Consider the following 144,179-nt stretch of genomic DNA (forward strand, 5'->3'; position numbering starts at 1 on the left):
TTTTCAGTTCTCTGTATCAGCAAAATTTTGTTGTAACCCTTTACCCTTTACCCTGCCCCATGCACCATGACATGGGACGACAGTCATTGCCATAGAGGCGCTGGATGGTTACAAGTGACTTTATTCCATAACTAGCCTTTAAAATCACTATCGATACCAAACAACATTCTAATATGCCTATATATCTGCAGGTTTGCTTCCCTCTGTAACCCAGAGTTATGCTTATTCATAGCCTTATAAAAATACGCCAGACTTACTTACGTTATTATAGTTATAAAAAAATAAATAAATAAATAAAATACAGAACCTGTTAAATTAAGAGCATCTGCCGGACCGAAATAAAGAACAGGACGTTCGGGGAGACTGGGACTCAAGAGTGAACCTATTTTCAGCTGGAAAAAACAAATGATAGGCTATTCCCAAATAAATACCCGTTACGCAGATATCAACATGCAAATTAGACTAGTTATTAGTTGTATTTAGACATGGAACAGAAACAATAATGCTTTTAGATAATGACTACTGCTTTTTAGAAAACACTAACTTTATTAGCCTAATTCCTGCAAAAATATCATAGGAAGAACCATTGCTTTTGACAAAAGCATTAATTAACAGTCATTGTTAACTTTATTGAAAACAACTGCTACATAAACGCATTTATTTATTTGTAGCTAATTTTGGTTAATCTTGAAGTGCTACATTTAAACGAAAGCTAAAATTTCACTTAAATGTGCAATAACAATTAGTAGAATGAATTCAAATCTAAAAATTAAACTGATTATAAAAGATCACAACCATAACCTTCAACCACCAGACATAATAATACCCTGGTCACATATCAGCCTTTTAACTCCTGGATTTGATCGAAAGTGTTACGCAAAATAACTTAAAAAAAAAAAAAAAATCCGTAAAACTTGAAGACAAAGAAAGAAAACATTTAAATGAAATTATGAAAGGTACTTTTTTGATCAAATAAAAACAAAAACAATTTGAAACAAATACGTTTGGGGTAAAAGCAAAATCTGGTTAGATGCAAGTTTTATTGTGCAGTAGGCTAACAAACTTTATTCAAACTTTGTAGGCCACCTAATATCTTGTAATATTAACAGACCAACAAACTTCATACAAACTTTGTAGACCTAATACAATGTTCTAGAACATTAGCAGACCATTTTATTTTTACATACAAAATAAAAATAAAATCAGAAAATTTGCTTTTAAACCAACAAAGTAAGGTAACAATGTTGGCTGTGACAAATAAAACTAATGTTTGCAAAAGGGGCTGCAGGAGAGACAACAGGACTCAACTACATCCAAACAACTTTTTTAACATACAAAAGACTGTCTTTTTAGTAGCAGTTAGAAGAGTCACTCAAAGAGTAACTTGACTTTCTCTAAAAATATGTAAATGATTTTCAGTAAAAAAAAAAAAATCATCTGGTCATAGGCTACCTGTCCTCTGGGGGGAGGTGAAGGGGGGGCACGGACAACTGGCATTTCCCATGCACTGACCTGCTCAATGACAATGCCTCATCTACATTTCTTTTCTAGCACTCCTTGTATGAGGAAGTGATGCCCAATGGTTGAGGGGAGAGGTCCCTGACTGGCTTTCTATAGAGCAAAAGTATGTGTGTTTGTGTGTGAGCAAAGTAATGAGATAGACAGACAGAGAGAGGGAGAGAGAGAGATTTAGAAACAGAGAGGGAGAGAAAGAAACCCCAAATGAAGGTCAAAACCTCCTGTCATGGCTGCAGGTGGCTCATTTCCTCTGAACAGTCCCCAATCCTGCCCACACCCCCTTCAGCTCTCGCTTTTCCACCTTACACCCACATTTAACTCTCTCTCTCTCCCTCTCTCTTACACACACACAATATATATATATCTCAGAGGGTATAAGTGTAAATTAGTGAATAATGCTCAGAAGAGTCTAGAGTAAGGAAGTAATTGTCAGTGATTGTAAACTGTACTCCAAACTTACACTGTTGTATCAAGATACACATCAAGATTATACACTTCTGGCCATGACAGAGTGCTTCATTAATGGCAATGTTCCTACATTTCCAATAAATTTTACAATTTCAATCAAATTTCAGCTTTGCCTGATATCATGGCAATTCAGACAAACAACAGAAAAGCCTGAGGTGGAGGGAAAATATCAGAATACGGATGTCTACTCGTCTGCTTTCCATACAAAAGATCCACACACCCTCAACCCCCCCAAACTCCAAACACTCCCACTGTGCTTTTCTGCACTGAGTTCTCCAAACGCTTCCTATGGACCGCTGAGGAATGTGCCTGCGAGGTTCGGAAACGTCATTAAAGGAGTGAGGGATGCAAATGGAGGACAAAAGGGATGACATCAGGCCGATTTCACACCAGGCCCTCGGATGGCCAGACCCAAGCCAGGGTCCTCACTACGCACCGCAGATCAAAAAGACTGCTGCACATACGCAGACCGGTCCGGCAAAGGAACGAAAGGGATGGCAAAGAATGCTAATCCGCAGGACAAATATATTTTAATCTTGTTACAATACAAGTTAATGCTGCAGCTAGTTGATGGGAATGAGTTGAAGAAAAGGGTATTCCATTTTACCTCAATGCTAATGTATCAATGTTGTTTACAGGTGCACACAGACAACTACTTCTTTAGCTCAGAAACTACACAACAAGTCTGCTTATTTTCACTGAGATCGAGTGGAAGACCATTCAAGTTACCTTGAAATACTTCACAGAACCTCACCTGACTAATATGTATCTTGATTCTATTCCATAATGAGAGAATATGGATATAAGATGGAGTCAGTTACACTGTAACATACTTTAGAACTATATCATAACTAAACCAACGTAGGACCCTCTTCTTTAACTTATTAGAGTTTTCAGAAAGGAACACACACACAAATACACACATACACAGGGGTTGGCTTTTCATTTAGGGGAAAGCTCACTGGTGGTGTCAGTGACCTCTACTGAAACCCCAGCAGGGCTCTGACATGCAAAGGAAATGAGTGTGTGTCTGTGTCTATCTTCTGAGCACCTTGGTAACTCTTGATCTCTCATGTATGGCACTCCGGCAATGGGCTCCTAAGAAGTCAACTCAGAGGACAAAAGGAAGCAGAGGCATTGAAACTCCAGTCTCTTGCTTTTTCTCACTCTGTCTCGCCCTTAAGTCACACACACACACACACACACACACACACACACACACACACACACACACACACACACACACACACACACACACACACACACACACACACACACACACACACACACCACCACTAATTTAAAGAAAACTTAATGAGAAATTTTAACGAGCCTGTAAGGTACAAGTGGCAGTCACTGAGTTTAGAGACTGGCACGTGCACATGATTTCAAAAACATGGTGTGTGACGTGTGAAAAAATGAATATTAACAACTCTGAAGTTTAAAATAACTTCATGGGTATCATAAAAACAGTACAAATTCTTCAAATTGAATACATATTAAAAAACAATTACGAATAACATAAAAATTGTGCTGTTGTATTTCATAAGAATTTCTAGTACACTACTTTAAAAAATTTACTGACCACTGTTTTCTTAAACACCAAATCAGCATATTAGAATGATTTATGAAGGATCATGTGACCCTGGAAACTGGAGTAATGGCTGCTGAAAATTCAGCACAGGAATAAATTAACCTAAAATATATTAAAACAGAAAACAGTTATTTTAAATTGCAATAATATTTCTAAATATTACTGTTTTTACGCTATTTTGCTCAGATAAATGCAGCCTTACTAAGCATAACACTTAAGAAAAAATATTGTATCATCTATCTATCTATCTATCTATCTATCTATCTATCTATCTATCTATCTATCTATCTATCTATCTATCTATCTATCTATCTATCTATCTATCTATCTATCTATCTATCTATCTATCTAGTCATAAAATATGACAAGATCTCAGAGTTAAACTGTGTCAGAAAAATTAATCTTAATTATGTCAGATAACACTTAAGCAAAACATGGTCAGGTCAAAGTGTCTGGATGAATTTTTGTTCCAAATTTTGATCAATTTTACTGGTAGTCCACTGTATGAAGAATCTTTGGGTATAATATGTAACAGTTTACTTTATTTTTCAATCCTCACTAACATAAATGAACCCTGCACCCACTAGTAAAAATATATCACAATTATCAAAAACATTTACATTTTTTGAAAAGTTTGACTGTATGTATGTATGTATAAAAACAACAATTACAGTAATACCAACACAATGCAAAAATCTGATGTAGATGTGTCTGTAGTGTACTTGCTGTTGTGAGTGCTAGAAAGGGTTGAAGAGCCCCTTTACATGTAAGGTGTGTGTTCAGTGGTAAGAGAAGTACACAACTTCAAAATTGTAATTAAAATAGCCACACATTTCAACTATTTAACCATCTCAAAAGCTTAAAAATCTGGCATTATTGCAAATAAGACCACAGGTCATACTTAAAATCTCACTGAACAACCGAAAGCATTTGGTTGTAGAAGTTTACTGGAGATACATAATTACCTAAATCTAATATAAAGTAAATCAAAAGCTCAAAGGCGTCACTGTGGCACTTCGCCTTTGGAAACAAACTGAGTGGTTGACCTTTCCAGAATGGTTACTGTCATCTTTTTAATACAGCACAGCGACTTTTGACCTTATACTGTACGACATTTAGAGACATAATTGGCCGTGACTCCCACTAACTAACTATGAGCAGGACAAAATAACCACTTAAAACATTCTATTCACTTTAAAGGTCTACAAATATTAAGTGAATGATGTGTGTATGCTAGCTATTTCCTGATATGAAAAAAAAAGAAAAGAAAAGAAAAGAAAATGCCTGTAGATTCTTTATTTACAAATACAGCTACACTAGCAAAACCAGGACAGTGCAACTAAATTAATTTGCAATTAATGTGGTGGTAAACTGTGTCTATTTTAAAAAGAAGCTATGTTTATATGGCATATAGATGTGCCATCAAGTAATTATAAAAGTACTGAGAATACAGGTAAAATACTAAAAATCTAAGTTGAGGCTCAATTCTTGATATATTTATTTGGATAATACATAAAGAATAAATATTTAAATATTAAAAATAAAAATGACAAACAGTGGGCTATATATTTAAAGAAGACATTGGTCAAAATAAACAAGCTTAAACAATTAGGTCTGACATTTTGAACAAGTCAAACATTTCATGTATATGTGGATAATTTGTGCAACTTGTCAAAACAACTAGAAGTTATTGTACAATTAACTTAAGCCAAACTGCTAATATTATGGTAATATTTATAATTTGCTGATACTGATCGTATAAAAGCTGTTCTGTCTTCAGTAATATAATGAAAACAGTGAGAGAAAGTAAGTAAGAGTAGAGAACAGTATTTTATAAAAAAGTGAGGGAAAGAGTAATGCAATAAAGAGAGATATACATAAAATGAAAAATACTAAAATAATACCTGTATCATTCTTCTCTGCAGACGTATTTCGGTTCCCTTTTGCTATCCTGTGACAGACAGATTCACAAAAACAACAACAGTGAGACATATTAATGCAGAATACAAAAAAATGTAGGCTTCATATTCAATGACACCATCTGAAAATACAGCATTCAAGTATGCAGTGTGTAATTTTTAGTCCGACATGCAATGATCTATTCATTTGAACTGTCGAGCTCTATTTTATCATCAACTCAAGCTGGAAATAGGAAGGGTCACATGTTTTCCACAGAATAACCTTGCCATATTCCCCTAACATGCTCACATACACATTCAGAGAGAGTCAATATCAGAGAGGGCAAAGACAACATGTCTGCTCCATTATAGTACGATCAGGGGGAGTAATATTACATCCTTCGTGGACCTGCCCTGCCTCTTTCTGGTGTGCTGGCAAAGCCAAGCACAAGACAGGCAAACAAACTGGGTCATTGTTTAGACTGTTTCTTGGTTACAATGATTTAATTAGACACTTTAGTGAGTTAAACTTTGCCCTAGCCATCGAAAATGACATGTTTAAGACTACAAATTTAGAAACACATTGTTACAGTGCACATGCAATCAGAATACCTTTATAAAAAGCATACTTGAGGAATTAATGGTACAACAAGGCAGGAGAAAAAGCTGCAGAAGATTCTACAAATGCTCAGGTGTCAACAGCAGAACTAAACGTTTTATATTATTTATTTCTAAATTTCAGTACACTTGACAAGTTCTATCAAAGTCCTACTCAAAGAATGGCAGGCTTTGACTGTAAACACCTGAGCAAATGCGCTGGCTATGTTTTCTTCAAGCAATCCAGATTCCCCCACTCTCAATCATCTGCCATGTGGTAGTACAGCAGCGAAAAACCCTGACTACATCCATTCATCACAAATGACATACATATGACAGCATTCATTAAAACATTCATGACGTTTTGACTGCCATGAAATGCATTTACTAAAGCCTCCCCCGTATGAAGGTAAATTACTGCCATTACATTCTTCATGGCTGCGCACAGTGGCGAATAAAGTGTGCAGAGGTGTCTATGCATGAGGATATGGATGATTGAGTTTGAACCTTTAGTTCTATTTCTTTTTAGCCGTGAGAAACGTTTCATCTTAACACACAAACCTGGGCACTTTCCAAAACATGGGCATAAGCTGGCGTATAGCGTCAATGCGAGAGGCTTGAGACATTCAGAGTGCAAAAAGACACAAGATTTCAGTTCATTTTACCTCAAAAGTGACAAAACATGGGAAAAGGCGAGCGGGGAAGATGGGTGGGGGGTTTGGGGAAATGGAGGGGTGGGTGGAGAATCGGTGTTCTCTTGGCAGCTCGCTGCAGCTGCCATTTTCTTGGCTCTGAGTGGCTGGTTAGAGGGCGGGGCAGGAGCAGCCACACAGAGTACGCCATAACAACCCCCACCACTCCGCCTTTACTACAAACCACCTCTAGAACGGCTGTTCCAGGGTCAGATTCATCTAATCCAATCAGAATCACACCTGTCAGGACACTGGACTATCACAGACTCTAGATCTGTTGAGTAAACTGCTGCATGATGGCAAAGCAGCAGTAGCTGTGCAGGCACCGCACAGGAACAACAACAGTGGCACTTCCTGCACTTTCACTGAGCAAACTATGCCTACAGCCATTCATAATGAAAGGAAAACCACTGCGTACAGACAACATTCATACCAGCATTTCAGAAATATTTTGAAAATGCAATATTCCTGTGACCAAATTTTTCACCTGTCATCAGGTTTTGTGTATCTAGCTCCCAAAAGACACAATCATCATATTTTACCAGAGACCTTGACTCAGCATAATACAAGAAAGTAAGGACAATGATGTAGTTTTAAGATTCGGTACATTCCACCTCAAGTGTAATAAATATATTTTTAACAGTTAACAACAACAATACTGGAAATAACAGAAAAATATTTGCATAATTGATGTTGTTACACCTAGACTGTAGAGTACGATTTACATCAGCTACCATATATTTGTCTAAATGTAATGCATTTGATATGACAGTTTTGTAAAGATGATTTAAAACTTTACCCTAAACTAAAATACTGTTTTTATAATCAACACCAAACACAGAGGCAATAAAAATTAATAGTAATATCGTTAATTTGGTGAAAAAAATATACTTACAGAAAATGTGACGTCTCACAATGTGGGGAAAATTATCATTTTTTTCTGATTTGTGATGCAAACATGTCAATAAAAATTCACTGGAAAGGATCCCAGATTAAAACTGAATACTTTTACAACTCTAAAACTACGATGCAATTATTTACCTTAGTTATCTTTAAAAATTAAATAAATAAAAGAGAGAGAGAGAGAGAGAGAAGGTAGAAACACTACATCAACAACATGAAAAAGGTCACATTATCCATTTGTTTACAGCAGAGTCTAGACAGGTCAAGGTGCATTATGTTCCTTCCCAAACGCCCCGTCTCAATATCTCCAGGTCCCTCACATGATTCTCTTTGGAAGGAGGGGTCAGCAGTGGCCAAGTACAGGCTAATCAGGGCAGAGGGTAGTGTGACCCCCCAGTGTCTCCACTTGGCTAATCAAAGCCCCCAGTGCTGGGTGTCAGGCTCTGGGCTGCAGAGGGCAACGGGGACAAAGATGATGGGGAGGGGGGAGTTGTGTCCACTCTCCTTTGTTTCCATTCAGAGACGGAGACAAGCTTCACACAGATGACATTAGGGCCGGGTTCTTTTACTAAGGATGCCCCTGATTTCGGAACGAACATACAGACAGACAGACAGACAGACGGACAGACAGGCAGACACACACTTACATATAAACAGACACACACACACACAATGCTACTTTCACACCCCTACACCATCTGGGGCCTTCATATCCCAAAAGGGCTGAGGAGGGAAACCAGGGTTTAGCACACCTCCTCTTTTCTCCCTCCCTCCCTCTCTCCCTTCCTCCCTCCTTCCCTCTCTCCCTTCCTCCCTCCTTCCATCGTCTCTTCTTCATTACGCGGGGACTGTTTAAACAGACAGCCAGGACAGACATGGCAAACATACTGAAAAGCTTCTCAAAATCCTCATGCAAATCACAAGCCAATCTGTAGAGAGACAGAGGCATTTTGGGTTTGGGTGGAAATAATTAACTCTCTTTTCTATGCTATTTTCACCAGACAGATGAGTCTGCAAGGTCTGTGCTATGGAGGCTACTGTCCAAGTCTTCTCTGCTAAAAATAGTTTTATTAACTTACCATATCGCATGGAGGAAGATTATCATTTTTTTACCTTGCAGAACAGCAGAGTTGAATTACTCTGATGTTAAACTGAGAGTGTGCTGACAAAAGTCAAATAATAATGTTTTTTAACACCTTAAACAAAATCTATCGTATAAAAAACAAATTGATCACAATGCTTTTTCATGTTTACTATGACACACAAAATGCTAACAGTCTCTGATGTACCAAACAGAACAAGAATAAGTTGTTTTGATATAAAAATCTAGAACTATTACACTGACACAGTTAGTTCACCCAAAAATGAAAATAATGTCATTTATTACTCACCCTCATGCCATTCCACACCCACAAGACCTTCGTTCATCTTCTGAACACAAATTAAGATATTTTTGTTGAAATCCGATCCCGTGAAGCTCATAGCTAATAGCCAGCAATGACATTTTCTCTCTCAAGATCTATTAAAAACATATTTAAATCGGTTCATGTGAGTACAGTGGTTCAATATTAATATTATAAAAGCGACGAGAATATTTTTGGAGTGCCAAAAAAACAAAAAACACAACAACTGGCCAATTTCAAAACACTGCTTCATGAAGCTTCGGAGCGTTATGAATATTTTGTGTCAAATCATGATTCGGATCGCGTGTAAAACCACCAAACTGCTAAAATCACGTGACTTTGGCGCTCCGAACAGCTGATTCAACACAAAAGATTTGTAACGCTCCGAAACTTCATGGAGCAGTGTTTTGAAGCCATCATTATATAAGTCGTTATTTACTTTTTTTTGAGCACCAAAAATATTCTCGTCACTTTATAATATTAATATTGAACCACTGTACTCACATGAACTGATTTAAATATGTTTTTAGTACATTAATGGATCTTGAGAGAGATCCTGGCTATGCAGGCCTCACTGAGCCATCGGATTTCAACAGAAATATCTTAATTTGCTTTCTGAAGATTAGCGAAGGTTTTATGGGTGTGGAACAACATTAGGGTAAGTAATAAATGACATTATTTTCATTTTTGGGTGAACTAACCCTTTAAATATCACCATTATGTTCTTGTTCATGTTGTTTCTATGTAAACTGAAAAAAACAACAACAATTTTGATGCTTTAAAGCAAATAATAGTAATTTTAATAAAAGTGTCAAACTTTAATTAATGTAAAACAGGCACTATTGATGCTACAATGTCTATTCTATTGAATAGTGTTCAGTTGGGCAGGAGAAATATATTATAACATAACGTAATTAGTGTTTAAAATAACACCACACAAAAACAGAATAAAACTGTACACTGATACAAATTGAGCTTAAATATGTTGTTCTTGCTTTATCAAACCATAAATTAAACACATATTGTGCAACACATGACTTCTTACACAAAAGTACAGCTGATTGAAAGTTGCTGCCTTTTTACAAACATGTCAAAAGTCTGTCAAGTCAATTACATTACCTCTTTTGAAGTATAAAAAAACATTACAGAGTTTGATGGACATCCACACAGCTGGAAGGCCAAAGACAGCATGTTTTCTAACTGCATATTTGCCTGAAGCACCCAGTTAATGAAAGTCTGCGGCAGCATCTTTATTAAAGCGGTATGAGCGGAGTGGGAAAACGACTAGAGAACATGAAGAGAAGAAATGCACAAAAAATGTACACAATATTTTCTGTGTGCTGACTGACCTAAGATTTTAAAAAAGAATCTCAGGCTGAAGTATGTAATGGTATTTGACTTTGAGTTGCACATTTCAGTTTCTATAGGCACATACCGCAATAAACAATTTTTCTTTCATTCATGCTTCCTATGCAGCCATTAAAAATAAGGATTTTGATTGGCTACAGAGTATTGCATCATTTCAAGGGCCGTGTCAAATCCTCCTCTCTTCCAGAGTTTTAGAAACTTATATCACATTATATAATGCATTGCTTGTGTAAAATGAACCCAAAGTATGTTGGAAATTGACATTTATTAATAAGTTTAATGAATAATAATTAAACAATGAACATTTATTAAATTGCATATTAATAATTGTTCACCTTTTGATTATTATTCTTGCCACTTGTAATTATGTGTCTGATATTTAATTTCCAACCTATTTTGGGTTCATTCTAAGCCAGCCATATAAGAATTTTTAAACAATAGTTGGATTAAATAAAACTGCCCAGCACGTTGGGCAAACATTTAACCCAACTACTGGGTTAAAACAACGTTGTTTTTAGAGTGCATGATAGATTGTGTAGAATTGTGTAAAACAAAATGTGTTGTAGCTCGCTGACCTGGAACAATAAGTAAAGAAAAGTCACTATATATATGTTGTGTCTTGCCAGACATTTTTGCAACAAAAGTAAACAAAACATTGTTACACACATTCTGGGCATTTATTGCTGTTTTTATTATTTATTGTTATTGTTATCATGTTTGAAAAATCACTCAACCCCTTATTCACTGTGATGCTTACAGTGACCATTTAAGTGTTTGAATACAAACCAGTTAGTTTTAACATTTAATATTATGGTTATTTAGTACTGACTCTGTAAATTTTACATAATTATTTAAGTTTTTTATTCCTTGAGAACATTTGTCATGTACTGTACCTGATATATATAAAATTAATCGATAATGAATTGAAATCACATCGCAACCTTGTGAATGTAAATCTAAACAAAGCATTACATTTGTGTCAACCAGTCCTAGTGATTAACTGGTTGGACAAAGTAGATACCACTGACAGTGATAAATATGGGTGGTAAAAAGCTACTGCATTATCAGCATTATCTCCAATGAAAGTTTTAGCTGTGGTTTTTATTTTTTCATAGAAACTGTGAGTTAATATTTTTTTTCTTCCATAACATGTTCGATTTTTGCCATGGATTGCTTTCTCTGTGGCTTGTAAAGTAATGCAAAAAAAAAAAAAAAAAAAAAAAAAAAAACATATTTATTCACTCATTAAACAATTTCTGTACATAATTAAAACATATACACACTGATTTCAAAGTCATCAGAATCACCTAAAAGTATATCAGAAATAACGTTGAAGTAAAAGAGATGAATTTTCCTTGATGCATGCTTGGAGTTGGGAGAGCTTGTTATGGGGGACTGCTTGTTATAGATTTATCAGCAAATGAGTGGCTACATTTCGGTGGCATTCTTTGGGAAACCATTTCTGAGTTGTGGCCAACGGTCTAAATTAATTGTGCAAATTATTTTGTGAGGTATATACTGCTCTCAGCACAATCACATATGAAACATTGTGTTTTGGTTTGTGAAAACTCATTAAATAAAACATAACAGTGCACTGGCATAGGTCATACATTTGCCTTTTTTTCTTGTAATTTCAGTTAAGAGAACATCTTTCTGATTTAGCCTTCTACCATAATCTTTTTATAGTCAATCAAAACTGTACTCAAACTTTCTCCTCAGCATTTAGGATTTTTAATGAAGCTCAATTTCAACCCACACTTCCTGTTACAAAATTTAGAATAATAAAGACAGACTTCCAGCTTACTGCAGAGAACAACATATTTTGTTTTAAAAATACTGGCAGCTAAGATAAAATGCAAGTGTTCTTTTCATGATGCTCACAACATTTCATGGAGCTTCAGCTGGAACAGGTTGTTCTTCATGAACTAGAGACCAATTATGAGCAGACAACTGCATTTCTAAAAATGCAGAAATGATAGTGAAACTATTTGCACTGAAGTGGACTGAAATACAAGTAATGACAATTTAGGGGCAAATGTGCTTAACTGTTATGAAAATAATGTTACAATGCAATGCAAACCATTTTTTTTTTCATGTTTTTTTTTTTTTAATTTGACCACAAAACACATTTTCGTGAGATTCACCTATGGGTAGTTGATGTCCATGTGCTTGTCAACATCAATACTTTAGGTTAAAATTTATATTGTATGTTAAAGAGAAATTGGATATCTTAAGTCTTTTAATGATTCACCTTTTCTTTTTCACTTTTTCTTAGGTTGTCACCATTTTTAACCACCTCTTTGCCTTCACAAGTTCATTTCAAATGGTCCTGCAGTCTGACAAAGGACCAGTATAAATATTTAATCGTAGTCTCTCATTACGAGGTCAAAAAGCAGCATGTATGAAATAACAGAATTAGCAAAATTCTGCTTTAAAAACATTTCAGATGGAGTAAATCATTTCACGTAGTATGAAATTTCAACTTACCAAAAGGATTTTCTCAACTACCTTAATTCATCAGCACAGAGTTGCTGCAAGAAAGAGTCTTAGCAGGAATATTTTATAAAAAAAAGAAAAAGAAAAAAAGAAATAATTTCTGTCATCGTCTACTCACCCTTATGTCAAGCGGGAGTCCAGATAGGAGACCTAAATTTGATTGGCCACCCCAGGTGCCATCCCAATATTCTAAACTGTCATTGGCTATCCCCAAAGTAAGAGATGGAACCATCAATATAAATTTAGATAGCGTGCTTCGTTTGAATCACAGCAGTTCTATACTGGTAGCTTTGATTATTTAATGGTTGGTCATTGAATTTCCTCAAAACGCAAGAGTAAAAAGCACATTATACCTAAAATTAGTATCATCATCATCATCATCATCATCAATATAATGAGGGAGGTTGGGTTATGCTTCATGCCACCCTGAAAGTGTCTGTGCCCCTCATGGGCCACAGAAAAAAAAAAAAGAACTTAAATACTACTTAAGGATGGAATACACAAATCATCTTTCTACCTCTCCTTCAAGACAGCTTAGGAAACATGCAAATAAAAATAGAAAGTGAAACATAAATAACCATGCATGTAACAGAAAATGTTTGCAACGAGAAAAGGAAACAAAACGCATCTGAAATTTTTTTGTTTTTCAGTTCCACAAAAGCCTAAACAATATAGGCTGATGGAAACAAAATAACAAAGATTTTAAAATTCACCCAGGGTGGACATGCAACTACCTCATTTTGCACACAAAGAAAAAGATTGTACAGAATGTAACATAAGTGTTACAAACTACTACTACGGAGGGAAGTTGACACTAAAAAATGATTAATTTAGCAGACCATCTACTTTCATCTTATGGAAATGAGCAGCTTGGACATTATGCTAAATATTTCCTTTTACATTCTACAAAAGAAAAAAAAATGTTTTGCAACAACATGAAGTTGTGTTGAAGTTTCATTGTTAAGAGAACTATTGAAGTCCTCTATACAAACTGCTAAACGGTAACTACCATGCAGCATCTAAAATATATTCAATTTTATTTTCACAATTGTTATATTTAAACAAACATGGCAACTTTTTTCTAAATATTACTTGGGCTTCTTGAAGTTATATTGTTATAAAATCGAACTGAGGAGATACTAAAACCAGCACAGGTTCATGAATACAGAGTAAGGTCAGCAGCAGTTTATTCCCTGTGTGCCACGATACACCAACATTAGCCAGACTCAAACTGTTGAGTTTCATTCTGCTGGCCTTGTTATAAGAGAAATGCTGTCAACTCTGAATACATTGCTGATTCACTCTCACCTGAACAACACCAGCATAACACAACATAGCATGACTAATCACTGAATATCTAACCCTCCTTCCAAAAGACATCCATGATAACATGTCCACAAAAACATATCAGTCTACTTCCCCTATTAAACTAGTGAATATATAAAAATGACAGACAGAGAGGCAGTCAGACACACAGAGAGAGAGAGAGAGAGACAGAAAGAGGGAGAGGTCATCACTAATGAGGGAAGCAGGTGACCCCTGCAATTCAACAGTGATCCTATCTGCTTCCTCTGTGTTGCAGGGGTTAATCCCCTTTAGGCACTAATTGATAGGAGATAACGTGATACTATTGCCAAGGCCCTTTAGATGTAACCCCTGCACTCTCACACATTGAGCGTCAGTGGGAGATCAGACGTGAAATTGATATTTGGGATGTTTGCGTGCTTAAGCGCAGCTCTTTCTTATCGAAGAGTTGCAGTGTTCATTTGGTGTTTACGTCACAGACTCTTTGCTAGGATTAACCACTTGGCCTTTAATCACTGTGACCAGTTCATTTGGTTTTCAACCCATCAACACATGCTTTGGCAGTCCGGCATCAAAACGAAATTTACCCCGTAACTGTTAATGAGTCTGAACACTTTGACTGTTTGGCGAGCCTAGGCACCTGACAGAATAAAAAAAGGGGTGGGTCGAGGTTAAATCTGAGTATCACCTCCTGAGATCAATTGAAACATGGCTTAGGAAAATACAAGCACAGCTGAAGACAGAAAAGAGAAGGGGCAATATCAAAAGACCAGACGAAGATGCTCTTTAACAGCATACTGTTTGCATATAAAGCAATATTTGACATATCTACAATCACACCAACGAGGGGAGCAGTAAAGACTGTATTGTTCAGTTATTTTAAGTCAAAAAGTGGCATGCAGGCACTCATCGGCATCTTTCTGATTGATTAAAAGGCCATTAAGTGATTGATTAAAAGGCCATTAAGTGATCAGCAGCTGTAAAAAATATAAAGTGTGAGAGAGAGAGATTATTTATGATATTTCATTAAAATACTATTCCTTTAGGTATGATGGAATGAACAAACATTCTTTCTACCTCTACTTCAAAACTTAATCATTCAGACAACTTAGGAAACATGCACATATAACAATAAAAAATAAATAAAAAGTGAAACATAATAAATGACATCATGCATACAACTTGAAATGAGAAAAGGAAGCAAATCTGAAAATTCCACAAAAGCCTGAAAAATGTTATTTAATATTAAGTTTTGACTCATCGAAACATCCAAACAAAAAAGCACAGATTTAGAAATTCACTCAGGGCGAACAATGTGTAATATAATGCACTAGCAAATAGCATCAGCAACTTTGAAAAGCCATTAAATGGAAATAAAAGTATATTATTACAAGGACAGAGCACTTTAAAAATGTTCATATCCAACATACAGCTTTTGGCTTTACATGCTGTTAACAGAAAGCTAGCTGAGGCAGTAAAATATAAGGACTCACCAATCATATGTGCAGGAGTTCATAAATTAAACTAAATTAACTTCCCTTAGCGATAATTGGCATTTCATCTGTCATAGCCTTGAATCAGTTATGCTTGCTCTGACTAGCGATTATTGAATCGCAAGTTTACTATCCGGCTCAAATAAATATGAACGCTCTATGAAAGGACTGACATGATGGCAATCGTCAAGACAAATATTCTGCAAACAAACGGTGACAAAGAATAATTTACAGATCCCAATTTTGAACAGCTTTGTTACAGCATGTGCAAAAACATTTTAGGTATAAAAGAATTCATGTAAATACAAGAAAATCTCTTAAAATATAAATCCCTAAGTACTATTTTAAATACGTAAGTACTAAGTAATATTTTTTTTTTTTCAAATTATATATATTTTATTAAAGAAATGGTGCTAATATTTTCAGAGCAGACAATTATGCAGATACAACAAACATGGATCATATAAAGAACTAATAAATAACCTGAAATCTTCATGTAAATTACAAACATACATAATGTTTTATGCCTCATCACCTGCATATTTTCAAACCTCTTGTAAACAACATTGTAGAACTTCTGCAACACTGAAAGTCATTCTTTTTTCCTCCCACTGCTCTTACCATTTCCGGTCCTCCCGCACAGTACTAAAATGGCTATACTCTGTATTATACAATCCCTGTACGTTATTACATAATGTGTACATTACAACTTCTCAAAGTTTACACGTTATACTTTCATTATACATTATCAGCACACAAGCATACACCAGGCAAATGTAACTGTAAATCACCCCTTTTTATAATATGATTAAACTTAAAATTCTGTTGTATACCGTACTCCTGTAAAAAATACTGTTTTTAGCTCTACCAATAATCATGGAAAAACTCTCATAAGTCTCGCATTTCAAAGCTTTTCCAGGTAAGAGCAAGATTTCAGGGCCAGTGGGTCACTCAAGAGGCCGAATCTTCCAGAACATTGTGTACCTCAGATACTGAAGATACAGGATACTGAAGGCCTCAGACACTAAGCCGCAAACACACCCTCCAACACACACGCACACACTGTCAATAGCACCTTTGTGGCTTTATACACACTCTAGACTTCAAACCAGACTCGCTCATATCATCATTGTATCACATGAATCTATTAAATATTTTTATCAAATACAAATAGACAGTTATCATTTAAAGGAGACTTTTATTGCAATAACAACGAAAAGAATAACACTACTTACACAAATAATTCAATCTTCATGAATACAAGACAACATCGACTTATCAAAGCCATTTAAAATAAATGTATTACATTTATTTAACGTTAATAATAACACTGTATAAACACGAATCGGCAAAATGATATTTTTAACAGACACTACACTTTTCAAAACACATTCCTTTTTCCTAGATTTATTTACTTCAGTGAACGTTTACAACAAAATGTGAACATTTTCATTTGTGCTATTTACAACAGAAATACTGATATACAATAAAAATAATCTTTAGAGATACCAACCATAGAGATACAGATAGGGTACATTAAACACAATATTCAACGAGAATGAAGGAAGAATTTTAAATACATGCTGTATAACGTAAAGGGCACAATCCAAGGACTGCTTTTGATTAAAATATTGTTAAAACCTGCTAAAGTAACATGTGATTTTTTAGAGTCATAGTATCTGTCTAATGTGCAACCTAGGGGTTAAAAAAATCTAAACATGCCTGTGTAATATACAATGAAATAAGACAAATAACATTTCACAGCGGATTAGAGCACATCATCATTTACCATTGAAATCCTGAGAGCCTGAAGGCACCATTTTATTTGGATATTTGTATCTAACTAACTAAGAAACAAACAATATCACTTCCAGAAATGCATTTAAAAATCAGATAAAAAAAAATCTTTGTGGCAAAATAAATAAATAAAAAGATCTTTAGGAATGTCATAATAGTTATGCGGAAGGTCGAAAATAGAGCCATAAAAAAGCACATTTGCTTCAATTGGAGAGTGGTAAAATTTACAATCTCATATAAACAAATGCACACGAAGCAAATTCCGGGTAAACGTATCACATTCGTTTAACAAACGAATCGAAAAGACAAAACATTTGTCATCGAAAGACAAAACATAGCTAAATATTGCAAGCGATGGCTCGAGTCTGAACTGATTCACGCTGCAAATTCTGGTACTGTGGAAAGGGTATCCATCTTCCTCTGCAAAACTCCTCCCTAAAATGGAGGCAGCTGTCCTAATACATCCAATGTCTCGCTCCAGCACTTGGGTAAAGCTTTGAGAAGAGTCAGACGTTACACTGCCATCAGCACGAGGACATGAGTAAAAGGAAGAAAGCAAGTAAGCCAGCACAGCCACCAAAAAGAGAGAGGCTCTAGGTTTTGGCTGCCTGCCAGTGATCCCTTTAAAATGCCATTGTGGCTTTGATATTGAATATATGCAAGCAATGCAGGAGAGTGAGATCCTTGTTCTTTCACACACAAAATACATCAACTCGCTCCACAAGAGCTACAGAGAGACCCGGGGGGCGCTGTTGGACACTGCAATAAAAATGGCTGCCATCTTCATTTTTTTGAGAGATATTATTTCTCACAAAAAGAAGGATTTCTGCAGCTTTGTAATCATACATACTATGTCGTAAAAAAATACTATTGTAAAGAATCTCCCTGTAACCTTCACATTTAAACTCTAAACGTTTTCTATGCCAGACTGTCTGTAGAGTATTTTTTTTTTTTACCTGTCCATAAATCAACCTGTCTAATCACTGTGTTCAATGAAGAAATCAGTTAGAAATTCATATGAGAATTGAGTACTGGAAATGATTGGTGTGCCAAGCTGAAAGTGCGATTACTCAGCAACATTTCAAACGTCGCATCTGACAAAGAAAAACAGAGACTCGTTTCAGTTAGCATTAGCCTCTCTGATGCACACTCATCAGCCTGCAGGCTTTCATAATCGCACCTTTGCACACATCTCTGCATTCCTGCCGTTCCACCTCTCTCTCCATGACATGCCCAAATGTGCTTCACAGAGTACAGGGTGGGAAATGCCCTTTTAAGCCTACCGTCTGCATGGGAGCACAACTCCAGAACACCGGAATCACCTTCACCAAGTGTAGCTGAATCCTCCTGCCTATAAAGAAAGCCCAAACATAAAGAATTAAAATTAATAAAAATAATTATATATAGAAACTGTCATAATTACTTTTGCACTTCTTTACACATATTGTCACAATTAAATAACAAATGTTTATTCCATATTTATTTTAAAATAATTTTATTATTTTTTTTTTCATGTTCAGTAAACATGAAATCAGATGGCTTTAGCACATTTTGTATCATTGTGCAAGCATAAAACATATGATAATACATGAAACAGATATACTGTAGAATATGAACATAATTTCATCAACAGGTTGTTGATGTGCACAACAATTTTTCATTTTCAAAAACATTAAAACCAAAAAAGGTTACGGTCCCGTGAGCTAAACCAACATGTTTACACTTACACACACAGCTTGAAACATGACATGGAGCACTGAGGTTGGACACTGATAGGCCTGTAAGGTGAACTGATATTCAGAAGTGTGCAGCAGCATATTTATAACAAATATTACAATAATGAAAACCTTGAGGCAAGCAAAGAAAAAAGAAAAAAGCTGCTCAAATTGGCAGAAACTATCTGCCCATTAGTTTGTGCTGTAGGCAACAAAATTACTTAACCAAGAGAAAACTATTTTTTTAAGCGTCTCATAGTGAGCCACACCTATTCTAAATTGACCATGTGCCTCAAAATTTAATATACTCAACTTAAAAAAATACCAAATAGCTAGATACCGATAACAAAAAAAGCTTATTTGTACAGTTAACATTACTATGATTAAAATAGATGTAATTCAGTTCTTAATTTCATGAGTCTTTTGCCTAAATACTGCAAAATGCAAAAACTTGCATGTGATATTTTAGCAAATTATATTTAAACTTTCAGAAACTTTCACAACACAGCATGTATAAAAATTATTTAGCAATTTTGTACTTTGCTTTGTTAATCTCTGTTATATATGATAAGATTCTTAAAATTCTAAACACATTTTCATGCATCATAAAGCATTTTTTTATTTTAATCATTACATCATACACAAACAGAACTTTTAAAACCTGTATGCCATCTACCACTTCAATAATTAAAAAATTTCTCACCATAACCTTGTGTGACCTTCAAAGATTTTTTTTTTTTTTTTACACACACACATATACATACACATACATACATACATACATATATATATACAGCTATGGAAAAAATTAAGAGACCACTCCAAGTTCAGAAATCAATGTTATGTGGTCTCTTAATTTTTTCCATAGCTGTATATATATAAACTTTTTTTATTATTTTTTTTTATTTGTTATTTCATTGTGCTTAGATAATATAATTCATTAGAATAACATATATACACCAGTAAAGGGAAGTAAGACAAGGACTTTTTTTAAGTATACATTTATGTCTATTCAATTATTGTAACTTGTCATAACAATAATATTTGCTAAGATGTTGTTTTTGATTGCACAACCCCTCTGGGCCAGGGTATGATACCATCCTAAGAGTGCAGACACTGACACACTTTACACACACTCAAAACATGATATAAAGGAGGAACCACTATATCGACCAATGTATATCCTTTCACCTCCTGTGAAGCAGCCATCTTGTTTTGCATATGGCTGAAAAGCTGAGTCCTATGACTGCTTATTTTATAACAATATCAAAGAGAGATGTCTCTGTCTGCTTTAAAACTATGAATGCACGAGCATGCAAAGCCAAGCCACAAGGGCAACAGTTTAATAGTGCCTTTTCAAATTTGGACCAATATGAACATAAAATCAGTCAAAAAAGGATGATTTAGAACAATTAAAGAGGAAGCAAGCAGACTTATTTTAACACTCAAAAAATCTTCAGACCGATAAATGTAAAGTTAAGTGAAGAAATGACAAATCTGAAAGAAAGCATGGAAGCCCGTTACTAAATCTCAAATATTTTGGTCTGCACGCTGACTAATCCTGATACAGTGCACTGCATTTTGATCAACATCCATGATTCTGATCATGATAAAGACAATATAATACCAGAAAAATGTGGTACCTTTTAAATACAGCAAGGAAACATAATAAAAATATGATAGAAATAGGATTAAAAAAAAGTCTACTTAAGGAAATGCCTCATTATAAACATCCTCATTAAATGATAAATTTTAATCCAGTGAATATTTCTCCATATTTTCTGCATTCAATAGCTTAAAGTCTTGGCAATACAAAGATATATAGGATATTGTTTATCGATGAACAAATGCAGTTTATTTGCACGTTGACCTTTTGTGGTAGGGCATGTTGTCACATTGGGGTACATCACAATGACCATTAAACAGAGTATTATTAACAAAAATTAAAACAATTATAAAACACATAATTTAAATGTTAACATACAAAAATCTCAAAGCATTGTTCTGATCAAAAACATTGCAATTTATAAATTTGTAATATTTTCAAAATGTAACAACACGCCCCAATATAAAAGTGGCAACTTGCCCCAACTTAACATCTATGAAACATGATAAAAATGAAAACATGCTTTTCCTGAGGTAAAAAAAAAAAAACTTTCTATTAAACAGCTCCTTTTCTGTTAATAATTACTTCGTCTGAATTTATGGCAGTATTCTGTTCAATTCACCCAACAGTTTAAAAATATAACTGGGAATTTAAAATTCACTAAAATTATTGTAATACAACTTTTGAACTATGTGTTTGAAAACAACATTTAATAAGAGAGAAACCAAATTTGTGCAATATAACTCCTGACTTTGCTCCAAATACTAGCCACCGTCTTCCCTGTATTTTTGTCGGGTGTAAAAAGTCAGCGAGTTGTATTTTATTTGGGGTCTTATGATCAATTTTAATTTAAAAAGGCTAAGTTATAGCATTAGTTAACTTAATGTGTTCATATATTATCTATTGGGGAACGAACCATTTATGGACGATACCATCCAAGCGCGCAACAGACCTGTACTGAGTACTGACACCAGTTGCGAGCTGTGATCGGAGACATTATGACTTGAAAACAAGTTAGCGCCATCGCATGATTAAACCGAAACACGTAAGGAGCTTTAGGCGTTTATTTATTTTTTTGGTAGTAGTTTTGCCAAATGCCTTTGAAGTCTACGTAGACTACTGTCGTTAGACTAACCAGCGGTTTACCTTAAAATCCAACATTTTTGCATGAGGAAAACAGTCTAAACGCCAATCCATGATGAATTACAACGCAGTCATCCACCGCATACGGAAACTTAACGCACAAAGACGGGCCTTAAATTGCGGGTAAACAACAGACGACTTGGCGCAAAGGTACATGCTCTTTACCGTGCTGTACACACTCCAGACACGCTGATTTTCACACTACAGCACACTGTTTTGGCATCCCGAGTTCATGGGGTTAATGAGAAACCGTGCTCACGTGAGCACAGGTGCGTCATCTGTCTGAAGAGATGATCGCGATAAACTCTTTCTTCATCCCGCCGAACGACATGCGGTAACATGTAATCACATTAAAATGACCACCCTGCATCCGATCAGCGGTTTACATGCGTCGTCTTGTTTGCTATGATTAAACATCGCACACAGTTAAGTAATGTATTCATGAACAACACAATCACCATAACAACGGCAGACTGTATTAGACAAAAAGATTTGCGCCCCACCACGATCATCTTACCTGTGAATTAATGAACTGTCTGTCTGGTGAAAAACATGGAATAAAACTTTGAAATGCGCTACAATAGAATCTAGTTTTCAAGCTACGAAATGACTACAGTGTTGGATGATTATAAAATTCCGCTCTGTCTCCCTTTGTTTTTCTAATGACTATGAGCGAGACTCTGGATAAACTCCATCACCATTTTTATCAGTTTCAGACAGACTCCAGACACTCTGGCCACTTACGTGTCGTGCACTGTCTGCGCAGCGCGTTCACGAGCGTCGGCGCGCCACAGACTGACAAGCACCAGACCAATGGCGTCCCGAATTTGAGCATGATATCCAATAACAACAGCCCACAAATGATAACCTCTGAATGACTCCCCGGATGGATGCAGAGAGAAAATAATCTTTAGGAAACGCAGTCAAAGAAATATGATTGGAGGTAAGGATGAATCAGGTTTATCATGCAGACATTGCTGTTGCTCACATGGATGTAAACTCTTTGAGTCGTTTGTATTAGAAAAGCAAACGGCATTAGAATTATTTTGTTACCCTGCACGCGACCGTATAGCTTTAAATAATTTCCTGCATTACATCAACAAAGGATAACAAGTAGTGGAATATTGATACGCATCAAGTTTGGATAGGTATGAATTATATTAAATAAAATCCATAAAAGAAAAATATAAATAGTTTATAATAACAGTAGGCTATAGTGGGACGTAATCATAAAATACAAAATAGCTTATGATTAATAAAGTGCTTTGCTTTGATTTTTGGTTCTTACGCCATGTCACAGCAATTGGTTGCTATAACATGAAGCAGCACAATATAAACTGATATTAAATAATATATATATATATATATATATATATATATATATATATATATATATATATATATATATATATATAAATATATATATAGTTTGTTTATTAAACACTTTATACTTTAATCTTAATATATACAAAATAACTGCTTAACGTTTAAAACTATTTAAACACTAATGTCTATATTTGCTATAGTTTCATTAGCCTATAGTTTTAGTATATTCCCCTCAAAAAAAAGTTGAGTAAAGGATCAAATTGAAAATTTTTCTTTCTATTTGTGTTTCTTTATATACTATGAAAGAGTAATTCATGTCTTTAATATACACTCAGCGAGACAAATTTGGTAGAATAATCTGTACCATTTTTGTTTATTCTTCCCAACCTCCAACTGGGTTACATTTGAATAATTAATTTGACATAAATAGCCTGCCTTAAAAACATGTACAAACATTATTGGTACATATGTCAGAAATGTATAATACTTGAGTGATTTGGGCTGTTGACAACAAAAACATGATTCTGCCACTGCCTAGTTTCTTTGGCAAATAAATAACATCATTATGAAAAATGAATTCCCACTTTACTGGAACAATTTAGTTCATTAAATGTCAGCTTCTGTAAATACAGCTACTTGCACAACATATTTTCACACATAAATTGCAACGATCCTTTCTTAAGTGTTCTATACACGATTTCAACGAGGTTTTTATTTTCTGTTAAATGAAATGAAGAGATATTAAAATATCTTTATGAAAGTGGCCGTTTATGCTTGATTGTACTGTGCTCAATGGGTTTACACTTTCAGAGCATAACAATGGTCTTTAATTAAAGTGACAGTATTTCTCCTAATGATCAAATAGTTTTGGTTGAAGCAGTATGACACTGGTGGGTGTGGCCACACCTCAAATGTGGACTGCCTCATGGTGAAAGGTAGAAAATCTTTTGACATAAGATTTTAATTTCAGAAACTTATAAGATTGTTAAATGTAAACAAGTTCCTGATTAGTACAGTTAACAAGGAATAAAATGTTTAAAAAATTGTTAGTTTTCTTGTAAAGTGTTTCAATATTGCTGGCCCACTTTGGCTTAATGTTTTAAATAAAGTGTGATTCAGGAAAAGTGGGTGACCTTTAACCTTCAGTAAATAGGCCTATACCTACTCAAATTCTTTAAATAAATGGACATTCACTGGTTATTTTATAGGTGACATGTATAATGTATACTTTTTTAGAAAACAGAAATGAGTGTGCAGTTATAAAATGCAAGTCAGAGGAAGAAAGGAAAAAGAGAGCAGAAAGGAAGACCAAGCATGACATTCAATCTGTGGAGTGAAGAAAGGAGGAGAGGAGCAAAATGCAGAACATAAAGCTTTAAAATATGGAAACCATTAAAGTTCATTTAAAGTGTTTAGAGTAAACGGACAGAAAAAAGTTTTACAATATGGTTACCATTTTAAATGTTCCTCTTATTATATTTTTGTTAGTTCATTTACATCAATATTCTGATTTCTAAATACTCTGATATTCAGATTTCATCAAATTCAATGTCAACACATGTTCTTTCAGTTGTTTTGAATTTTACACATGAATTGAGTGGATTTATTAATTTAGTAATTAGTAATAATTAGTTTTGTGGTTGAATATGTTTATTTGATTATATCTGTTTATAAACCATGTGTTTTAATTAAGATAGCATATTTTTTGATAAATCAAGGATGGCCCACTTTACTTGAAAATAAATTTGTCTGGAGTGCATGATCTGAAAATGTTTATTGGTAGGATATTGCAAATAACACATTATATGAACTGTATTCAAATTGAAATATAATAGCTGGGCCTTCAATTTAACAAAGATAATAAGGAAAAGAAAAAACACCTAAATTACTGCATTCACCCTATATTAGCTACAAGTAAGTTAAGCTTTATTTGTATAGCACCTTTTACAAACAGTGTTTACAAAGTGCTTTACAGAATATATATACACAAAGAAAAAAACATACATGCAGAAATAAGATAATAAATTGAATCGAAATAAGATAATAAAATGAACCAAAAATAAAATCTCATAATAGAAATAAGATAATAGATCAATAAAATGAATCAAGGAAAGGCCCTAGTGAACAAATGTGTTTTGAGATATTTTTTTAAAAGTGCAAAGTGAGTCGATGGCTCTTAGCTTGGGACCGAAATGACTAAAGGCTGACTCGCCAATTTTTAGCCTTATCTTAGGCACAACCAAAAAATTACTATTTGATGTTCGGCGGGATCTTGCTGGAGTATATTTATTCAACAAATTAGAAAGATATATTGAGGCAGTTCAATGAAGACATTCAAAAACTAATAACAGGAGGATCTTGAATTCAATTCTGATGAAACAGGCAGCCGGTGAAGGGATCTGAGTGTTGGACTAATGTGATTTCTAGTTTCAGAGCAAGTTATCATTTTCTAAACTCTTTGTAAGTGTTTAACAGAGCTCTTTGGTAACCCAGCAAAAACTCTATTGCAGTAGTCAAGTATAGACGTAACAAATGCATGAACAAGTTTCTCATTGTCAGAAAGAGAGAGAATGTCACGCACTTTGGAGATGTTTCTGAGGTGATAATATGCTGTTTTAGTAACAATGCTAATGTTTTGTTTTTTTTAAACTGAGGTCACTGTCACTTTGTTTAGCTGTAGAAAGATTTATGCTCTCTATATGCAGTCCAGTAGTGTGGAAATTTAATTGTGGCCATCTGGCGCAAGTGAAAGACAGAGTTTGTGTGGACGATATCCAAAATAACTGCAATAACCACTATCCAATAATAAGCAAGAAAAATAGGCTATCTGTATCTACTACTCATCATGATCATGTCACCTCAAGGTTTACTGTGTCTAAAACTGAGACTACATCTTCACTCTAAACACCCATCAAATCAATAAGCAAAGCATTAAGGCAGCATTTTAAGGAATGTATTTCCGAATAAAGCAGTTCTTGTAAACAGCTCTATACAAATACAATTTAACTGGTTTATGTCACGGCAAAATTATAGTATTTTAACCTTCAATTTGATTGTATTACGCGTTAAAACTAAATGCGTCAGGCTAGTCTGTAGCCATGCCACTTCCCTCCTTGCAGTTTCATACCCATGAGGCAGCGCGGCTCAGACCGGTCGCCATGATTCCTGTGCAGATGTTTTCAGAGCTTCAGACTGAGGAGATTTCACGCTAAGCTAACGGCCTCAAGCGCTGCACTTAAACCAGTTTCAATGCACTCATCGACGTTATAGAGATACCAGAGTCTCCAAGATAACATACAGTCTTGGGTTATGGCGACCAATACCGGGGGTATGATATATATGTAATATTAATTTACAATTACTTTAGCTCCCAGCTAGCGGTAACGAGTTAGCTGCTTTTGTTCCATAATTTGCTGAGCTTCTGAGATCTGCTGTTGGTTTAATTAAGCATAGTTTACTTTTATGCCACCACTATCTGTTAGGCTGTCTTTATTGCTATGGTGTGTCATATCGATGGTCGTGAGTTATGAGCAGACGTGCATTTACGTATTTCTATTCATTTGTGGTTGCTAACTAGCTAGCTGAAGGATTGCAATGAATGCGTTTTTATGTTAAAATGCAACGGAAAACTAATGCTTTGTTAGGGATTTTGATGTTTTTATGGAAGATGAAGAATTGTTCGTGTATAGTACAATAAGGTTGGGTCTGACTCTGAATTAGTTACGTAAGCAACTCTAGCGCTGTCTCGACAGACAGCAGGACTGTTGTTTTTACCGTGTCAGAGATACAAATTATGTGTTGGTCAGAAAATCTCGTATGAAATCACAACTGGACTGTTTTTGTCTCTCGTATGCGTTTCCATTTTAAATGTAGGCGTGGATGTATATCAAGTGTGTATTTTAGTGATTTATTATAGAGTTAAGCTCATTTTGTATTTCTATCAGAGTAGTGATCTTCTCAACTTGTTATACAATACACCACCACTACCATCTGAACAGATGCTATTTTAGACAAGGGCTGCACGATATTGGAAAAAAAATGGATATTGTGATATTTTGTTTTCCTGCAATATGAAAATTTCTGCTGGTGACTTAAATAGCTCTATTTGGAAAGAATTATTAATTCTAGAATGATTGAGGTCATTTTGTTGGGGAGTGAATCTGCTTAGAAAATAATTACAAGTATTAGATAAATACAATAAAACAAAGATACAAATGAAATAAACAGTGCTTTGTTTTTCAGGTAAGCCTAACAGTATTCGGGTATAGAAATTGAATAATCAAATTAAAAATAAAAAAGCGTAGTCTTCACTGTATAAATTAAATATAATTCATCTATATTAAAGCTACAAAAGTGATTTTCTCTTTGTATTTTGTTGTTTTATTAACATTAATGGCACAGACAGCAGTGGGTATATTAGGCTGCTGTCACTTTAAAAGCCTGACTCCGAAATTTTCACATGCGTTTTTCGTATTCATGATCCTAAAAATTTGTCACGCACAGAGACCTTGCACACTGAGTCCGATGCGTATTAATCATAGTTTTCGTTGCGAAAAAAAATCTCAAAACAATACAAAATGAAGTCTTCAAGCAGAGAGCACAATTTAGTTGTCCTCTCTCTTCTTAAAAAGAGAAAAAGAGAGAGGAAATTTTGGGTCCATCCAATCCCGAGATTTTATAGAGAGAAAGGAGAGTTCACCTCATCAACGAGGTGCGTGATTATCCAGAGCATTTGAAAGTTTACTTCAGGATGTCGGTGGCTCAGTTTGATGCTTTGCTACTGGCACAATCTGAATGTATATTCTGTCTCTTTGTATTCCACACATCGTTTGTCATTCAGTGCTACTGCTTTGTGCTATAGATGACGTGGATCAACTTGTCAGATGGCATTCTGGATTTTGGCGTTCGCGTACGGTGGATCTGAATTGTCAAAACGTCTCTCAAAAATGCGTGCCACGTATGCGAAAAACGCAGAAAATCGAACCTGATCCGAATATTTTTATGACGGACCAAAGTTTCGGAGGCAGTGTGCAAAAATGATTGACATAATGTGAGGTCGAATTTATTTTTTGATTTTTGCGAAAATTTTGTATGCAAATTTCGGACTCGGTGTGCGAAGGCCTTAAAAGCGAAAGAGAACAGAATTCGGTGTGCTGTCTGTGCATAGTGCAAGGTACTAAATGAGTTTTCTTTCGCATTTCCTTGTGCTCGAATTGCTTAAAATCGCTTGAATGTTTAAACTGACAGGACCTAAAACACGTGCAAGTGATAAACTTTCTCTCTGTGATGGTTAACTTTGCAATTAATCCGAAAATGCTTTTCAAACTGTGGTGCCTGGTCCGTACGGATCACAGATCAACTACGATCCACTTGACATAGCACATCCTGTGATGTGACTATGATAGATGCGCACATTGCGACATCGAACTGAAAACGATTTTTCATGCAGCCCTAATGCTGTCTTGTTCAACAATTGATTTGGGTTATAAGCAGAGGAAAATGTGGTACTTTAAAAGTCACCATTACTGTTCTTATTTTTTTTTGTTTTTTTTACACAAGATCACAGCAGTAGCAAACAACGATGTTCCAACAATCTAATCAATTCACGATGGACAAAATCACGTTATTTTTTCATGTTTTAGAAGCTCTGATATACATGACACAATAGGAAAGAGAAGACTATTGCGACTTTTGTTTCATGCTGACTTTAAAGCAGTTACTCAATGAACATAAATATTCTGTAAATTGTTTTCTCAGATTATTACTGGATAAATGATAGTTGAGTAGCTTAGAACATAAATATTCCAAGAACTGCACTTATGTTGTTATCTTGCAGTGAATTCTTCCAAATAACATCTGTTTTCAAATGTTTTTTTTTTTTTTTTTTTTTTCTGGAATATTGAGCTGATTATCTGATAAACAGTTGTTATTACTATATAGTAACAATAAAGTGAAAGTTCTCCCCAAAATAAAAATTCTGTCATTTATTCACCCTCATGTCGTTTCATACTTGTATGACCCACTTTCTTCGGTGGAACATAAAAGAAGTTATTTTAAGAAATGTCTTTAGTGTTTAACCATATAATGGAAGTTTATGGTCACAAAGTGTTTGATTTTAAACATTCTTATATAAAAAAAATATATATATATATGTATATATGTGTGTTTGTGCCGCAGAAGAAAATAAGTCATACTGGTTTGGAGGAACAAAAGGCGAGTAAATGATCAAAGAATTTTAATTTTGTGTGTATGATAATGAAAGTTCTCTTGTGTGTATGTAGATGATGACTTTGATGAATACGATAAGCCTGGTGCTGAAAGGTCAAGAAGACGGAGAGGAGAAAATGATGACGACTTGGAGAGGTAAGTCTTAATCACTGTCCCACTCTCCACATTTTCATGCAATGTTAGTTTGTGCATTCTCCTTTTAGAGCTTGTGAAAGACGCTCAGGAATCGCGGCGGTTGCTGTCACTGTCCGATCGTGTGTCGAATCGTCACTAAAGTTTATCAGTTGTTCGTGTTTAGCCTTGCAGAAATAACACGAAAGAGAAGTGCACACGCACAGAATGCCCCGTCGCAGACAGCGCACAAATAGGCTACTGAATTGAGTCTTCTTTTTCTTATTTTTTTTTGCTTCAGTAGAATTCATCTTGCTAGAGTTTATTGCTATTTCTAAATCATGTTACTTTCTACCGGGAGTCTGTTAGATCACAACACTGGAGTAGAGAGTACTATGAATTGTTCTTCACGCACCCAATGATATTGGGTGTGAGCCAGACTGCACTCTGGGGCATTAGCATCTCGCTGGCGCATCTGTGACCAGGACAGCAAGTCTTTGTGATTTATTGAGAGCTATGGTATTCAGGGTAATGTCACCATACCACCACGTAGGACGAACCACATCCAACAGGAGTAACTGTCAATGCAAGAGGAAACTGTCCGAAAGGGATGTCAAGGTACTAACCCGGACTGTAAAACCACAGCTGCTCAACTCGCATGCCTGTTTCCACGAAAACGGACAGTATTCATGGTCAGGCTGCTACAGTCAAACCATTGGTCACTCGTTCCAATGGAAAATTTCTCATGATGCTCAATGTGTCTCATGGAGTCTCAATGTTTCAGTGGTGCCAGCAGTGCAAATCTTGGGCTGTGGACAATGTGAAACTTGTATTGTTGTCTGATGAGTCCACCTTAACTGTCTTTCCTGTATTGATCCAATTGATGCTATATTGGCTGCAAAGGAGGCCCAACAGTTTCATTGTCCAACCTCTGTATACATAGACTTCATTGGTTGCTGTTGGGTGTGGTGTTTGAAAGGCAAATGTAGTTGCTGCTTTAATATCTTGCATTGCTTTGCTGAAATCGGGCATTTCGCAGAGATTTATTGTGAAAAGGGCGTATTTTTATTTAATCAATTTTTATCAATTCACAGTGATTTGGAAGAGGGAGACTTGCTTGAAGAAGATTGGCTGTCATCAAAAAAGGTAAAGTGAAATTTTCATCATTTCATCGCCAGTTTCTCTCCTCTCTACACTATATCATATAATCCTCTGTTCTTACTTTGTTATTGTTATAGCAGAAAGCATATCCTTTGTTTTTCAGTTGCTGACCTAAGCATTTCTTAACTGATAGGAATGCAGAAATAATTTCCAGCAGGTGTACTTCATGTCCAAAACTTAAAATGCAGTATATGTAACATTCTCACCAAAAATCAAGTAGATTAAACAAGGAATTTAAAATTTTGTTGTCTAACCTTAGAACCCCTCAGAGCTGTCAGATGAGGAGCTTAACGATGACCTTTTGCAAAGTGATGAAGAGGACCAAAATGCGAGGTACTCCAACAATAGTCTCAAATAAAATCCTTCATTTTATCGGTTTTACTGATATGTAGTGTTGTTAAAAGTACAGAGTTCCGTACCAAGTCGATCCCAGTATTTCCCCACAGCATTTCCCCCTAGCATTATGTCTGTGATTGGCTACAATGATCAACGCTTCAGTAACATGTTATAAATAGACATCTTTGACATCTTTTGATATCTAATGTATGAACTCACACCTCGAATGGAAACATTTATGTAATAACGGACTGTCAATCGTTGGAAACCTTCACTGTTTTATGGACATCGCCATGTTTGATACTGTCTGTGTGGTTACCATTATGGTTGGTTAGAATGCGATTGTGACTTCATCTGTTTGATCATACAGATGAATAAACAAAACATTTCAGGATTCACACTTGTAGGCATTTGCTACTGTACAGTGCACAGCATAAATGAGTATACCCCCTCTGAACAAATACAAAAGATGTATTTTCTTTATGATCACTAATACAATTCATGGAAAGATGGCAAAACTACAATGTATTAAACATACAGGTGCTAGTCATATAATTAGAACATCATCAAAAAGTAGATTTATTTCACTAATTCCATTCAAAAAGTGAAACTTGTATATTATATTCATTCATTACACACAGACTGATATATTTCAAATGTTTATTTCTTTTAATTTTGATGATTATAACTGACAACTAAGGAAAATTCCAAATTCAGTATCTCAGAAAATTAGAATATTGTGAAAAGGTTCAATATTGAAGACACCTGGTTCCACACTCTAATCAGCTAATTAACTCAAAACACCTGCAAAGGCCTTTAAATGGTCTCTCAGTCTAGTTCTGTAGGCTAGGCAATCATGGGGAACACTGCTGACTTGACAGTTGTCCAAAAGCGACCATTGACACCTTGCACAAGGAGGGCAAGACACAAAAGGTCATTGCAAAAGAGGCTGGCTGTTCACAGAGCTCTGTGTCCAAGCACATTAATAGAGAGGCGAAGGGAAGGAAAAGATGTGGTAGAAAAAAAGTGTACAAGCAATAGGGATAACCGCAACCTGGAGAGGATTGTGAAACAAAACCCATTCAAAAATGTGGGGGAGATTCACAAAGAGTGAACTGCAGCTGGAGTCAGTGCTTCAAGAACCACTACGCACAGACGTATGCAAGACATGGGTTTCAGCTGTCGCATTCCTTGTGTCAAGCCACTCTTGAACAACAGACGGCGTCAGAAGTGTCTCACCTGGGCTAAAGACAAAAAGGACTGGACTGCTGCTGAGTGGTCCAAAGTTATGTTCTCTGATGAAAGTAAATTTTGCATTTCCTTTGGAAATCAGGGTCCCAGAGTCTGGAGGAAGAGAGGAGAGGCACACAGTCCACATTGCTTGAGGTCCAGTGTAAAGTTTTCACAGTCAGTGATGGTTTGGCGTGCCATGTCATCTGATGGTGCTGGTCCCCTGTGTTTTCTGAGGTCCAAGGTCAACGCAGCTGTATACCAGGAAGTTTTAGAGCACTTCATGCTTCCTGCTGCTGACCAACTTTACGGAGATGCAGATTTCATTTTCCAACAGGACATGGCACCTGCACACAGTGCCAAAGCTACCAGTACCTGGTTTAAGGACCATGGTATCTCTGTTCTTAATTGGCCAGCAAACTCGCCTGACCTTAACCCCATAGAAAATCTATGGGGTAATGTGAAGAGGAAGATGCGATATGCCAGACCCAACAATGCAGAAGAGCTGAAGGCCACTATCAACCTGAGCAGTGCCACAGAATGATCGACTCCATGCCACGCCACATTGCTGCAGTAAATCAGGTAAAAGGAGCCCCAACTAAGTATTGAGTGCTGTACATGCTCATACTTCTCATGTTCATACTTTTCAGTTGGCCAAGATTTCTAAAAATCCTTTCTTGTATTGATCTTAAGTAATATAATATAATAATTCGAATTTTCTGAGATACTGAATTTGGGATTTTCCTTAGTTGTCAGTTATAATCATCAAAATTAAAAGAAATAAACATTTGAAATATATCATGTCTGTGTGTAATGAATGAATATAATATACAAGTTTCACTTTTTGAATGGAATTAGTGAAATCAACTTTTTGATGATATTCTAATTATATGACCAGCACCTGTATATAATAAAAACTGAGAAATATTTCATTAATAACTATAAAATAAAAGTAAATTAGCCAATTTTAGCAATTAAGGATTGCAGAAATGAGTACACCCTAGATTTAATGCAACAAATGTATAATATTCTAGTACTTACCATAATTTAGAATATACTGCTCTGACCCTTTTTGGCACAGAGTGTACAAGTAGGGCTGCACGATATATCGCATGAGATTTTCACGCGCATTTCGTCAGTAAAGCCGGTTCCCTGATTACCGTTAAATCTCCATCACCTGCTTTCAAATGGAGTGGCATTTAATAGACAGAGCCGTAGATCACTGAAAAGCCACGCAATATCGCGTTCATTATCGAAGGCGATTCATCTGCGATATGAACGCGATATTGCGTGGCTTTTCAGTGATCTACGGCTATGTGTATTAAATGCCGCTGCATTTGAAAGCAGGTGATGGCGATTTAGCGGTAATCAGGGAACCGGCTTTATTGATGAAATGCGCGTGACAATCTCATGCGATATATCGTGCAGCCCTATGTACAAGTTCATGACAAATTGTCACATCTGTGCCATTTATCTCCTGGATGATGAGCTCCTTAAATGCCCTGATCTTTAATGGGGAGTGTTGCTCAACTCATTTCTACAGAACTCCCCACAGGCGCTCAAGAGTGTTAAGATTGAGTGCAATACAGAAGGTTTTTCACCTTGGGAGAATGCATATTCTCATTGTCATGTTGAAAAAATGCCCAACAATGCAGGGAATGAGGAAAGGGTAACATCTTCTGTTTCAAGTTTGTGTATTAAATTACACAGTGGTGTGGGAATTCATGACAGCATTGATAAAACACAACTCCCTCACACTTCCAGCACTCATACATCCCTACATAAGAGCTTTACTACACTGAACTTTACTCTGGGAACCAGGCACTTCTCACTATACTCCTCCTCTAGCAACACCATAACATTTTGGATCCTGTTAGATCCAAAATGATTTGGTCTCATGAGATCAGAGTATTGATTCCCAGAATCTATATTTTGTAAATATGGGCTTTGGAAATGGCTAACTGACTTTATTGTGCTTTGGCTACATTGGCTAGTTCCAGTGAGAACAACAACCATGCATGTCATTTCTGCAGGCTGCATCTTACTCTGTGAGATAAACAGTCACTCTTTCATAGCTTTTGCTGGCTTTGTCTAGCAAAAAAATCCCTCATCACTAAATGAAAGCTTAAAATGAAGGCCTGATTATTTCAGGGGCCTTGTCACAAGTCCATTGTTTTTGAATTTCTGTTTTACTTTTGCTATATTTTCACACTTAAAACAATGATTTGGTAATCCTCTTGTACCACTGTCCTCTTTTGTGCTAAGAAATCAGTCTCCTGACAGTTCTCTCCCAAGTGGTTCCATTGTTGTCAGCATTAAAGGGTTAGTTCACCCAAAAATGAAAATGATGTCAGTAATGACTCACCCTCATGTCGTTCCAGACCTCCTTTCATCTTCGGAACACAGTTTAAGATATTTTAGATTTAGTCTGAGAGCTTTCTGTCCATCCATTGTCCATAAAGGTAATAAAAACATCATCAAAGTAGTCCATGTGACATCAGTGGGTTAGTTAGAAGTTTTTGAAGCATCTAAAATACATTTTGGTCCAAAAATAACAAAAACTACGACTTTATTCAACATTGTATTCTCTTCCGGGTCTGTTGTTCATCTGGGTTCACGACTCTGGTTCAGTGAACCGCAGCGCACTGCTGACGTAAGACGCTGCTGACGTGTTATCTGGTGCGCCAGAGTTTCGTTTACAGTCTGAGGGAGACGCACGCTGTATTCAAGCTATTTTTTAAAATGGTGCGTAAGTGTGCATGTCGCGGATGTCCTAATCGCCAAAAACAACGACGTAAAAGTGCATTATCAATGCCGACGGATGAAAGGATTCAGTGGAATCAATTCAGTGGAATCAATTCAGTGGAAAGGATTCCGGAAGAGAATACAATGCTGAATAAAGTTGCTTTTTTTTATTATTTTTTGGACCAAAATCTATATAAGATGCTTCAAAAACTTATAACTAACCCACTGATGTCACATGGACTACTTTGATGATGTTTTTATTACCTTTATGGACATGGACACTATACCGTACATACATTTTCAATGGATTGACAGAAAGCTATCGGACTAAATCTAAAATATCTTAAACTGTGTTCTGAAGATGAAAGGAGGTCTGGAACGACATGAGGGTGAGTCATTAATGACATAATTTTCATTTTTGGGTGAACTAACCCTTTAAGTCTGAGAATGATTCAGTGGGCTATATAACACTTTTAATTGTCAAGAAATTACTTCTCTTTAAATGTTTTGGTTCAACATACTTATCTGTTGATCAAACATTGCCTTAAATTTTTTTTAGTAATTTTGACAAGCTTCTTTAGTAATTAAGCAGACTTGCTGGAACATTATATCTCTAAAGAACCCTTACATGTCTTCTAAATAATTGAGTAATTGCTGACTTTCAGAAGTTTACTCATTTATTTAGGGTGTACTCATTTATGCTGTGCACTGTATATCCCAAAAAGTGACTGTGAACGCAGCCATAGTAAACAACATTCCTAATTAGGCCTACACTGCATAAACCATATCTTTTGTAATCTACTTGATCTAATTTGAACTAAAACCTGATCCTGGCTTAATCTAAGCCCTGTTTGTGAAACCAGGCCTTTAATTGGCAAAGTGTTTGATTTTAAAACATGTTTGTAAAAAAGAAACAGGCAAATATAGCATTATGCTGATCTTCTAAACTGATAAAATGCAGTTTATTTTAAGTCATGACAGTTCTGTTCTGATGTTTTTTTATTATGATGAATGATGTAATAGTCTGCATTATAGTCCAAATTAGCCTATATTACAAGTTGTATAGAAAAATGTTAGCTCGCAATTAATATAGAATGCACCATTACCTATGCTGTTCACTTTTCAATTTTGGGGTCAAAATGGTCTTCACCCTGTAATTTATGCAAAGCTTCAGTGTTCTAAAATCAATAGAGCAGTTCATCCATAACATTATTAAAGATGACATTGAACTAACTTTGACACCTTCTGCTTTAATCAAATGGCTTTTGTTTTTGCAATAAAAATGAGTTGTTTTAAATAACAATTTTAGGTGACATGCTTCAATTCAGTCTCTAATCTGGTTATTGTGGTAACTCAAGGGCACTTGTAACAAAAAAGCAAAATGAAAATCTGCAAATGTATTACTTTATTGTCCAGTGCTTAACACATTTGTCTTTGTGTCTGTGATCCAGTGGTCAGGCTGTGAGTTTAAATGCAACACTGGGTCTGGGCACCTCTGGTCATCTTCAAGATGAAGACCCTGATGAAGGTGGATATACTGATAATGCCTATGAAGTGACAGAGGGGTGCCAAACGGGTTTCTCTCAGGCTGGGGAGTATGAGGCAGATGATTACCAAGTAGAGGAGGAAGGGTTGGAATACACAGTAGACCAGAATTGTGATGAATATCAAGATGAAGTTCTGGACCTACAGATCGACGAGCCACTGGATGACGAATTTCAAGTAAGTAGCGCTTTCTCTTGCTATCTCTATTGCTTACACTCTCCTTAATCCCCCACCACATTTCCTCCACATCTTCAGCCTGACAACTCATGTTTTGTGACCCTCGGGCCTCAAGGTTTTGTTCAGGGTGAGAATCTTTTCACGGTCTTTGTTCAGCAGATGTCCTGCCAATCCATGCTGGTTAATGGGTAGGGCTCCCAGACAGGATCTGATAAAGTTGGCTGTAGGTTAAAAGATTATTGACCTTTTTTAAAGTGGTCTTTTGCAAGCATGACACAGGAGCATGATTGATGAGTTGTGTCCTTTCTGTACATGTTTATTTATTTATTTGCTGAGATCTTAAAGAGACAGTTCACCCAAAAATGAGAAGTCATTATTGACTCGCCACGCATGTTCCAAACCCATATGTTCATAAATCATTCAGATCAGTTTTTAAACTTCTACTGTTTTTAAAATCCTACTTAAATGAACAATTCCTTTTATTAATCAGACATAAAAAAAGTTAGTAAGATGTAATAAGGAAAAACAAAGCCGTACATATTCTTAATTCAAACCCAAGTGATAGTCTCTTCAGAAGACTGGACACTGTCCGACCAGATTGGATAGAGGTCAATAGATTGGCCCAATCTATTAAACACATGTCTGGGACACCTGATAACGTATCTTAAGTCAAATGTAGTTTTTTTTTTTTTTTTTTTTTTAAGGAATTTTTAGAAGTGCTACTTCTATTCTAAGATATATGCCATGGGGAATCTTAGTTTCTACTTTTTTGAGGTTTGGAGGCTGGGATATTCGCCTTAATTTATGTTTTGATTTGTACTGAAGAAAGAAGTGCAAAAAAAAAAAAAAACTCTTTTGAATGTGTAGTAGAAACTGACTTGCTTTGCTAAAACATAATCGGGACCGCAGGAGACATGGAAAAGTGTTTTTCTGTGAATACAAAGGTGAAAAGCTACCTTTGCCAGCTTTTTTGCACTCTTGAAAAATATTGCCATTGCTTAAATTCAGCTTTAAATTGTTTTCTTTGACCACATGATATCTCTGTTTACAAGGTTGGTTAGCTGCTGGGGCTTAGCATCTTTGTGTTTACTGTTATCCAGAGTTAATGTGTGGAACGGTTTAAAGGATTAAGCATTTTCACTGTAAGTGGTCAGTTCATGTGCTGTGTGCAGGATACATGTCAGACAGACAGACCAAAATGACTATGACTTTCTGTTATGCTCAGTATAGAGTTCTTCAGATTTGCCTTCTGTCACTCAACAATTCTTTATTGTCCTCTGTAGAGAACATTAGCTTATAATGAATTTCTCTTACAGCATACCACAATTTTAAGTCGTAATGTATCTTAAAGTCTTTGACCTTATCTGTAATACCAGATGATAGGGGTTTAGCCATGACAACTTGGTTTTTGTGATGTCTGATATCACAATTTTGCAGATTTATTGAAACAAGAGTAACACTTTATATATTATGTGTAATTATCACTTGTATTTCATTGAAATAAACAAACACCTTAGGAAAAAGTAGTTGTTTCCAAGCAGGATATTATTTTCTTTTACATGATAGACATTGATGTCTTGCCTTTAATCTGGAGGAGACATCATAACCCAATGCATACGTTTTTCTCTCTCTTTTGGAGACATGCTACAGGTGAATAGGCCAACTTTGCCAAGTAGTTTGTGTTTTTATTAATGTAGTATTTTTTTCGTTTAAATTTTTTAGCAAGCTGAGATTTTTTTTTGCAAAAAATGCAGGAAACATCACATTTATTTGTGTTTACTGGTATATGTACTAGGGGTATAACTTCAAATTACTCAGTTTCAGGGTCACGGTTTCGGTACAGTTCAGTATGTGCTATGTTCAGGAAAAATAAGGACTACTTATTTAATTTATAAAAATTTATAAAAATTTTAATAAAAATAAAGAAAATAAGAACAAAATCAAATTACAAACAATAGCAACAAAAAATACAATAGAGCAAAGATACAAATAAAATAATTTTTAATAAAATAATTTAATAAAACATTTTTAGGTAGCTCAAGAAATTGAATAAAGAAATATTAAATAACTGCTTATAGTCTTCACTGTATAAATTAAATAAAGATGAATCCAAAAGTAACTGTAATTAAAGTAAGAAAAGTTATTTATAGGGCCCTATAATTTCCGCGATCACAGAATCGCAGACGGAATCTCGGAATCCATTCATAAAAATGGAATTTAATATTTAACGCAGAATATCACGGAATTTGTCAAATTTTTGATGAATGAATTAAAAGCAGGTCAGTACACTTAAATTAAATCACGATATAGTCTAGTGTCTGCGAATATTAAACCACAAAAAGACTATTTAAACATGAATCCTGCATGCCTGTGTGCCTCTGAAATGAATGATGCGGAAGCGCAGTTTCATTTACCTTACATACACTCGCGCGGGGGCGCACGCACGCTGATGCACGTGTGACGCTCGCGATGTTTTCGTCCTCTGTCGCCTCACTATATGAACACACAAATTCATCTCCAGAGCTGCTCTGAAAGTCACTTCATCAGCATTTAAACGCTTCGTTTGAGAAAACTACCGTCAAAAACACAGAGAAACTATAAGCTCTTGGCAAACCGTCAAAATAAAAGTTTGATTTAACTTGACAGAAACATATTACTGTTGTACAGTAGAATTTAGATAAATTACTTTAACAATAAATTATTAAAATATATTTTTAAACAATAATCTCAATGTTTCTTCCATGTTTTAATTTTAAATTAATTTTAATTTTACTATTAATTTTTAATAGTAAAGCTCTGTTGTGCAGCACATTGTTTGACAAAAAAAAGTTTAATTTCATGATTAAAGGATAAATTAAATGGTATGCGTTCATTTGGTTGCCAGAAAAAAATTAAATACACAACAGAACTTTTGAAAAAAAATCTTAAAAATATATTAATAAATTAATATATTTAATAAATTATTATTGTTTTTAATAATTCAATTAATTAGACATGCTTTTTGATTATTAAAATGGAATTAAACCATTAAAATGGAGTCAAAAAAGAAATAAAACGGAAAAATCGGTATCCAGAAAAATTCAAACGGAATTTGGGAAAAAATAAAATTTCATAGGGCCCTATATTTAGCCAAGAGCATTGAGTGATTTTTGTCTTTTTGTTTGATTTAACAGTTAAAACACAGACAGCAGTTGCTATATTAGGCTGCTGTCACTTTAAGACAATGCACAGATACATTGGCTGTTTCTCAATTCCAAGAACACAGAGAATGGACTTGCGTTCTCGTGGAGTCTGGTCTTGCCAGGCGACCTTGAAAGAATGAACTCGGAAGGACGCGAGGACACAGAAAGGACAATTTGTGAGAATTGAGATGTGCTGCGATCTTGACAGTCTCAGCATATTATTAGAAGCGGCTAATGCACAATAAATGTATCATAACATCACAAACAATTGTCACAGCCTATTAAAATATTATCATCATCATATTATTATAGACATTTTCATAAAATTTTATATCTTTTTATTTCACCGTGCGTATTTATGAAAATGAGTAAGCCTTTGTGTTACATGCTTTGCCAATTATTTTTTATATGTCAATAAAAATACTGCAGACTTTCGTCAGGTTATCACTTTATTAAAATTAAGCAAAACAAACGGACAAATGTTTACCTTCATGAGCCGTCACGTATTTGCGAGCTTGTAGCGGGAATCTCATAAGTGAGAACGAGAACTTTAAAGCTTGCAGGCTTCCATATGTCGACCGCCCGCAGCGTCTTCTGGGATTTTTAATGGTTCTCAATTCTCTCAAGTCTGCATTCGATGCATCCTCAATATCAAGAACACATCCGGGAATTTTTATGCGTCCTCTGTTCTTGCGTTCTTGAGAATTGGAACTGATCTTAGACCAAGAACACAAGGACGCAAGATCACTTAAGAACGCATATTGAGAAACAGCCATTGTCTTTCTTGACTCTGAGGTTTTTTTTTTTTTTTTTTAAACAAGAACCGTTACAATCCTAGTATGTACAAATGTTCAATGATATTTATTTATTTTCCAAAATTTTTATTTCAGTGTTCAGGGACCTAAATAAAATAGACCACAACTTTAAAAAATGTTTGGTGAACTGTGGTGATGGAGCATCAGGGTTAGTCACTTTACACAAAGACACAGAGAATGATAAAATCCTGCACGAGTCAAGGCTCATCAGACTGCTCCTTTTGTTCTGTCTTTCATTGACCTTTAATGCTGGACAGATGTCGTTGATCATTCTGCCTGTCCAGGTGATCGCTTGATCACCGGTTTTCAGGACTTTGCTGACAGGTGCACACAGGGCTTGCCCTCACATCACATTTTGCAAGTTTTGTCTGTTCAGTGTGAGTTTCCTTATATTTCTGTGCATTATTATAAAGTGTTATTGTTACTGTTGAGATCTGGATTCACTGTAGAAAAATGCCCTGGAGATTTTTGTAATAGAAGCATATACAGCACACGTTTTCTCAAGAATATGAGTTAAAAACACTGTCTCTTCAAATATAAGTTTGCTTGAGCACTGTTGACTTTCCATAATAGTGAAATTTATGTTGTCCAGAGATATTATAAAAGGTGCCTTGCAAGAATAATTGCTACTGAATCATGTGCTAGTGCCTGAAAGGGAAAAGTTAGTCACTGACTGTACTCTAATATATGTTTATTGCTATAAGTAAGAAATGCTGCTTTTTGTTATTTATGTTGCTTAGATGTGAGAGCAGTGAAGAAACAGTTTTGTGAAAAGGCGGAGTAAAAGACATGCCACAAATAAGAGGAGATGAACAAATATCCAATTAGCCTGATAGGTTAGTTTATACACGCATTTACACTTACTCTACATGTATTTACAATCATCTTTTTTGTAATTACGTGTTAAATTAAATGTTAAATGTCAAAATATTTCAGTCATAAAAATGTAATGTTCAATTATTCACTTAATAGGCTTAAATTATTATTATTATAATTATTATTAACAGTTTATCAAGTGAAAGAAATTCAATTCAATTTGTTTTATTATACAATACATAGTAAGCTACACGTTTTAAATTAATATCATTCATAAGTACTTAGTATAATCATTAATAGTTGATAGACACCTGGGGTTGACCTCGTTGCTATGGATGATGTCAACACGCTTTAACTATGCCCACAGTGATTGGCTGATGGGAGAGGAGTCTCTGTCAGTGATTTAATCAAAGAAATATTGTAGAATGAGGTATCATTGTGCCATATTCAAATAAAGATTTTAAAATGTAGGCTAAGTGTCACTAATTAAACAACTATATGTTCAGCTAATTGACAGCATCTTACATGTCTGCATTTCAAGAGATTGCAGAAATCAAGCGACAAATTGTTTTATAAAAAAAAAAAAAAATGGGAGTACGTTCAAATAACATATGTGGGTTCTGATAATGCCAAATGTCTTATGTCACCAGTAAAAAGTGGCCTACGTTATTTTAAATATATCTAGTCAGTGACAGAGTGCAAGCATATTTGTCTAAAATAAATCTGTTTCAGCATCAGAATCATTATTCTGGTGTCATTGTCCTATGCATTGGGTTACCAGTAGGGCTGCAGCTATCGATTCTTTTTGTAATCGATTAATCTAGCACTTAATTAATCGATTAATCTGTTTTTTTTGTTTTTTTAACAACCAAAACAAATAATGCATAGCGAAAATGATGTGGCTGTAAAATGATCAAGCATTTGGCTTTTATTTCTAAAAAAAAGAATGTTGGTTCCAACTCCAACATTTGGCTCCAAAACTAAGCCTATTTATTGCAATTTTTACCCATTTATTGTTTATAAGTGTCAGTGCCAACAATTATATAACAATACAGTTAAGTCAACTTATAGTTTTACATGTTATACATGTTTTACAGTGAGTACAAACTTAAATAGTAAAGGCCATTTGGCCTTAGTTTTGTCTTCTTAATACAACATTACAAAAAAAGGATTGCACCTTCTGCAAATTACCCACCTGAGAACAAAAACGCATGCCGTGTGTGAGGAAGAGTGACGCCCCAGTCAGACCAGTTGCTTCATTGCAGTTTGGTACGGCAGAAATAGCCTACATACAATCATTTTCAATAGAACGGTGCATTTGGCTTGCATCACTTGCATTCCGGTGCATTTTAGGTGAAGCATCCATTCGAAAAATCGCGTCACAACATCAAATCCCTGTGTATACAGTGAATGCATGCTGAAATTATTGTTGCGTGGCTACATAAAAAGTTTAAGCATATGTGATGCATTGCCGCGATTGGTCTGACTGCCGCGTGAGAGACGAGACATGCATGCGCGTGTGTGTGTGTGTGTGTGTGTGTGTGAGGGGTTCTTTTTTTTAGGCTATACTCTTACAATTGAATGTGAATACGTTTACTACTTAAAAACATCAAAGCTAAACATCATATCTGTCTTTACTCTTTGCCATCGCGCCAACTAAATTCAAAATGTCATGCGCTATGGTGTGCTTCCTGAACATTGAACAACGGTCCGTGTGAATCAGATCCCTGTGCGTATAGTGCGCGTCATAGGAATTTAACGAGGCTTCGAGGCAGAGTTTTTGCCTCGAGGAATTTTTGTAATCAAGTTAATCGAGTAACTCGATGAATCGTTTGCCTTAGTTACCAGCACGAAATCCAAGCCTATTTGTTTCCGCCCCCAATGTAATACAAAATTTAGTGTTTTAATCAACAGTACATTTTTGCTTACCTTTTACCATATGTCTTGGAGTATTGCAATAATATCATATTGTGAGTTCAGTATTGTGATATTTATCGAATCGTGACATGAGGGTATCGGTACACCCCTAGTAATTGGCGCTAGACAGACCTGCAGCACAGTGCAGCTCGAGTCAGATTGTCAGGATAGATGACTGACAAGACGATGAAGGAATATTTGGAGAACAACAGATTGAGTGTCATTGACAAATATCTTATCTTATAAAGATCTTGATAAGAAATTGGTCAGTACCGATGTTCCCTAATTCAAAAGCGAAAGTAAAAAGCGAGTGCGCTTTCAAAGTATGCTTATACTTCGGTAATACCAATGTTGTTGCATGTTTATATACTGGTGTGAAAATTTCCTCACTGTGACATCCTTAGGCTTCGGACAGTGAATCCATCTTTGGTTTAATTTTTTTGTCCCTGACTATTAGACCTTGTCACGACAGACATTTTGACTGAGTTTTGAAATGCATTTAATAGTGTACACTGTGCAGGAACCTAATCACATCAGTAATACATATATTGTTAGTTATATTATTGTATACTAGATGTTTTACCAGTGTTGTCATGGCATAATTTCTCTGCAGGGATGGAATTCCAAGGTACTGGTACAATGAAGTAATTTTTAATTTGTAAAGTATTTAGTTCACTACAATATACAAAATAGTCTATACAGCATGTATTTCAGAATTTTCAGATTTCCACAGTCAAAGTAAAATCTCAGTTTAAAGAGTGAAATGTGGACTACAGCAGAGGGAAATGGGCTAGAGGACCTGTAGGCTATAACAGGTGAACAGAAACAGAATCTGTAGGAATAGCAGGGAAGGGAGACAGTAGGTTCAGCAGGGTAGTCAACACAAGTGGTGTGCGCCCATCTCTCCGGATGCTTTTGTACATTCTGTGCTCGAGCGTGTGTGAGAATTTGCTCAAAATCAGATGATGATATTTTCCCTGTCAGTGAGCTGTGTGTGCTCGAGCTTTCTTTGTGTCTGTTTGTGTGTGTGTGTGTGTGTATAAAGACAACAGTCAATGATATTTTCACCACCACTGAGCCGTGTGCGTGTTTATCTCCCATTCTCTGTGTATCATGTCAAACATTTACATCTCATTGAATTTCAAATATCAGCAGGAATGGTAATAGGGCATAGTAATGAGACTGGGCTCCCACTGTTATGCTAATTTAGGAAGACTCCCCTTCAGCGCCCCCTTCCTTTCCCTCCCCTCCCCAACTTCAGAGTGCTGCACTGGGCCTTTCTGGCCTCTCTCTCAGCTGTGGCATTAACATTTTCATTCAAAAGTGATTTTGCTTCATTCTAATATTTTATCTTCATCAGTGTCGTTTTTGGCATTTAACAGGTTCTGGTAGTGCCGACCTATGACACACTCCAGAACAGGTGTTTCAAATAATGCATGATATACAAGAGATAAGTTTAGCCCAGATGTTCAAGTCATGCTTGAATTTTCATTGAACTGAGTAAATATTTGTTTGTTCTTCGCAGGTGGATGAATACCCGACTGAGTATAGTGAAGAGCAGACTGACCAACAGGAAGTGGCTGTGGAGGAGCATGAAGATGAAACTGAGGAGCAGGACGGCTCTCAGGTCACAGAATTAGAGGAGGTAAAGAATGACTGCTTCAAACGGTTTGTGCACTTTCATGGAGATACTTAAAATCACATTGGCGTGAGTCTGATTAATTATGTGTGCTGTATGCTTCAGGTGGAGAATGAAAATGATCCAGATGCTGAGCCAGAGCAGGATGCAAATGTTAAGGAGGAGTCTGATGAGGAAGAGGAAGATGTCGAAGAGTCTAGACGTCTGCGATTTAAGACAGAGCGGAAAGATGACACAGTGGTCAGGCTGTCTGATGCTGCCAGTAAAAGAAGGAACATCCCAGAAACATTAGGTTAGGAATTAACATGAAACACCTTTTTTTACTGTTACAGGTTTAGAAATATCATATGGTCTTGTTTTGAGTCACCTGACTGTCATTTTAGATTCTACAGTTCATTCTACAGGTCTGAGTGACTAGTTGTCCATATGATTAGGTCATCAAGGCCTATCCCTAAATTTAACTATGTCTTCCTTTAAGTCAGTAAGACAAACCTACTGGATTAACATGACATAATTAATATTCATGAGCAAAGCTTACATAGTTATACAGTCTTATCAAATATTTTTGTTCATTAGGTGTTTGTAAGATGATCAGTGAAAGCTATTGTTGTTTGGTGTCAGGTTAACTGAAAATATTAAATTGACAGTAGTTATCTGATTTCTCTTTGTATATCTTGTGTTTCTGAAAGAATTTTTATTTGTCTTTTGTTTGTTTGTTTTATATTGTGACAGTACCGTTCCAGACTTAAGTTAAAGTACATTTGGGACAGTTTAAAAAAAAAAAAAGTTTTAACTTGAGGTCCCAAGTGCTTGTAAACAAAAATATTATTTTAATAAAATAATTTTATCATTATCTTATTTATGAGCAGTATAAAAAAAGGGCTAAATTGATCCTCCAAAAGAACTTTTGAAAGATGGTTTAGATGAGTTGTTCTTTGCTGTAATCATCTGAATTTGTTTTTTTGCTTTGTCTTTCCTTTCAGAGCTCTCTGAGGAAGCTAAAGCAGACCTGCAGGAGTTTGAGGAAAAGGAGCGTCAGAGGAAGCAGGGCCGTTTTGGAGGACGAGGGAGAGGGGGGCCAAGAACAGATGGAGGGAGAGGAGGAATGGCAGGTAGAGGTGGGATCAGGGGAAGAGGAGGAGCAGGAGGACGAGGAGTCGGTGGAAGAGGCGATTTTCCTCTATTTGGAATGGGAGGTTTCCGTGGTGATGGAGGTCAAGGGAGAATAAATGAGCAAAGGCCTCCATTGATGCAAGTGAATTTGGGAATGCAGGTAAGAAAATGACGGGTCTCTGAAATTGCACAAAATACGAATATTTCTACTGAACCTGTTCATCAAGTCATGTACACATGATATTGGATCACACACTCATTTTTTTTTTTTTTTTTAAGGAGAAAATTCCTTAAAATGTTCATCCTGTCAGAATCCACTGTTCATTGAACATATTTTACTGACTGTAATACTTCTACTCCTTTAAGAAACTTGTTGTATTTTGATGATACTATTATTTTGTTTTAGTTTTAATTTGTTGAAGATTTTTAACCAAGTGAATGAATGAATGAATGAATGAATGAATGAGGCATTTATATAGTGCTTTCATATGTAAAACTGTACACCCAAAGCACTTTACAATCTTATCAGGGGTCTCTCCTCATCCACCACCAAGTATGTTTTTAACCAAGTATATCCAAATTTAGTCTAAAAGAGTTAGTTCACCCAAAAATGACTTGAAATTTCTGTCATTAATTACTCACCCTCATGTTGTTAAACCGTAAGACCTTTGTTCATCTTCGGAACAGATGATGCAGATGATGTAAAACAGAAAGCTTAACTCATTCACGTGCAGCAATATGACACAAGGGTTTTATTTATTTATTTATTTATTTTTTAAGTTTACATGGGAATGTTGTACAACTCCCCATGTTAACAAACTTTCAAGACTATCAAGATTATAAATGACCAACTTATTAAAACAAATTTATAGTTATCTTTGCAGGGCTTAAAGTTTTCCGGCACCGTGCCGGATCTCCGGCGTGCAGCATTTGGCTGCGGAAAAAAAATATAGTCCTACATTTGTCTTGACTTGCTATCGCACTTCATTTCATTCATACGTTGCACTCATTAATTTATCATATAGTACAATGTTTTAAGCATTTAAGTAGGCATTGAATAGTAGAAAGTGTGTATGATGATGTAGTGTTTTAGTTGATAGCAGCCAAAGCTGATTTCTGAGAGACGCAAGAGAAATGCGGCTATTTGATTTACGAACACACTGCTCATTTCATAGTTTTCGCCCATTTGTGTTACATATCGTCTATCATCTCGCAAGGTTTAAAACATTTAAATATCAAATAGTATAAAATGTTTATGATGCAGTATTTTATACAAAGCTCTGATTTCTGAGAGACACAAACAAGCACGGCTATTTGATTTGTGTTGCAGGTTTGCACTCATTCACTTCACGCACATATTAGCCTATTGCGTAATAATTTTAGAGATTTATGTAATTTTGTGCTATCCCTCGGCTTACGTGTTATTTATAAAACACAAGGAGTGACTGACTACTTTACCATACACTGTAGTAAGACCATATGACGTCTCTTGAGCTGTCGCAATCTTTCCAGGGCCGGCGCCAGGACACACAAACTATATATATAATATTATATACTATATTAAGGTGACCTTTATTTTAAATCCCCCCACAGTGTTATTAACGAACCAAACGTAAACACCATACTATGGACAGAAATCCAGATGAGCCCAGAATATGAACGCAACACATTTAATTGTTTTGCTTCCATAAAAAAAGACAGTGCCATTAAAAGATCAAACTTAGTAAACACTATATTAAAGCATAATATACAGAAAAATTGGTTTGTGCCGAATTTGATCTTTTAATATCACTTATGCTAGGCTACATTAAGCGGCGTTAAACGTTTTCTAACAGTTTTCTATATGAGGAAAACGCTTGTGAATTTAAACGCGTTGCGTTAAAATTCTGGGCTCAACTGCTTTTCTCTAGGCTACTTTATTAGTATGGATTAGTATGGATGTTTAGTGAGCCAGTACTGCATCTTCACGAAGGCATTTTAAGCCTTGCCAATTTAAACATTTAAGCAAAAGAAGAAACGACAAAGAACTCAGGCTCGCTGCGTGTTAAGTTTAATGTGCGCACACATCCGAAGCACTCAGAATGCCACGTCTCATACAGTGTGCGAATACTAAATTGTGTTCTATTTCATGTCTTCCTGCACTTAGATGGACAAACTGACACAAAATTGCCAACATCCCTGTCTTAGCGAGTATCCTTGTAAACAGTCGGTCATGGCTTAAGTGAACATAAACAGTTGAGAAAGACAACGCCTGTGCACAGAATCAGTGTATTGGATCTATGCATTGTCTTAAAGTGACAGCAGCCTAATAAATTTTGTAACTTTAAGGATAATCTTTATTTAATGAAGACTATGCACATTTATTTTGTTTCATTACTTTATTCAATTCAAAAATACCTGAAAACTACTGTTAGATCTACATGAAAAACCTTAAAAGCACAAGTTTCATTTGTATCCCTGCTGTATTGAATTTGTGCTATTGCTTGAAGTTTGATTTGTTCATATTTTATTTATTTTTTATTTGACAGTAGTCATTTTTCCCCTCAACATGGCACACGTATTGAAACTGAACATAAAAAACTGATACAAACCAAACCATGAATAATTTGAATCGTTATTCCCCTATTGACCAGTGACCATTGAGATGCTTCTCACAAGGAAGTACTGATAAGCAATTGTCCTGTTTACCTCTGATCTAAACCTTTCCCTCAGCAAATAGCATTTATGCTGATTGTTATCCATGGTGATTCTGTGCCAAGGGGATTCCTGGGCTTCTCCTACATTTAATTGACTAACAAAAATAAGAGTGGTGGTAGAATTGTCTGTGCAATTGTAAAGCCCCGAAGGAACAAAGACACATTTGGAAGGTAAAATTTTGAGTCAGCTAGTAAGACAATGCTTTTAAACTCTGCTGTTGTCATGACATTCAGTGCGTGCAAATGAATTGGCAATCTGCATTTGTTTTCCTGCAATTTCTGAGATTCCTGTGGAAATGCATTTAAGCCACGTCTCAGAGAAAAATCCTTTGAATGCACTTTTTCTGTGGCATGTTTACAGTGTGAAGAATGCTGTAGTTGTCTGATCTGACAACCTTCCATATTTTGGTGGTATTCCTTTTTTTTCAGGGGTGGTCAAGTATTAAAGGCACAATATGTAAGATTTTTGAATTAAAATATTAAAAAAACAGGTGTTTCCAAGAAGGTTTCAATCCAGAGAAATAAGCACTTTTTAACCAGGACACGGACCGTGTCTGTGTGTCGCCTATAAGTGACATCATGCCTGTGTTACCCTCGATTTCCGGTTTTATTTTGTACAAACTATGGAAACACCAAAGACACTTTAATACATTACATGTTTTATTATACAAGGGAATAACTGTTTGGTTACATTTATAGACAAAAATAATTGTTATATAGCTCAACACGTTTAGTCTTATTGTTTGAATCTTGTTTTCCTGATTTTCCGTGAGTACCATGCATCAGAGAAAATTTTTTTCAAGTGGCTAACATAGCATAATCAGATGCAGCTTTATTTTTAGTAACAATAATACAGCATTTTCCCCGTTATGCAATATGTTTTAAAATTAATTGCATGCCATTTTTCAACACAAGACATCCAGCATTTATTAATATGATATTCTAATATCAATTATAACCATTTTCAACAGACTCAAATGTATCTAATATGATAAAACAGTGCTGCATTACTTCATACACAGAAGCGGCGACTGCGGCATAATAAAAATTCTGCTGCTCTTGACGCATGTTGAAGCAATCGCTCCAGCGGCCTCGTTCAGCTCCAACATCACTCGGCCCTGCTCTGCTTCATACTACAGTAATGTTAATAATCTCATCCTTAATGTTAATAGTCCCATCCTTATTCTTTTCCCCATGGCTGAGGTGAAGACAACAACTCCCAAGATTCCACACTCAATCTCTGCGTCATCTATCTATGCCTTTGTTTTGAATAGGTGACCTCTAGCGGCGAAAATTTACATAGTGTGCCTTTAATGTTCAGCCCTGCTTTCTCAGAATTTGACAGCAGCCACTTAAATGGTTGGATTCACACTGTAATTCAGAATTTATTTGTTTATTTATTTTTTGCATATGATATTATCTGCATTGTCTGTGTGCTAAGTGGAAAAACCGTTCCAGTTTTAAGAACTTCTCAAGACCACCGATTTGTTACATTGCTTCTGTTCAAAATACTTCAGATGTGAACCTGTGTGACCAGCTCAAAGTCAGTTGTCACAGCACTAGTATGTGCCATACATGTTTGTCATGACTCATGATAAGAGCAATAACCTTTTATCCTTTGTATAAATGAGAAAGTTTTATTGAATTGTCCTAGAATCTAGAATCTAGATCAGTTTATTAAAGAACATTATTGAGAGTATTAAAGGTATGGTAGGCAGTTTCATAGAGGCTAGCAATTGTAATCTAGTTTTGCTGAAAGCTGAAAATTGTGCTTTGCCATCATAGGAATAAATTACATTGTAAAATATTTTAAAATAGAAAAAAAGTTATTTTAAATTCTAATATTTCACAATGTTATACTTTTTGAAAAAGTAAAGGCATCATTAGTGAGCATTAGAGACTTCTTTCAAAATCATTAAATCTTACTGACCTCAAACTATAGTGTATAAACAATAAAATTGATTACAACAGTTGGACACTTTAGTAGTGACACAGCTATTCTGTTTGCAAACACAAATTTTAACTTGATGGTCAAGCAGACCTCTTGCAATTGGGTTGTTCCTATTGAGGCTATTGAAGATTTGAGGCTATTAAAGAAGTTTTAGATTATTGTGCATTGACTTGTGTCTTGTCTCACCCTTGTGGACTGGAGTCAGTTTGCTTTTCAGTAAAAGTCAATTATCACTGTTCTCACTCCCCCTCTTATCCATGTTGATATATGGATTATGGCAAATAACTTGGCGGGAGTCCATTGAGGAAGCATTACACCAAATTAAATTTGTACTTTGCTGAAGGATTTAGATTCCTGCGCTTATTTTATTATTAAATATCTGTCGAGGGTGTAATCCCTTTGCGCTTGAGCTGTTCGTTCGAACGTTCATGCTGCACCTTTTTCTTTTTTTTTTTTTGTAAAGCTGATTTTCTTTTATTGAGAAGGAAAGCCTTTTCAGGCTTTTGACACAACTTGTCATTCCTCGACATTGATGTGTTCTTTTACGTTATGCTTCAGACAGTGGTATATAGTGCACTGCTGTAATGATTTAATTGAATTCCCCTCCACTCCTGTCTACGAGTTGTCATTTAAAGTACAAGTTGTCTTCATCTAATGATGAGTTAATAAATATAGTGTGCTTACATGTGCAAGCCTTTCTGAAATAGACTGCAATACATAATCTGTGAGTTTGGGTAGTCAATCCTTCACTTATCATATGAAAAATGCTGTCCTTTAGCATAAATCAACAAGGACGCAGAGGCACAGTCTGTTTTTTGAGGGAGTACTTTAGCATTTTGTATTCCTCTTAAACTCCTCATTTAATTCAGATTCAGTCACATGACTCTTATGATTGATTACTTGATTAAAGGGGTCGTCTTGAGACCCAAGGTCACAACTCTACAAGATAATGATTTTTGGGCGGTGAAAGAGAGAAGGCTTAGGTTATTGATTGAAGGTCTTTCTGTTTCTCTTTTTTTTTTTTTCTTTTCTTTTTTTTTAAACAGCAGCTCAGAATGACGACTCCGCTCCAGCATCACCATCATCAGTCACGTCTGCCTGGTGCGAGAGGTGGTGGAGGTCCAGGGCTATTCCCAGATCCGGGTGCCCCAATTCCTCAGCAGCCGCTGCAGCTGTTGATGCCACACCTGTCCCACCGTTCCCCAGGGCCCAGAACACAACACGACACACACGGACTGCGCTTGTTGAGCTCACCACCGCGGCACTCAAACGCACATCCCAACCAACACCAGCAGCATCAACAGCACCACCCCAAGAACATTCACATTAACCCACACTTCAGAGGACCCTCCTCCTCACCTGTGCAAGGTACGACCCTAGAGACAAAACCAGCAACCTGATATTCATATATTTGGGTGGATGGAAGCTGTTTTGAGCATCTGCTGTAAGATGTGTTTAACATTGTAAAGTACTTATTCCATGTTCATTTTTAGGCTTTGCACTTTTGGCTTATGCTTACTCAAATTTTCACTCTGGTCCTTTTAAGAGACCCATCCCCCCCCGAAACCCCCCCCCCCCCCCCCCACACACACACACACACACACACACACACACCACCTCTTTGGTATGGCCTTCACTCTGTAGGCAGCCCATCAGCATTAAACCATCTTTCTGAATTGCACACATCTGTGGAGGTGAAATGATTCACAGTGAAATTACTCCTTTTGACTGTCAGTTTATCTCATTAGGTGGCCCAGTCTGCTCGAGAGAGAGATGCACAGTTTAATCAGCAGAACAGCCCTCTCTCTGTGACCAGCTGTGACAAACCATGGTTTAGACACGTAGCAAGAAGAGACTTTTATGGTGTCTGTGTTACGCCGCCCCACTTTCTCGTTCTGCATCCCTTTTTCTGTCTCTCTGACTCGTGCTTTTTCTATTTCCATTTTAATCTCAGTTCCCTCAATGCCTCCTGTGCAGAACCAACCGAGGCCTAACATCGCTCCACAGAGACTCCCGGTAAGTAACCTCACATTGCTTTAAGTTAGAATTAAGTGATTTCGCTCTGCATAAAACTGCAGTGTGTTACGGTCGAGATATCATGGTATTTCCTGAATTTCACTGGCCCATAGTCACAGAAACCAACGTTTGTCTTGCTGTGTGGAAGGCATGTCTTTAAAAATGTCCTCATATGTTGGGAAGATCTACCAACTGAAATTGAATTGGAGACCGTGAAAACACAGAACAGATGTAAAAGCCCTACACTGCCTGTAGAGGAGCCATCAGGCAGCTGCCCGTGCTGTGGCTAAAGTGATTACTGCTGAGGAGACCATCTCACCCCCCCAAATCTCCCCAGTTCTCCTCTCTGTCCCCACTGATATAAATACTTTGGTTTTCCCTTTTACCACTGCTGTCAAAAAGATGCATAATTCAGTGTTTCAGTATGGCAAATGTTAGAGGAGTGCTGTGCAGTGTTACATGCTACATTTTCATCTGTTTTAAACATTTTAAACATTTTTCTAATAAATATATATATATATATATATATATATATATATCTTATATTAAAAAAAGTATGAATTCAATCAAGAATACACAGATTATGCATTTAAAAATTAATATTACACCACTTGACCATTCAACTACAAAAAAAGCATGTAGCCATCAGTTATATCACACTTTCAAATTTATAAAAATTTGAACCTGAATTCTTGGTGGGGGAAAAGGAAAGTTAAAATCTATGTCTGTTATTTGTCGACTATTTATGTACTGCGGCCCCTAATTTGGGGACACTGTGGACACTTAAAAGGATTGGTCATCCCTAATCTTGCTGAATAGGACAGAAGTTCCACACACACACATTCATGACACATTTCCAGCTGTCTGTCTCCCATAGCCAGTCTGGTACAGACAGGACACCATTTAAAATGCCAATGGCATTTTGCAGGGAGCAGCGTCCATTAGCCCTCTGGGCACCTTATTATCATACATTAGCATACGATCACATCTCATCTTACAATAGGCTGATCCACAATTTCTCGATGAATATTTACTACTGTGGAGTTTTTGAATATTAATCTCCATGCTACATATTTATATTGCATGTTATGTTTGATGCTGGTCATAGCAGAATTTTTTTTTTTTGTAATCAAGCCCATAGCCTAGCTTCATTTAACAAGTTAGTAGAAGTTTAAAGTTTCATTTTCTTTTGTAAGTAACATTTATTGCATTATAAGACATTATTCTATCTATAATATCCTATTCTAGCACCAGCATGGAGAGGTTTTGTATATATAAAACATTTTTATAGAAACCACTTGTAGAGATGGTTATACAGTCAAACCAAAATTTATTCAGACACCTTGAACATTTCATTCATTAATACAGTTTATGCACTATAGAAAAAAAATGGTAATAAAATATGACATGATCTCAGACTTAAACTGTCATTTTTTTTTTTTTATCTTATGTCAGATAACACTTTAGCAAAACATGGTCAGGTCAAAGTGTCTGAATAATTTTTGGTCCCAAATTTTTATACATTTTACTGGTAGTCTACTGTATGAAGAATTTTGGGTATAATATGTCACAGTTTACTTTATTTTGCTATCCTCACTAACATAAATGAACTATAGTGTCCTGCACCCACTAGTAAAAAAATAAAATATTATATCTAGTGTCTGAATAATTTTTGGTTTGACTATATATATTTGCCTGAAAACTGAACAGCAGAATTTGCTGGGTGTATTTTAAGACACATGAGGCTTGTCTCCAAAATGGCAGCAGCCCATGTTTGGCATTTGCCTTTCCCACTCCCATCTCCCAGGCAGATCATAACTGGTTACATATTGAACAGATCCATGGGTATTTACGAAAGATTAGCCCCCCAAAAGGACATGCTCCTTTTATCAAACGAATGCAAACTTGCAAAGGTATTGTGAATGTACTTAAGCTCCCATTGTGTTACAGGAGCTGACCTTTTGAATAGAGCAATGAAGTCCACAATAACAATGTGATTCTCTCTCGCTCCCTCCTGGCCATTGCTTAGCTAAGCTGCCTGATTGACTTTCTGTTAAGCAACTTGGCTGGCCTCGGTGACACACACTGGCCAACTGAAGATCACAGCTGAAAACGTGGATTAAAAGTTTGATTGCATCTTAAGTCATTTATAATGAGTAAAGAGGTGCTAAGCATCACAATTTGCTGGAGTGTGGCCCCTTTGAATGAAGGCTAATTTCTTAAGAGCGAAGGATATTTTCAAAGAATAAAGGAGAGGGGATTCGCATTCAACTCCAGGATTAGTAAGGATCATTATCTTTCTTTCCTCTGGAAAGGTAGAGAGGGGATTTTGAGTTTTATGAGCAATGGGTTAGGTAAGCACTGAGAACGGATAAAGATTTTTAATTCAAGGGTGTATGCAAATTGCATTCTTTCTGGAAATCTTTTCTAAGATTATTCAATGGTATAAGCTGATGTTTTTGATCTTAATATATGAAGAGTTGTGTTTAAAAAGAAGGAAAGCAGCACAAATAAGAAACTTTTTGGCTTTGAAACTCACGTGTCAACAGTAATGATTTTTTTATGTTGGAGTAATCATGTTTTTAATTTTGCTGTTCTCCAGGCTCCTCCTGATTTTCAGCAGCATCTCCAAGGGAATTTTGGCCCACCTCAGCGGCCTTTGCCCTCCCAGGAGCAATGGGGAGGACCCCCACCACATCACCAGGATCAAGAGCACTTCTTCACTGGTGGTAAGGTCAAATAAATGTGGTCACACTGGTTGCCTGCATAGACTATACCTGCACTGTCTTAACTGTTTTGACATTTGTTTCTCCATTCATTTGTTTGCTTAGCAACTGAAGCGTGTGAAATCAACAATGTCAGAATTGATGCTGCAGGTTTCTGGCTTCTCCTCACATTATCTCTTTTCTTCCTTTCTTTTCTTATTTCTAGAACCACGTTTTTCAGGCCAGCACATGTTTGACCAGCCAGGCCCTGCCCCCCTAATGAATAACAGTGTTCTTACGATTTCGGGTCAAGGCCCTCCATCTTTCCCTCCACAAGGGGGGCTCGGAGGTCCTGGATTTGGTCCTCTGGGGCTCGGGCAGAACCAAGGGCCTCAGGGAGGAGGTGTTTTCCAGAGAGAGCCCCTTCGGCCGGGTCTGGCCCCACAGCATACTGGCCCTCCAGGACCCCCTGGTCCCCGTGCCTTTGTGGGTCACAGACAGCCCTTCTCGCCCCAACAGCAGGGCCCCCCCTTCAGCCCTCAGCACATGCCGTTTGGTATGCAGGTACGCCAGAGAGTAAGTTGGTTTACCAGAAATCTGCATGGCCTTGCTGGCATGATGAACATTATATTACATGTTAATTTACAGCATGGCATGGAACTAGCATGAAAAATATTATTCTGAGTTTTCAGTGTTCAGTGTTTGTATTCACAAATTTTATGATGTGGTAAAGTCTCAGTCCTGGAATTTAGTTCAGGAAGTATGTCAGCTATACACTACAATTCAAAAGTTTGAGGTTGGCAGAGACATTACATTAAAATAAAACACAACAATACATTTAAGACATTAATAGTTATTTTAAACTGTAGTATTTCACACAATCGGTATATTTTAAAATGTTGTTTAGTCCTGTGATGGCAAAGCTGAATTTTCAGCATTATTAATCCAGTAATTACTGTCACATGGTCTTTTAGAAATCATTCTAATGTGCTGATTTGCTGCTCAAGAAACATTTCTAAATGTTATCAATGTTATTAACATATGTGCTGCTTAATATTTATAATTTGTTTTTATGATACATTTTTCAGGATCCTTTGATATATATGAATATACTTTATATGAATATAAAGATCAAATTCAGCATTTATTTGACATGGAAATATTTTGTATGGTTATAAATGTCTTTAATGGCACTTCTGAACAATGTAATGCATCCTTAGTGCATAAAAGTATTAATTTCTATTTAAAAAAATCTCACTGACCCCAAACTATTGAATGGTATTGCACATGGCTCATACCTAAGGTGTTTTAGTTTGGTTCAAAATCAGTTATTGTAAGCCATACATGATGCTAGTATATAGATGCTAGTTCGAAATGTAGGTGTTGTGTAGTGGTTGACTGAGCAAAGAGAAGATGCTGTCTTCAATCCAAGCAGCAGACAAGACTGCCCCCTTGTGTTAGCACTGTTTATTGGTTCTTGGTTATTTGAGGTCACTGGGTTAGTTGTTAAATGTTGGATGTCTATCTCTCTTTCATGTAAATAGAATCATACTGTATGATGATTGAAATCATGAAATATCCTTAAACAATTACTAAAACTACAAAATGTTACGTTTTGTAATGCATTTATTTCATGCACGAGTTCGCGCCACCATCTGCGGGACATCCTTAGCACGTTTCAAATGCGAGTAAAATCAGCATTGGAAAGGTGTTACTCACCAGTTGCCCCAGTTTTTTTTTGTTGGTCTTTAGCTGATTACTTGCCTGTTTTATGCACATTTGATTATAGGTCTCACTCTGGCTGTATTCTTGTTTTTACGGTACTCAGGGTCTATTGCAGCAGCCCCTGCTCCATGATCCTTCACTATCCCATCAGTCTTTGCACCAGCAGCAGCACCAGCAACATAGACAGGACTTGCCTCCACAGGGCCTGCCTCCACCCCAACACCAACAGCACCACCACCACCACCCAAGGGACCACCATCCCATGGTGCACCTCTCCCAGCCCCATTTCCGCCAGTCGATTCAAAGTAGCCATAGACAGATGCAGTCCCGACCACAGGGCAACCAGCAACGAAACAACCATGCCAGGCCCAGAATGGTAAGCCTTGTATTTGTTTCAGTAAGCAAGATATTAAGAACAATATTGATTAGAAATAAATATTTTATTTGTGCAAGTCTGCTCACTAGGTTTTGAAGCAAAACCGGTATTAGTGATTTTCAGTCTTGGCAATACTTCTATGAATGTCAACACATTTATCTGACCACCTCCTCCTCTTCTTCAGACGCCTCCTTCTCCACTGCAGCAGATTCCTCCTCAACGCAACAGCAACCTTCGTGAGCTGCCCATCGCATCTAGCAACAATAATAACCGCCCGTCAGTGCCTAGTGGGCAAGCAAAGCCAGTTACCAGGGCAATGCAGAATGTTAGGCAAGGACAGGCTGCTCGTTCTGGACCAGCAGGAAGGGGAGGACCTGTGGCACAAGGGCAGGGCTCTGCCAGAGCAACACAGCAGCCCAGTGTGCCTGGGGTGAAGAAAGAGAGTCCAGCTGCACAGTCAAGCACCACTCCAGAGGTAATATTGCATAGCATGACTGTATACACCTCATTTTACACGTAGCATTGTCGTGGTTACGGTTGATGGTTAATGGGCTCTCCTTATCGTGACTGTTCTTGTACTGATACCTTCAGTAAAAACTTTGTTTTTAACTATAATCCAAAATCAGTACAGATTAAATTGTAGTATTTTTTTTTTTTTTTTTTTTTATGAAAGTGGATCTTAAACGTCTTGTATAGTTTGTTTTTTTTTGCCTTGAAAATAGCCATGGTTTTTAGCCAAACAAAAGCAGCTCAGTTTTGTCAGTCACTTTAATCTGACTAAAATCGGTTCTTTTTTTTCTTTTTTCTAGTCAGGCTAATAGATCTAGATAATGCAGCTAAACTTTGTCCAGCTTGTATACACGTTAATTGGACTATAATTTGTCTTGGTGGTGTTCATGTTCACTGAAAAAGGTGACATGGAACCTTATTTTGCTTATCCTGAATTTATATGTTGCTTTGTTTAGGACCCAGATGAAGACGAGGAGACACGTCAGTACAGACTGAAGATTGAGGAACAGAAGCGTCTGCGAGAAGAGATCCTCAAGCGCAAAGAGCAGCGCAGACAGATGCAGGCTGGTGAGCGCAAAAGACAACTGATGGAACGAATCAGCGGCCAGAACCCAAACCAGACCCCAAACCAGACCCCACAAACGCAGAACCCCACACAGACCCCTGCAGCCCAACCCCCTCAGCCGGTCCCTTCACTGATCTCCAACGGAACCCCCCAGAACCCTTCATCAGGTCTAAGTTCCCCTCGTCCGAATGTGAAGGCTCGTCTGCAGAACACTAAACCTCAGCCACAGGCTTCAGGCTGGTCTGGGCCACAGAAGCCGCAGAACCCTGGTCCTGATGCCAACCAGCAGGGCCAGTGGCAACCACAGCAGAAGAGGACCATAACTCCACAAAGCACTCAAAGACAAGGTGCTGTTCAGACCAGCCCATTAGAAGGGCATGGCCTTGGTCAGCCTCAGCCCGGTGGAAAGAGAACAGTGATGCAAAGAACAAACAGCATAGAATCTCCACAGGTTCCACACAAAGTGCGACTAGTTAAGCTTCTGGGAGAGGTGAGTGAATTTGTTACCCATTTAAACTCTAGATGTGATCTTTAAAGTTCATATGCCACAGATTTAAAAAAAATATATATATATATTTTTTTTTTTTATTCCTTCTCTTTTTGTCTTTGTCCTTTGGTGGTTTTCTAGAAGTAGTTGTCACCAGTGCTCTTGATTAGAATAAATCAAAGAACTTGTCTCAAAGACAAGTAGGATTTCCAATTACTATAAAAGTCAAGGAGTCGACGTTTTCGACCACTAAAGTTTTTAGAGGTAAAAACTGTTTAAAGTGTAAAGCGAATTTCTCTTTTTGAAAGAATCAATGCCAAAAGGGGTCTCCATGCTGTGATTTGTGACACCACACTTAATTGACAGAACACTTTTACCTTTTAAGCCCATAAATGGCACCATCCTGGCGTCATTAAAGTGAGCTGCTTGGCATTTGCGCCTTTATTTTGAGTGACAACCAATCCAGACATTGTAAAGGTTTGTGTCTTCTTTAAGTCAAGGTGCTATTGTATGAGCCAAGTTGAGAAAGACCTAATAGAAGTTTATGTTGAGGGTTTCAGCTACCCTTTTGCATTAGTCTAGAGTTTGAGCTGGTTATGTACAAATCTGAAAGGACATTTTATGCATCTCAACCAAGAAAAGGAGGACCCAAGAATGATTTATGGGCTCTAAGAGATGATTTGCTGTGTTGAATGAAGAGAAAACATCCTTTTCCAGTCTCCTGCCTGAAGCAAAGCTAAATATCTCCTTTGAGTGCCGGATCTCTGTGGATGAAGATAACTACGTGTCAGCTTGGTTAATAGAAAGCTACACACAGCTATCTGAAATTCTGTGGCTCTGACTGACAAAGAGGAAAAGGGGGAGGGGTGTCAGACTGAGAGAAGCTGATCCTCTAGGTGCTTCTCTTCTTCTGCTGTCAACCTCAGCTGCCTGACAATGTTATCTCTCTTTCTTGTTCTCCCTTCTAACTTGTGCTCTCTCTGTGTTACTCTCTTCATCTATCTCGTCTCGCCTCTCGCTTTATCCATCCATCAGCTCATCATTGAAGTGTGTTAGAATAGGTGTCAGTCCGGGGACATCTGCAATTAATCTTCCTCGTCTATGTTGATATCTGTGTAATAATACCTGCGAGAGTCCGGGAGAAAGAGAGACTGAGGTTTGGGCAGATTTGTATTTTTCCCAGCTTAGCCGTACAGATAAGAGCAAATTAAATTTTCATCAGGAAGAATACAAAGCCTTGCGTCGCACAAAAGCAGCATGGGGGATGGAGGTGACGGGGTGGGTGGGGGAGGAGGAGGTGCTTGTCAAGTGTCGTCACCCCGCCCCGGTGTATTGCAGCAGAGCATCTGATAGATGTAATCTGAAGGTGTGGATTTTGTATTGAGTTAGATTAATCCATTAACCCCCTCACATGGAGACAGACAGAATAGAGATAATGCACATATTTTAGAAAAAGACAGATGGGAAGAAAAGGATGAGCGTAGCATGTATGGCAATTATGTCTTTGTTGTAGACTGAAGGAATGTGTCTATAGGGAGCATATTAATATTTTACCAGGCTGAATATATGCGGTATTGTTGTCGGATAAGGAATACATGCTGCTGTTTGTTTCTCTTTGTTGTGGTCAATATTATATTTAGGGATACACCAATATTAGCATCGCTGTCGTGGCCGATACAGCTCATGTACAGGATGTGAAGTTTGAATCAGTATAACAAAAAGTGTTTATGAAAACATTGCCTACCCTACCTTTAACTGTTATATGATTTCTGTATAATGAGTTTACATCATTTTAGTGCTAAAATGTCATGTGATTACTGTACAGCTTCACTGGAGCATATCTATCAGTGCCATAAATGAAAGAATGATACATAGAACAATACAACGAACAGTGAAGAAAACAGAAGCTCATACAGGACATTTTAACAGGCATAATTAAGCTTAAAAATGACCAAAGGAAACGCCAAACTTAAATGGATAGCTTTTTGTCACTTTATGAGGGTGAGCAAAAAGGCTGTTTTTGTGTCCCTAAAAAATGCAAATGAGCTGCTGCTCCTAAGCAGAGGGCAGAGTTTCAAGAGCTTGATTTAGCACATAGTGTTAGCAGCGCCAATTACCTCACGTACTCACTGAAAATGTCAGAAACTGTTCAGTCTTTTATGTTCAAGTCGGACAATGATGGAGAGACTCAAGAAGAACATGTAGAATGCAACAGGATGTTTCTGAATGGTTAGTTGCTTAATTTATGTAGCTGATGTGGCATATCTTAAAGTCATTGATTAGCATATTCTGTCATGATAATCTATAAATCGCTCATGTGGGAACTGTTGTAAAATGCCTACAGAGCCAGAGAATGTTTGCTGCATGAAGATAGAACAGGTATAGTTTAGTTTAATTACGGTTATAACTTATGATGGCATCTTGCGTTTATGACATGCTATTGCATTTGTGTTATGTACTGTATTGCAAAAACATGGCTTCACCCCCTTTGTTGCATGTTCTCGGGGGCAGGGTTTATGTAAATTTTAGGGTTAGTGATGTCACTAACCTGGGAAGAAGCTTGTTGTTGTCCCTTCCAGCTGTTTGTTGTAGTCCTTAAACAGAGAATTCTTTAAAAGAAAACATCTCCCTTTGCACTGAACTTTCAGCGCTGTAACTTTGCAGATGTTGTTTATGCTCTGACAGCAACAATACACACTAACTAAAGTTTAAAAAGTAAAATCATAATCAACCACCCCTTTAATAAAAATTTTGTTGTCATAGCAGAAAATGTAAAATTATTCAAATAGGTCACTGGGGTAAGATGGCCACCCTACCTGGGGCAAGAAGCCCAAACCCAAGCAATCCCCCACCCCCAGTAATCTTTTACAGAAAGTATAAATGACTTTTGAGATTTTTATTAATATTCACATATATTTTTAGTGTCATGATTGACCAATAAACAAATCAACTATTCTATTTAAAACTGTATTTTGACAATTTAAGGCCAATTCACACTGCACCAACTGATGATGACCAACAGCAACAGACATTTAATCGGCTTTTGTCAGATCAGTGTGTTACCCCTGTTGGCATTGGTTGGTGCTTTTTCCATCAGTTGAACATGTTGATTGCTGTTTGTCGGGAAGTGGAATGTCTGACAAGTGACGTGCTGCAATCTGCTGATTTTCTGTGTTGGTCGGCGTCTGTCTTGAACAGTTGAATAACTGATGATAGACCGCACAATCCCAGTAAAAGAGATTGATCTGAATGGTAAACATATTGTATGACTTATGTAAAGATATATGAATGTATACATATATTAACTTTTAATTACATTTTTATTAACACATTTTAATTAGCGGCACTAATTTTACCTTATCAATTCAAAATAAAAAATCTAAAAATGTACATGTGTCTACAAGTCCCACATTAACAAAAAGCTACACAAAAAGCTTTGACCTTAAATATCATACAATGTAGGGATGCACAGATGTATTGGTTGCCGATATTTATTGGCTATTTTTGCTCAATTTACAACCATCGGCATATTGGCTATAGCAGGAAAAAGGCCGATATAACAAACCGATGGTTTATTAATTAACTGCGTAAAGGCACTGAGCTGTACTGTGCAATGTCTGTTGCATAATCCTAGAGCTGCTGTCTGCGCTTTGAAGTTAATCAAATAACAAAAGATCACACACTATTCTTGACTAAATAACTTCTGTAACTTTCATAAGTGTAGCGGACCCCATCCGAATGATGACCAAACCTTTACTGAAGTTTATTGCCGTTTTCACTCCAAACAATCACCACAAAAGCTAAACATTACAGAGCACAAGAAGTGCGCATTAAACTCTCTCTCCGTTGCTTTATCAACATACAACGAATTGCTCAAAACACTTATTACAACTAACGAAGAAAATGAAAACGTAAGATATTTAGTAATGTAAGATATTAAGATATAAGATATTTAGTTGTGTTTCCTGAGGGGATCTAAATGAAGTGCATTTTACTTAAGTACAATTATCAATATCTGCCAGTGTGGTAATAAAAATAATCTTGATGCAAACAGAAAACAAGATTATTCGGAGTGTCTATTACTAAGTGCAAATTTACAGTAGCTCCGCCCACCAATGTCACACAAAGTTAAAAACAATGCACTTGATTAATGGCTTCAGTGGTATAAGAAGTAGCGTATCGGGCGCGGAAAATTACCTTGTGACGTGATTGACTGGGTTCTAATCTGCCTTCTGCCGAGCTCGCTCTTTTCCTTTTTTCTCATCACATCAGAAAGGCATTTATTTTTAATAAAAATGAAGAAAATGTTCTAAAAGTGGAAGTAAATTGCCTAACTAGTGTTTAATATTGATAAAGTCATTTACACTCTGTTATTGCATCCTGTTAATTTACAATACTGAGGTGCAAATAGTATGTATCTGCCAGTAGAAAATATAAATAGCATCTAATTACTATTTACACTTATTGCAAAGAACTTCTACTTTTAGCCTACATGGTAAATAGAACATAATTTGCAAAATAATAAAAAAAAAAATGCACTTAAATTATTTTTTTCTTCCTTTTTTTGCATGTGGGATACCATGGAAATTAATATTGGTTCAATAACTTACTGTTCTGCCAGTTTTCACCTTTGATATTATAACGGTGATAAGAATTAAACTTGCATTGACTCAAAAGTATGCGGACATCATTTTGTCATGTGCTGTTGCCATGGTGAATCGTAATATCGGAGCTCCATTGATGGTGTCTTTTCATAGTCGTGGTACACGCGCTTAAGTCCGAGTCAACCTACTCAGAGTCGGTTGAACTAACTGAATTCAGCTGTTCTGAGTTCAAGTTTTAACTCAGAGTTGGTTGAACCTCCTTATTGAAACGGACCCCAGATCTCATACATATTTAAACTTTACAAAAACAAATTAGAAGATTAATCATAATAAAGTCTGTTACAATAAAGGTCTAATATTAATATAAATTATACAGTGAAGAATATGCAGTGCTATTTTACATTTGTTTACTTTATTTCTGTACCTGAAAACTTTTAAACCGACCTAAAAAGCACTGTTTATTTCATATGTATATTTGTTCTGTTGTCTTTATGTAGGTCTGCTGAATGTTAAATGGATCCAATCCATGTTCATAAATCTATTTTGATGACAAAATTTCAAATAAGAGAGGAAGTGACAAATATCAGTAATTGTTTGTTAAAATCGGTATCGGCCCAAAAAAATCATATCGGTCTATCCCTAATACAATGTCATACATCATTATTTTCCAGAGATACAAATACAAAAGAGCTCTCTGACTCCTCCATAGACAGCAATTTACCACTTTCAAGGCCCAGAAAGGTAGAAAAGACATCATTAAAATAGTCCATGTGACTACAGTGGTTCATCCTTAATGTTAAGAAGCAACAAGAAAACTTTTTGTGTGCAAAAAAACAAAACAAAAATAACTTTATTCAACAAATTTATCGCTTCCCTGTCATTCTCCTATGCTGTTTACATTGTATAGACAGTGCAGCGCTTCTGTGTTCTACGTCAGAACAGACTCAGGCCCTGTCCCAAATGGCACACTTCATATGCACTTTTGGTATTGTGGACTTCAATTGTGCAGTCTCTGACAGGTCCTCATCTATGGCATTTATGCTCAGAGATGCAGTCTACACTGTTCTGGAAGATATTGTATGAATTCAGCTTCACCTTATCCTCTGAAAGTAATCGCAGTATCTTCCCAAATACAGACCACATCACATCATGAAACAGTTTTGTCGCTTATTGTGGTGTTGCTTTTTCAGTTATTCTTGTGCCAGTTTAAACTGATTTTACATTTGTGTGCATTTTGTGAACTCTAAAGGTCTGTTCACACCAAAAACTATAACTGTAAAGGTAACTATAACGATAACTATATTTGCATCCACACCAACAACCAATAACTGTTGATTCTAAGCTTGTGCGCTGTGGTTTCAAAGTGTGTACAACACGTCATTGAACATGTTTTTGCTGTTTTTGTTGCACTCACCTGGCTTTAACCAGCAGATGTCCTCAGCATGCTATGTTTCAACGAAATCTAGCTAGTGTAATCGATCTAATCTAATCTTCCATTTTAAATGGATGAGCCCTTAGATTTGAATGGATTCTGATTGGCTTTGTCAGTCTTTTGTTGTTCAGTGGCTAGGGAAAAAATCGTTCTGAAAGTGATCCAACAATGTTGTTCCTCTATATTATTGTTATAGTTGTGGTGTGGACTCTTCTATTCTTTTATAATGATTTTTATTTTTAACGTTATCTTTATAGTTATTGTTCTTGGTGTTACAGGCCTTAAAGTCATGTATAAATTATTACTTTTGCTATAAGCGGTTCAACCTTGAACATCCGTAATACAGTCCAACTTTAGCACGATGGACTGGTATGTTTGGTAATTTTGTGTGCTGTTGGTGATTTTATTTGTGTGGGTTGTAAGATGTATCTGTTCTGTATTCTGTAGGCAGATGCTGGTCCCAACACTGGTCCTCCACAGCAACAGCAACAACCAATTGGTCGGCCTGCCCACCAACAGAGACCTGGTCCCATCAGGAAAGTTACCATGGCAACTGGTGGTGTACAAAATCAACAACAGGCTGGCCGTGGCGTGGCAAACCAAACGAGCCGGGTATGACATAGAACCTAGATTACTCTCATAAGCCCATAATTGGACAGGTGCACAATGCTATTTTGCACAACTGGCACTAAGCCTTGATACTAATGGTGCTTTCAAGTCATGTCTGAATGAATGTATTTACGATGTTCTTTAAGCCACAGATTTCTGAGTTGGGGACATCTGAATCAAAGCATTATGGCAGAAGCTAATTGCTGTTAGTCAGAATAAGCTGTAATTGTGAACTATTTGCATGCACTTTGTATACTGTTGATGAAAACTATTAAACATGCCGAGAAAGTTATTTACTTAAGCGGTTTATGAGTAGTCAAATCAAATTCCCCATCTCCCATCATCCTTTGAGGCAACACAAGAATGATAAAATAGACTATTTTTCAAAAGTTTAGGGTCAGTAAGATTTTTTTGTTGTTGTTGATGAAATTAATGTTTTTATTCAGCAAAGATGCATTAAATTGATCAAAAATGACAGTAAATGCATTTATATTAGGGCTGTCACGATATTAGATTTTTCACACCACGGTTATTGTGGCCAAAAGAATTCACAATGTCGATATATTGTGATATCTATAGAATCCTTGGGGGGGAAATGTGTCAGTATAAATAATTTTTACTTTGTCTATTTAGTTTTTCTCTTTCAGGGTTGCTGCAAATTTTTTAATGTCAAATTTAAGGCTTTTTAAGACCTGAAGAAATAAAAATTAATACTAGCCTAGTAGCCTATACATTATGGCTGTTACCAATCAAATGAAATCATTATCAACAAAATCCATCTTTGCAATACAGAGGTGGCACAGAATGAGAAGTGGCATTAATATATTTACACAGCTTTTACAATTTGTGTACATAAATATAATTCAATATTTAAATATGGAATTTTTACTAATTGTAACTTTTCAATTAAAATGTACCTTAAATATGAAAATAAACCGCCAGTAGGTGGCAGCATGTCACTGTCTTAATGAGTGAGTCAGTCAACCGATTTGAACAAAAACATTTCTGTCTGTTGCACGGGTTTCTGTTCTGCTGTTCATAATTTTTAAAGTTTCGTTGGCAAAAAAAAAACAAAAACAATTAACAATACTGTGTCTAAAATGTAACTCACATAGTTAATTTTATTAATTTATAAGTTAAATGAACATTGTATTTGTGCTGTTTTGGGGGAAACGGCACTCTTGCTCGTGTGATATTGTAATACAACTACATCTTATAATATGATATAATGACAAAAACTCGTCAGGGCAAAAATTCTTGTGTATCTTGAATTTTGAAGGCATATAACTGCACGCATAGCTACATCACGCTAAATAAGACGAGTAAAGAAAACGCTGTACTTATTAAAAGAATCACCCTTTATTTAAATATATGAACACAGAAAATCGCTGTTAACAGATTAATATAACATTTCATGACTAGTAAAATAATCGCAACTTACTCTCTGTAAAATGGCGTAATCTGCAGGGTGATGGACACAGAGGTGAGTAGAAAGGTTGGTGGTGTTGCCACCCTTCACACTGTAGGCAAGTCTTGCAGATGTCTAAGCTGCAAGAGTGTCAATTAAGCTGCAATTAAGCTGCCCTGTGTCCAAACTTGTGCTTCGTCAAGTATAGGCAGTTAAGTCCTGTCAGATGAGCTGTTCCACTTCACCATCGTCATCTTACATTTCTTATTTAATAACATTATATGTGAAAATACTAGGGCTGGGTATTGACACAATTTTCACGATTACTATTCACATGCTTTTGATTCGATATCATTTATTTTTGACGTAGTAATTCAGTTACAGTGCATGGCAAATTTCCTAGAGTAAAAAAGATCTCAACTAATGCTGTAAACTACACAATATATGGAGGTTAAATTAACGTATGTATATAGAAACACTTAAATTATACTCAGTGATGTTTTTATTATAAATAAAGTTTAAAATTACATAATCATATTTCTACTCCAATTAGTTTTTTTAAATATAAACATTTAAATCACGGCCATCATAACTGATTTATTCAAACATGCATTAAATATTGAAGAACAGATTAATATAACATTTCCCATTCCATGACTAGTAAAATAATCGCAACTTACTCTCTGTAAAATGGCGTAATCTGCAGGGTGATGGACACGGAGGTGAGTAAAAAGGTTGGTGGTGTTGCCACCCTTCGCACTGACTGTAGGCAAATCTTGCAGATTGTCTAAGAAGCTGTTTTCTTGGAAGCCAAAAAACTCCCATTCAGTCGATCTTACTTTACTTTTTTCTGGTGTGGTCAGAGCCTCTCACTCTCCCGCTCAGACGACATTCTTCTTGGAATAGCTGCGCGCGCTGCGTTGTCTTCTTGTTTGACACAGAGATGTTAGCGTTAAGGTTCAATACTACCACCTGAGAGGTCAAATAGGTACTGGCGCTGGAGTATTTACGTGTCATGATATCATAAGCATCCTATTCATTTTAAATATTATATATTGCTACACCCCTAATTTATATTGTTACAAAATATATACATTTAAAAAGCTGTTCTTTTAAACTTTCTATTCACCAAAGATTACTGGAAAAATAAAAATGTATCACCGTTTCCATAAATACTAAGCTTGAACCATTGATAATAGTAAGAAATGTTTCTTGAGCAGCAGATCAGCATATGAGAATGATTTCTGAAGGATCATGTGACACTGAAGACTGGAGTAATGCTGCTGAAAATTCAGCTTTGCCATCACAAGAATTAATCACATTTTAAAATATATTCAAATGGAAAACAGCTATTTTTAAGTCCCTGTGAACCAGAAGTTGCAACTGACATTACTTCTGCTATGACGTATTTCCAAGTGAAACGAGATATTGAACAGAGGGCAGTTTTATTTTAGTGCACCACCTCTCCATCCATCACTCAAATTCAACCCAAGCCTTCAAACTGACGTCATCAGAGAAGTTACATCATTCCAGAGTGGAAACACATTTTCAGATTTTGATTAAAGATTACCACGACAAACACATTTTTTTTTTTTTTTTTCTGTGTATTAACTTGCATGGATTTATTGTTCACCACAAGACTAGCAATGTGTGCTAGCAAAGTAAATATGGTCAATTTTGATTTCATGACTACTTTAAGTTGTAATGTTATTTTTCATCAAATAGCGTACCCTTGGTGAGCATAAGTGACGACTTTGATAAAAGTTTAAAAAAAATCTTACCAAGCCCAAACTTTTGAATGGTTGTGTGCAGAAAACATCAATTACACATATCTTTTGTTCTTCGTTATGTTGCATTAGAACTAAAAAGTTTTCCAGTCTGTAGTCAGGTTTCCATCCAATGATGTTTTTTTTTTTTTTTTTTTTTTTTTTTTTTGAAAAAAGGTTTAGCGCTTTAAAATGTTTAGCAATATAGCTGATGGAAATGCCGTTTGTCGATAAAAATTCTCAAATGTCGACACAATCTTTGTTTTTTAGCGCATAAAATCTATATCGATAGTTAACATGTCACAAAAATTAGTTTGGAAACACTTTTTGTCGAGAAGGGTCTTTAACGCAAATAAAAGTGGTGTCACATTATAGAATTAGCCTATACATGCTTTCATGTGTTGCTCCCGTTAAATCACCATTTCTCCATAGTTCAAATATGCATAACAAGGATGAGGAAAATACTGTTTTGAAAATCTTGGCAGCTCGACAAAAATAAGCGGGGTGTCTGTTAAATTAATGAAGACTGATGGAGTTTTCAACACTGACAAAAAGAGGTAAAATAAAATACAAAACTTCTGTATCTGAATAAATAAAAGTAATGTAATCATGAGTCTGTTTTGATTTAATGATCAGAAACTGTTCTAGGGTACATGGCAAATGAAAATCACAAACATGACTCTAATACAGAATTTTATTTCAAATACATTAGGAAAATAAAGTAGTTAAATTTCAAAAAGCTCTAATAAAATTTTAGAAAAGTTATGTGAGAATAAGCCTCAAAAAGCTAATGCAGACAAAAAGGGTAAAAATGCACAAATAAAATGTTTTAGTACACAGCTCAATCTCTCTCTGGTAAAAGAAAATCAACAGTGATTTGATGTTTTTGATGGGTTTGATGTTGTTGAACTATGAAACCAGAATGAATAACTTTTTTTTGCGTAGAATGATCTTTTGTTTTGAATGTGTTCTCGGCCGTGTCAAACTGCGACTGCATGTTTGAGACATTAAAAGCTGTTGCAGTAAGCAAAGACTGATTGTTTCACTGTACCAGTGTTTTTATGGACCCTAATATTTTTTGCATACTGGACAATTAAGCTACCCTGTGTCCAAACCTGTGCTTCGTCAAATAAAGGCAGTTAAATACTAGGGCTGGGTATTGACACAATTTTCACGATTACTATTCACATGCTTTTGATTTCAATATCAATTATTTTGGACATAGTAATTCAGTTACAGTGCATGGCAAATTTTCTAGAGGAAAAAATTCTCAATTAATGCTGTAAACCACACATGTAAGTCAGTTGGTACTACTATAATAATATTGAAGGTTAAATTAACGTATGTATATACAAACACTTAAATTATACTCAGTGATGTTTTTATTATAAATAAAGTTTAAAATTACATAATCATATTTCTACTCCAATTCGTTTTTTAAATATAAACATTTAAATCACGGCTGTCAAAACTGATTTATTCAAACATGCATTAAATATTGAAGAAAATTAAAAATTATAATGAATATGTAATGGTGCATAGCTATATTTATCAGAATGCTTTCTAGAGTTCACTTTTCTAGCTGACTAATGAGTTTATGGTCACCGAATATGTTTCTGAGGTAAATGTGACGTTATGTGACATTGTTTACAAGCTGTTTTATTGACATCTTTCCGAGGTTGAAACACTGATTGAGCTATTACACAAGACATGATACGGATTTCGGTAAGTTGTACTGTATATTTTAACATACCTTCAGATGTTAAGTCGTGTAACTGGTATTAAAGTGGAGGAAAGGATGTTCACATGCGCTCCATGCTGCTGCTTCTCTTTAACTGAGGCACTAAAGTAATCTGTCACGACACATTAAACAGCACCAAAACGGTGTTTATTTTTGGAATCTCATAATAAGATGGACGTCATTTGAAATCTGAGACTTTGCTTCATATCAAAATTAACAAAGCACAAAGATTATTGCGATTTATTGGATGGGAGGCGCTACATATTCTGCGCATTCATAAACTGAAAACAGACTAGACTATTCGATTCTTGGGATTTAAGAATCGATATCTGTTCATAAAAATGAGAGAATATTAAAATTGAGAAATTGATATTTTTTTACCCAGCCCTAGAAAATATGCAGTAGGCTACTGGCAAATTTCAGTTGTATCTTTACTCTGTACATTTTACAAATGGGATGCAAAAGATACAAATTGGCGATATATGTAGAATTATGTATGGAATCTGCTTGAGCATATTTTTTTAGCAATATAACAAAAGAGATGGCGTCATTACGCACACCATTTTTTTCAGTAAAAGGCCAACTGGATGGAAACATCCTGGAGACAGCAAATTTCACAAATATGTTTTTTTGCACATATTTGCTTTGTCGATAACAAAACTGCACAAAAACTGGATGGAAACTTGGCTTTTGTCATGTATGAAATTTTCCAGTGCATCCATTTTTCCGTAATTCTGTGTATATTTGCTTTTCTTCATGGGCTTGTGTAGTGCTGTCCAGAATATACAATCCATATCTTTGTTAGTGTTATCATTTCCTCTTTTCCCCATCATGAAGAGCTATTCTAAGTGGTACTTTCCCTCATGCTTCAGCTCTAGTAAAGACAGCAGATTTGGTTTCCTGCTATGGCTCAGCTGTGTCACAGCTTCTCCCAGGGGACTGGTAGCTGTTTTGGAAGAGAGCAGGAGCAGTAATGATATGGAACAGAGTGCCAGGTGTGATGATATTGACAGGCTGAAGCAGGAGAGATGAAGATCCCTTGGCCTTTTCCGCACGCTGCCGTCTCTGTACAGTAGTCCATTCTCGAGGGACAAATACAGTGCTAACGTGTGTCAGTCAGTCACAGCAGAGCGCCTTCCTGCTCAGCTGCTCACGCTGTCTCAGACTGTCTTGCTGCATCTGCCCGAGCTCTCATGTTGAGTCAGATATTCGAAACACTTGCTGCTGTTTACTGATAGAACCGTGGCCTTGTAAATCTCTCACTGACATTGTATCCAGTGTCTTGCTTGGAGCAAAAGTGAATTGTATACTCAGTAAGTGGTGAGAGAGCATCTAGCTCATAGCATTGGGAACCCATAAGGGAGTTTTCAGTGTGGCTGCTGCTCTTAGTCGGTCCAGAGCCAACCTGGGCCTTTTGATGCCTCGCTTCCATTTGAAAAGATGGATGAAATGCCTTTGCATTGTACTGACTGGAATAATTTATCATAACAAATTCTGAACCAAATTTGAACAGATTTCAATTTTTATACATTTAAATATGCATTCAGCAACACAATATATCAACATGTACATTAAATATTTTAAAATTGTTTTAGAATTATTAAAAAAAAAATATGTACACTACCATTCAAAAGTCATAAGATTTTGTTTTTAAAATGAATGAATACTTTTTTTTTTCAGAAAGAACACATTAAATGGATCAAAGGTGACTATAAAGAAACGTAGTGTTACGAAATATTTCGATATCAACTAAATATTTCTCTATTCATCAAGAAATCTTGAAAAAATGTATCACACTTTCCACAGAAATACTAAGTAGCACAAATGATTTCAACATTGATAATCAGAAATGTTTCTTGAGCAGCAAATCAGCATATCAGAATGATTTCTGAAGCATGTGACACTGAAGACAAGAGTAATGATTCTGAAAATTCAGCTTTGCCATTGCAGGAATACATTTTAAAGTATATTAAATTAGAAAGCTGTTATTTTAAATTGTAATATTTCACAATATTACCTTTTTTACAGTATTTTTGATCAAATAAATGCAGCTTAGGTGAGAACTTTGTAACGTTAGCCTTATCTGTCTTTAGTCTGCGCCCAGCATAGAGCTTTACTTTCAAGGCCAAAGAGCTCAGCTTCAGTCTCAACAGACCACAACATTTTCATTCACCAGGTTTTGTCACATGGCCTCTAGCAAACTCCAGGCGTGACTTAATGATGGCCCTTTTCAGAAGTCTCTTCCCGCTAGCTGCTTCACGCTTAATCACTAAAGTACTGAAGAGATTGGTGGACTGTCTCTCCTGTTTCAGACACAAAGCACTTCGTCTTGATGTTGCAACTGACTTCTAGGCCACAAATATGGTTTATTTATAACATGAACAAATGGATTCACTAAGGAAGTTTAACTATATTAAACATTTTCTGTAGCCTTGATTATTTAATAACTGTTAAATCATCAATGCTACAGAAAATTAGTTCATATAGTTTAACTTTCTTTTTGAAACCATTTGTTCATAATTTGTTTGAACCATGGAAGTCTAACAATGCCTCTGACAATATAAATATTAAATGTGTATGAACTATAATGTGTCTGTTTTTAAGAGCAATTACTGAATTGTATGTGTACTGAATCACTGTACAGGCAGAGAGCATAAAAATAGCTAACGGATATAACCATGAATTAAACAACAAAGATTCCACAATTTCATAATCATCCCCAGTTCCAGCATTGCATTAAAGCACTGGCTTCTTCTGAGACCGTCTCCTCTTCTCCTCTCCTCCTCTCCTCCCTTTTATTGACATAATAATGGTTGTTAGCTGGTAATGTGTACTTTTAATTGTTCTTTCCATCTTTATTTAATATTCCCCTTCCTGATTTCCACAGTTAGTAGTTCGGGGCCGAGGACGTGGCCGTGGTGGGGGGCGTATGATGATGCCGCCGAACCCAAGAGCTCAGGATTGTAAGCCCAGCACTGTCTGCATTGAGGGTTTATCCACCACCACAACCACCAAACAGCTCATGAACCTTCTCAACTCCATTGGCCCTGTTGAGGTAAGGCCACATTAACTTTCTGTTTTGCACTTTTCAAAAATGTACATCTTTTTTTTTTTTTTTTTTTTTTTTTTATGGGTCATGCTAAGGGGTGTGTACTGTGTGTTACTTGCTATATCATTATTACAATTCCCTTAGCATACAACACAAAGTTGGTGACAGCACCACCTGCTGGGGAAAGAGCATAAAACATCCTGGTCTAAAGTGATGCTTCTTTGCTCCAAATATTTCTTCTTTTGGCTGTTTTTCCCCAAGAATATTTATTATGTATTTACAGAATGTGTTATTAAGTGTCAACTCCAACTCAGTTAACTGTTTTGAAGACCATAATATCTTTAGAACAAATATTTTCTTATCTTCCAGCAAGGAACATTGAAGTGTGAGTTATAAATGGTATTAGGAGTAGCATATAGCTGGTTGAACAGTGTTATGTTGATGAGATCCTGGGTTTACTGTTGTTTAATGCTGCCCTGCAGCCTTTTTCAGTAAAATAGCTTTGCTACATTTATTCAAATAAATTTAAGCTTACCTCACTAATGAAAGTTTACTTATTTTTATCTGTCCAGTAACTTTTTTGCACCACAGATGTCAATGACATCATTAACTTGTCCATTCTGGCAGTGCCTTGGTATGAGTGAGATAATCCACGACTAGATGGTTCTTTGCCACCAACATTAAATTATCCCTCGCATACACTTGCATATAAAAGCAAATGACGTTTGCCTCAACTTGAGAGAAGATTTGCTTCCTGACAAGACAATGACCCTAAGAATAAACCGTTTTCTGGGTGGAGTGGTCTCTTAAAAATATTGCAGTAGCGCCATCTAGCTGTGTGCATTCAGTGATGTGCACATGTATGAATTTTTATCCTGCTCTTGAGATGTTTCACCCACTGTTAGTGTAAAGAAACAGAGGTCATCTCTTAAAGAAAGTGTCTATGAACTTTTATATAATAAAACCTACTGCTAATGTGTCATTTGTGTGATTCTTTTATAGATGTTTACAATGTTGCCTGAGCAGCGGAAGGCCATTGCCAAGTTTGTGAACCCAGAACATGCAGCGAGCTTTCAGCACAGCTTTCACAGGTAAGCTTTTGAATTCATCTTAAACTTAATTGTGCTTTTGTTAACATCGTTGACGTTTTATAGATAATTTGATTTTGGGACTTTTTTTTCACAATTATATAAAAATAAAAAAGAGCTAATATACATTATAAATGTCTTTTGCGATTCCTAGATTCAGATTCCTATGGACCTTTTAGATTCCTATGGACCTTTTCATATCTGGTTCATGTTAATAGTCCTAAAAACTTGACAAAAGTGTCTAAATCAGGGTTATCCGATCCTGCTCCTGGAGGACCACTGTGCTGCAGAGTTCAGCTCCAACTCCAAAATTAAACACACCTGAACTAGGTAATCAATGTCTTAGGGGCTGTTTACATGACACCGTTTTCAACTAAAAACTGAAAACTTATGCGTTTTGTCTGTTCATTTACATGACAATGGTGTTTTAGTGGCCTGAAAACGCAAACTTTTGAAAACAGGTTTCAAAGTGGAAGTTTTTGAAAAGGATGCCGTTAAGCCTTGTTTACACTGCATGCGTGTGCGGCACGTCACGGCTGCGACGCGGCTACCGGAGCTGATACGCGACTACTCTAGTCAATGCTCGTGTTTACACCAGCCGCACCGCGGTGCATTTGAGAAGCGTCCCAGAAGCGGCTCGCCTCGCCTATTTTTGACGGACACCGCATCCAAGACGCGCAGCTCAAATACAAAATAAAGTCAAAATAATCACCCTGAGTAAACTCCCGCTCATATTTCACATCACTACGATGCCAGAAACTGACGACAAGAGATTCGAAGTTCAAAAACTTGAAATTTCTTTGTTTTTGTTGTCCATAACTGGAATTTTAAGTGCATTAACTTCATCTGTATGGCTACAGCAAAATAAAGTATGGCATAGCAATAAACACAATAAAACCAGACAAAATATAACAATTTAACCATTAAAAACATGAAAAAAATCAACGAAAACAACGTTGGACAGGCAAATCTAGTGGTCTTGCGAATCCAGCTGCTTCGCTTCTGAAATGCTTCTGGTGTGAGAAGCAGAGTACCGCGCAGAGGACTGAACAAAACCTTGCCGGAGCCGTAACGCACCGCAGACGCATGCAGTGTAAATGAGGCTTTATCATCTGCAAAAATGCAAATCTGTGAATACGGTGATGGCATGCACATATGTTATGTTATTATCCACCTTATTTTTCAACGGGGAAATAAGGTGTTTTTCTGTGAAAGCGCAAGACTTACAATTTATTAGCTGCTACAGGGAAATGAGAAGAATATCAAAGTGCAGTGAACTGTAAAAATAAGGTGGATAGGCATGTGCGAGGCGAGTACTCTGTAAAAGAATGCGTATATGCACAGGTGTGTAGTCTTAACAAAGTGACACCGCCAACTACTTGTCTGGCATGCGTAATACAGCGTTTTTAGTCGTTTGCACGGATCCGTGTGAGTGGGGATAGTTTTGATAACATTGTCATCTGTACAAAGAAAAAACTAATTTTGGTTACACTTTAGTATAGGGAACACACATAAAGTATTAACTACAACTTTTCTCTCAATAAACTCCTAATTTACTGCTTATTAATAGTTAGTAAGGTAGTTAAGTTTAGGTATTGGGTTGGATTAAGAATGTAGAATAAGGTCATGCAGAATAAGGCATTAATATATGCTTAATAAGCACTAATAAATAGCCAATATTCTAGTAATATGCATGCTAATAAGCAACTAGTTAAAATACCCTAAAATAAAGTGTTACCCTAATTTTTAGTACCTCGTTGTCGTGTAAACGTACCCTTTAGGCATACTAGACACTTCCAGGCAGGTGTGTTGAGGCAAATTGGAGCTAAACTGTGGCCCTCCAGGACTTGAGTTTGGAGACCCCTGGTGCTATTATGAAATATGCTATTATGAAATATTGAATCTTATAAGTCTCTTCACATATGGTGTGAATAGGCCTTTACTGCTGGGAAGTGAAAAAAGAAAATTGTACTACAGCTTTAGACCAAAACTTACATTAATATGTTGGTGTTATTTGCTGAAGCAGATCAGAGTTGTAGCCTAATGGTTTGTGTAGCTGAAGGGCAAATGAAATGTGCCGAAATGGAGCGTTCAGCAAGTATTACTCATCATAACTGTGTAACAAAGAACAAGTGCTCAGCTATAACTCTACTGACTGTCATGTTTTGATGGAGATGCCTCAGATTGGCTTGCCTTTAAGTGTGAGTGTCTCATTTCAATCACATGTTCCCTTGATTACATAGGCACATGATAGATTTGTCTCACATCGATGTTTCCATTATTGATGGCTGAGGAACAAGTCAGTTCAACAGAAGAGAAGACAAGAGAAGTGAACAAGAAGAGCACGTCTTTTTCTGAAAGACGGACGCACAATCAGGAGGCTAAAGCTTTGGAAGCACTGTGGAAAGTACTGTCAACAAATTCAAGCCACATGCATGAAAGAATCCGAAACAAAGAGCCAAACACTAGCTGTGTCCTGCTGGATATGGCACAGCATTAGAACTCATGTTGTGAATGACTTGAATGGCATGAAGTCTTGCTCTCGTTTCTGTACATTCATTTATATAAGGAAATCAGTAGTGGTCTAAACCAGCAGGTGAAAAGAGACAGAGGTATGAAACCAAGTCATTTTTATGACACTTGATAATAGTTGCTCCCATCCTGTAGCTCTTAAGACAGATCTTTAGAACAATTCTTTTCAATGGCTGTTTTTTGGTCAATTAGGAATTCTTGATTTATTTTGAAATTTCCTCAGTCAGTGTTAAATGAGTGCTTTGGCCTCACTGAAGAAATGTTCTGTATGCTGCAGTTGTTTTTTCACCTGTAGAGGGCAGCAGAGCTCTTTGTGTTGGGCCATCGCTCAGGGCATGTTGTGGACATCAGAGGTGCTGTTAAGGAACTTAAGGGCATTTTTGGGTTGAGGTTTTTTCTGGTTGAATATTTTTGGAAGCCACTGTGAGATTTCTAATGTGCCTCTTTTTTTTTTTTGTGCTTTTGTCCATGACTATTTATGATCTTAAGTTTATTCATTGTCCCTTTCACTCTTATAATTGTATTGCAGTTGAGTTTTGTTCTGCAGAGCTGGAGTGGTGGTTCATGACGTGTGTCTTTGTGACCTGAAGATGGCTGACAAACTATTTGACGACAAATGGCTTTTATACTTAGATTTTAAGTTTTGGTGCTGGAGTTGCATATTTAGATTATTTTAATTGTTGTTAGAAGTGGCTCCTAAGAAAGTATTAAAGGCATTCAGAAAGTAGTGCTCCTTTTAATGTGTTCAGTTTTCATTCCTCAGAGTTTAGCACATAATGTGTGTGTGGAAGAGGATGACTGAACCAATGCCCGTGTGATGATTTGTTAGGATTTTATTGCAGGTTTTGATGACGCTTTGGGTTGTCTAGACTCTAGAGCAATGGTTGTGAAATCTGCCCTGAAGTACCACCAGCCCTGCACATTTTATATGTCTCCCTCATCTATCACAACTGATTCAACTCATGAGCTCATTAGTAGAGACTTCAAGACCTGAAATTGGTGTCAGATATAGGGAGACATACAAAATGTTTAGGGCTGGTGGTACTCCAGGACAGGTTTGAGAGCCTCTGCTCTAGAGCACTGGAATCTCTTGTGAACGTGAATTATGTTCACAAAAACAACTTGAGGTCATTGCTTTGTGAAGGGAGATATTTTGAACTATTTCTAATGGTTGTATGGATATAACTTCGGCTCAGTTAATTGTTTTGAAGTTGGTCAGACTGGGGAATACAGGTTACTGGCTGAATTGAGAAGTTATGGATAGGGATTGGTCAACATCAGCTGTCGGGTACTCTTCCAAAACCCTTCATCTTCATTTTCTACTTTATTTTCCAATTTATTTTGTATGTTGTTACCCATGAAGACTTAGATTTTTGGAAGATGGAGGTTTTTTTTTTTTTTTTGGCAAAAATTCTCATGTATTGTCAGTCTCCAGTGAATACATTATTATCCCTGGTTTTTATAGCTTCGATCATGAGTATTTCACGTCCGAAATTATGATTTCATTGTCATTATTATTTGTATTAATAACAATAATTATAATACTAGTCCATCAGTACTGTTTAAGTATAGTGCTTGGTAAAGTCTAATTTGTACAGCTTAAACTAAACTTGTCACAATATGGCCCCAGAACTGCTCTTTGGTCTAGTGCGTTACATTGTTCATATTTTGATTGATTGTTCATTTAAACCCATTATAAGCTACGTATGTAGCAAAAACAATCTTGTTATAGTATCTAAAATATCTGTTTTAGATAATATAACAGTATAACAAAACCCCTGTTATGTTTGAGCCATTTTAGTAAGTAATAATATAAAATAAATGTCTGTAGTTCTTAACTCATCCAGGTCTACAATTTCATAGGATTTGGGGGCAACTATTATCAGTGGTCACTTTCTTGTATATAATGAAAAAAAAAATGTGTATGAATCTGTCAAGTCTGTTGTTTTCTCATCTTGAAATCTTTCCATGTTTGAAAATACCTACTTGTATGTGACAGGTGAATTTCTTTTCTCAGTTTTTTATATATCAACATAAAAAAAAGTATCCCTTGGTCATTTTACAACAATTTTGTTATTGCAGACTTAGAGCTTATTATTTGAGGATATTTTAAAGATGAAAAATAAAAGATGGTCACATATATACCATGTAAATACGGGTATGTGAAGCCAACTGTCTTTATCACCATTAACTGTTGTCTGATGTTGTTTTGTGTTTGAAGATTCCCTCTTGCATCCTACAAGATGTGTAATATTATTCTGAACACAACATACCCGCTTTCCTAATTTCCTCCATCTTCCCGAATGTTTCTGTTGCCAAATGTAGAAAATGATTTTAGGGGAAAAGATTTTATTTCTAATTAAGGTTCAACAATTGATCTAAAGTCCGGTGAATTGAAACATCTGAGGTGTTTTGTGTGTTATGGTGCTACTGCTCTCACTGTGTCCAAGACTTTGGACCATTGTCAATCAGGTTCATTTGTAAAGCTGCTACCCTTCAGCACCCACTTGCTTTAAAATGCATTTGTAATTTATAATCTAATAGTTGGGCATGATTAATCTCAGTGCCCTCTTTGTCTATATGTTTGTATTAATAATTTGCATTGTGAGTTTCCAGGAATCCCATAAATACATATGATGGGTAAGATTGTAAATAATGTTATAAAATCGAAACATATGGATCCTTTTGAATACGATTTTTAAATTTATTTCATTTTTGTTAACTTTGAGTTTTGTAGACATGCTCTGTTTAAAATTGGTATAGGGCACAGATCTGTTTATTTATTGATTTGAATGTATTTATATGAAAGAGTGAATCCTATGGATTTAAAAGGTTTTAACTAGACTGAGAAACATTTCTTTATATGTTTCTGATTATAAATCTTATAAGACATATTTATAAACTGTCTTATAAGAAAGAAAAATGGATTCATATTGAACCTTTTAGTAACTTCATTGTAAGTGTAGATCAACTAGGAGAAAATGTCCCTTTTCAAACTGTAATCACACATGTGACAATTTTAAGTTTAAGAGATTGACTTATTGATATATTTTTGGCAGAGATTTTAGCCAAGCTATATAGTCCTAAATAATGGTATTTTGTGTCAAAATTAGTAGGTTAAAGTTTACTCTCTCTCTTTTTTTTTTTTTTTTTAAATATGTTTTTGTTTTATATTTTGTTTCTTATTTCTGTCAATCGCAAATGGCTGGCACACTCCCCATGTTTTTATTTTATTAGTATTTATTTTATTATTATTATTTTTATTTTTATTTTTTTACATGGATCCTGCTGCAGTTGAACAATTGGCCAGTTTATAGAAATACCAGGATGGCCTGTTGATTCAAGATTAGGGCATCTAGGCTTGGTTTCACAGACAGGGCTTAGATTAAGCCAGGAGTAGGTTTTAGTTAAATTGGAACACTTAATTAGCTTTTATAAATGTGCCTTAAACAAAACAATGGCACTGCCATATTTTAAGATATGTCAGTGCAAGTTGCTTTCAATTAAGACTGCTCAAACATGCATTTTAGTCTGAGACTTGGCTTAAGCCTTGTCTGTGAAACCAGGCATTAGATTACTTGCATTTCTTATAATGGTAGTCGGCTCTAAGACCAGCGATATGGCATGTTTTTACTCACGGTTTTATCTGTCAAACGCGATACACTGCTTCCCGTTGGCAGCGGTATGATTATTTGTCACTTGTAATTAAACCATTTTTTTCTCTTTTCCAGGACAGAGCTTCCAGGAGCACAGAAAAGAGGGTTTTTCATAAATCAAATGCTCTGTAGCCCCTTTACACAGTCTAAGATGGCATTGGTTTTCAAAAGGAATTGTTACTGTAGGATAATTTATGTTGCAGCTCTATAAAAAAGAAAGTTTTTGTCATTTTATTTTGTTTCAGTTTTTTGGTATTTGACATTGCTTGTAGTAATACTGATAATGCTTTATGGCTGACATTCTATATAACAGTTATAAACATTTGTGTTGGAGTCATTCTGTGACACGATTGAAAGATTCTTCACAATATGAACACAACATATGTCGTTTAAAATGAGTGTGACCTAAAGAGATTGTCATATGTTTTCACAATAGCTAGCTATTGCACTGGACAGGATGCCACAAAACTGGCAGATTGATTTTGAATTTAGTCTTGTTTAGTGCTCTGTTGATCTGATGCTGAATTAATTTTAGTTTGGCTGTACTATCAGGTTGATGCTTTAGAAGTAAACTTTTAAAGGGATAGTTCACCCAAAAATTCTGTCATCATTTATCCCCCCTTAAATTGTTCCAAACCTGTATAAATGTCTTTGTTCTGCTGTACACAAAGGAAGATATTTGTAAGAATGTTTGTAACCAAGGAGATCTCGCCCCCCATTTACTACCATATTATATACTATAGTAGTCATAGTAATACTATGGTAGTCAATGATAGGTGAGATCTACTTGGTTACAAACTTTCTTCCAAATATCTTCCTTTGTATACAGCAGAACAAAGACATTTATACAGGTTTGGAACAACTTAAGGGGGAATAAATGATGACAGAATTTTTATTTTCAGGTGAACTATCCCTTTAACTGCTTAGTTTTTGTGCCTTTTTGCTAGATTTGAGCCTTGTTAGTCAGCTTTAGTGTAATGATTGAAGGTAGAGCGTGCATACCGACATCCAGCTGCGGCGCTCCTGAATTCTGAAAGAGTGTGCGTCAAATAGAGGAGACCTCCAAAATATGCTGATTGAGAACCAGCAGCATATACTGTAAACATGTTCTGTATAGACTCTGGTGTTGACTTTTCTGCCTTGGTGATAGTGTGAGGAAAAATAACAACCTCATCAAGCAGTAAAATCTTAATCGTTATTACAATGAAAATACGTTTATATCGAATTCCTTCTTAAAATCGTTCGAGTGAAGGTCCTCGCTCCATGAAAAGAACATTGCTTTTGAAAACCTCTGCAAATCTAAAATTATGCGTAACAAAAGAAAAATGGAAATGTTAAACTATTATGAAAAACCCTCCTTTTGGTTTCAGTTCTAAATAATGTTGTGTCTGTCTACAGTAGAGCTGCGTCCAGATGATGCTAACTTGTCTTAATTTCTCAACAGGTGCTCTTCAGTTTATGTGGTACCAGATAACTCTTCTCTTGTATCTTTCTCTTTCTCACTCTCTCTTCTTCTCCTTCTCTCTTTCTCTCACTCCACTTTTCATCTGGGGCTGAAGCTTGATGGGAAGGCTGTTGTTGATCTCACTGTGGTGTTGTGTGAACATAATCCTTCTGTATTAAAGCAGGGGGACCTTGCGTCTGGATTTCCTTTCTGTATTAGCCCACGTCCGTGGAAGTTTTGCGTCTCTGGGACCACACCCTACTGAGTTCCAAAGTTCAAAAACTTGCACAAAGCCCAAGAATGATCTGTACACTCTTGCCAGCTGTACACACGTTTTGTGTTTTTGGATGAAAAGAAAACATTACTTGGAAATCATTATTGTATGGGGGAAGTGATTTATGCTGCTTTGATCACCGTTTTGTTGTCCTTCAGTCTTGTATTAATGAGATGTATTTGAAAAGTGTACACCAGACTGTCCTACATGTTGAATTCTGAAGAATATAAATGGTGTTTGTTTAGTAACCTTTTATGGAGCTTGTCAAATGGAAACCAATAATATGCCTTGACTGTACTTATGAATAATTACTTGAAATAAATCCTTTTCTTGGATTTGATCTTCTGTGTTGCCTACGTTATTGTTATTGTTATTGAGTGATAAATGAATGGCTTTTGATAGTCGTCTTGCATCTGCCTTCTGAGAGTATTAAGTAAGCCTCTCGCTGTTTGAGCCTACAGAAACATCACCATCTTACAGATTGTTTTCTTACAGAAAGTAATATTATGCCGCAATAAGCAGTGTGGTCCGCACCAAACTGTCACAAGCCATAGTCTCTGTTTTAACTTCTCTGGAAACTACTTTTGGAAAAGTGATTGTCACTTGGGCAAATATTTGTGCAATTAAAATGAGTGATTGGAATTTAACGATAGGCAACCTTTATTTCATTCACACCTCACAACAGTTGCCAGTCCATTTTTGTTTGCAATTGCCAGCAAGCGTTTGTTGAAACAGTTGCTCTCTCGGCAGACACAAGGCCCCTCTGAAGGATTAGTTGGTTTTATTTACCTGCTCCGAGGAATGCTTTCGCCCAGTCGCTTTTGTGTCTGTGTAAATGCTCAAGGTCAGGGCTGAGAGTGAGCCTCACCAACAGCTCTAAAAAGCAGCAAAACCTGCAGCACAATGAAGTCTTCTTAAGAATTGGTAGTGGAATTTCTATTCGTGTTGCAACAGAGTTCAAAAGCTCAAACTTCCATTCACTCACTAGTTAACACCCTTCAAAGTGTCCATGTGCACACATGCAGACATCCATCATAAAAAATAAAAAAATTACAAAAAAAAAAAGAAAATATAGTTGTATAATTAGTTCTTTGTTGGTGGTGCAACACAGAGATCGTGAAGACACTAATCTGTAGCCATCTTTCATATTTTCTGATCCTTCTAGAAAGTGCAGTCTGAATTTGCACATCAGTCAGGCAAGAACATTTACTTCCAACTTCAGTACTACTCTCAATACCAAGTTTATCAGCTGAGCTCACATTGGCTCTGTGCCTGTTCCTCTCATTGATAATATTGTTCAGCAGAGAGAATGATATCATGATGTGGGAGGTGCTTGCGAAAGTTTTACCCTTTTTGAATTTGTGAGGACGACATTTGACCATTCAGCTTTACAAAGCACTATTCCACTCTTCTGTGGATGTGATCAGCTTTTGTCATTTCGCATGTCTATACTGTCTGATCGTGTAAATGGGTTTGGGGTTCATTATTAGGCTCTTTTCCTTGCTTGAATGTAGAAGTCGCATATCACATCTCAGACTTAACAAAAGGAAACATCTCAGAGATCCTTAGAGTTTGGGTTAAACGAGTTAAACTTATGCAGCGAGTATTAGATTTGAATTGGATGGCTTCCTGACTTCCTCTCATTGCACCTGGTGCACCACCTGTTTCATTCCTGCGATTAACTATTAAAAAAAAACCTATTACACGAAGACCGTAAAAGTGTGTTAATGTGTTTAATCGACAAATCTCAATAGTTTAATGTAGACTATTTGATTCCGTCACATATTTTTGACATAACTCTCATGGCGGTGCATGAGTAAAAGCCACACAAAGGACCGGTGAATGCGTTGGGACGTTTAAAGCACACAAACAGTGGCCTTTTTAATCTGCGTGAGAGATTTCCAAATGTTTATGCTAAGGTCTATCCTCTTCATATTTAACATGGGACCACAACTTTTCGCAAGCATACAAAATCCAGATCAAAGACTTTTTCGCGTCTCACCGATAGCCGCTTTCAACAGTACGATTTAACTTCATTTCGCATTTCCACACGTTGGTTTGAATGGACTTCTTGTTTCTTCCACTCGAGCTTTATGCAAACTGAATAATCCGATTTATCTGGGGGGAAACTGGAAACCTATTATGCACCTTTGGTCAACTCTATCAGAAAACGTAGGCTGTTTTATTGTAACAATAAAATATTTTATATTTAATTATCTGCATTAGGACAACCTAAGCTGCCGTTTTATGTGCTATTTTAAACGTGACAGCAATGAACATGATTAGCCCAGTTAATATTTTAATAAACTGCCGCCGAAAGGGGACTTAAGCAACAGCAATAACAATGAAATATTTATGAGCATTAATAATATCAATAACAACAATAATTTGAAATCGTCTGATTATTAAAATGATTGGACATGATGTTTAATTTGTGCATCAACAAAGAATATTCATGAAACAAAAACATAGCAACGAGCAGTTTGAATATTTTCTTTATCTCATTCATTTATAATAAACATATAAATAATAAATTCTATACATTTCCTGACACCTTGCCTCAATGAAAGGTAGGTTAACTGGTATGGCCACTCAATCATATGCTATCCAAACTGTGCATCAGCTGCATTTTATTTCTATAAAACTATTTACCTATTACAAAATATGAAAAGAAAAATACATTTTAGTAAATGTACAGTAGTTACTTATTAATTGGTTTAACGAAAATCTTTGTTCTTTACTGTGGGACTATTATCGTTACTGAATTGTCAGAATGTGCATTTCGTATTTTCTTAAAGAAATACAAGAAACAATGAAACCAGAGAAGAGTGAACAATATGTCTGTCCCACTCTGACAACCAAAGCAATGACAAAATAATAGAGAATTCTAAAAGAGATAACAGCACAAGACTGCAAAGACTCTGCACCTATTTAAATTAAAATATATTCTCGTATCTTACACTATTTCAAATAACGAAAAGTGATTAGGTAACGATCGGTCAAAATCTAATGTACAATTCTGTGTATAAAAATATAATTTCTGGAGCCCCACGGCGTTTGCTTGCCCCTAAAATATAACAGTCATTTGCACATATGCACAGAATGTTACAGCCTGTCATGAAAGTTTCTTTTTTTCTTACATTATCGTTTTTTCTTTTTTTCTTTTTTTTTTTCCTGTTTACATGAGATATACAAAAATAGATTCTGCACCGCTGGATGATCATTCGAATCCGTTTGTGTGCCACCAGCCTGAGTTCACGCGAGAATAAATTATGCAAAGAAAACTTTTAAGGCTCCATTTATTCTTTGAAAATGACATTTTTTTTTTTAAAGTCATTGTAATAAATATCCCAACTCCGCTCGGGGCCTTTGTCTCTTTCTCTCTCACTCTCGCTCTCTCTTTCTCTCTTGTTCTAACATTGTCTTATATCCTACATTAGTGTGATTTCTCTTGCTTAATTTCCATATGAAGGTTTTCAGCTTGAGTTTACTGACATCCCCAAAGGATGAAGCATGTGGCTGTCCAAAACCCACGTTCCCATTTGATAGAGGAGCTTGGAGTACCAGTGGACTCCCTCCTGTTGTAAAGTCGCACTGGACTGACTGATGAAGTTTTTGGGGAACAGGACTGATGACACGTCATAATAGAGCCTGACGGGCGCGAAGGCCAAATGCGCGAGACCGTGGTCCTCTATTACGGCGTAACAGGACGCCAGTATTCTGTCGACCACAATGGTTCCATGAGCAGTCACTGGTGCGAACGAGCCCTGGTGCTCCTCCGTGTATATCCGTTCCACGATGACAGATTTAAGTTGACCGCTATCATCAACAACCATCACCTTTTGTCCGGCCCTGACACTGCTGGCAAACGCGGCGGTCATGGTGTGGAGATCATCCGTTGAGTTGTCGAGGACAAAAAGGAGATGAGCAGCGGTGAGGGTGATCTTTTCAACGGGTTCTTTCGTTTCTATGACGTAAAAGATACGTCGCGTCGCGGAGTCTCGGTCTGTGAACATGATGAAGTCGCTGAACACGAGGTTCCCAGCGCTGTCCGCCGCCAGCACCTTGTCGCCGGGGTTCAGGTCCTTCACGGCCTTCTGCCCTCCGTCTTTGAGCGTGACCAGAGCCGAACCTGGGAAACACCCTCCAGATTTTGCAGCAACCGAATTTTCTGTCGAGATAAATAGCAATGGGTGAATAAACATTTTATGCAGCATATCAAGAAGTTACATTATTACGCTCTAATATTAGACCTATACTTTGAGTTCTGACTAAGTAAAAAAAAAAAAAAGCTCGAAAAACATGCACGTAAACTATATCAGCCCCAAAGTCGCCTCACGTAAGAAAAAAAGTCTGAATAAACAAAAGAAAAACGTGGCAACGGGAATTAGGCTGTAAATCGAAAGCTTTCCAAAAAAAAGTCTTTGTGTGAGACGGAGGAAAGAGCCTGGACTGCTCTAATTAAAAACCAATAAAGCCCGGACATTGTCATTCTAATGCAGCTTGTGTGCAGAGCACTCTTGGAAAAGGACACTTCTGCCTTTCCTTGCGCCTCTTTCATATTTGCTCAGGTGCAGAAACTTCTATGTGACAATTCACACTTATAGAATGAGAAAGCCCCAAGCAGGCTACCTATTTACTCAGCCCAGACACTTTCCAAGGCTCTAATGGTGTAGATTTGAATGTAAATTAGAAATGCTAGCGGTAGTCAATCAATGCCCTCTTCTTCTTTCCCTTTCATTTTTTAAACCATCATGCTCTCCGTTGTCAAGCTTAATGACAATAATTCGGGCCTTGTGGGATCTCTTCACATTCCGATCTCTTGGGTCGGTAAACAGAGCTATAGAATGGACTTTTCGTCTAATCCTCTCATAAGATTCTGGGGCATGAAATAAGATGGTGACAATTGAGAAACAGATTTGGGCGAGCGAGTTCGACCTGGCTATGTAATGTATTTGTAAATGTGTTTAGAATTTAAATGATAAGATTTGGCGAAAGCCTGTGTGTTCCAGCTAAATGATCTTCGATCAATGATAAACTTATTACACTACAAAATAAATATATAAATGAAAGATTCCTGATAAGAATTAGGCCTACGTTTTATTTGCGCAAGTGATGTCAAACTTCGTCGTGTTTTTTTTTTTTTTTGTTTGTTTGTTTTATCTTATTTTTAGCGTGCGTGTTTGATTTCATATGTCTTCATATGCAGTGTGCAGCCTATTCTGATGCAGTGAGTGATCTTGTGATGACTTGATAAGCGCTTCCTTCAAAGAGACAGAGTGGGGCGATGTAAGATCAGATATTATATTGGCTGCAAAGTCTTTCTGCGTTAGTCATTTTAACTCAGTGTAAAGGGGAAGATTTAAAAGATCTTATTGAGGAATGGCCTTGAAACTATTTGTAGACTTTGCCTATCACTTGATGATTACTCAAAATAACTAATATACACATTAGATTTATTAATTAGAAATATTTTTTAGTAGCCCAATTTCTTTGCCAGAAGTTATTTTATGATTACAGCTATAATTTAGACTCCCAGTAATACATTTAGTTGTTGTTTTACTGTATCTGTATTTAAAGGCAATTTATCTTTTTAAACCAGCTTTTTTTTTTTCACATGAAATGGAGTGTGAAGCATTGTGCTCGTCACTTATTTATTTTGCAGTTCCAATCACCCTGCCATGGTCTTACCTGCTTTGACAGAGCAATGGATGTGGGCTTTGGACTCATAATAGACCCAGTCAAATCCAGCTTCTACAGCTAACCGAGAGAGTGTCCCATATTTACTCTTGTCTCGATCAGAGGTGGTGATATCAACAGCTCTTCCCTCGTAGTGGAGTGATTCTTCAAAATGGTGACCGTCCTCATCCCAGCCCTCTGTCACACGCAACTTAACCCCCGGCCACTGGTTCATTACAGAGATGGCCAATGAGTTCAGCTTGTCTTTGCATCTCTAATAGAAAGACAGAGGGAGAACGGGAAGAGAGCTGATTTTTAATTCTTCCATTCATTGATCCATGTTGCCATTCGCATTTAAAAAAACACAGTAAATAATGCTCTTAATCTTCAAAAAATCCTGAATGATAGTAAATTATTGTTTACATGAAAGCTGTTTACATCTCCTTAAACAAACTGAGTTGTAATTTATTTAATGACTTGGGTGTGATAGACTGGTTCATATCTTATGATAAGAGTCTGTCAGATCTAAGCAACCTTTTCAAGGATCAAAGCTCTTCCACACATCATTAACTTACAATAACTATTCCAATTAATGCATCCAGACAAATAAGTTGACTGTATATATGAAATACGAAACCTGTATTTACACTAGAAATAATTCAGCCTTGCATGCAAGGCTATTCTGCTCAAAGAGCTCAATGAAAAATTGATAAGTTATTGCACTCGCTTCACTGATCTAAAACATATAGATCCAACTAGGGAAAGGTGTGACTGCATCAAGGCATCTTCTGCTTAAAAGGCTAGAATACATACAATGGTAACTTGAGATTAGAAGGCAAAATATACAGAAAAGTGATGTTTCAGTCAGTTATTTGTGGTTTTTATTATTATAACCTTGAGGTTTAGAGCAAGTGGGTCTTACTAAGGTGCAGGTACAAGCTATGGAATATCAGGCCATGTTTGGGTGGTGCACCCACTAACCTTTCCCGGGACCTTGTGTTGGGATGCTTGGCCTTCTCCAGGACAACTCTTCCCAACGCTTAACCAATATGTCAAATAAAACACCACAAAAGACTCTTTCACTGCGTCCAAGAGGAGAAGCAACTACTCATTATTCTTGCAGCACAGGTTTGCTCAAGGGACGTGATGTGATTGCTTAACCGACGGTCTTTCAGAGGTTATATAAAATCTATTCAAAATATGCTTGCAAATTGTGACACTAAGCCAAATTAATACCTGTAATAATTCACACACATACCCTCCTAGCTTTGACTCGCTCGCTCCCTCTTTCTCCCCCCCCCCCCCCCCCCCTTCACGTGCACACACACACCATCCGTAGCCTATAACATCTACATAAATTTCTGTACCAGACTACTATCACCCCACTTTCTACTCATTTGCTTGACCCTCTAATTTTTATGTCTGCACTGAAGGCCACATACACCTTATCACATTGGATTATATTTCATCATACATTAAAAAAAAGTATAGTATGTATAGTAAATAATAAAACATATATTTCTGTTCACTCCATTATGTCTCCATGTCTATTATACAAACTGTATCATCTATCAAACCACCAAAAACGTATTGTGCTTCACAGATGCATCCTCTTATATGTGGCTACATTAATCATTTTCTTAATGAGATACTGACACATCTGTGGACTGCATGGAAAATGACAGACTGGTCCTTTATCCAAACAGAAAAGAAAAAAAAGATTTCCTGTAAGTAGTGATTTTAACTATAGTGATTTTAATCTGCTGCTTATTAGCTCCACACAGCACTCGTGGCACTCAAATGAGAGAGGAAAATACAAACAAGGGACCAAAAGATACAACCTAGCATATTCTGAGCAAAACTGCCTGGGATTCAAGACCCGTGAAGCCTAAACTCTTTATTAATTCATTGGGTCGTGTGCCGCAAATCAAGCCAAATTCTGTTCAGCCACCATGAAGCGCAGCGGGAACCCCCTGTGCCGCCGCTTTGTGCTCCACACGAGGTTTGTTCAACAAGCCGCCTAGTCACAGTCAGCTACTAATCTCCTCCCAAAATGAACTGTTTTAGAGGAAACACTTATCAGCTACCTGTCAGAGCAAACAGCCTCCTGGATGCCCTCGCACTTGCGCCTAATTTCGTGAGCAGTACCGTTAAGTCCAATTCACTACACAGCGTGTTCGACCAACAAACCATCTCTTACACTCGGATGCGCTTCTCCAAAACATTTGCTAACAGGACACCTCGTTAACTCCCTTTGAAAAGCTGAGACGTCCATTTGAAGTTACAAGATTGCAAGGGTAACTTTTCAATTTTAATGGCAGTGTGTGTGCCCGCGGGTCATCACACACTTATAATCACATTCACCTTAAGTAGAGTTTGATATACATCTGAGAAAACCACACCAGACAAGGGTTTCATCTTTTTTTTAAGGACCAGAAAAAGGGAGACTTTATAATGCACCTGCGCGGCGCGTGTAAATTCACTTTGGTTGACATTCGAAATGCTTCAGCAAACCTCGTTCATGAGATAACAACCAGTCATGACTTAGACTTTGAACCGAACAGCATTTCAACAGAGGAACGTCCAAAATAACCTAATAAAATATTATACTCAGGGTAATCACTTTGTAAATTACACGGATGCAGACCTCCTCAGTATGCTTTGTATAGCAAATATATTTTCGATGCATTACTAAGCAGCAATGTTATTCTTCCTTTGCATTGGCAAAGGGTCAGAAGTTCAAATGATCCCTGCTAATGCGACGAGAGTGGAAAGCCATGTTGGGGACAGACAGCCTATTCCCGAAGCTGTCTGACTTTTTCAGAGGCCCACCTTTCTTTTCAAAAATAAAATCAATAAAAAATAAAGAATAAAATGTAATGTTAAAGGTTATGTACAACTCGTACAAATGAAACTTTATATCATTTTTGAGCAACACACAACTCTCGCATTAACCATGTAATAAATAGATCTGAGTCAGTTTAACAGTTTAGCGCATCTAACTGATCTAACCATTTATCAAAAAAATAGCGCATATTGCAATTAAAATAATGTGTAATAGTCTACTCCTGGGGTGTACCACAGAAAACTTATTTCAGCTTGCATGTGCATTGATTGATTTTGCTTATATATCGGTCAGTTGAAAAACAAATATATTATGTCGCATGTGGCGTAAAATAATGGTCAGAAAATTAGTAAACTACTGCATAATATCGAAAGAAGAGGGGTGAAGACAGATAGGCCATTGTGTCTGATTCTAATCTGCCACTAAGTGGTACCGTCCTGGTCCATTAATAAGCAGAAACAAATTTAAGAGCATCCTTTGAGAAATGTCAATATTTTCATGCCCTGATAAGCAGCCGCTGCAAGCGGGTGGGCTTGCGGTCTGACTAAGCGATCCCATGAACATGTACGCTTAATTTCGTTCTATATTTAGCTGTCATGAGACTGACACATTATGACCAGCACAGTCCCTTCAGATCAGGTCCCTTATCAAGCAGGATACCCACATTTTCTAAAATGCGCCTGATGTATCTCAACGATGACAAATATAGGAACAGAGAAGCGCATACACATTTCACCCAACCTTCCACAATGAGGGTGAGCAAGGAGGCAAGCAGCCGGTCCTCTACTGATGGCATTTCTCTCGCACAGCTTCATTAGAAAGAGCCGTGCCGTGAGACTATTTCTCAATCCTTGCACGAACTGTACTTTCTTAATCTCTGACTTCAAACCAGCACCGGTGCGATTTGTGAACGGAAAGGAATTACCTGTGTCATGAGTCTGTCCGCGCCTGTGTTCTCCTCATCCTTAAAGATAATGTCGGGATTGTAATTTGGAATAAGTTCTTTAAATCTCTCCGAATTGCGCGTTATCTTGCCCTCGTATCTACCGCTGGCCCCTAAGGTCTTCTCCGCGACATTAGGTATGAACTGCTTGTAGGCGAGAGGTGTCAGCTTCTTCCGATGTCTTCTTGTGCCGTAGCCTCTGCCTGGACCGCAGGCCAGTCCGGACACCACCAAGGACAGACTGAGAAGAGACACCAGCAGCACTCTCGTCATAAGCCGCATTTTGCCGCACGGTGAATCTCGCTGCGGTGTTCTAGAGCGCCCTGCGCGGTCTGTCTAGCAGGATTTCTCGTTCTCCTTGCGCGGATCTCCGGCGATGTCCTTGCCGTCTCCTCAGTTCACGCGTGTCCCTCAGCGCCAAGCCCTACCGTGACAGGTGCGGAAAATGTGAGTCTGATAACGCATCGGAGGTTTGCGGCGTGGATGTGAGAGGTAAGACTGACCCCGAAATCGCAACGTTAGTTTGAAGCCACAGCCACTTATGCGAGAAGCCTCTTTACTCCTATGTATTATAGCTGCGATCTGAGGTAGGGAGGGACCTGATTGGCTCGACGGGACGAACCCTTCTGATGTTATCCCACAAAACGGACGCGCAAAAACCTTTAAAGAAGGTGGGTTTCAGGGGAGGGACACGGTGAGATGTGAACGCATCAGTTTTCCCCGCGGCTGCTGTCTGTGAGGCTGCGACATGCATGTGTGCTCAGTTTTTTTACTGGGATGTAAATGTGACCATCCGTATGTGACCTGCTAATGGATCTTTTTTTCTTTTTAATCCTTTGGGTCTGTATTCATGTTACTGCTTAAGGTGCATGTAAGGGTGAATTAATTATGCGACTTTCAAAACTTCACTTATCACATGAAGACTGTGCGTGTACACATTCATCTGATTAATCATAGAATAATCACAAACAAAGCGATTCCAACTACAAAGACTGCCAAAATACACACGTACATTTTAATACAAATGTAAACTCTTTTTTCTTTTTATCTCTTTAATCACATAATTATCAGGTTGATCACTTGTTGTCCCATGAACCTCTAACCTGAAAAAGCTGAACTTACAGAAGTAGGATTTGTGCATTGTCAGTTATATCAGCATCAGCTTTTGCTGTCATTTTTAAAGTTTTAAAATGAAAGGATCAATTTCTGAACAATTTACTGGATTTTTATTTCTTTTAAATATTGTCCAAAAGACTATTTCCAAACTGAAAAGCTAGCAATGTTTTGGTTAATTTAGAATACAATTACTTATTCCTCCATATTCCATTGGCACAAGAGAGTAGGAGACAGAGATTAAGTTGGCTCTTCAGCCCAACACAGCTTATTTGAGATATTGGAAAGGGCTCTTCCTGTGCACACAAATGCTAAGCTGTCTGTTTGGGAGAAAGATCAGCCTGCAAAAACCCTGTCACCCCTTAAAGTCCACTTCAGTGACAGATTAAGCCATGGTAACCACTGTGTTCCCTGGCCCATAGCAGCGGGTAAGGTATGTGTTTCATTGTCTTATTTTCTCTTGTTTTCACACATTTTCCAGACTACTCTATCAAAGACGGTGGCTGCTTTTCTTGTGAAATACATTAAGAAAAGTAGGACCCCTGCTGAAGGTTTTGTTCAAATAAGCATGACACCGATGATTTGTTGTCCCGTCTGTTTTAGTTTTGATAATGATATGTGAAGAGTAAAACAATATGTTAACATGCAACCCACAGGAAAAGTATCTATTTGTCTTTCCCCCAAACAACTATTTTTTTTGTCATCATTAGCTTAATTGGAGATTGTTTCGTGGTCAATTTATACATTATATTAATCCTTGATGTGAAGGCAGTGTGAACATCTCAGAATGTTGAGAGCAAATCAAGCAGGTAATCTCGTCCAAAACAAATTTATATGCTCTAAATAAGCAACTGAAAGAGAGGTAGTTCAACTGATGCTCTTACTTCCATCAAACAGTCACAAAGAAGTCATTTTATGTCCTATTTATGACCACCTGGCCATAGAGGTCCAACAGGAGTGAACTGTAAAGACTGTAGTATGGTTTATGCTGCCACACTATGATGAACATGTTATGAACTGTAATAATCTGATATTACATTGGTTGGCAATAATCTGATATTTTATCTTCAGTGTTTTAGAAAGTTAATGAATCAGTGGGAATGACTGCAAGAAAAAAAAGTAGATCTACAGAGGAAAAACAGTCATCCTCATGCTGTAGTGGAGCGTGATTTTCCTGCTCCTTCCATCTATCTCTAGCTGTCTAAGTACAATTACATCTTGGCAATTGCATTCATCAGCAATTATGAGATCACTAATATTGACTTCCTTAACCACACTGCAGCAATTCTATGGGAGCAGACAGTAGACATCATAGGTCATTCAGGTATGTGTAGCATGAATAAGCCCTACAAACAAACACAATGTCGTGTAATTCTGGGACTCATACAAGATCATGTGCCGCCCCAATTGACTAATCCTTTGAGAATGACCCTAAGCAGTCAGTGTAGAGCGAAACAGTCTTAAGGACAAGCATTCTGTGGAGGAACACTTAGCCTCGATTTCGAGCAGCTCTTTGTGTTGTTGTGGACTGCAGGGAGTGGAACGTGGGGAATTTCACAATCGCGTACCTGAGGTTCCAGCTCAGCTCCGTCTTGGAGTGTGTAAAGAGTTTTTTTATTTGCCTCGCTCAGCCGCTCCCTCTACTTAAACACAGTCTCAGTCCTCTCAAGGCCAAGGCAAGACAGCCAAGCCCCAGGTCAACCCAACACAGCGGGAGGGATAAGAGAGTCTTAGAGATGCGCAAATACATGCTATTTTCAATTCGAACAGAGATTTAGGGGCAAAGGGTAAGCACTAAGAGTAATTCAGAAACCCAAGACAGAAGGGAAAAAAAGTATTTTTGAATGTCATCAATGGCATTTTCTTATTGACTTATCACATTCCACTCAGTGCCATGATAAAGACAAATTCCTCAGTGGAGGCTGAGAAAACCAAGTTACTCACCATCAACCATCATATACTACTAATAATGATTATGAATGGTAGCATGGTTCAACTTTTTGCTGTCTCAATACTATATGTGGTTCCATATTTACTCCAGTAAAGATATGTGACTCGATAATGTAGATTGGTGATGGACAGCAGAGGAAAATGCAGTAACATGCAAATAATTGAGCACATGAGAGTAAACCATCTGCTGCAGCATGCTTTGTTCGATTGCCATTTGACCTGAGGACACAGATAGTATCTATTTAATGAACTTGGGGTGATTGTGGCCTGTGCCATATTACCTAGAGCAACAGTAATTCCTCTGGAAATTTAGTCAACGTTCAACGCGGCTGACCACAGTAACCAATGAAAAGTGAAAGCGTCATTAAACACCCACTCAAATGCTAGTGGCCATACGAGACACAATCACACCATGAAAACTACTGCCTTTCTACCTAAGTGTTTAGAAACATTCCACAAGAATAGTGAACAGTGATTTCAAAACATTCCCACACTTAGTAGTCTTCTGGACAGGTTCCAGGATGTTGCTCACTGAACAGCATTTCAGCTGATATTTTTTATATTGATCATAAAATTAATTGTTAACTACATGTGTCGGCACGCTTCAGCTTCTGAGGTGACAGATAAGAATTAGTTTTGAAATAAGCATTGTAAAGTCATCAAAGATCAGGAGTGGAGCAAAATTATCCCACAGACTACTGCTGCTGGAAAAGAGAGAGAGAGTGCAGCAGTTCCTCATCACAGCCTTGGATAATGACCTCATTCCGGTCGCCAGAGTTTTGCGATCGAGGGCAGCATGATTGTACAAGAAAGAAGCAAAGACTAAGACGATGAGGAGAGCAAAACATGAAAATAAAGACATGAATATTAAGCACAGGGTAAACTGTGAGAAATACGTGGAAAGATGAATTGATGCTGTCACCAATTACTTGATATTGCAGAATCCTTCCATCTCTCAAATCTCAAGACACACCTCTTCAAGAGTCTTCTGACCCAGATGATTTCTATCTAGCACTATATCAGCATTATATTCAAATCTTTGTAGAAGTTACCTATTTTACATAAACAATGTTTACATAAAGTACACAAGACAAAAAAAAAAAAATAGCTGAATTTATTTTATAAATATGACCCAATTCAAAAGTTTATGAACCCTTGATTCTTAATACTGTGTTTGGTTACCTGGATGATCCACAACTGTTTTTATGTTTTGTGATGGTTGTTCATGAGTCGCTTGTTTGTCCTGAGCAGCACTGCCCAATATTCTTCAAAAAAAAATCCTCCAGGTCCCAAAAATTCTTCAGTTTTCCAGCATCTTTTGCATATTTGAACCATTTCCAGCAGTTACTGTATGATTTTGCGATCCATCTTTTCACACTGAGGACAACTGAGGGACTCAAACACAACTATTAAAAAGGGGGGGGGGGGTGTTCTTACTGTATCATGTTTCCTTCTGGAGCATCAGTGAATGTTTGAACCTTTTGTAATAGTTGTGTTTGAGTCCCTCAGTTGTCCTCTGTGTGAAAAGATGGATATGAGAATCATACAGTCACCTCTAGACAGCATGTGCATAAGATGCTCCAAAACTGAAGAATTTTCAGGACCTGGAGGATTTTTCTGAAGAATACTGGGCAGTTTAACTGCTCAGGACAAACAAGGGACTCATAAACAACCATCACAAAACAAAAAAAAAGCTGCAGATCATCCAGGTAAACACACACATTATTAAGAATCAAAGGAATCAAAAACTTTTGAGCGGGTTGTTTTTATAAATTCAGCCTTTTTTTTTTTTGTCTTGTGGACCATATGTAAACATTTCTTTTGTAAAATATATTTCTTAGGACAGTACTAAATAAAAAAATAACATGGATTTTGTATGATCCCTCTTATTTTGTTAAAATTATTCACATTTTCACAGATTCTGCAAGGGGTTTACAAACTTTCAAGCAGCACTGTATATATATGTATATATGTTCTTTCTTTCTTTTTTTTAAATTACCACTAATTGACTTTTGTCCCAGGCAACCAGTTTGCTACAGAGCTGTGCTATTTTTTTAGTTTAAAGCTTTTTTATTTGAGCTAGTTTTATGTTTACATCCCAATCAGTCACTGTATATATAAGCACACACCTCAGTCACACTCATTGTCTGGTCTCAATGCGGACTACGGACTTCATACCTGCGAATGACTTACCTGCATACCTTACCTCCAGCGCCTTTGTCTCCATCTCCTTGTGATCTTCTCCTGCACTCCTCAGAAGATCCCTTCCTCATCATCACCTGTCTCCATTACGCTTCACTCCCACACTCATCAAGAAACCACTTACCATCGGCAACTGAGGTGTGTGCACTCCATCATTCACATGTCATTACAGTCACAATCTCCCATCACAACCTGCAAAAATAAAATTATTTCAATCAGTCAACCTATCAAACTTGCATTATCGTCATTTCTGCTCACCTGTTGTGTCACTGCTCCGCTACTAAAATAAAATAAAACCTGTTAAAGGTCCCATGGCATGAAAATTTCACTTTATGAGGTTTTTTAACATTAATATGAGTTCCTCTAGCCTGCCTATGGTCCCCCAGTGGCTAGAAAAGGCGGTGGGTGTAAACCGAGCCCTGGGTATTTTGCTTTGCGTTTGAGAAAATGAAAGCTCAGATGGCCCAATCTGGAATCTTCCCTATATGTCGTCATACGGGGAAAGGTTACCTCCCCTTTCTCTGTTTTGCCTGCCCATGAGAAAATTAGCTACTACCATGAGATTCGAGCACAATATTTTTTTTTCTCGAGAGACATCATGGCTTGCAAACGAGCGAAGCATGGCAGTTGCTCATTGTTTGGACAAATGAACACCGAAGCATTTTTTTAGTTCCTTCATCCGAACCTATGAAGAAATAGTGGGTTAATTTTATTTTCTCTGGTAATGCGCTGATACAACTTCCCAAAGTTTTGTATGTCAGCGCCACACATTTCACCGACAACTGTTTCTTCAACGTGGGCCAATACAGCCCAGTTACTGTCGCTAATGTAAAGGTAGATAGTATCAAGTATGTGTGTGAATACACACACTGTAACGCGAGTGTTGTACATTTCTTTGTTGTTTGGATAACCGTTCTGCTGTTGGTGCACGCGATATCCACATTTCCAGATTGCAGAGCTTGATGTAATTGTAAAAGAAAGATTGTAAAAACCTATAAGATATATGAAATATAAAATACGTAAACAAATAAATGATGTTGGCATGGTAGCACATTTTCCACAACGGCACCTATCCAAAAAGGTATTTGTAATAATAGCAAAGGTCTGACTAATTTAGTTGCACTGGTTAGTGTTTATAGCTGATAATTATATATATAATATATATACGATAGCAAATCAAGTACCGTATCCAGACACAGTGTTTTAAACTAACCATTCGGAGACATCCTGCTGTAGCCGCTGAGTTGCAACTTCTTCAACTGGTGCTTCTCCATCTGGATCAGATTCTGTGTCAAACTGAAAAGCTTGAACGACTGCGTGTCTACGAGTCATTGCGATACATCCACTGTCAATATTAGCACACGGTACCATGGCCGCAAGCTGGTTAAGGCCACACCCACCCTCCACCTTGCCCCGCCTCTCTCCTCCTCATTAGCATTTAAATTGGGCGAGTGCTCCAATGGGCCGAGACGATCTGGCAGAAAAATAGACCAGTTACCCAGTCACTCGACACTTTTATAGCCCATTTCCGAGGAGTCTTTGGAAAACCTGTTGGTGACTCCTGTATGGAACACCGACAGGATCAGCAGTCCTCACACCAACCTCGTCAACCACCTAACTTTCTCTGGCTGAGTGGCAAAGATGTCTGACCCAAGGTCTGTGCCTGTACTGTGCAGCTAGGGGGTATGTTATCTAAACATGTCCCATTGAGTGTGTCGTTAACAGTCCCACAATTATTTCTACTCTTCTCACTTCAGTTGTTTGCCTTACTGCCTCTGGGTCAGCCAGCAATTTAATTTCTGGAGAGCTCTGCCATTATCTCAAGCTCAAGAAAAGCTGCAATGAAACCCATTACAAGGTCCAATCAATAACGGGTATTCCGCTCAGCCGGGAACGTGTGCGCTACAGTTTTGGTCCCCTCCATCTACAAACTGGTCTGCTCCACACAGAATCCATCTACTTCCTTGTTCTGGAGAAATCCAATGCAGACATAATCATAGGGCGCACCTAGCTCATCAAATATCATCCAGTGCTCTCCTGGTCAGCGGGCGAGGTCATGCTTCCCAGCAGTTGATTGATGCTTCCCAGACTACTTCCCTGAACTTCCTCTTTTGACATCACTCCCAATCAGGAACCTTCCTCTGCACTCCACATCCATAGAAAGCCCTATACAGCAACAGTCATTTGACATCCCAGCTTGCTACACCCCCTTCAGAATTCAGAAACGTATTCTGCCCAAAATTAACCTCCCAGCTACCACCTCATAGACCATGGGACTGTGCCATAGACCTCATGCTGGGTGAGCCAGTATCCACTGGGTGAGCCAGTACCCAGTACACCTTGCATAATCTGCTGGGCACTGAACAAAATCACCATCAAATTCTGTCCTTCCCTTCCCCTCATCCCTGCTGCCTTGCAACAGCTATGCAACGCAACAGTCTTTACCGAGCTGGACTTCCGGGGTGCATACAACCTCATTGGGATACTTGAGGGGGACGAATGGAAAACAGCTTTTGTAACCCCTACAGGACACTATGAATACTGCGTGATGCTGTATGGCCTGGTCAACGCCCCCTCCGTACTCCAGGATTTCATGCACATGATAGTAACTGCTATCATGACCCATGGCCCATACCCACCACTGTAAAAGAGCTCCAGCGTTTCCTTGTTTTTGCAAATTTCTATCGCCGATTCATCCATAAATTCAGCTCCATAACCTATCCTCTCACAAATCTTCTGAAAGGTCAAACCCAAGTCTCTGTCGTGGACTCCAGCTGCCACCTTAGCAATGCAACATCTGAAGGAAGTATTCAGTAGCGCACCGCTCCTCATCCACCCCGACCCAAACAAGCCTTTCATTGTAGAAGTCGACGCCTCTATGACTGGGGTAGGAGCAATGCTCTTGCATCAGCAGAGAACACTATCCAAGCTCCATCCATGTGCCTTCTTTTCCAAGAAAATCACCCCGGCGGAAAGGAATTATGACATTGGCAACTGCAAACTCCAAGGCATCGAGCTGACCTTGGAAGAGTGGAGGCACTGGCTAGAGGGAGCTCTTCATCCATTCATGGTGTTGACAAATCAAATTAACCTCGAGCATCTTCAGGATACCAAGAGGCTCAACCCTCAGCAGGCCGGATGAGGCTCTTTTCTCTTAGTATTCTTGATGAGACACACAGGAATACTAAGGATGACACCCTCACGTCTTTATGCTCTCGAAGATTTTCATTCGGTCCTCAGAGCCCGTAGTTCACTCTAGCCTCATCGTCAGCCCTATCCAGGGGTCCCTGAACATACAACTAGCTCAGGATTGTGCCTCTGAACCAGTTCTGCCAGGGTGTCCACCGGACCACACCTACATTCACAGAACCCAAAGAAACCCTCTGATAACTTCCGTTCATTCCTCAGTGGGTACTGGCCCCCCAGGGTCCAATCAAACTCTCTCACTGCTCAAAGATTGCTTCTGGTGGCCAAGCATGGCACAATACATCAGAATGTTTGTGCAAGGACGTCAAGACTGCACCATCTCAAAGACTCCACGTCACTTACCAGCTGGCAAGCTCCTTCCTCTACCTGTTCCGTGTCAGCCCTGGTCACATCTAGGAGGGGACTTTGTCACCGACCTACCTCTCTCTGACGGTAATACCTGCATTCTTGTTATTGTAAACAGATATTCTAAAGCCTGCCAGTTGGTGTCCCTCGAGAGCTTGTCCATTGCTTTGGAAATGGAAGAGTTGATGTTTAATCATATCTTTTGTAATTTTCGTCTCCCTCTTAGGTGTGACTGTGAGCCTCTCATCTGAATACCACACACAGACAAATGGGCAGATGGAGAGGAAAATCCAGGAGACTGGACACTCTCAGCACCATGTAGAAGAGGTTGGCCGCCTCCAGGGTCCTCTGCCCTTAGAAGCGGGCAGTGGAGGGTGGGGGGTGTTGGTACTGCCAAGGATTTACCAGGCTCCACCATCACTTGCTTACTATGATCCCCATCAATGGAATACTAATCACCAAACACCAGTCCCTCATCAGCACCTTAATCAGTCACTGCATATAAGCAAACACCTCAGTCACACTCATTGTCTGGTCTCAATGCGGACTACAGACTTCTTACATGAGAAAGACTTACCTGCATTTCTTACCTCCAGCACTTTTCCTCCATCACTCCTCGTGATCTTCTACTGTCCTCTTCAGAAGATCCATTCCTCATTATCACCTATCTCCATCACGCTTCACTCCCACACTCACCTGGAAATTACCGTTAGCAACTGAGGTGTGTGCACTCTATCATTCACATGCCATTACAGTCACAATCTCCCATCACAACCTGCAAAAATAAAGGACACTGTTATTTCACTCGGTCAACCTATAAAACTTGCATTATTGTCATTTCTGCTCACCTGTTGTCTGACTGCTCCTCTGCTGCAAATAATATGTGCTTCAGGATAATGTACAATAAACTGCACACTTCAAATTGGGGTCCTGATTACCCTGGCTGAAGTTTTATTTTGCGATAATGATGGACTGACTGTACATTATCCTTACTAGTTTCATAAGTATAAATGTTGAAAAGAAAAAGCAAATAAGAAAAAAGCCCTAAATCCCAAGAATAGCCTAAAACAAATGGTTGAGAAAGTCCAAAACTGCATCTGTGGGCTTATTTAACATCCTCACCTTGTTGTAAAAGCTCTAAAGCTCTGATGTCTTGTGGTAGCTTCAAAAGCAAAATCAGCTTTTTAAATCTATTTATGGATCTTAATAAACTCCTGACTTGCTTCAAGAGATGTTTATAGTTTAGACATGTTTCTGTGTGTTTTATATTAAGTATTTGTTCAAGGCTCAGATTCATTTCTAATTAATAATCATACAGAGCAAAGGCATTTGTCAGTTTTATAAAACCTCTGAAGCCAGCATCAACTTTCTCAGCTATCCAGAAAAAAAAAAGAGAGAATCTCTAGAAAAGCACTTTTAGATATTGATATTGAAACTGATACTGGTTTTATTTATTTGATAATGAAACTGGTTTTATTTATCAGTTACATTACTTAAAAAAATTACATTCCAGATTAGCAGGGCAACTTTATCTAGTTACAGTCTGTTCAAATCATAGTTTCCAGTAGACTAGTATCATATTAGAAGCATTTGAAAGGTGTGGTTCAGATCTGTGGAATTTTCCCAGAACAAGCAGGGGGGATTACTGTATAGACAGATAGACAAACCTACACCAGCCCTTCCAGGTGTGTCCTTTTGCTAGAAAAGAAAATCCACTTCAGACCTTGATTCTACCCTTAACCAGCAATGTAGAATTCAATGCCTGTTAAACTATGTAATGATTGTTCTCTGTGACTCTAAACATCTTACATACTCATGTCTCTCTTCATACTCACCTTTTAGCCTGTCCCTTTTTCAGAACACCCTAATAAAGGCAGTTGGTTTAGTATGTGGCAGAAGCTCAGTAGACAGGCACATGACACATGCTTGCAAACTTGCACTGGGTTGAGAGGTTGTATAACTTTAAAAGAATATTTTTTTTCTTTGTGTTCTATTTGATTGATTTGGTCAGTCCTCATATAGCTTATGACAAATGCAGCAGGGCCACACTTAGGTGACTATTATGTACTAACATTTAAATTAAGCATTTGATACAATGCACTTCGTGTTGTGAACATATATGTTTTTACATATACTTGTATTTTAAAAATACCTGCATGTAATTATACCTGTAATTACTTTTTGTAATTACATATATTATCACATTGTTGACCCTTCCCTTACACCTTAACCCAAGCTTAAACCTAACCGTACCACCAAACCTGTGCCTAACCTTACCCATATCCTACCTCAGTAGCAGCAAAAGTAATTTGCAATACAATATGAACACAATAAGTATATAGTAGTTAAGGACACCTAATATAAAGTGGCCCGCAGCAGTTGTTAAAGTGGTCACTATATGGTTAACTTATAGTCTATAGCTTCAGCAGATGGAGGCTAGGTGTGATTACTTACCCACATTTTACAAAAACACAATAAAAATGACTATTGTATCCAGCTTGTAAGTACAAGCACATCAAGTGCTTCAAGTTCCCCATATCTATATAAATGTAAATAATCAAGAATATTGATGAAAATTTAAAGCAGCTAAATCACAAGGAACGTTCCAGTGTTCAATCACTTCTCCACTAAATGACTTCCTAATATGTAACAGTATGGATCATGATGGCAGTCGGTTTGATCTGTGTCTACACAGGTGGGAAAGCACCTCAACCTTTATCTTTATGACTGTAACTCTGTCTGACTGGAAGGGGGTGGGGCGATTTAAAGCACTTCTACTGTAGACTAATGTGAGCCGTAAACATGACGACCAGCATCACAAATCAAAGATCACAGAAAGGTGTGTGTATATGAAAGGCATAGAAGGGGTAGGAGAAAACATATACATATAAGTATGTACTAATGTATTTATGTATACACATTTGTTTTATGATGGCATGATGCACTCATTTCAATCACATCTCATCACATATTTATAATTAATCACATTAAATGAATTATTTGCATGTTTGGTGCTCACTCAGGTTTTTCAACGTCATCAACATGTAGTCAACCTGCTTCATCACTCAGCCGTGTGAGACCCTGCCACATCCGCGGTCTGCGTCGCTCTAGCATAAATGACGGGAGGGTGCATAAAACCTCACCAACTTGCCACATTAGAACTGAAGACCCGGCACAGACTAACACTCACCACTCACAAATGTGTTGAATTTTTCTCCGCTTCAGTGCTGTTGTAATATATATGTCTATAGTGGAGAGCAACTCACAGATTTCTCAGATTTTGTATTTCGTGCTGCCCTCAGCATTTGTAATTACAATAAACAAGAATCTATAAGTCAAAAATGTTTCTCTTACTGTTTTTTCTTCTTCTTTTTAAAATATTTGTATTCTTTTTGTTGTTGTAGCAGGCTGAAGTGAAGGACACTGTCTCTATGGCCTTGCAGATCCAAGAATGAAATAAATGCAAGCATTCCTGCATTAAACATCTGTGGTTGAACTGTTCACATCAATGGCTTGCTGTCTGTAAGTATGCAGAGAACAACAATGGATAAAAATTCATTAAATTGTCTGCAAAATGTTATAGCTAGCAACCAAAAAACATGTATTTTTATTTTTAGTGTTTGTAATTTTTTGTTGTTGTTATTTGTTTCAGGATCCAAGTGGAAAAGGAAAAAATAAAAATCGGAACAATATAATGTTGGAAATATTATGTCAAGTTTTATATCGGAACTACAAGACATTATGTAGATGTGCTGTAAAGCTAAATCTTCACATTAGCACTCTTTACAAAGCTGCATTGTTGCATTTCATTTGATAAAGTGTTGTCATATACTGTACACACCACCAATTCTGCTTATTTACAATGCTGTTAAAATTGTTGCTTTACAAAAAAACTATAATTTCCCCAATAAAAGTACTATGATATCTCAGTATATCTGCAATCATTTCCTTTGTTTTATGAACGTTATATATGCAAATATCATATTCCACCAGTTTAAGTCTAGGGGTAATTCTTCCAAGATTTACACAACAGATCTCAGTACTAAATAAATATCTGTCAGCCATGTTGCTTTGGATTTTACAGCCTTTCTTACAAAATCTGGACTTTAATAGTCCCATTAAAGCTCAATAAAGCCCCAGGATGGTTGTATGTTTTAAAGGATTTTCAATTTCTTATTGGATACTTCAACATATACATTTTGTATTTTTATCTAGTGTATCCAGATATGGCACAACCCAATCCTTACCAAAGCACTGAATGCAAGTATTTAACTTAATGGCTTTTTGTTCAGTGTATTACAAATTTGATTATTAGTGATGAGAACCACATCTCATGACAGTCCCTCTGCTATACAGCCTTCTGTAGAGCGATTCAAGCCCAACTATGCTATACAATATCCAACTAGTACCTCTCTTGATTCCATGCTTTGCTATCCCATACCAGGAACTTCTAGCAATGATTCCCTTTGTCAGTCTGTTTTCTAGACCACAGGGTCAGGCAGATCTTTTGGTGTCGAACTGAAATAACGTGTGCTGTGATGCAGGACAGGACACCAGCAAGCAGCATCAGACAGACAACCCAATTAGAATCAAGCGTTTCCTGTCTCTAGGCAACCCTGGCATTGAGCATGACCCGAACCGGCCAATTACAATTTATCTCCCTGTCCCATTGACACTTTGATGTTCACAAAATATATAATGACTTCCTCTGAAAGACATTTACCTCAAAAAAGCCTCCACATCTCAACATCTTGAGTAACATTGCTTGGATTATGATGAATAGAAGGTTCCTAAGCAGGTTTCTGATCCCAAAACTATTTTAAGAGTCTTATTTAACAGCAAAATCCTTGCCAAGCAATAGGCAATGATATTTGGTGCTTAATCTTTGAGGTAAGCCAAAAGCATTCAGTTAATTTACTCCATTCAGACTTAAATGTTACAACCTAAATGTTTTATGCTTTATCATATCATATCATATCATATATCCTGCCCCTGCTTTAAATCTTGAGGCCTGAATATATAGACCTCAAACACAGTAAAGGACTATCGTAAAACTTTTTTTATTATGAGTATATGTATGACTGTCCACATATCCAAGAAAATTGGACAAAAAAAGACAGAAAATGAGACCAGAAAGGGACAGAATATGAGTTAAAGGGACAGAACACAGTGGTAAGCTGGGGGCAAACAACAGTCTCCACATAAGAACCCAATGTATATGTATAAAGGCAGCAGTGGGGGTGGGGCAAGGATTTGGATGAGGTGGTGGCTGAGCCGTTTAAATACTCCTTAAGCAAAAAACGTGATTGAGACTGACCTTGTATAAAATGACAATGAGCACCATACTCTGTCTGACAGAGTTACTGTGAATGAGAGGTGAAGGGGCCAATACAATGTGAGCTGTAACATTTTTTGTGTTTTAACTTCTACAAATAGCCAATAGGGGGCGATATGGAGGTGTTCCCTAACTGCAGTAAGAGACCTTAATGTCCTTTTGTTGTCATCACATTAATATTATCAGTGATTAGAGGAAGAAGTGGCTGCTAAAACAAATACAGATGCTGCATTTTTAAATTAAACTGAACAGTCTTCTGAATAGAAAGAGGGATCCCCAAAATGTATGACATAACAAAAAGTACAACAAACATACTGGGACAACCTCAACTTAAATTAGCCTCAGATGGGAGTGAGGGATGTATTTTCATGTCATTTAGACTGATGGAAGATTTAAGTTTAAGCAACAAAAGGAGGATCACATAGAGAATATATAAAAAACACTTTTTTATCACACAAAAGGTTAGTATATTAAAGAATTTAAAGGGATAGTTCACACAAGATGAACATTGTCATTTACTCACTCTGATAGAGTTCCAAACCTGTATAATATTAATAATAATAATAAATTTATTTTGTATAGCACCTTTAAAAATTGCCTTCTCAAGGCGCTTTCCAAGAAAACTACATAAAAGAAAAACACAACAATAAAATACATGATATTATACAAAGCAAAAAAAAAAAAATAATAATAATAATAATAAAAAAATAAAAGCTTCCCTAAAAAAGAATGTTTTAAGCAAGGTAAAAGGTAAAATGTTTTAAGCAACCCTAATGTCAGTTGGGAGAGAGTTCCACAGTTTTGGGGCATATGAAGAAAAGGCCCTGTCACCCCTGGATCGTAACCTTGTTTTGGGGACAGCTAAGAGACCGTGCTGAGAAGAGCGTAAATTGCGAGTTGGCGTGTAAGATGTTAAAAGATCTGCCAAATACTGTGGAGCAAGTCCATGCAGAGCCTTATATGTAAGCATTAAAATTTTAAAATCTATACGGTATTTAACAGGCAGCCAGTGCAATGTCTTCAAAACAGGAGTTATATGGTCGCCAGCCCTAGCCCCAGTTAAAATTCTAGCTGCTGAATTCTGCAAGTATTGCAATTTGTTAAGAGAGGATTTGGACACTCCAACAAGGAGAGCATTGCAATAGTCAATTCTTGAGAAAACAAAAGAATTAATCAATTTTTCAGCTACAGAAAAGGACAACATTGGCCGAATACGTGCAATATTTCTAAGATGGAAAAATGTGGTCTTTACCGTGTTCTGGACAAAAGGCTCGAATGACAAAGTGGCGTCAAAGATAACACCAAGATTTTTTAATTTTACTGTGTAGCTCTAGGGCAGCACCATCAACTGAAAGATCTATTGAAGCAGCACTTCGCAGTTGGTGGGGAGAGCCAAGGAGCATAACTTCAGTTTTAGAGCTGTTTAGACAGAGAAAATTTTTAGCCATCCACATCTTAATCTCAGAAATACAGCTGGAAAGATGAGGGACATCCACAAATTGACCAGGTTGAGAATGTATATAAATCTGAGTATCGTCAGCATAGAAGTGATAGCTGAGGTTAAGGGATCTTAATAGCTGACCAAGAGGATAAATATAAATACTGAAAAGCAAGGGACCAAGAACTGAGCCCTGTGGGACACCAGTACAGACAGGGTCCACATCAGATCTGAAACCATCCATAAAAACAAATTGAGTGCAACCTGTAAAATATGACTTGAACCACTCAAGGGCAGTTCCAGATACACCGAAGACAGTTTCCAGTCTATTCAGTAAAAGCATATGGTCAACAGTGTCAAAGGCTGAACTAAGATCGAGTAAAATGAGAATCGAGAGAGCGCCAGAATCAGAAGCTAAGAGTAAATCATTAACAACTTTAACCATGGCTGTTTCAGTACTGTGCAGTTTCCTAAACCCAGATTCAAGGGGCTCAAACATATTGTTGATGGTTAGATGGTTGTGTAATTGAGACGAAACAACACCCTATATATGTATGACTTTCTTTTTGCTGTGGAATATGAAAGATGATGTTTAAAAAAATGTTTCAGTGTTTTTTTTATAACAAACGTCAATGTGGTCCAGTGTTGCTTTGGACAAACACATTCTTCAAAATATCTTCTTTTGTGTTCCACAGAAGAAAAAAAGTCACACATGCTTGGAACAACATGAGGGCGAATAAATGATGACAGAATATTCAGTTTTCTCTGAACTATCCCTGAAAAATCTACGATTACTCTACAGTTATGATGGCTGTAATGAGTGCAAACTGAAAATCCTCACAAACAGTCAATACAGTAGCCTATCCAGGGATTAAAAAAAAACAAAAAAAAAAAACAGAAAAAAAGCTAGCAGTGCAGTCAAGAAGAATTTTCCAAACTACAGGTTAGTGTGTGTGTGTTTGTATGTGAGAGATAGACATATGTATTTGTGTGACAAAGATAAATGAGGTTTAGAAAGAGATTAAATGCCTCAGCTGCTCCCAATCCTCAAACACTGAGCAGTAGATTGATTTGAGTGACAAGAAAATGAATGTATGTCAGTCGACAGATAAAGTTGCCTAATGCATAACTTAGGAAGATTTGGGACCAGGGATGAACCTTTTGAGTTTTTTAAACTTGGCAATGGCCACATTATACATATACAGGCAGCTGTGAAGATATCGCAGCATAGTACTTCTGTAGCTAGATCAGCAGGCTATTGTGTAACTTCCCCGACAAGCATCCACTTTAACAGGCAAAATGCAGCATAAATTGGCAGTTCACATCAATAACTCTTGTTAGGAGCATAATGACGCTGATGAGCAGAGATTGGTTCATCTGTTTATTTCTGATTAAAAGCACAATCAAGATACCTACAAGTACACACCCACACACACTGCCATCGGCTCTGATGGTGTGAAGCGCTGTTCTTGGGATGGTGACAGGCCTACTCGCCTTCGTTTAGCAAGGACACGTTAGCAAGGGCAGCAGGTAAATAAACCAACCTGCTCTAAATATAGAGTCTACACTCCTGCCCTTCATCCGCATGAGAAATAGAAAGAGAGAGCGAGAAGGGAGGATGAAAGATGGAGGAGATACCGACTCAGAGAATAATAAAGATTTTGAAGAAAACACAAGTCAGGAGGCACTGGAAGCCAGGAACAACCGGAGAGAAAGTAACAGTTCAGTAGAGTTACAAGACATAACTGTGGCTTGATATGGGTGGATAAATGAAGACAGAAAGTCTTGAAAGAATGACCATATGGTACATGGTTAGTCTTCTAAAATGACATGATCAGCTTGTTAAAACAAAACACTGATAAACGCACATATAGAGCACATCCAGCATTTCAACACAAACCTCAAACGTTCTCACATGATACAGGATCAAACGTCATTATGTTTGAGGTTTGTTTCACCATATTTGATGTCACCTGTGTATATGTTCATTGACCAGTGTTTTGATTTGATTTGAGAGTGAAAAAAAAATGCTTAAATTTCAATCTGTTTTTCATACAAAGGGATCACACTACTTTTTCTGGGCTCCACTAACTATCTGAACATTCTTCAAAATATCTTTTTTTTTGTCTGCGTGTTCAACAGAAGAAAGAAAGTCATAAAGGTTTGGAACAACATTAGGGTGAGTAAATAATGATAGAATGTTTTAATTTTGGGGTGTACTATCACTTTAAGTACATTTGTGACTAAAATTTGACATGCACAGATAGAGAAGGTGAAAGGACATGAAAATGTCTCAGACATAAGACTTCCTCTGCTCCACACCATCTGTCCCTCTCTCCCTCTGTGTTTGTGTGAAATATATAGTCCTCTGCAAGCTTTAAAAGGATGAGAAAATGACGTCAGCTCGGTATTCAAATTCAAAAAGAACAAAAGACAGAGGAAAAGAGATAAAAAGAAACCAATTTGTTAGATGAAACATGTCTTGTGTGTGTAATTTAGAACATCTACTGTGCACCAGCTCTCTTCTGGGACAAAACGTTCTGTCAATCTAGCCAGCCAGACTTTCTAATTATAGGCTACAGACACAAGAAGGTGGAAATCTTATTAAAAGTAAAGATTAAAATTCCCTCTGCATATTAAAATCTCTGTCTAACATGACCAGCACTTATTTGCAAGCTCACAGAACATTGCATAGCAAAGAAGCTCATAACAGTGATATTTGTGTTCGTTAGCTGGAATGTGTTAGAGTGAAATGCTAGTGAATCAAGAAAAAAGGGCCACTGTTCAGTATAACAATAGTAAATAGTTTTGCACATAAAAGTTTAAGACTCTTATTTGAACCATCATATCATACTCATAACACATCACAAATATGAATCCAAGTGTTTCAACATGCACACAGGATGAGCAGTGAGCGAAAAGTCTCTTGGTCTTAAAGATCTAGTTTCTTATGACCATAGCAGTTCCAGATCAGAGGGAATTCCACATTGTCCAAAAAGCCCATTAACACCCAGTAAAAAATGTTAAGCTGTTTTGGTAATATTTTTTTTTTTACTTTTCCTTCTCTCTTTATGACGGAGTCAAAAAGCTGAAAAATGCTGCCTACGAAGGTAGCATACAGAGTTAGGAAGGCAACAACGCACGTCCAAATCCAATGGTCATGTCACATCCCGTCAAATGAGAGAGCTTCATCTGATTTTAAAAGTAACATGACTTGTAGCCAAGTATGGTGTACCATACTCGGAATTTGTGCTCTGCATTTCACCCATCACACAGCAGTGAGTATTGAACACGCACACACACACACACACACACACAGAACAGTTGGCAGCCATTTTTGTAGCAGTGCCCTGGGATTGATTGGGGGTTAGGTGCCTTGCTCTAGAAAGTGCTGTTCATGCACTCCCCCCACCTACATTTCCTGCTGGTACTGAGACTCAAACCCGCAACCTTCGGGTTACAAGGCCGAATCTCTAACCATTAGGCCACAACTGCAGCATAGATGTACACTTTGCTGCCTATGACATCCCACAATCCTGTGCTTTCGATTCTGTGACAGTTGAGCTAAAAATAAAGATGGCATCTGAAAGTTTTGCGTTAATATACATTTTTAACAAACGTTTTCACTTTTAATGATGTAATTTCTAGAGAGAAATTAGTATTGTAGTTATTAAATAGTCACTTAGTTATAACAAGAGCTCTCTCTGTTTTGTTGTAGATCATAGAATTATCATGCTACCTTATAATTTTTCTTTAAAATCACCTTTATGCGGAAACGCTGCCTGCAAAGTCGTTGCCTGATAGGGTAGCAAAGCAACAAGTTAGCTGCCCTAGCTTTCAGATGCAGCCTATGTCTCTCTCCCTTTTTGTATAAAGCATTGGCCTTTTTTTAATGGAGTTTAAGATCATTTAGCGTTTTGTGTGTGTGTTTGAGTCTGAGGTGTGTTATGCGTGACTGACTATGTGTTTGAGTGAACGTGAGGGCTTGGACTCAGAGGTGCCAGGGAGGCACAAGGGCAGAGCTAACAGCTCAGAGAGAAGACTGACGCAGGTGTTGGCATTCTCAGAAATACCACACTTCATCTTGCATTCCCTGACTCCAACCTGTCTTCTCACACATCACACACTCACTCTAGGGCTCCGGCAGTGAGACACACACACACACACACACTCTCCATCTCTGCCTGAGCCATATAAAGTCAATCAGTCTCTAGACACAGTGCTATAGAAATGCTCCTGATAACTGTAGTTCAGAGCCAAGATCGCTGTTGCGTCTGTGTGAAGTTGAAGCCGAGTGCTGTTGGAGCTCAGAGACTTTTACAATGTCAGCTGGGATAAAAACACATCTTTCAGTGGCTGTAATTTCAGACAGGGAATTCAATTTGATATATTTTAAAGTGTAGTTTACTCCTGTGATATTTAAGCTGAATTTTCAGCAGCCATCACTCCATTCTTTAGTGTCACATGATCCTTCAGAAATCTTATTAGGTGCGCAAGAAACAGTTGTGCTATTAGTTCACTTTCAAATGAAAATTACCCCAAGCTTTACTCACCCTCAAGCCATCCTAGATGTATAAGACTTTCTTTTTTCTGATGAACACAATCGGAGAAATAAATATCCTGAAGCATCCGAGCTTTATAATGGCAGTAAGGGTTTACCAAACGAGTATGAGCTGAAGGAATTGTCTCCATCCACATCCATCCATCATAAACATATTCCACACAGCTCCAGGTGGGGGGTGGGGGTAATAAAGGCCTTCTGAATCGAAAGCGATGTGCTTGTGTGAAAAAAAAAATCCATATTTAACAAGTTATGAAGTAAAATAGCCAGACCGCCTTCCATATTTTACTTACGAAGAAAGTGTAAAACTCTCGCAGTTCAAAAAGCTTACGCTACGTCCTATGCCTTCCCTATTCAACTTACTAAAAAAGTGTAACTGATGCAACGCCAGTTTACACTTTCTTCGTAACTTGAAAATGGAAGGCGGTATGGAGGAAGCTAGATATTTTAGTTCATAACTTGTTAAATACTTGTTGTTGTTTTTTTTTACACAAACGCATCGTTTGCTTCAGAAGGCCTTTATTAACCCCTCAGAGCCATGTGGAGTACACGTTTATGATGGATGGATGTGGATGGAGACACTTTGTTCAGCTCATACTCATTTGGTAATGCATACTGCCATTATAAAGCTCAGATGCGTCAGGATATTTATTAATATTTCTCAGACTTTGTTAATCAGAAAGAAGAAAGTCATATACACCTACGATGGTGTAAAGCTTGGGGTAATTTTCATTTTAAAGTGAACTAATCCTTTAAGGACCTTTCACACTAAAAGTGAAATGAATAAGCCTCAGGCTGAAGGAAATGCATATACACCTGTACAGTAGAGGGTGCAGCTCAAATTTCTCTTATTTCTAAATCTAACCTAAAGTAATTTTTGCTTTTTCGTACAGTTGAATTGGATCATCGAAGGTCAGCAGCAAAGACATTGGTTAATAAAGTAAGATTAAATACATAAAGTATATTTGTTTAATTTAATATAGTTGATTATTACATGTTTGCGTAAAATTCTGTGATAGCTTTTCACTGTTTTTATTCATTTTTAGGAATACTGAATGTTTTCGTGCAAGTGAGATGAGTAAATGCATGTTCAAATTTAGTTCAGAACTACAATAACCCTCATGTTTACACAGTGCACACAACACCTCTGCACTATATTTCTCTCAACATGGGGACAGGAGAGCTGTCAGTCAATAGATGTGAAAAAATAACTTATTAAATTACTTATTTGAAAAAGTAACTTATATTTTGATGTGTTACTTTACTATATATATATATATATATATATATATATATATATATATATATATATATATATATATATATATATATATATATATAAGCGATTTATTAATTTTATTGGTATTAGTCTGATAAGTAAAATCAATTTAAGCCAATAAATTATACACAAATGATCATGGGTCCTGACATATTATAAAATGTGAAACATATTATATATTCAATAGCTATCAGTAATTTTTTATCATGTGTTTGGCATCAATCACTCTTTGGTTTTCAATTAAAGAATTTACCTTTGATTAATTATTAAACTAAAATATTACTGTAAACAAATTGGAAAAGACCTGCAATTACCTCATACTTCCTACTTTTGTTTAAAATCGAATTTAATTTTCCAAATCACGCTTTTCATCCACACCACCTCTTTTAATAGCGGTTGAGAGTGTGTGAGATGTCTGGCCAGTCAGCAGCTCCTCCTCTGTGCTCTCCTGCTTTAATCTCTATTTGATGTGATTTCAGCAGCCGTCTCTAATACGAAGGTACCTGACAGAATTACAGGACTGCTGCAGAGAGTAGCTAGATTCACTTTCTTGTGGCTTTCTAAACACTGTTTTTTGGGCCAGTGTGGAGCTGTGAAGTTTAGTGGAGATTACCCAGTCTACAGTTTTTATACTAGGCTTTGAACACAGGAAGTGCATTTTAACTTGCTCTACAATTAATTGAACTCATTTTAAGGTGATGCAGCAGTGATGCAGTTTCATCCAAAGACCCAAGTTATAGGTTCTTTTACTATCATGAATGAGATCCTTTTCCCTTCATTGAAAGCCTAAGAAAATTTTTATAAATAAATAAAAGACTAATTCAGACACCAAGATGATGATTATGTTTTGATGTTGGTATGAAAATACATTTTTTTGAATTTTTTTAAATATTCCTTAGATCATTTTAATGTGATTAAATCAACGAGAGGACAGACAGGCTAGTGATTTAGCCATTGACGTTCATCTATCATATGGCATAGTCCTATTTTTATAGGCTTCTTAATGTGATGCTAATTTTGTATTACGTTTCCTGTTTTACAGCGATATTCACTTAATTACCAGCTGAACAGAAGGTTGAATAATGAGCAGAGAGGCTGCTTTCTAGTATTGAGGGGACACTGTTAGTTCTGGGTGACAGACTTATAAGGAGCAATTACACCCACCCAAGTCCTGTCTGACAGTTTTATGATTCAACATCTATTTTTTTTAATATTCTCATCCTCTGTTCAGCTTTAAAAGTGAGCCATATAGAAAAAGTAGCAGAGAAGGGAAGAAAAGGCAGAGAGAAAGCGAGACAGCGACTGAGCCATAAATGACGTAACCCTTTGGTCTTACTGAGGATCCACTCCAGAGAGGGGCTAATTATTACACATCTGAAAACAAGATTGATTCAACTCTTTATGCCCTAAGAGCGATAAATCTTCAGGATGAAGGTGGCAGAAATGCAGAGTCATTGTATCTCACTTTCATACTCATTATGTGATCATGCCAAATGATTATAATAATTCAACACATTAATTTTGGGAACAAGTCCTGCCAGGACTGCACTGATATTCCTGAACTAAAAATCTTGCATGGAGGTATGCTGCTAAGTACTACACATTTACCCGATATAAATGCACTTGTAACCCTTTGTTCCTGCATACTCTCTACAAACTCTTTCCATTGCTGTCTACACTAATTACATTATAGAAATTGATGAGAGGAAAGAGGGGCCAAACCCTTGATTGTTTTGCTGCAATAAAGTGCATCTCTGTCTATTTACCTTTGATCCAATTTTCAGGGCAGTGAAAAACAAAAACAAAAAAGTTTAGTGCTGTACTAAATCAAGAAAAGTTATACAATTATTCCGAATGCAACCGGATCCACAGTGTCATTTAACATGCTGCTTTTCTGAAAGGTTATCATGCATGTTTACTTGAAAAGTATTTGGACAGGTTGATCATAGCCACAGGCCTTGGCTAATCTCAGTTTGGAAAGGCTGAAAGAATTTGCATCCTCCATACATACTAGACATCTTGGCAGGACATATTTGGAGAGTGTAGGGATATAGTTAAAGAATTATTATTATTGTTATTATTATTTTAGATGATTTATACCTTCCATTCAGATCTTTTGCTTGAGCTTTATCTGAACTCTGATCAACTGGCACTTTATCAAATTTGGGATCCATATTACATACCTGTGTCTGTGAAAAATGTTGGTTATGGTGAGAAGTAAATGTCTCCAGTTTCACTCAAGATGACACATTTATAAATGCAATGTATGATTTCAGATCATCCGGATGTTATGTCAGGTACTTTGAACTCTCTTGACTCCTTCAAAACATAATTATTTTTAATATCATTGTGCAGTCAAGTCAACACTACCTACAAACACTATGTCAATCCCTTTTCATGGAAAATTCCTTTTGATATAATAACTATTCCTACATGCAAGTCCCTTGATAACAAAAGGCTCAGGCCCAGTGGACATAGACAATTGTTGCTGTGTTGGGACTGTGGAACTTTTGAGGAAAATTGTGCAAAACAACCCCGCACCCTGTTAAGGCCTCGTTATAAAGCACATACAAACAGTATTACTTTAAATTAACATGGATAGTTAGTATGTTACTACCTTGAAAGCGATAACGTTGTTTCTTTCGATATTTGACGATAATGGCGCAGAGGCTCTTCTCTCCTCCAGCTACGTTCTTCATGAAGTAGCGGCGCACGCGCGACCAAGTAAGAGACAGCGAAGCTCGCAGCGCCATCTGTTGATAAAAATAATCACTACACGATTGATCTTTTAATCAGCATGTTGCTGTATGCTGGTCGGGCTTTTTTGCAATGTATTTGCAGGTTGTTTTGAACGAGCTGTAAAACGGGGACAGCTCTAGTCGAGGACAGAACACCGAAAACCGGTACTGTCAAGGCGGGAGGCTTTAGATTCTAGAGAGCATTTGATTGGACAGAGGATCTGATGAGAAACTGAAGTGCGTGGTGATGTTATGAAAATCCGTGATCCATTCAAGTGAGAGACTGTAAGTTTTGAATGCTTATATCTCCTAAATGCAATTTTATTATTCATAACCTAAGACTAACATATTCTAAAAGCTAAAAAACGTAGCCTAAATTTTGATATCTGGGGGAACTTTAATCTTTCTTCACTGCTAACAAATAGGCCCTATTGTTTATTTGGGGTAGTCATATGTTACACAAAGTGGCAATCAATTAACAACATATGAAAACAACATAAGTTATATTTCCTCAACAATATAGTCAAACTACAGAGCACAGAAGGGGATATGATGATAAGAAAAATATGAGATAGGAGGAAAAATAATATTTTAATGATTTAGCATTCTTTTGCAAAAGTTTTTCATTCACCTGAGAAATTTTGCGTTCGCTAGCAAAAGCATTGACACTTTTTTCTCCTCAAACCAACCTGTATGTGTGTGAACATATAGAGAGTCTTTACCTAGTCCAGTGGATCTCAACCTGTGGCAATGCATAGTCTGGGCCGGTAGGTTCTTGATCCATATGCAGCGTTTATTGGTATGATCAAAGACAAAGGCAGTACTAAAACAGGCAGAGATCATCAGCAAGAAATCCAAAGATGGTAAACCCAAACAGGGCATAGACAATAAACAATTCACAGTACACAGGCAGTGGTGGGTAACAGGGAATCCAGCTTAATGTAATCCAAAGCACAACAGGAGTCGAGGCAAGCAAACAGTTCAAAACCAAGAAAATGCTCAGAATGGTAGCAATAGTGCACAAGTCTTTTTTAAGTCATCTTGAGGCCCCCTTGGAAGTCTTTTGAGGCATCTTAGTGGGCCTGGCACCCTGGTTTAGAACGTCTGGTGTTACGTATGTAACCCCATTCCCCAAGAAGGGAACACAGCAAAAACAGTGTTAAATTAACATTGCCAGTGTTTATATAGGCTAATCCACAAAGATTATATAAACAATGGCAGTCTTAATTTAACACTGAGTTTTGCTGTGAAAAAGAACCTGTGTTATGGCATTGACGCTATGGGAAAACTTCTGCATGAGCTGGTGTCTGAAGCATGTCTAAACATGCCAATCTGATTGGCCGAATGTATAGACATGGCGGCGTACCGTAGCGTGTCACAGAGACCATAAACAGACACCAGAAATGCATATCATCAGATTCTAATTGCCTGAAGAGGACACACAGGTGTGACCAGTATATACTTGCCATTACTGAGTACCGCTACCTGTATTTTCATTGCATTTTTAAATTTTAAAAATATTGGGCAGAGAAACAAAAATAATATGAATCAAATGAGTTGGCTTATTACTGTATCATATTTTATCTTTAATTTAATAGCACAGTGATTATTAACAGCTACTTCAGCAGGGTTCAACCAGTCAAGAGCAGTGAGTTATTTTCTCTTTGTCTTTCGTTGTTAGATTAACATTGAGGACAAATACAGCAGTTGGTTTATTAGGCTGCTGTCACTTTAAGAGCTGCATGTATCCAACATACTGTTAGACACGCGTTTTCTTTCTCATCTGTTTAAATTCACTTAAGACATAACCGACAGTGTTTCACAAGGAGACTTGCCTATATGGGCATTTCGACATAATTTTTTCATAATAATTGAAGCCCAAAAAAGTGCATCCATCCATCATAAAAGTTATCCATACAGCTCCAGGGTTTCTGTTAATACTTTCTATTTATTTGATACATTTTCTTAATAGACATCTTTCTCTGATATCAACATCAACATTTATTTATACAGCCCTTTACAACACTCAAGGTGAAACAAAGTGCTTTCCAATAAAAACAAAACAATAAAACCAAAAATTAAAAGCCAACAACAAAAAATACATAAAATACACAAAAATGTCACAACAATTGCTAGATATTAAAAGCCAGTCTAAATAAATAAGTTTTAAGCTTAGCTTTAAAAAGGCCCAGATCAGTAATGGTGCGCATATCAGCAAGAAGCTTATTCCAGAGTCTCGGCCCAGCAACAGAAAAAGCCCGGTCACCCCAGTGTTTGTACCGTGACTTTGGGACTTCCAGCAAAAGTTGATTTGTTGACTTAAGAGCCCTGTTTGGCTGACGAAGAGCCAGCATCTCAGTCACAAGTTATAAGGTGGAGCAAGGCCATTGAGAGCTTTAAAAACAAACAATAAAATCTTAATCTCAACTCTAAAAGAAACTGGCAGCCAGTGGAGCAAATGATTAATTGGGGTTATGTGCTCACATTTGCATGTGTTAGTTAAAAGATGGGCTGCAGCATTCTGCACCAGCTGAAGGCGCCTGAGAGACGACTGTGAGACACCAGCACTCTAACTGATAAAAGCATGGATAACTTTCTCAAGGTCAGAGCGATTCAAAAATAGTTTGACCTTGGCCAAAAGACGTAGCTGAAAAAAAAGGTTTAACCTCGCTGTCAATTTGCTTATCAAATTTCAGGCTACTACCAAAAGTCACTCTGAGATTTCTGATAGTTGGTCTTAGCTTTGAAGTCGGCGCATCAAAGTCAGAAGTTACAGACTCTCCAAATAAAATATATTCAGTCTTTTCTATATACATTCTATATACATTCTGCTCTCTGTTTGCTTTTGCAAAGACTTTTGCAGGACACAGACATGCGCTCAACAAACATGTGGTTTCTATTTATTTCTATTAGTGGTCTTGGTGACGCACTACACTACGCCGCCATGCCCATATATTTGGCCAATCAGATTGTGTTCAGACCCGTGCTTCAGACACCGGCTCACGCAGGAGTGTTCCCATAGCATCAAGCCATGACGCAGCGTTGAAGTTCCACTTTGAAAGGGAATCGCTGGCTTAATCTATCAGTAACTGCACATGCATTTTTAGGTTTGTTTTCACAGTCATAATGGGCTGTGATAATGTTGTTAAACATTCACTACATCCAGCTCTTTTTTGTGATCTGTATCCTAAGTTTCCTGTTAAGCATGTTTACTGAGTGAGAAAGCGCTATAATTAATTCAGTTTGTGAGTGGTGAATCAATCCAGATTGCATCGATAAGCAACTCAAAGCAGTGCTTCATTAGTGAATCAGAATCGCTAGTTGTGTAATGACTTTTTCTGTAAATTACATCATTATTCCAGTAGGTGGCAACAAGTGACTTTTTGAGTTTCAAGGGTTTTTGAGTCTTTAGCTGTGTCTGAAATTGTTCACTCATTCACTCAATCCCTAATCCCTATACAGTGTATGGCATTTGAGTGCACTCTATATCACCAAGAAGTGAACAAAATAAAGTGTGTGTATTCGGACGCTGAATTCAGAATTTTTAGTTCTAGAAACTCTCCTGAGCAGCGTTTTTGCACTCAGAGATGATAATGGTCGCGGAGCATCCTCAGGCAACTTGTGAATACATTAGAATGAATATGCTACCTACATGTGATTAACGAATATTTTAAATCCATCCATTATCTTATCCTTACAGTGTTGCGAGTTAACAACAATATGCCACAAAATACAACACGGCTGTTAGTAAACACATTAAATTGAATTAATGCCAAATAATATATTTTATCAATAATAAATTATGTAAAACAAAATTTAACCAATGTAATTTCATTTAATTCTAAAATTCATCTATATAACATTGTCTCTCTATATTTAATATGTTTAAATCAAGTAATGTTTAATAAAAAAAAAAAGGTAAAATGAGCGAGTTATTTGAAACATTTACTTAAAATGCTGATTGATTCAAATGAGACACTGAATCATTTACTCAACTAAATCTTTTAAAAAGGCTAATTCCTTAATGAAACAAGTGTTTATGAATGAGTCATTGAATCATTTACTCAACCAATTTGTTCAAAACACAACTATTCAGGGGAAAAACACCACTACTGTGTGTTGAAAAAAATTCTGCTGTGGCTCTGTATTTTTGTTCACAGAGTAAAAACAGACAAATTAACTGCAAATACTGTATATTGTTATGCTTGCTTATCAAAATGCTGTACGAAACAGTATTGCATAACTGTGAATCCATCTGCTTGGTACCATTACTATTTTTTTCGAGAGCAATAACATTGTTTGCAGCCTACCACTGCAGTTAAGTCTATGATAACTGATGTGCTGTAGGTGGTGATGGTTCATATTCAGTGGGACAGATATCAGTAATCACTGGCCATTATATAGCAAGTATTGTTATAGGGAAGCGGAATATGCCCTGTGATTATGATCTTATTGGTGTTGGAGGGCAGAAGGTGGACAGGGATTGGCTCACAAATTCGTTTGGCATGGTAATGGGCTGTGATAATGCTATTGATGACAGCATAATGGCTGCCTGTGACCATGAATTAAATAAGATCTGTGATGATATTTGTTCAGCTCTCACATGGACTGCCTTGTGGACAAAAGATAATACTGAGGCAAAGTAAGGCTAAAGGAAAAGAAAGAGATCAGAGAGAGAGGCAGAGAAAGAAAGGGAAAAAAAGAAGAACAAGAAGAGGATGACGTAAAGGAAAAAGAAGGAGAAGGGAGAAAAGAATGATATGGACAAATCTGTTAGGACTTGTTGGCATTGTAAAGGCCAAATGAATGGTCAGGGCTATTGTCTCTGTGCTCCATGTCCAAGCATAGCATGGCACAGTCACCTGTGTTATTCAGAGTTTGCATGAACCCTTTTTTATCAGGGTGCAAAACTCTTTAAAATGGTTTCAGGGGTGAAGCCCTATCTTGAGGGAGCCGAGCGGAGAAGAGCAGAGGCCTGCTTCTATCTCTCAATCTGTGCCTCTCAATCCCAATCACAGGCACATTGTTCTCATCATGTTGTGGAAAAGGCTTTTGACAGGGCACAGTGATGAATCACCCACGCCAGTCTTTCAGCAAGGGAAATAGAGTGAGCAAGTGAGCGAGAGAGAGAGAGAGAGAGAGGGAGCAAAAGAGATAGAGCGACGGGGCCTCACAGTGTAAGTAAGGGCAGCAGAGAGGGAGAAAAGAGAAAAAAAAAAACATCAACCGCACAGGATTCAATTCATTTCTGTACCTCTTTCATGTCTGGCTCTTTTCATTGGTGCGACGGTGTTTTAAAGTTATTCTCTTCTTTTTTCTCAGGATCAGGTTGAGCAAATAGCAAGAGGCAGAGGCTGAAAGAGGAAGTGCTTTTACCTGGGCAGAGGTGCTGATGGCCATGAGCTCCCTGTTATGTTGGAGACGCTTAGAAAAACAAACGTTAAACAGACCCAATTCCTTAACTAATGAGCTGGCATTCTAATCTCTTTCAGAGTTTAGCCTGACACACACACATTCTTCTTACCACATTCACATCATGAAATATGTGTTATCAATTCAGTTTCTTTTCTTCTTCTTCTTTTTGGTTTAGAGAACACAATATCTGGAAGAAGCAGATGTTTATCTTTGATCATGTGAACATCTCAAAATTATCATTATACATTTTTTTATTTAAAAAAAATATAATACACAATTAGAGAGTCTTCCCAATTGTTTTTATTTGTTTTAATCTAAGTTTTTACTTCTTTTTTTTTTTTTGAATGGGCATTTTTTGCAGAGGGATGTCTGGTCAGGTGGGATGTGATTGAGATGTACATTAACATTCAAAAGTTTAAGGTCAGTAAGATTTTTTTTTTATGAATACTTTTATTCAGCAATGATGCATTAAATTGATTAAATGTGACAGAAAAGACTACAAGGGTACAATTTTATAAAATATTTCTATTTCAAATAAATATATGGTGTTCTTTTGAACTTTCTTTTCATTCCTAAAAAATATACAAAAATATCAGGCAAGGATCATGTTACACTGAAGAAAGTGAATATATTAAAACAGAAAACAGTTATTTTAAATTGTAATAGTATTTCACAATATTAGTGTTTTACTGTATTTTTGATTAAATAAATGCAGCCTGGGTGAGCATAAGACTTTTTTCAAAAGCATTAAAACATTTCACATTTGAATGGTAGTGTAGCCGATAATTAAATAATAATTCTGCAAAAATATCAACATTATAACCAACATGATATATAATCACTCTCTGTTGTATTATGTCGATATTGGTTGATATCATGTTAGTCTCCTTATTACAATCTTACAAATTATTTTTAACCCCCTTAAATCTTTCGACTTCAAAGAATAATAATGGATTTTTCTGGGCTGGACTGCAGCGATGTATAAGATGTTGGATTAAGCATTACTTACTGCACGATTATAGAGCAGTATGAATGCAGGAGGAGCCAGACTCAAACCACATGCTTCCACCACACCTCCTCAAACCCCAGACTAAACAACATTTGGTGATTGACAAGTCCTAAAATTTGCTGGGCCTTCCCATTCTTGGCCTGTTGCCAACGAAATATCCTGCTTATTAGCAGACAAATTTCAATGAATGCTGGACTTTTAAACAAGCAAAAAATGTTAAAGCACTTCACTACATCTATACTAAGATAAATGCTCTTTAATAAGACACATTGTGAAGCATAGTAAACTTCTCCTTGCCAAGTGCCCCAGGTCATACCTTTTTTTAAACCATCTGAGTAATTATGGACTTTATTCTTGGGCCATAAAACGTAAAACTTTTGCGCAGGGTGATTTCGGCTGTGTTGATAAATGTGCTTTGGAGTGAACAGAATGCTTAGCTGGGCTAGTTAAAGCATGCGCACTGCACATAAACAGGAAATGGGTCCAGGACTACCACAGCTGTGGCAAAGAGTTCGCCTAGCGCTTTGTGATCAGATACATATACATATTTCATATCTATTCAGCTCTAATCTCCCAACCCTGAGATGGATTCTGTTTGGAAAGCTAATGCAAACATTGCAAAACAAAAAAGAATGCTGATAATGGTTGTGACTTCCGAAACTTTGCGAAACCAATGAAGTTGCCTCTTTTTTTTTTTTTTTTTTTTGATGGCTTGTCTGAATCGACCTGTTGGGTGCTTTTTGTGTGAGAAAGATATTGCGCGGATAAAGGCCAACCAGGATGATGAGAGCAGTAGGTTAAAAAGTGAGACGCACCCTTGGCTGAGTAGGTTAGAGGGACTGACACCTGGGCAAACACTGCCGAAAGACTCATCTGTCATCGACTCTGAGAGCGAGTTAGAAACTCAGCCGCTTTTGTTGAGCCACAACAAAGGGGAACATATGAATTAATTTAACACTTTGCATTCAGTGGTCTCTGAGGTTGAGTTCCTTTAAAGCCATTATTATGGGTCAATAAATATCATAAATTGCTTGAGTCTACATCCTTGACTTGACTATATGCTGGACTTGATTTGCCTTATTGCTGTTGTTGTGCTCTCTGATCTCCTCACTGCTACTACGACTCTTCATTCGACGTGTCCAAGACATACACAGTACTTATCCTCAAGTCTTCATTACATACCTCCATTTGAGATTAAGTAAGGCACAGTAGGAGATTACTAAAACGCCAGAAAACGATGATATGTTTGTATTCTTTGTACTTAGCCTTTTGTGACGCATACTTGGGGGCTGAAGAAAACTCTTGTGTGGCTGGGAATGCTAAGCCATTAAGGCCCAGATTCCATGGTGAGCTCAGAGCCGTACAGACTGTGAGTGTCACAATTATAAAAATCAGAGTATTAGCGGACACACCAACACCCCTTATTCAGTCTGAATACTTACAATGAGTCTGCTGACAAAAGAATCATTATATACTGTAGAGCCATATTCCATTCGATTTTCCATTAAACAGGGATGCTATTCAATACTAAGCACACCTGCAGAATACAAACCATATTAATTAAAAATATATGAAATAAAACTAAATAATAGTAATTTTTGTTGTTGTTGTGTAGATCTGCAACTATATTTTTTATGATGGCTATATCAGACATGCATCTGAAATAAAAATCATCAGTGTCAAGTGTGATCACACCCTTCTTAAATTACCAAGAGAGCTTCTGCATGTGATATGAGCACCAATATGTAAGCTGCTGACTGTGACACTGAGTTGAACATAAATCAGCTAAGCACATCAGTGAATGAGCTTCAGAGACATTTCCATGGCAACACATGCATTGAAATTGCAGAGACTGATTGTTTTCTGTCAAAGGCCAGCTACACGCACAGAAAACCTTGAGAGACCACGTAGACTAGCACTGTGTGAAGGCTTTCACTTTTCACCAGCTAAGATGAAGCACAGCACTCGGACTGCTGTGCATGTAGAAAAGAAACTCTAAGCTGTTTAAATCAGCCAGTAATCCAGCTATGAGTGCAATGTGACATGACCACTGGGGACAATGAGGGCATGCTTCATTCATGATTCATTCATTGTCCTGACAGCCTGATATCATCTCCATGTTATCTAGATCTGCTACCAGCAGAGCAATGGGCTTCTTTACATTGTTATTAATATGTTTGGAGTAATCAGTGTCTTCATTACACCCTAAAGCTGCAGTAACAGGATTGTACTTGTGAAATCCCCACAAATCCTCTGAATGGCTATCAAAGATTAAGAGTTTTCTGTGAGTGTGTCCTCCATTCTTAAAGGGTTAGTTCACACAAAAATGAAAATTTTGTCATTAATCACTCACCCTCACGTCGTTCCAACCCCGTAAGACTTTCGTTCATCTTCGGAAGGCAAATGAAGATCTTTTTTGTGAAATCTGAGAGCTTTCTGTCCCTCCATATACGCAACTGACACTTTGATGCTTCAAAAAGTTCATAAAGAGATTGTAAAACTAATCCGTATGAATTGGGTGGTTTAGTCCAAATTTTCTGAAGAGACTTGATCGCTTTATATGATGAACAGATTTAATTTAGGCTTTTATTCACATATAAACTCTAATCAGCCAATAAATTGAAGCTCAACCTGACCTGAATGACGCGTGAGAACAAACCTCTTCTGGAAGCTCAAACGTGCTGCGTAACACGAAAACGAACCTCTTTGGTTCTCACACGCATCAAGCAAACAGTTGATGAATGTTTATATGTGAATAAAAGCCTAAATTCAAACTGTTCATCATATAAAGCGATCGTGTCGCTTTAAAAAATTTGGACTGAACCACTCATGGATTAGATTTATGATCTCTTTATTAACTTTTTGAAGCGTCAAAGTGTTATGTAGCTGTCTATGGAGGGACAGAAATCTCTCTTCATTTGTGTTCTGAAGATGAACGAAAGTCTTACGGGTTTGGAATGACATGAGGGTGAGTAATTAATGACAGAATTTTCATTTTTGGTTGAACTAACTCTTTAAGATCTATATTCACAAATGATATAGATCTTTATATAGATATAGATTATTTATTATTATCATTAGACAACATCTGTGGGGAAAGAGGGGAAACTACACCCCCTATAACCACTAGTTATTTTTCACAGTTTTTTTAACAGTATTTTTTAGCAAATACTGTGCATATTTTGTAATATTTTGGTGTACACATGTAATACTTACATGAGTATTTTACAGCAACAGGATGTTCCATTTAATAAACCAAATTATTCTAAAATAGACACAAAAAAACTTGACATGACAAGTAGCCTACTTAACGGTACTAAGGTACTGTTTAAAGACACTGTACTATGTAATCATTTACAGTAAATGCTTTTTTAAACAGTCTATATTACCAAAAGAGTAACCTGCATATTCTGTTGTAGCTATTAATAAGAGGCACATCTTTACAATTGCTTGAGTAACATTTCATTCAAACTATTAATATTTGTCAAAGCCAGTTTTGTTAAAAACAATGAAATTATGAAACAGTAATTGAAAGAGAAACATAGTGTGAACATGGCTATAGTCATTAAAACAGTGTAATGATTGAGAAAGATTTCCATGGTTGTCAATCACTGAAAACACTTGTTCAGAAATGAAAAATCTTTTCTTTTTTTTTCTTTTTTTAATCATCTTGCAACATCATCTCTTCTCTTTTCTGATGTGTTTACTGGTAAGAGGGTGGGACTGGGACATCCTGTCACTCACATGAGATCACAGCAGTAGCAAACCACAATGATACATCAATCAATTCAGGATGGACAAAATCAAGTCAAATCCCACCCAAATTTTTTTTTTTTTTTTTTTTTTTTTTTGAGGAGCGTTTCACTCAAATACTTAGCAATAATGAAGAGAAGGACTATCTCAACTTTCATTTAATGCTGACAAAAAGCAAAAGCTGAGGAGAATCCCATTGAATCAAAACAAAAAGTTCACTTAGGGGGACAAAATAAAAATATAATCAATTATTAATAATAATTCAAAATAATTACTATGCTTTTAAATGACAAAATTATTATTTGTGAATAAAATTATTTCAGTGCTGAGTCACTTGGTGCAGCTTTGATACGCTGTACAAGCACAAACGGGCAAGCTTTTAAAAGTTAGCATGAGGATTAACACCCCTCCTATGGTAAATCTCTGTACTGCATGGCAATAAATCACTCCACTTAATTTCATTACATATTCTATTAATCCACAGCATTTTTGGCAGTCAAACTATTTTTCTTAATGGTTTCCATACAGATTAAAAGCTTTGCTTTTGCCCTTGTGAAAGTTTGAAATATAAGAGATTTAAGGAATTTCAGGAATCCTCAGATAATGAAGTGCATTTTTATTTTGAATTTACAATAAGAAGTGTTGAACCCCATCGATCCACCTGCTTATTCATCCATACCTTCAAAAGTGTTTCTGATCCGAGAAGAGGCACAAGTCATCTGAAATCATTAGAGCTTAGACCATATAAACTAATTACATCATAATAAAAAAATAATGCCAAATAATGATCAGCTTAACTTGGAGCAGCATGTGATCAGAAATGCTGAACAATGATTGGTTTTATGATTTCTATCCTCATAAGCCTCCTGCAACTCCACCATAACCCCCTAGGGGATCACATATTAACACAATATAAATACATTTTACATGCCTTAGGGGCATGTTGTCACAAAAGTTGTTTAATGTCTGTTGACCATATAAATTATCTATTTACACTGCTGTAATTAATATAACAAGTTTATTAACTGTATACTGTTAAATGGATCTGTTCAAACTTCAGTTTCAAAAATAATTATTTTCATATAAGTATTATATAATTATTTTATTATATAAAAAAATATTATTTTATATAAAAAAAATCTATAGTTTTTTATATTTTTCACTCATCCATTGTTTATCACAGTAACTTCCAAGCAATATTCAAAGTCAAAGTACAAGGTAGGAAAAATCCTGTCACACCATAGTCTGATCTGAAGTTATTGGTAAAATAGTATTTCATCTTATGTCTCTGTTTGCTGTGAAAATAATCAAAGACTAGAATCACACATACCAATTTGCATTAACCATAACTATCCCTCTTCTTCTCAACTACAGTGCAAGGAAGCATGTGTACTGCAATTTAAAGATGACAGTGGGAATGGGAATCTCTTTTAATGGCTAGATGGGCATCAGTGATTGGGAGTACTCCCTCGTCTCCAGCTCAGGAAACCAGTCATAAAAGGATTGGACTCCTCAGACTGCATTGGCAAATAATAATTAACTCCCCTTTGGTCTCACAGACACAAGCAATAATTGACAAAGCAGATCTAAAGACCTCAAAAGACACTTTACCATGTTCTTATGATGAATTAACATCTGAAAAGCATCCCAATTGGACATTATTCCAAATGCTCATAAGATTTTCAGGTAAAGAGTCTGAGCAGACAACAAAGAGACATTTAGTCCTGCAGTCTATATATACCCAATTATTATGAATCACACAGAGCAGAATGTCAGAATTTAAAGGGTTAGATCACCCAAAAATGAAATTTCTGTCATTAATTACTCACCCTCATGTCGACATTCGGAACACAAATGAAGATATTTTTGATGAAATCTGAGGGTTTCTGAACCACACATAGGCAGCAACATCACTGCACCTTTTGAGGTCCAGAAAGGTATTAAAGATATCGTTAAAATAGTTCACGTGATAAAAATAACGACTTTATTTAACAATTTGAACTGGTGTCATACACAGTTAACGCAGTGCAGGCTTCCGTGTTTACGAACAAATGCCAGCTCAGTATTGGCCAATGCTGTTCACGTGAGCACCACAACGCATGCGTGTGATGCTGACACAGGAGCCGGCCAATAATGAGTCGGCTTTCTGATGTAAGAAGAACGTTCTGACGTATTTTTGTTTTGTTTTTGCACACAAAAAGCATTCTCGTCACTTCATAACATTAAGGTTGAACCACTGTAGTCACATGGACTATTTTAATGATGTCTTTACTACCTTTCTGAACCTCAAAAGTAGCATTGGCATTGCTGCCTATGTGTGGTTTAGAAACCAAAAATATCTTAATTTGTGTTCTGAAGATGAATGAAGGTCTTACGGGTTTGGGACGACATGAGGGTGAGTACTTAATGACAGAAATTTCATTTTTGGGTGAACTAACCCTTTAGCCCTAACGGGTGAATGTGCTTGATGAAGAAAAAGGTGTGTATGTGTGTGGCAGCACTATATGGTGGAACTCATGATTGTCTATACAGAGAGATAGGCACAGATGCTCTTGCTCTCCTTATACGGTTTGTACATTTTATCATCTCCTTGGCAGAGGTGTGTCACTGCACTCTTCTCAATCTGATCTGACAGAGTGCTGGTGTTTTCAGTAATACAACATCTTAGCAAAGTGCTCCAAAGACCAAGCCATGTTTTATTCATTTCATCTTTATAACCCATGAAAATAGACAGAGATGCAACTTGGTTTTAGTCAAACATGCCTGCTGGGTCTGACAAAACTAATTTTTCACATATTCACACAAAGCTTGACCTAATATGATTGATTTGCATTAGTCATAATTCAACCATTCATTCATGTAAATTATGTTCTTAGAGAAAGACTTGATTGTTCATGGCCTAAAACATAATAATGTGACTCTTGGAGCACAAATACAGTAATGGTTCTTAGTTCATCCCAAAGATTTAAACTCTCTCTTTTATGTTTTAAAATCTTTAAACTGTTCCAAACACATGTTGGACCTTAAAAAGAGAGCTATATATATAAAAAATAAAAAAATATGTATTTATTATATTTTATTATTATATATTTATTATTGTATTATTGTTGTTTTTCTTTTATTTTCCGCTAATTAAATGTATCTGTTTTCATCAGGACTTGTAATTTTTACCAATGTAAGACAATACTTTGTGCCACTGGTTCACAATCTTTGTACTGGAGTTTTTGAAACACAAGCACTGTAATATCTTGAACATTTGATAGAGGTTATACAAATAAAGTAAATGCTCTCATAAATGCTCACTGAATCTGGATGAGGCCAATCACCGCCTCCTTTCATCCAGAGCAGAAATTTACACTATACAGTAGCTCTGGGCCACTGACCACCATCAATATTTTATCAGGCCCAAACCCTCACACATAATTTTTTCATGTGACACTTAAGCTGCTGTGGAGATGGAGGTTTCTAGGCATGTCAGAAAAACTGCATTATTATGTTCACTGGGATAAAAGATTGTTATTTCTCTCTTATGTGTGCACGCATATTTCAAACATGACATACATATTGTAGATAGTCACAAGCTATGCAAGTTGACCTACAGCAAATGCGTGATTTATAAATGTGAGCGCTCTATATGGTCCAAGAGGGAATTACTGCCGAAGCATAGAATAATAAAACATGAGTTCTAATACAAAGGTCTATGGTCGTAACCTGAAATTATAAATAAACAATAATGAAAATTTTTTATTGTTAAACAATGCGAATGATTTCTACTAAAATAAATCCAGCAAAATACTGCGAATGTGCATATGCAATAAAGATGAAGGTAACAATAATCGATCAACGACATTTCAACTCCCTTCCTGCTTTTTTACTGCACATCACATTTTCTTATAAACAGAAACAATGTTCATTGTCAAAAGTGAGGCGATTACAATTAAAGTCGGATATTATGGAGGGTGAGATCAAGAAAAAGAGAAAGAGTATCCTGTTTGCCCAACAGTAGTATTTGAACGACAAGGATGAGAAAGGATTTGTGGTAAAAAGGAGGTGTGGTGGGGAGGGGGGATAGGTGGACAAAAAAAAGCACAAAATCTTTTCAATAACTCTGCCGAGTGTTGAGGCCTCAGCCCTGCCTGTCTGTTGCCCTGGGTGCGTGTGAAATGCTTCCCGTGAACAAAGTAAGCCATGGGCACATCCCAAAGGCCTTTGTGGCCAAAGCCTGGTGAAGAGGCTCTTCACAGCGCCAGCAAACACAGTCTACAGCCTCTCACCACAATTCTGCAGATCCTCCCATTGTGTCCCAACACACATTACACACTCGAGAGGGAAAGAGGAGAAACAAGGCAAAACTAATGAAAAGCTTTGAGTGGCTGCTCTTCTCGGAGCACACCCACTCTAAAGCCCAAGAACTGCCCCAGACGCACACACGCACGCATACCTCACTTCCAGCTAATAATTGCTATTGAAACAATTATTTGCTGTTGTTACCTGCACATCCTGCCACATTTGCTGTGGTGTTACTCCAGTGACCTGGAGGAGGGATGTTTTATTCCTTATCACCATGCATCATGTAAGAGAAAAAAAAAACTATTTCCTCCACTCTGAAATAGTTAAAAAGAGGTTCAACATCAAGTTAAGTAATGTGTGTGGGAAATGTCAAAACAGTGTATGCATGACAAATTGTACTGAGTAAATGAATGCTGGTTAGAACAAATACAGTTTTCACAGAATAGTTCAGCTAAAGAATTTTGTGTTATGTGTGGACACATTCATAACAGCATAAATGGGACTACAGTTTGAGAATATGTTCAAAGCCTATTACTTTTACCGGACCCATAACCCTAACTCTGCACAGCGCAGCATATTTACAAATTACAAACATGCTAGCATTCTATGGGAAATTTGGGGGGAAAGGCTTCAGAGAATTTAAGGAAAAATAAGAGGAAAATTGAAACAAAGAGAAGGTAAATAATAATGTACAAAAAATGAAATTGAGTTTTCAAAAATACATACATAGGACAGTGGTGGTGGGAAGCAGTGGTTTTTTAACAGATGTCTTCCTGTTGATGCATTGGGAAAGCTACATTTTATTTGTGATGACTGTGCAAAACATTGAGATTATATATATTATATATGTTTACTAGTGGGTGCAGGACACTATAGTTCATTTATGTAAGTGAAGATTGCAAAATAAAGTAAACTGTGACATATTACCCTGAAATTTTTCATACAGTGGACTACTAGTAAAATTGATCAAAAATCTGGGACCCTTTGAGACACTTTGACCTGACCATGTTTTGTTTAAGTGTTATCTAACATAATTAAGATTATTTTTTTCTGACAGTTTAACTTTTTTTGTCATATTTTATTACAATAAATAAATTTTGGTTTGACTGCATGTGTGTGTGTGTGTGTGTGTGTGTGTGTATATATATATATATATATATATATATATATATATATATATATATATATATATATATATATATATATATATATATATATATATATATATATATATATATATATATATTACACTACTACTCATAAAAAATACTTTTATTCTGCAAGCATCCATTAATCCATTTAACTGATCAAATATAACAGTAAAGACAATTATAATCTTACAAAATATTTCTATTTCAAATAAATGCTGTTCTGTTGAATTGAAGAACCCAGAAAGAATATGCATCTTGGTTTCCACAAAAAGCAGCACAACTGTTTTCAGCACTGATAAAAATAAGAAATGCTTCTTGAGTCAAATCATCATATTAGAATGATTTCTGAAGGATCATGTGACACTGAAGACTGTAATGAGTAATGATGCTGAAAATACAGCTTTATCACAGGAATAAATTACATTTTAAAATATTAAACAGTTAATTTAAATTTTACAGTATGATATTGATGATGTTTTTATTGTATTTTTTATTTAAAAAATGCAGCCTTGGTGAGCATTAAAAAAAAAACAATGTTGTGCACAGTCACCTCTCCAAATAAAAAATGTAATCTCTCTCTTTCTCTCTCTCCTCTCTCTCTCTCTCTCTCTGGCTATGGTGCAACAATAAGTATATTGAAAGTTGAAAAAAGAAAAAAAAAATCCTCAGTTTCAAAATTTATTTAGAGCATCTAAAAAGCTCATTTGCTCAGACCTAGGTAGAACTTGGTAGAAAAGCCTATATTTATTTTTGGAATTAATATTTCATGCATTATATAAAATGAAGGAAGGTCAGCGAGCCAGTCAGCAGTTAAGAACTTTAAAAATATGCAATGTGTATGAGCACAGCAGAGGGAGGCAGACATGTGGCCCTGAGTGCATTTTACTGTATTTCATCAGGAAAAGATACATTCTCTAAAAATAGGAAGGATGGAGAGGGAGGGTTAAGGGGACTCTGAGGTAACACAGGCCTGCTGATCTGAGTAAATTTAGAGACAGTCAACTAAGATGCTGAGTAACTTTTTTATTATGTTCAGGTAATGTAAAGTTACAATAAATATGTCTTAAAACAATCTTGAGATTTGAATACATTTTAAACCTCTTTTACTAGTGTGTGGAAAATATATTAGTATCAAGATATTGAGATATTGAATGTGAATATGATATTGAATGCAAATTATATATATATATATATATATTGGTCAGTTGTTTTGACAACATTTTGAACAGCGGTGACATTTTTTCTACAAAAAAATGATGCAATATTTTTTTTGTTTCAACTGAACTTTGATCAATTCATGCATTATTCATATATTTTGGCTTGCACTTTTGTCATTATTGCAGAAGATAGACCTGGAGGATATGTTTTAGATGAAAAATGTTGTGGAACACTCTGACATCAGAGAGCATTTAGAGACTATAATCAGGGAGTACATGTTTTAAAATATTGTCACACATAATTATTTTCTGTTCTAATTGTGTTCATGCCCAATCCCATGAGTACGAATCACATCATCTGCCTGAGTATCCTGACATGATTTCCACACATAGTTTCCTAACCACATGACATTTTTACTCAGTTATCTGAAGCATGTCTCACCACCTCTCTATGTTGGGTCTTGTCTCTTGTAGGATGGAGAACTAGTAAAAATATTCTCAAACGGCAAAAGAAAAACAACTTAGGTGAAGGGGATTGTCCTCAGTAAATGGTGAGAACAAATTATTTTATTCTCTTGAGTGACAGACAATTTTATGAAGACATGGCAGCTCTGTTTACCATTGGCAAAAATGGAATTCAGTATTGTCAACAGCACATATTTACATTATATGTGTGCATGATAGAGAACTTTTTATTTCAATATCCAGTCACCAGTTGCATAAGAAACTGAATAAAACATCACATGAATCATTATTTATTAGCAGCAAAACAAGTAACATAATCCAAAACTTCCAGCAAAATTGTACTACCTTCATGATCACACCTTTATGTTTTTCAGTTTGTGGTGGAAGGGAATTCTTGTCTGGTGATTCTGACAATCTTTGTAGCAATGTGGGTAATATGAGATAAAAGTTACTCAATGGCATAGTATCACAATACAAGAACTGGTCTATAACAAAATGCAAAGTCATGGGGATTCATGCATAAACTCATCTTCAGATTATTATGGGAAATGTCCTTCTAATAAGCCTAGAAGATGATAATCTCCTAAATAAAATAGGTGCAATGCTTGTTTATAATACTTAATATGCAGCACCAGACCAGCTGTGTCCTCATACTGAAAGAAACACATTGTTCGCCTTCTGTGAACTGCTGGAAAAGAACCAGCTTTGAAATGTGATTTATGTATCATCTGTGTCATCTCGATAGCCATATATTCACATCATGGAGCAGCTCTGAAGCAACTTTATGGCCAAACTGTGTTAAACTCAGTTTAAACAGCAAATATCATTTGATTAAATGGTTCTTGTGTTTTTCTGACGTTATTTTTTTAGACTGAGAGGTTTACAATGGACATCAAGATAAAATACAATGCATTAAGACAGAATGTGGTTGGGTGTGCTTATGAATTAAGCTGCACAATGCTCAAAAAAGTGTATTCACCATATATCATGTGCTCCTTGGAGAATATAATTCAGTAATTTTGACATTTTGCAGCTTGTGACCTAGTCAGTGAATTAAAGAAAGCATCTGACATTATAGGAATACACAAAAAGTTAACCTGAGATAGTTTACCCCAAAATAACAATTCTTAACCACCATCATGTCATTCTAAAGCTCCTAGAAAAAATGTCAAAATTTGCAATGAAAGTCCATTGTTGGAGTCCAGTGTTTTTTTAGACTTCAATGTTCTTCAAAATATCTTCTTTTATGTTCCACAAAAGAAAGCAAGTCATAGGTTTAGAAGAACATGACGGTGAGTAAAATATGACAGAATTTTCTGTTTTGAGTGATCTAGGTCTCAAGCAGTGATGTAGTCTACGTGAGTTTTACTTCGGAATAAAAAAAACATAAATACCATTTTGGCGCTCTTTAATGTGGAGTGACAGATCGAGAAGCGTCAGCCTGACGCGCACATGAACTGATCCTCTCCTCCGCTTTAATACCAGTTACAGCGCAAAATAAACATGAATGAACTTCTCAAGGTATAATAAAAGATAAAGTACAACTTAACGAAATCTGTATCACGTCTTGTATAATCGCTCAGTGTTTCAACCGTGGAAAGACGTGAATAACAGCTTGTAAACAATGTCACATAACGTCACATTATTAGGCTAACGTTACTTCAGAACAAACATATTCAGTGACCATAAACTCGTTCAGCTAGAAAAATGAACTCTTGTGAGGAGCATTTAGCTAAATATATACACACCTATTAATTAAAATCTTTAATGTTCTTCATTAGCCTATATTAAGCATGTTTGAATAAATCCGTCAAGTTGACAGCCACCATTTAAATGTTTATATTTCAAAAAACGAATTGGAGTAGAAATTATTTTATAGTAGGCCTATTATAACTTTATTATTATAAACATTTCCTTAAAGGTGCCAAAGAGGATGTTTTATTTTATACATTTTTGCATTATTACTTGAAACTGTCTTTACTAACTGATAAAAGACTATTTATTAGGTGCACTGAAAGGAATAATATTAATATACATCATCTGTGCGCAAGGTAGGGCCTTAAAAACATCAGCCAATCATTTGTGTGATCATCGCGTAAACGATTGGCCCTCTGGCTTGTCAATCACTGCTGTGACGTTCCTTGTGAGAGACGAGCGCGGCTGCGCGCTCCAGTAACTTTCCACACTCCACAGGCGCCGCATGCAATGTTTTTGTCAAGAGACAGGAGTAACAACTGCAGATTGAGTTACCTGCGGTGAGTCCGACATAATGAATCCACTAACACGACACAGTGAATGCCGGTGGTAAACAAACACTCGTGTTTCAATACTCATGCACGAGTTTTGGGAGGGCGTTCCTTTGGGGGGTTGTTCTTACGCATGCGCTCATTTCAAAAACTCAGTAACAGTCTTTGGATTCTCAGTCGACGAAAAAATCCTCTCTATCACCTTTAAGTGTAATTTAAGTTTGTACAAGTTTGTCAGTTCATTTTAACTTTCAATATTAATGTAGTACCAACTGATTGCCATGTATTGTATGTAATGTAGTCCTATTTTACAGCATTATTGAGAGATTTTTTTTCTTGAGAAAATTTGTACTGTACCTGATATACAGTATATACAAAAGAACTGATATTGAATTGAATTGCAAGTTAGTGAATTGAAATGCATAACTATGATGGCAGGAAATAGTGCAAAACAGAAAACAAAGTCCAAATGGGGTGATATTGTGACATAATGATAAGCTTCATCTTTCCATTATTGTTACACTCTAAAAAATGCTGGGTTAGAAACAACCCAAGTTGAGTTGAAAATGGACAAACCCAGCGATTAGGTTGTTTTAATCCAGCAGTTGGGTTAAATTGCCCAACCTGCTGGGTAGTTTTATTTAACCCAACTATTGTTTAAAAATGACTATGTGGCTGGCTTAAAATGAACCCAAAATATGTTGGAAATTGAAAATCAGACACATAATTACTAGGCAACAATAATACATTTATTAATAAACAATTTAATAAATGTTTATTGTTTAATTATTATATTTAATATTAATAAATGTTAATTTCCAACATTTGGGTACATTTTAAGCACAACCGCTGTGTTTAAAACAACCCAATTGCTGGGTTTGTCCATTTTCAACCCAACTTGGGTTGTTTTTAACCAAACATTTTTTAGAGAGTAATAATAGTTGCAACTAGCAACTTAAATGTGCATTGAAACTTGCCAACTGAAGAAATCTATGCTCCAGGGACCATATTCATATAACATCTAAGGCTATCTTAACTGGCTGAGTTAGATGGTGATTGACACTAAACAGTAGAAAATCAGTCCAGAGTCTCTTCAGCTGTAAATATCATTGGCTGTTAGTCTTTTGTTGATTATAATAAATTGACATTTTGATAAAACACACATAAGCAGTCTTTCAGAATGAACTCAATAACATGTAGCCAATCAGTTGCATACCATTATATGCATTAGTGAGTGTGGAGGGGCTTATGGGGTGTCACTCTGGGATGGGTGAGTATGAGGCTGGGAGGAAAAAATCACAGTATACTCACTACAAAAAAACAAGACTACACCACTGGTCTCAAGTGATCCTTTCACTTCACACATACATTTTGTTGGTTCTAAAAAATATCTAGAAAGACTAGATGGATTGATCTTTAAACAAGTGTCTGTAATTCTGAAAATGACTATGCATAAAGCAGCCTCAACAGGTGTAGTAATTCACTTTCAAAAGATATATGATTATGACTTTTAATTATATGATGCAACTCTTGTGCATTTTAACTTTTCATTCATTTTTCCCTCTCCTAAATATTAAGAGCTTGCCTCTTAAATGAAATGGCCCTCTAATGGTTTTGAAACACTGATACTGCATTTACAGCAAATTGCACCTTCGCTTGTAAAAAATTACAGTGCTCAGTGTGTATTTAAGTAAGACTGTGTGCCGTTTGCAAAGCAATATGAGCAGACTCCATGACCACATGAAACACAACTTAAAACTGACTTCAAAAGAGCAATAGAAGAGCAGCAGGAGCAAGCTCTGACAGCAAAAACAATAATTTAATCACATCATTATAAATATTAAGCAAAATTCGGATTTCTCTCATCATCTTTAAAGTGGCTTTTTATGATGTTTACTCTGTGTAATAAAGGATTAGAATGATTGAGGTGTCATGTGGGTGGAACCCTCAGCTTCCCCTCGATTAACATCTAAACATGATGCGTCCGTTTATCTTTAAACTATCAGCAGACACTGATCACTCAACACCGCCTGCAGCAGATGGATCTTACAAGTTCATCACCCAGCTGTTAATTAAATCTTTAATTTAATCAACTCATCTTTAAGTTTGTGCCAATCACGTTGCATACAGATACCCAGGTGTTCAAAACATAAGCCACATCAGAAATGGCATATATGTGGAAATTCATTTGTGTCTAATATTTAACAGGGATTTTTTAAAAATTATGGCAGTGCAATGTGAGGACACAATAACATACAGGCAGGGCTCGACAATAAGGACTGCCCGAGGCCAACTTGAAAGAGACTTGGGCCAGTTGATGGAGCTGTCACTTGCCCAACTGGGCCAGTGCTGCATTTTCATGGAAGTTGATATATTGCGTATGTTTTTAAGCCTTGCCAACTTAAATTTTAATCATGAAAGTACCCGTGTCTCTCAGTTTGGTACCTGTGCACTGTTTGAAAAGTTTTGTGTGTGCAACATACATCCAAAGCATGTGCCCAGAACGCCATATTCACACAAAATGCCCATCTTGTCAAGTATTATCAAAAAGTTGATTATGTCTTAAAGGTGATAGAGAGGATTTTTTCGTCGACTGAGAATCCAAAGACTGTTAGTGAGTTTTTGAAATGAGCGCATGCGTAAGAACAACCCCCCTCCTTTCAAAGGAACGCCTCCCAAAACTCGTGCAGGAGTATTGGAACACGAGTGTTTACCACCAGCATTCGCTGTGTCATGTTAGTGGATTCATTATGTCGGACTCACCGCAGGTAACTCATAATCTGCAGTTGTTACTCTTGACAAAAACACTGCATGCGGCTCCTGCAGAGCGTGGAAAGTTACTGGAGCGCGCAGCCGCGCTCGTCTCTCACAAGGAACGTCACGGCAGTGATTGACAAGCCAGAGGGCCAATCGTTTACGTGATGATCGCGTAAACGATTGGCTGATGTTTTTAAGGCCCTACCTCGTGCACAGATGATGTATATTAATATTATTACTTTCAGTGCACCTAATAAATAGTCTTTTATCAGTTAGTAAAGACAGTTTCAAGTAATATTGCAAAAATGTATAAAACAAAACATCCTATTTAGCACCTTTAAGTGAACGTAAACGTAAGACATAAAGCGCATGTATAACAGTATACTGTGCAGCTCTTAAATTGACAACATTCTAATATTCCTGCTATTGCTCTTATTTTGATTATTTGTTTTTATTTTATTACAGATTGTCCTTAATATTTAAAATGTATGAGTTAGGCTATTCATTTTTGGCTACATGGATAAAAACAACTAAAACATTTTTATTTATGTTTTGTTTTGTTTTGTTTTGTTTTGTTTTGTTTTGTTTTGTTTTGTTTTGTTTTGTTTTGTTTTGTTTTGTTTTGTTTTGTTTTGTTTTGTTTTGTTTTGTTTTGTTTTGCGGTGGGACCAGTGAAAATATTGGCAGGGCAAGTAGAAAAAAATCTTAGCACTGAGCCCTGTACAGGCCTACTGTTGAGTCATAAATATGGCTGGCATTCTCACATAATCAAAGACATTGTTTAGAAGCATAACACTATATTACATGTCTGTTGAGACCTGATGCCAAGTTTTCAACCATGTTTGGGTCCAAAGCACAAAAAACGGAAAGGTCTCAGCAATCCTGTCAGCGGAACATAATTATGTTCATGTTAATTTGGTGTTCATGTTTTAAAGTTCAGACAGTAGAGGCTGCACTTTATCCTCAAACATAACAAGAACTTGAACTTATCCAACCAATACCATGAACTCTGGTATTCATACCTGTGAAGCTTAGATTTAAATGCACAAAACGGTTTAAATAGAACCATAATGTGCTCTCGGGAAAGGTATGAGCTTAATCTATCCTGTGTAAACCAGGGAAATTCCTATTGTTGGCAGACAGGCCTCAGTCCTCAGGCATTTAAAGTGCATGTCTTGGCTGCACACGACTGCCTGAAGAACACAGACAAAACACACAAGCTCAAAAAAATATTTTTTAAAAAAGAAAAGAAAAACAATCAGAAGGGTTGAAATTGTAAACCATGATAGTGAGGCTGAACTAAAGGATATCCCCTTGTGAAGGATTTGTTCTTCACATGGCTTCTGTATCATGTAAACATATGCAGGAGATAAAGAGTAGAGAGAGAAAGCGACTTTCACGTAATAGTGCGAGCAAGAGGACTTTAACATCTCAAAGGCTAGCTCTGTTGTATGCTACAGACAGACGAGGCAAGTCCAGGCTCATGACTGTAAGCATTTAATAAATCTTGCTCTGAGGGAGGAAAGGCCTCCAGAGATTGATGAACTGCTGACAGTTTTATGGCAAAATTACTATTGTTGCACTGGGGGCACTCATCATTAGTAAAATCAATGATAAGGTATGATCATTTCTTTTCCGACCACACTTTTCCAGCTACCTAAAAGCCACACTCCTCCTTCCTTTAATTTTGGCACTAGTCTATCAGCGTCTCTCTTACAATGACATGCTGCAGTTTGCGAGGCCTGTCAAACTGAAGTGCTGCTGTGAGTTTGTCTCAGACGTTCGTACACCACTCATGCAATACTGCTTTGATCTTCAGTGACAAATGCTATGGCAAAACAATTTGGACTAATGCCTCATTAATGCATGAGGACAGGCAAATTAATTTAAAACGATCTCATTCAATTTCGGTGCATGCGCTAGGCGTTTTGTCCGGAATTGAATGTGGCCCCCTTAAATGTCTGTGTTTGGCTGATAGTCAAAACAGTTAAATAGGCTAAGACAACAGCTTGTGCTTGCATTGACCTGTACAATCTACCTATAGGTATCATTTCACTTAAGAAGTCAGTGCTAGATTTGTTGAGCAGAGCGATTAGCATTTATGCAACCATCTGCAGGTGTCTGTATATGATCTGTATATAAATCTACTGCAAGTTGGGCAGAAGCAATATAATGTTACTAAGAAATATAATATGACTAGTGAAACTTTCGAGTCCAGTGTTCACCCCTTGAGGCTGGGAAAAATCATTCATCATCAATAAAGTGCAAGAAGACATTAAAATAACTGACATCTTTTAGGAATTCAAATATTTAGTCTAAAGATTTAGATTCAGTAGAATTATAACTTTTTACAACCCGAATTCCGGAAATGTTGGGACGTTTTTTTAAATTTGAATAAAATGAAAACCAAAAGACTTTCAAATCAGAAGAGCCAATATTTTATTTAGATAACATAACAAATGTTTAAACTGAGAAATTGTACAATTTTGTGCACGAAATGAGCTCATTTTAAATTTGATGCCTGCTACAGGTTTCAAAATAGTTGGGATGGGGGCATGTTTAGCATCTCCTCTTCTTTTCAAAACAGTTTGAAGACGTCGGAGCATCGAGGTTATGAGTTTCTGGAGTTTTGGTGTTGGAATTTGGTCCCATTCCTTCCTGATATAGGTTTCCAGCTGCTGAAGAGTTTGTGGTCGTCTTTTGTTTAATGATGTGCCAAATGTTCTCTATAGGTGAAAGATCTGGACTGCAGGCAGGCCAATTCAGCACCTAGACTCTTATACAACAAAGCAATGCTGTTGTAATAGCTGCAGTAAGTGGTTTTGCATTGTCCTGCTGAAATACAATAAGGCATTTCCTGAAACAGACGTCGTGATTTCCAACAAGAATGTCAAATTTGGTCTCGTCTGACCATAGAACATTTTTCCACTTTGAAACAGTCCATTTTAAATGAGCTTTGGCCCACAGGACATGACAGCACTTCTGGACCATGTTCACATATGGCTTCCTTTTTGCATGATTGAGATTTAGTTGGCATCTGCAGATGGCACGGTGGACTGTGTTTACCGACAGTGGTTTCTGGAAGTATTCCTGGGCCCATTTAGTAATGTCATTGACACATGCCGATGAGTGATGCAGTGTCGTCTGAGGGCCAGAAGACCATGGCCTTCCAATAAAGGTCTTCGGTCTTGTACTTTACTCACATAGATTTCTCCAGTTTCTCTGAATCTTTTGATGATGTTATGCACTGTAGATGATAAGATTTGCAAATTTGACGTTGAGGAACATTGTTTTCCACAATCTTTTTACGCACTCTTTCACAGATTGGAGAGCCTCTGCCCATCTTTTCTTCTGAGAGACTCTGCCTCTCTAAGACAACCCTTTTATAGCTAATCATGTTACAGACCTGATATCAATTAACTTAATTAGTTGCTAGATGTTCTCCCAGCTGAATCTTTTCTCTTCTTGCTTTTTCATCCATTTTTGCCAACTTTTTTGAGACCTGTAGCAGGCATTGAATTTGAAATGAGCTCATTTAGTGGATAAAAGTGTAAAATTAAATATTTGTTATGTTATCTATGTTCTATGTTCTACGTTCCAACATTTCTGGAATTCGGGTTGTATATCACCTTACCATTTCATTAAATTATACACAAAGATTTTTTAAAACAGATAAAAAAAAATAGAATAATGTAAAACCATCATGAACATTTAAAGTTTACGAATAAAATTAAATGAAATTAAACTATATATATATATATATATATATATATATATATATATATATTAACAAAAGTAATATTAATAATGAATAAATAACTGTAAAATAAAAATAAAATAGTAAATAAACAGGATGTGGATTAGCCAAGAAATGTCTTAATATGATATATAATAGCATGACCTACATGAATAATGCCTCTTTACCTTCCATTCTTTGAGTCCAGTTTGCATTTTTTTTACATTAAAACTTCCCTCTCTCCATAACCATTTGAGTGAAGTTTCACAATGTCAATTCATTGTAATTGCTACAGTGTTTGCTGAGTTTCCCTCCTGCCTGAGTAGGGCAAGACACAATAGTTCAGTTGCATTGACAGCTCCTCGGGTTCTCACTGAATAGAGTGAGAGTCTTGTGGACAGCAAGCTGACATAATCTGCACAGGACATGCATCTACAGAGATGGGCTTAGAGTGGACACAGATGCTCAAAGCTGGAATCCTTTGTAATTACAACGATGTGCTTTAAAGCTTGAGCAAGAGCACAGTGGAAAAGACCTCACTGTTTCCCTGATCCACACACTCAAACACACACATACTATACTCTGTTCTCATTCAATTGACAACGGTCCGTCCTTAATGGGGATTCTGCTTCTGATGAGAAGCTGGTCAAAGAAAGGTCTAGACCTACCGCTAGACAGAGAGACAACTAAAGAGACGATTCTGGACAGAGGGACACCACAAAGCATCCCCTCATTAGCACTGTCCAAACACTCCAAGACAGGAACAGCTGTCTTTCTGAGAGCAGAGAGAGAGAGAGGGGTGTCAAGAAAGGTCAAACAGACAAAAGTTTAGTGAGCTTTCTTTCACACAAATAACAGAGCAGCAGTCTTTAATAGAACTGAGGAATGCAACATAACATAATGATATAAATATTTAAACTACATGCTGTATTTAAGCAAAAAGGTACGAGAGACTGTGCTATATTACGAATAGCAACAATTTGGCTTATTACTAAAATAACAGTTATTACATAACAATATATTAGTTTAATATGCAAGATTTTTAATACACAGAATTATGAAGGAACATTGTTTTATTAAGAAAATTCATTAAATTTGTACCCTTCTGCTACAAGATAACAACGTTGCTGTGCAACAAAAACACGATCCTATGGATGCTGCACAGTGATGTAGTGAACAGGTGTTTCACATTGTAGCTGTTACTATATTGTGATTTTAGCACACCTGGAAAGCTCTATTGACTAATCAGAAGCTTGAACTGCAACTATCCATAATATTATGAGACCCAGTCACATATGAAACTTCACCTTGAGGGAAAATGGTGTTTCCTTCTTCTGTCAAGTTATTAGTGAACTAAAACCATTTCATAGCAAAAGTAAAAGGCTTCCTATGTTCAATTTACAACTAGTGCGGGGTCCATAAGACCTTTTTCACTTTCATATCGAGTGCATGAGACTAATAGAATGGTATTGTGCCAAGCGTAAAGACATTTTGCCCTTTCTTGTTGCAGGCTATAGTCTGAGATGAAACGCGGAGGCTAGAGGCAGGTCAATTTCTGCAACACGCAAGCTGATGGACAGAACCAATTTCAGCT

General features: G+C 36.9%; 2 protein-coding genes across 4 annotated transcripts; one reads left to right on the forward strand and one right to left on the reverse strand.

The window, feature by feature from the left end:
* Positions 1-26,467: 26,467 nt before the first annotated feature.
* On the forward strand, positions 26,468-81,905 carry rbm33a (RNA binding motif protein 33a). 3 transcript variants are annotated; one of them, XM_067402152.1, is made up of 19 exons: positions 26,468-26,650; positions 29,604-29,685; positions 30,756-30,807; positions 31,082-31,155; positions 36,585-36,855; positions 45,111-45,230; positions 45,330-45,516; positions 46,208-46,497; positions 52,031-52,352; positions 52,939-53,000; positions 55,603-55,729; positions 55,932-56,281; positions 57,534-57,806; positions 57,991-58,281; positions 58,772-59,371; positions 65,852-66,016; positions 73,816-73,983; positions 74,980-75,068; positions 77,309-81,905. In XM_067402152.1, exons 1-19 carry the CDS (start codon positions 26,632-26,634, stop codon positions 77,355-77,357), a joined length of 3,591 nt encoding a protein of 1,196 aa, XP_067258253.1. In that variant the 5' UTR covers positions 26,468-26,631; the 3' UTR covers positions 77,358-81,905. The 3 variants fall into 3 exon arrangements, with proteins under 3 accessions (XP_067258253.1, XP_067258255.1, XP_067258254.1); XM_067402154.1 differs by having other exon boundaries at positions 55,932-56,269; XM_067402153.1 differs by having other exon boundaries at positions 52,034-52,352.
* A 3,572-nt stretch (positions 81,906-85,477) lies between these two features.
* Positions 85,478-93,430, reverse strand: shha (sonic hedgehog signaling molecule a). The gene is made up of 3 exons (XM_067400633.1): positions 92,421-93,430; positions 88,663-88,924; positions 85,478-87,142 (listed from the first exon to the last, which is right to left on the reverse strand). The coding sequence occupies exons 1-3, from the start codon at positions 92,718-92,720 to the stop codon at positions 86,448-86,450; spliced, it is 1,257 nt and encodes a 418-aa protein (XP_067256734.1). The 5' UTR covers positions 92,721-93,430; the 3' UTR covers positions 85,478-86,447.
* Between the last annotated feature and the right edge of the window lie 50,749 nt (positions 93,431-144,179).

Source organism: Chanodichthys erythropterus, chromosome 11 (genome assembly GCF_024489055.1).
Source record: "Chanodichthys erythropterus isolate Z2021 chromosome 11, ASM2448905v1, whole genome shotgun sequence".
NCBI lineage: Eukaryota > Metazoa > Chordata > Actinopteri > Cypriniformes > Xenocyprididae > Chanodichthys > Chanodichthys erythropterus.

Bases quoted from the DNA above. Each gene is read 5' to 3' on its own strand.
- rbm33a (XM_067402152.1), top strand. The intron at 53,001-55,602 runs GTAAGTAACCTC...GCTGTTCTCCAG, and splicing joins TCGCTCCACAGAGACTCCCG to GCTCCTCCTGATTTTCAGCA. The intron at 57,807-57,990 runs GTAAGCCTTGTA...CCTCTTCTTCAG, and splicing joins ACCATGCCAGGCCCAGAATG to ACGCCTCCTTCTCCACTGCA.
- shha (XM_067400633.1), bottom strand. From the start codon at position 92,720: ATGCGGCTTATGACGAGAGTGCTGCTGGTGTCTCTTCTCAGTCTGTCC. The intron at 88,925-92,420 runs GTAATTCCTTTC...TCTTTCTATTAG, and splicing joins CGGACAGACTCATGACACAG to AGATGCAAAGACAAGCTGAA. The intron at 87,143-88,662 runs GTAAGACCATGG...TTATCTCGACAG, and splicing joins CCATTGCTCTGTCAAAGCAG to AAAATTCGGTTGCTGCAAAA.